At 43.5% G+C, this 143164-nt stretch overlaps 5 protein-coding genes, 1 non-coding gene and 1 pseudogene across 12 annotated transcripts; 4 read left to right on the top strand and 3 right to left on the bottom strand.

Moving 5' to 3' along the window:
• Positions 1-2013: 2013 nt before the first annotated feature.
• On the top strand, positions 2014-2406 carry LOC127209526 (60S ribosomal protein L34-like). Its single transcript, XM_051169178.1, has one exon. The coding sequence runs from the start codon at positions 2025-2027 to the stop codon at positions 2376-2378; it is 354 nt and encodes a 117-aa protein (XP_051025135.1). The 5' UTR covers positions 2014-2024; the 3' UTR covers positions 2379-2406.
• A 14974-nt stretch (positions 2407-17380) lies between these two features.
• On the top strand, positions 17381-17965 carry LOC127209246 (zinc finger protein 474-like; annotated as a pseudogene).
• Positions 17966-18821: 856 nt separating this feature from the next.
• Positions 18822-44390, bottom strand: Dync1li2 (dynein cytoplasmic 1 light intermediate chain 2). 2 transcript variants are annotated; one of them, XM_051169175.1, is made up of 13 exons: positions 44101-44387; positions 43880-43953; positions 41728-41844; positions 37238-37468; positions 30057-30226; positions 28471-28564; positions 27027-27162; positions 24996-25107; positions 24484-24543; positions 23034-23075; positions 22557-22674; positions 21770-21886; positions 18822-19609 (listed from the first exon to the last, which is right to left on the bottom strand). In XM_051169175.1, the coding sequence occupies exons 1-13, from the start codon at positions 44205-44207 to the stop codon at positions 19509-19511; spliced, it is 1479 nt and encodes a 492-aa protein (XP_051025132.1). In that variant the 5' UTR covers positions 44208-44387; the 3' UTR covers positions 18822-19508. The 2 variants fall into 2 exon arrangements, with proteins under 2 accessions (XP_051025132.1, XP_051025133.1); XM_051169176.1 differs by lacking the exon at positions 23034-23075 and having other exon boundaries at positions 44101-44390.
• A 3730-nt stretch (positions 44391-48120) lies between these two features.
• Terb1 (telomere repeat binding bouquet formation protein 1) lies at positions 48121-92198 on the bottom strand. Of its 2 annotated transcripts, XM_051169173.1 has the most exons (19): positions 91996-92198; positions 85155-85265; positions 84640-84768; positions 83561-83692; positions 81749-81809; positions 81502-81617; positions 81294-81416; positions 75187-75339; positions 73799-73801; positions 72640-72771; positions 71509-71634; positions 69292-69449; positions 62349-62695; positions 60772-60836; positions 60399-60491; positions 53746-53892; positions 53034-53099; positions 48990-49112; positions 48121-48390 (listed from the first exon to the last, which is right to left on the bottom strand). In XM_051169173.1, exons 1-19 carry the CDS (start codon positions 92024-92026, stop codon positions 48203-48205), a joined length of 2304 nt encoding a protein of 767 aa, XP_051025130.1. In that variant the 5' UTR covers positions 92027-92198; the 3' UTR covers positions 48121-48202. The 2 variants fall into 2 exon arrangements, with proteins under 2 accessions (XP_051025130.1, XP_051025131.1); XM_051169174.1 differs by lacking the exons at positions 48990-49112; positions 73799-73801.
• LOC127209701 (U6 spliceosomal RNA) lies at positions 92108-92212 on the top strand. The gene has a single exon (XR_007833213.1). It is a non-coding gene; the product is annotated as a U6 spliceosomal RNA (small nuclear RNA).
• A 3274-nt stretch (positions 92213-95486) lies between these two features.
• On the bottom strand, positions 95487-120889 carry Nae1 (NEDD8 activating enzyme E1 subunit 1). 2 transcript variants are annotated; one of them, XM_051168627.1, is made up of 20 exons: positions 120757-120889; positions 115889-115992; positions 115528-115588; positions 113704-113734; positions 112773-112844; positions 112478-112557; positions 111700-111809; positions 110033-110142; positions 107661-107723; positions 107191-107254; positions 106820-106911; positions 104238-104297; positions 104019-104152; positions 102485-102560; positions 102170-102209; positions 101103-101189; positions 100242-100334; positions 97563-97677; positions 97425-97474; positions 95487-95731 (listed from the first exon to the last, which is right to left on the bottom strand). In XM_051168627.1, the coding sequence occupies exons 1-20, from the start codon at positions 120807-120809 to the stop codon at positions 95622-95624; spliced, it is 1605 nt and encodes a 534-aa protein (XP_051024584.1). In that variant the 5' UTR covers positions 120810-120889; the 3' UTR covers positions 95487-95621. The 2 variants fall into 2 exon arrangements, with proteins under 2 accessions (XP_051024584.1, XP_051024586.1); XM_051168629.1 differs by lacking the exon at positions 120757-120889 and adding an exon at positions 114477-114611 and having other exon boundaries at positions 95488-95731; positions 115889-115976.
• Positions 120890-129957: 9068 nt separating this feature from the next.
• Positions 129958-139480, top strand: Ca7 (carbonic anhydrase 7). Of its 4 annotated transcripts, none has more exons than XM_051169015.1 (7): positions 129958-130086; positions 132563-132760; positions 136719-136837; positions 137209-137304; positions 137422-137484; positions 138026-138181; positions 138705-139480. In XM_051169015.1, the coding sequence occupies exons 1-7, from the start codon at positions 130047-130049 to the stop codon at positions 138825-138827; spliced, it is 795 nt and encodes a 264-aa protein (XP_051024972.1). In that variant the 5' UTR covers positions 129958-130046; the 3' UTR covers positions 138828-139480. The 4 variants fall into 4 exon arrangements, with proteins under 4 accessions (XP_051024972.1, XP_051024974.1, XP_051024976.1 ...); XM_051169019.1 differs by lacking the exon at positions 129958-130086 and adding an exon at positions 130143-130397; XM_051169018.1 differs by lacking the exon at positions 129958-130086 and adding an exon at positions 130439-130570.
• The last annotated feature ends 3684 nt before the right edge of the window (positions 139481-143164 follow it).

Genomic DNA, 143164 nt, shown 5'->3' on the forward strand with positions numbered 1-143164 from the left:
TCTGGTCTACAAAGCAAGTCCAGGACACCCAGGGCTACACTTAGAGAGACCCTGTCTCAAACACCCCCCCCCATAAAACAAAACAACCAAACAAAAACTATAATGTAACTGGGTTTTTAAAGACGCCAACATTCTCACTACAGAGTCCTACCTCGTAAAAGTAGAGAATCAACCCCTGAAAGTTGCCCTCTGACCTCCATACATATGCCATGGCATGTGCACACACACACACACACACACACACACATATTGTGTAGCAACTCCACTTTTGGATATATAATTGAAAATAGTCAGCAGGAGATGCCGCAGGAAAACTTACAGTGTTCATGGCAGCACTAACTATAGGAGCCAGAAGGCAGACAGAACCCAAATGTCCATTAGCAGATCAACAAACAGGGCACAGCTACATGATGAAGAATTAGCCTTAAAAAAAAAAAAAAATAAAGCCAGGTGTGACAGTGTAGATCTTTAATTCCAGCACTTGGGAGGAAGAGGCAGGAGGATCTCTTAAGTTTGAAGCCAGCCTCATTCACATAGTGAGTTCTGGGACAGTGAGGAATATGTAGAGAGACTTTGTTTCCAAAAACAAAACAAAAACAGGAAGAAAGAAATAGTGCACTGGCATGCTAAAACTTGGATGAACCTTGAAAACATGCTAAGTGAAAGTAGGTAGGCCCCAAAGACCATATACTGCATTATCTTATTTACATGAAATATTCAGAATATCTAAATCCATAGGAAGAAAAAGCAGATGAATATTTGCAAGAGACTAAGCGATAGGCAACAGGGAAGAATTATTTATTAAGTATGGAGCTTCCAGTTGAGTAATGAGAAACTTCTAGAACTAGATAGTAGTGATAGTCACATACATTGTCAATGTGCTTAATGTCATCGAATGACACACTTCAAAGGGGTAAGAAGATAAATGTATTTTTATATGCTATATTTATATGTATCAATACATACACACCCTTGAATATTAAATAATATGACATAAAGACATAGTCCAAGAGAAAAACTTACATGAACTTAGAACAGAGGAAGTGAAGGCAGAAGGAAGAAAAAAAAAATCATAAAATGGTCATTCAGTTACATTTTCAAGAGCTGAAGGGCATGAGTGTTTTTGAAGGACCCTTCTTCCCCCAATGCCCAGAACAATGAATGGACCATGGCCAGGCCCTTGGGCGAAGAAACATAAAGATAAATCAGTTATGATTTAAAGAATGGTAGCCTCTGGGAACAGAAAATGTCCTTGGGTGACAGGCCTTGTAATAATAGAGCTATTTCATACTCTTAACCCTGTATATATACGACTTAGAATTAAAAGCAACTGATTAAAAGGATCTCGGGGCAGTGGTGGAGTGTTTTCTGGGTATGCCCAAGCCTCCAAGTTTCCATTCCTATCACTGCAAAAGACTAAAATAAAACCATGCGGATTGGTGGTAAACGAAGCAGAGTTTTTGCCAACAGGGACAGGGAGAGCAGGCACTGTGACTAGTAAGTACAGGAGAGTCTATGTTGACTGCTGTGTCCCCAAAGCTACATGCATCACCAACAGGATTTCACCTTCTGGTCCTGCCTTCAGCGGAGATCTGAAATGTAAAGCACCAGGATGCTGAGAGCTGGTAGAAAAGCATCTGGGCAAAGACAACAGTGTACACAAAGGCCCAGAGATGAGCCAAGACAAAGCACTCTGAAGACAGCTTGGAGGGTGAGCGGGTGTGGTGGAGCACACCTGTAATTCCGACTCTAAGGCAGAACCAATTCAAGACCTTGTCTCAAAAAGGCAGAGCAGGAGCTGGAGAGATGGCTCAGCAGATAAGAGCACTGTCTGCTCCTCCAGAGGTCCTGAGTTCAATTCTCAAGCAACCACATGGTGGCTCACAACCATCTATAATGGAATCTGATGCCCTCTTCTTGGCCTGTGAGTGTATATGCAGGCTGAGCACTATATATATATTAATACATAGACTTTAAAAACATTTTTTTAACTTTTCTGGGGACAGTGCTTAGAGGCACTCAAAATGGTCCAGCGTTTGACATACCGTCATAGGTTCTCCTACAATACAGCCTCTAACAAAACTAGGCTGTCTCGAACCCCTGGCAACAGGATTGTTTACCTGAACACCAAGAAGGTTGAGAAAGCACCTAAATCTGCATGCGGTGTGTGCCCAGGCAGACTGCGCGGGGTTCGTGCTGGGAGGTCTAAAGTCCCGATAAGACTGTCCAAGACAAAGAAGCACGTCAGCAGGGCCTACAATGGCTCCATGTGTGCCATGTGTGTCCGAGACAGGATCAAGCGGGCTTTCCTTATTGAGGAGCAGAAAATCATTGTGAAAGTGTTGAAGGCACAAGCACAGAGTCAGAAAGCAAAATAAATACGTAGCTTTTTTAAGTAATAAAAGTAAAGGCTTTAGTCTATGGTTCAAAAATATATATACATTTTTTTTTTTAAAGACAGAGTGTGAGTGATGATGCACACCTTTAGTCCCAGCACTTTGGAGTGCAAAGACAGAGGTCTGTGAGTTCAGGGCCAGAATGGTCTACAAGGCAAGTTTCTTTTTTTTTTTTTTTTTTTTCCTTTAAAGATTTTATTTATTTATTTTATGCATATGAGTGCTCCATTTGCATGTACACCTGCAGGCCAGAAGAGGGCACTAGATCACATATAGATGCTTATGAGCCACCATGTGGTTGCTGGGAATCGAACTCAGGACCTCTGGAAGAGCAGCCACTGTTGTTAACCTCTGAGCCGTCTCTCCAGCCATACAAAGCAAGTTCTAATCCAGCCAGGGATGATACATAGTGAGATCTTGTCTCCAAAACAAGCAAAGAAAAATCAGAGAGGGCTGGCAAGTGGGGGGTGCTTGCTGCCAAACGCGATGACCTGTTACTCAAATGGTGAAAGGCGAGCCAGGCCTTGCAAGTGTCCTTTGATGGACACAAACAAACAAATAAGGGCTGGAAAGACAACTCGGCACTTAAGAGAGCACTGTCCGCTCTTGCAGAGAAACCCAGGTTTGATTCTCAGCACCTACATGCTGGCTCACAACCATCTGCAATTCCAGTTCCAAGGGATCCAATGCCCTCTTCTAGCCTCCACAAGCACCAGGCATGTGCACAATAGACATGCACACATGCAGGCAAAACACTCATGCAGATAAAATAAATCTTTTAAAAATAAATAAAAAAATAAATGCAACTGATGGGCATGGTGGCGCACTCCTTTAATCCCAGCACTCAGGAGGCAGAGGCAGGCAGATCTCTGTGAGTTCGAGGCCAGCTTCATCTACAAAGAGAGCTCCAGAACAGCCAGGGCTGTTAATACACAGAGAAACCCTGTCTCAAAAAACAAAACAAAGCAAACCACCCCCCTAACTAAAAAGAAAAAGAAAAAAGAAAAAAGAAGGAAAAGGAAAAAAAAGGTAATTGTGGAGAGACAGGAGTGGGGAGCAAGTGCAAAACTGAAGGGGAGGACAGTGGGATGAGGCCAGGAGCCAAACATCAACACGGACCTTTGGAGGCATGTCAGAGGGTGGGCTCCAAGCGGAAGAGTGTTTGGCACTGGAGCAGCCCAGTGGCCTGCCTCCTGGGAGTCTCTCTGGCTTCCATGCAGGAGATGGATGGAGCAGAAGCAAGGCTGGAGGCTTCTCTCCAGAACTTATTAACTGCTCTCTGTTCCTGGACACCCGCCTAAGTTTATTTTTAGTTCCAGAGACAGACTCAGTTTTTCTTCTCTTCTGATTTTTAACAGAAATTCACAGACTTCCGATGGGGTGTTGTCGGGAACCCACACGGATCCTTAAATAGTAGACAAAGTCTGGTATTACGATCCTGTCTTCAGTGGTGGATTGTAATGTATCAGGAGCCCCTAGCAGTGGCTGTGCCTCGGTGTGTTGGCTACTAACTGATGGAGGAAGCGAGCCGTGCTTGGATGGGTCCCTGTTGCAGGGACCGAACCGCAGATCCAGGGCTGATTCAGTGTAGGCAGATTCGGACGAAGCTCATGAAGGAGCCAGATGCTACTTTATTCCAAGCTGCCAGAGGGAAATGGTGCCAGAAAGCAGGCTCCCATCTTCTTCTATCAGTAGATCCAGAAAGAACCATTCAGAAAGCCCAAGATGGAACAGAGAGAGAGAGAAAGAGAGAGAGAGAGAAAGAGAGAGAGAGAGAGAGAGAGAGAGAGAGAGAGAGAGAGAACGAGAAGGAGAGGGAGAAGGAGAAGGAAAGTGAGGAGGAGGGAGAGGGAGGGAGGGAGGGGGAGAGGGAGGGGGGACAGAGGGAGAGAAAAGATAGAGAATCACCCTCATACATGTCTGGGAGCCTCACAATTGACAGTAAGTCCCCCCGTAGCTCCTTAATGAACAAACTAGCTTCAGTTCTCCTGCATCACGTCTGGCATCTTCTCAAGTCCCTTAGCTTCTTGTTTAGGTCTGGACTCCGAGTCCTTTCAAAGGCAGCTACCGTGTAGGAGATGGATCCAGCAAAAGCAAGATTAGAAGCTTCTCTCCAGTCCTTATTAACTGGGAATTTGGAATTCTGCACTCTACCCCTACACACACACACACACACACACACACTTCCTTCCTGAGCATCAGAGTTCATAGCCTCCTCTGCTTCAAAGCACCAAACCTACAAGTTTGGATTCCAAATTCCGTGAAATGAAATACTTGCCCAGATCCTGACCCCATGTATCCTGTCGCTGGGGAAGTGCCTGACCATGGTGAGGTGGGAGGCTCCCTCTTCATTTCTTACCCAGGCCATGCCCTGCCACATCCTTGTGAGTGTTGGACGTAGTAGGCGTTTCCATGGTTTCACCGAGCTGGCTAGTGTCATCTACTATGCTGAACATAAATACTCCATAACTAACAGGAGCCCTGAGAGACTTCAGTTTCTGAAGAAAAATACAGTCTAGTGGCAGGTAGGTTTCAAGCATAAAGCATAGGATAAGAAGGTTAGGAAGGGTCTAAAGAGACAGCTCAGCAGTCAAGAGCACTGGCTGCCCTTGCAGAGGACTCGGGCTCAGTTCCCAGCACCCACATGGCAGCTCACAACTGTCTGTAACTCTAGTTTCAGGAGATCCAACGCCCTCTTCTGACTTCCAAGGGTGCTGGGTACAGATATGGGGCACAGACAGACATGGTGGCAGGAAAAATATAAAGTAAAAAAAGGAATTAAAAAAAAAAAAGATTATCATGAAAGCATTGAGGCATGCCTAAGTTACACAGTGAGTTCAAAGCCAGTCTGCATAACTGAGATTTTATCTGAAAATGAAAACTAGAGGGAGCTGAAGACGTATCTCAAGAAAAACGCTTGCAGAGCATGCACAAAACTGCAGAGTAAGAGGGAAAAAAATCCCAAGACACAGTTACCAGCATCAAGCAAGGACCAGGCGGTTGAAAAAAAATTTATATTTGATGTTTCAAGACTAATTACTTTATTTGAGATGATTTGGCTTTCCAAAGGCCTTTCAAAGGAGGAAGATATAGCATCCTTGTATCTGAAAGATTAAAGTCTCTGTGGCAGTGTCACATTCCTCCAGCAACATTCCCACATAACTGGGGGAGGAGCTAGAGTCTGGAGAATTCCAAGCAGGAGTGGTTAGTTTAAGGGTTAGCGTTAACTGCTGTTTCTGTTAAAAAAACAAAACAAAACAAAACAAAACAAAAACAAAAAACCCAACTTGTCCCTTTGGCTAGAAAAATGCTTTCTGAGTCTTCTCTAAAAATAGTGCTGGGATTTTCCAGTTTGACATTCCTTCTGTGACCAAGGACAACTCAAACCAATCCATCTGGCGTCCCTCACCATGCCCCAGTAGCATCCTACCTTTGGGAGACCCCACCTTTTTTGTTCCTAGGCACCTCCATACCCTGGTGGTATTTGGTGCTGGCAGGGTGAGTCTCATGGCTGTCTTCCCTCCCTCCTTCTCCTCCTTCTGGGCGAAGGCCAGAAGCATAGCTACAAGGAAAAGTGCTTGTCCCCAAGACTGGTGGTGTCCTGCTGGGCCAAATGGTGACTAATCTAGCTATGGGAACCTTAGGAAGCCATTGAGGTAACCAGCAGGCGACACCCACAACCCAGCATCTACTGATGGCTCACCCCATGTGCCAGGCACCGGGCTATGTGCTGAACCGGTAGCTCTCGCATGAGAACCCGGTTTGGGGAATACCTGTGCAGTCGTGGTGTTCTTGCTCAGCATCCAACCCTGTTGCTAACGGCAATGCTCCCTGTGTTCTGGATCAGTGAGGCCCAGCCAGGAAGAGTGAAACAAAAAGACCCTTCTACCCCAATGGCTGGCTTGGGCTGAGGACAGAACTTGGCATTGAGCTGATGAAAACCCTACCCCATGCTTCCCTCTAGAATATAGGGGTTCTCAAACCATCCTGTACATCGGACTCACTCTAAGGGCGGATTCTCAGCACACACACACACACACACACACACACACACACACACACACACACAGTGTATGATGCTGGGGACTAAGGTGGCAAAAGGAATCAGCTGCCTCAGAAATCTTTGGAACTCCAAGGCTACTACAACCGTCCCTTTAGAGGGGGAATAACTTGGAATTTCTGTCCTTTCTTTCTTCTCCCGTCTCTCTCCCTCCGTTTTCCTCCTTGTGTTGAGAACTGAATCCAGGGCCTGGTGTACGGTGAGGCAGCTGCCTTGCTTGGTATATCCGGCCTCTGCTGCTCCCCTAGGCCCTTTCAGTGCGGGATGCTGAGGTAGGTCCACTCAACTGTCTAACTGCCTTTCTGCCTGAGTGTTGACAACTGACTTCACCTGGGCTGTTCTTGCTCCCATCCCACGCTACAAGGTTCACTGCAGTTTGCGTTCTTTTGATTATCCATCCCATCGTTCCTCCGTCCTCTGGCACTGAGAGAAATGCCCAATCATGATTCATGAATTTTACTGGTCCAGTGTCCCTATATACCACGCTCTCCCATGCGCACTACCGCCCTCAATCTTTATATAGGTGTCCGTAGATATCCTGTCCCACGGCCGAGCCACTCCTCTCTGGTTCACACACCCACACCTGGTGGCAGTACACCCGCGTGCATACCCTGACAAAAGCAACTTAAGGAAGAGAGAGTTTATTTCGACTTGTAATTGAAGGGTAGATAGTCCATCTTACGTCATCTACCACGATGAGCAATCACTAGCAGCAGGAGTTTGAGAAGAAGCCAACCATGTTGCACCCACAGCCAAGAAGCAGAGAAAGATGATTGACTGATCGGCTTTCTTCCTTTCTTAAAAGTCTCTTTTCTTATTGTATCATGTGTATGGGTGTTTTGGCTTCATGTACGTAAACATATCACATGCATGTCTTGTGCCCACGGAAGCCAGAAGATGGTGTTGGATCCCCTGGAACTAGAGTTACAGATGGTTGTGAGCTGCTGTGTGGGTGCTGGGACCCAAACCAGTTTCTCCGGAAGAGCAGGCTGTACTCTTTTTTAAAAAGATGTATGTATGCAGTGTTTTGCCTGCATGTACACCTGCCCACCAGAAGAGGGCACCAGATCTCACTATAGATAGTTGTGAGCCACCATGTCATTGCTGGGAATTGAACTCAGGACCTTTGGAAGGACAGACAATGCTATTAACCTCCGAGCCATCTCTCTAGGACCAGCCAGTACTTTCAACTGCTGATCTGTCTCTGCACCCACACTCTCAGCCCTTTGTTTTAGAGACTGGGTCTCTCACTTTGCCATCCTGCCTGTCCTGGAATTCATATTGCAAAACAGGTTGACCTCAAATTCAGAGATTTCCTTGCCTCTGCCTCCTGAGTGCTATAATTAAAGGCATGTGTCAGCATACCTGGCCACTTTTTTTTTTTTTTAAATGCAATCCAGAACTCCAGCACAGGGGAACAATACAGCACACATTTAGGAGGGGTCATCCCATCTCAATTAACCTAATTAAGATAATCCCTTTCTGGCATGCCCAGAGGCTTGTCTCCTAGGTGATACTAGATCTCATCAAACTGACAGCATTAATCATCACATCCTGAGTTACCTCAACCTTAATGGCTTTGCTAGTCTCATCCTCTTTCAGCTCTGATACCCTGCAGGAGGCTGCCTTTGTCCCATGACAGTGACTAACACCCCATCCCACATACAGGAAGTGGCTTTTCACCTGCTGAAGTTCCAAACACCTGTTCCAGGACTCTATACCTCATTGCACAGGGAGACATGTCCCATGCACTGCCCACCGAAAGGCCTTAGGACCAAATTGTTGTGGGGCGAGGGGTGGGGGGTGGGGGCGAGAAGAAACTTTAAATGTTCTGGCTTTTGAGTGTGGAGTTAAGAGGAATCATGGAGTTTACCTGTAGCCCCAGGGACACTGGTCCTGTCCAGACTGGGTGGACTCCGCGTTCAGGTCTTCATTATTAGCATCAAAGCAGAAGCCCGTGTCCATGGGTCCTTGAAGGGTGACCATAGCTACCCAGAGAGGCAGGGAGGAGGCTACACATATATCCAGATGCCCACGCATGCAGATGGCAGAGAGCTGCCTTACCCATGAAAGTAGGCAGTTACCCAGGTGATGGAATTTATGATTCGCTGAGAGTCTGTCTGCCCTAAAATAGTGATCATCCTGGGGCTGAACTAGTGATTTATTTCTTCTGGTTTTTTGTTTTGGTTTGGTTTATTTTCTTGGTTTTTTGAGACAGGGTTTCTCTGTGTTAGCCTTGGCTATCCTGGACTCACTTTGTAGACCAGGCTGGCCTTGAACTCACATCGATCCGCCTGCCTCTGCCTCCCAAGTGCTGGAATTAAAGGCGTGCGCCACCATGCCTGGCTATTCAGTTTTAAGACATGATATCTGACATTGTCCAGCCTAGGGAGAAGACCACACCAGAGAGATGTTGGGGTTCACATCCCTAGCTCAGCTCCTCTCTGTGATCTCGGCAGTAATCTCCTCCCTGACCCTTTGTCGCCCCCTCATCTTGAAGCTCTGTCCTTGCCACACAATTCAGGGGTGGTTGTTTCAGGACATTGTGCATTGCTACGCACAGCTCTCACAGTACTTGGGGGCTCCCAGAAAGGCAGATAAGATTCTCTCTTCTTTGGAGGATGACACTGTGATGCGGGGAGGCTGGGGGACTTCTCCATGTTCACTCAACTGTCAACTTCTGTCAAGTCTGGGTCCCCCAGCTGGACCAGTCCAGGTGTCTGGGCTGCAGCTGTGACCTACTGTTTCCCTCCTCACAGCAGTCCCAAACTAGCTGCATCTCATTAAGCTCTGAGTGCAGTGGAACCAGCTGGCAGGGCAGCTGAATGGAGACTGTGTTGGCTGATGTTTCCCACAGGCCGGGCGGGGTGGGGTGGGGTGGGGTGGGGTGGGGTGGGTGGGATGTTTACTTCACTTTCCTCTGTGCCTAGGACAGAGCTCCTGGTGGGTACCACATTAACGCCCCCGTTCCTGGGGCAGAAACTCAAGGCTGTCTTATTCATCACAAATGAGAAGGGGGAGGAAAGAAGACAGGGAGACATGGAAAGTGCACCAACGCAGTCCAAATTCCAAACATCTGAGGACCACAGGCCCAGCGGGAGCCTTGGCACTGTGCATGTGAATGTTCTGGGAGCATACGTAGCCTATCCTATGGAACCTGGAGGTTACAGGGGAAACACTACACTCAGGCTGCTCTGAACCGTTATGCTACCCGGTCGCCAACCAAATCTAAACAAAGTCCTGTTTGATGCGGGTTAAACATGGAGTCCTCCAAACCCACTTGAGGCCTTCCAGAATACACTTGGGGAGGAGAAGGCTTGAGTCTAGCAAACAGGAAAAGCAATTGTCCAGTTAGGATTGTAGGTTTTTATTCCTGGGCTGTCCTAAGAGTTGCTGCAGAACAAACCATGCCACAGTATTTGTTAATCCCCTTTAGGCTGGTTGGGAGAGAGGTGTTCTCTCAGGACACAAAACCCCTTTAATACACCTTCACAAGATGCACGCATTTTCTGTGGTCAGGATTTGAACTATTGCTGTTTATGTGTAGCTATTTCTCACTTCCTATAAACACCCAAGAAGTAAAATTTCAGGCTAGTGTTTGACAGATAAGTTTCAATAGGTCAGGAATGGGTTCACAGTACAATTGTGCCAAGTATTTAAAATATCAAGGACATAGTAATGTGACACAAGCTGCTGACAGATGCACGGAGGCACCCCCACTTTTTAACATAAATTACTGCCTTAAAAAGGAACGGAATTTTAAGTTGTTGAGTTCCTCCTAAAACATAAGTCTAAATGTGTTTGCCTTTCTAAAACTCTGGTCTTTTAGGAATTTGAATTCTGTTCTAAATGAGAAATAGGTTCTATTAGCAGTCACAGGAAAAAAAAAAAAAACCAGCTAGGTAAGTTCTCACCAGGGCCTTACGTCTCTAGCGATTAACATATTTTTGCTTTGTTTCCTTTTGAGTCAAGGCTTTTCTGTATGTAGCCTTACCTGTCCAGAAGTTCACTCTGTAGACCAGCCTGGCCTCATACTCATAAAGGTCCGCCTGCCTCTGCCTCCTGAGTGCTGGGATTAAAGGCACGTGCCTCCACTATCTGGCTGAGTAACATTTTTTTTTTTTCTGGTTTTTCAAGACAGGTTTTCTCTGTGTAGCCTTGGCTGTCCTGGACTTGTTTTATAGACCAGGCTGGCCTCAAACTCACAGAGATCCCCCTGCCTCTGCCTCATAAGTGCTGGAATTAAAGGCATACGCCACCACTGTCTGGCTGAGTAACATTTTTAAGATTTATTTTATGTGTTGTATGTTTTACCTGCATGCATATATGTGCACTGTGTGTACTGGGTGTCTCTGGTAGTCAGAAGATGGTATCTGATCCCATGGAATTGGAGTTACAGATGGTTGTATCATGTGGGTGCTGGGAACTGAAACCAGGTTCTTTGCAAGAACAAGTGCTTGGAACCAGTCATCTCTCCAGTCGTCCCCCCCCCCTTTTTTTTTAATTTTGAGACAGGGCTTCACTAAATTGCCCATGTTGGCCTTGAACTCCCTCTGTATCTCAGGCAAGCCTTGAAACTTAAGACTCTCCTGCTGCAGTGAGACATGGCCACAAAGGAACTAAGTTGTGTTGTTGTTTTCAGATAAGGTCTCATATAGCCATGGGTGGTCTCAAACTTGCTGTGTGGCGGAGGAAGCCCCTGAACTCCTGATCCTCCTGCCTCTAGCTCCCAAGTGCTAGGATTATAGGTGTCTACCTCATGCCAGGCCAAAACATTTTAGTTTTTGACGTTTTTAGAATTTTCCATTTTGTATGTGCAGGTGTGCACTCATGTGCAGGTGTGCACTCATGTGCAATGGGAGGTCAGCAGAGGACTCTCAGGGCTGGAGTTACAGACACTGGTGGTGACTCCAAATACTGGGCCTCATGATCATGCAATTGTGCATGATCATGCACACTGAATCCTTTTTCCTGCTCATTAGGTTCTTTTACTTTTGCAATTATATTATTTCCCCTCCCCTTTCCTCCCTCCAAGCTCTTCCACATAGGGCCCTTCCCTTACTTTCAAATTCCTGGCCCCTTTTTTCATTATTGTAAGCATACATGTATATACATACATATTCCTAAATACCACCTGCCCAGTCTGTATATCACTTGTACATTTTCTTTCTCTTCTTTTCTTTCCTTCTTTCCTGTTTTGTTTTTCTAGACAGGGTCTCTCTCTGTGTAGCCTTGACTGTCCTGGACTCACTTTGTAGACCAGGCTGGCCTTGAACTCACAGCGATCCGCCTGCCTCAGCCTTCCAAGTGCTGGGATTAAAGGCATACACCACCACAGCCCAGTTTATTATGAAGTGTTTTGACTGCATGTATGCCTGCAGGCCAGAAGAGGGCACCAGATCTTACTATAGATGGCTGTGAGCCACTATGTGGTTGCTGGGAATTGAACTCAGGACCTTTGGAAGAGCTGACAGTGCTCTTAACCTCTGAGTCATCTCTCCAGACCCTGTGCTTAAATCTCTAAAAAGCAATGCACTAGTCCATGGCTATGGTACATCCCTGCCGGTCTTTATAGCACTTGTGATACAGAGACTGATCCGTAGTTAATAGTCAAGGTTAAGTCAAGGTCAGGTTATAATAACTACCCCCCCCCAGGATACAGAGACTGATCCATAGTTAATAGTCAAGGTTAAGTCAAGGTCAGGTTATGAGAACTACCCCCGCCAGGAACAGAAAAAAATTTTTATCTATATAATTTATCATTTATTAATTATGAAAACAGTTTTCATATTACTGCAGTGATTTGCTTTGTTTTTTTTACCTAAATTGGGAAACTTCATACTTCGCAGGTCATTCCCTGCCTTCATAACACCTATGTGAAAAGATGCACAAGAGTATGTATCAACGGCTGGGCATGGTGACACTCCTGTAATCCCAGAACTCGAGAGGCAGAGGCAGGTGGATTGCTAGGAGTTCAAGGCCAGCTTGGTCTACAAAGTGAGTCCAGGACAGAGAAGGATACCCAGGGAAACCCTGTCTTGAAAAAAGAGTATGTACCAAAAGGTGAGCTAGAGGGCGGAGGAAGCAAATACGTATGGCAGTTAAAACCAGATAAAACTTTAGCCGGGTGGTGGTGGCACACACCTTTAATACCAGCACTCGAGAGGCAGAGGCAGGTGGATTGCTGTGAGTTCGAGACCAGCCTGGTCTACAAAGCGAGTCCAGGACAGCCAAGATAACATAGAGAAACCCTGTCTCGAAAAACAACAACAAAATGCAAGCAAACAAACAACAAAAAAACAGATAAAACCAAGGCAACGCATCATGACTCATGCCAGTAATTGCAAAGCTTAGGAAGCAGAGGCAGGAGTCTCGAGGTCAGCCTAAATTACAGGATGAGATCATATCTTCAAGTGTGAATCTTTACAAAAGAGTAGGTGTATTCAATGCATTTCTTTTAAACTTTTCTTAGGTTTGTAATTTTTCAAATAAAAACTTGAGGAGCAAAGTTTAGGTTAAGACTTCAACATTCACAACTATAATCTATGAGTGGGGCTTGCTGGGTCACAGAACCAGGGAGCTGGAGGCAGGAGGACAAAGAGTTTAGGCTAGCAGGCTTCATGACACTGTGTGAAAACCAAGGGGGGCAGGGGCATTTCTCCCTTAAAACCCCTCACTCTCGCTTCTCTTCTTGCTTTTCCTTAATAAATCTGTTCAATCGGCTCAAAAACAATACAAAATTCCACAATTCATGTATTTCAATAGAGAACCCAACTTCCTTTTTAAATGTTTATTCATTCATTTTGGGTTCTTGGAGACAGTTTCACTGTGTGGCCTTGGCTGTCTATGGAACAGGCTGGCCCCAAACTCACAGATCCACCTGTCTCTGCCTCCGGAGTGCTAAGTAAAGGAGTGTGCCACCAATGTTTATTTTTAATTATAGGATTGTGTGTGGGTATGTAAGTGAGAGTGCAGGTATCCATGGAGGCTGGAGGTGTCAGATTCCCCTAGAGCTGAAGTTACAGGCTGTTGTGAGTCCTCAATATGGATGTTGGGAGTCAAATTCCAATCAGCTCCAAGTCAGTGTAAATCCAATTCCTTAGATTCTACTGTACGCTGCTTATTTAAGCAAGGGTGGCGGTGCACACCTATGATCCCAGCACTCAGGGAGGTTAAGATAAACATTTTGAGTGTCAGACTATACAGGGCTACTTATCCCCCACCCCCCAACACCAACCCCTCAACAAAACACCTCACCCACCCACCCAATCAATGGTAACTAGAGGCTGGAAATAGCTCAGCACTGCTTTTGCAGGGAACTAGGGTTTGGTTTACACCCACATGGTGGCTTATAACTGGCTATTAACTCCAATTCTAGGGGATCCAATACTGTTTCTAGCCTCTGTGGGGACCAGGGCACAGGCGGTACACAAATATACATCAACACACACACACACACAACAAAAACAAAACAACTAAAAAACAAATGTTTTTTGTTAAGTCCCTGGGCCAGGCAAGGTGGAGCACACTTTTAATCCCAGCACTCAGGATGCAGGGGCTGACATCTCTGAACTCCCGAACAGGCAGGGCTCTTCTGAAACCATCTCAAAGAAGAGTACCAGGGACTGAAGATAGGGCTCAGTAGTTAAGAGCATTTGCTGCTCTTCCTGAAGACCCGATTTTGATTTTCAGATGGCTTACAAATGCCTGTAACCCATGGGAGTCACACCTCCGCCCTCTGTGGACATGTGTACCCATGTGCACATTACTCCCCCAATAATTAAAATAATAAAAATAAATCTTTTATTACTTTAGAAAGATTTATTTATTATTTATACAGTATTCTGCCTGCATGTGAACCTACAGGTGAGAAGACAACAGATCTCATTATAGGTGGTTATAAGCCACTATGTGGTTGCTGGAAATTGAACTCAGGACCTTTGGAAGTGGTGCTCTTTTTTTTTTTTTCTTTCCCCGAGACAGGGTTTCTCTGTGTAGCCTTGCCCATCCTGGACTCACTTTGTAGACCAGGCTGGCCTCGAACTCACAGCAATCCGCCTGCCTCTGCCTCCCAAGGGCTGGGATTAAAGGCGTGCACCACCACACCCGGCTTGGAAGTGGTGCTCTTAACCTTTGAGCCATCTCTCCAGCTCGCCTGGGTAAATCTTAAAAAAAGAAAGGAAAAAAAAAAAAAAAAAAAAAAAAAAAACCCTGAACAAATAAATCAGTGAAAGGCCTGTAACATTGCTGTGAAGTTTCTCTGTAAAACCTCAAGAGTCTTTTGTCTTTTGTTTTGGAGACAGGGTTTCTCTGTGTAGCCTTGGCTGTCCTGGACTTGATTTATAGATCAGGCTGGCCTTGAACTCACAGAGATCCACCTGCCTCTGCCTCCCTGAGTGCTGGGATTACAGGCATGCACCACCAATGCCTGGCTCCCCTCAACACCCTTAAGTCAAGCATGAGAGGTCACTCAGTGCACTTCAGAATAGGAAAGGAACACGCAGCAACACACAAAGCCTCCACATGCCACAACCGTGAAAGCATAGCTTTAAAATGTCTTTTGTCAGAGTTTCTGATTGTTGGCTAGTCATGCTATCAACCCAATGCTTAGGAAGCAGAGGCAGGAGGATTGCCATAAGTGAGGTCAGCCTGGTAGGCATAAAGGTCCAGGCTGGCCAGAGCTAGATGGCAGGCTCCGTATTAAAAAACCACAATAGAACGCCAGGAAAGGTGGTGCACACCAGCACTCAGGGAGGCAGAGGCAGGAGTGAGTTCGAGGCCAGCCTGGTCTACAAAGCGAGTCCTGGGCAGCCAAGGCTACACAGAGCAACTCTGTCTTGAAAAAACAGAGGAAAAAAAGAAAAACCAAAAAGGGGAAAATTTTTTTTTTATTTTTAAAAAGATTTACTTTTTACTTGTGTGTCTGTGGGGTACCTGCCAGATCCCTGGAGCTGGAGTGACACACGCTGTGAGCTGCCTGGTGTGAGTTCTGGGAGCTGAGCTCAGTTCTCTGGAGCCTGGCAGAGTAGAGGGCACTCTTAACCACAGAGCCATTTCTTCAGCCCCTAACTTCTAATTATTTCAAGTAAGAGAGGTACATATTAAAAATGTTTGCGTTTCCTTTTCCTTTTTAAGATTTATTATTTATACAGTATTCTGCCTACAAGCCAGAAGAGGGCACCAGATCTCATTATAGATGGTTGTGAGCCACCATGTGGTTGCTGGGAACTGAACTCATGACCTTTGGAAAAGCAGTCACTGCTCTTAATCTTTGAGCCATCTCTCCTGTTCAAAAGAATTGTTTTTTAGTTTTTTTGCTTGGTTGTTTGGTTGTTTTTTTGTTTGTTTCTGTTTTTTGATTTTTTGAGACAGGGTTTCTCTATGTAGCCTTGGCTGTCCTAGACTTGCTTTGTAGACAAGGCTGACCTCGAACTCACAGTGATCCAATCCACCTGCCTCTGCCTCCCGAGTGCTGGGATTAAAGGCATGCACCACCACGCCCGGGTTTTCTTATTTGAAAAAAAAAAAGAAGTTTCTCTTACTGTCTATGTTCTTATGGTGGTCACAGAATACTTTCAAGGACTTGCTTGTCTCCTTCCACCATGTAGGTCCTGGGCTTTGAACTCGGCTGTCAAGCTTCATGGCAGCTTAGTGGCACTGGGCCAGCCCAAAGCTCACACTTTAGCTGCTACACCTGCCACATAACTGCCACATACCTCCACATGATGAAGTAATGGATACCTCATGGGAAAATGTATCAAAAACAAAGTCACCAAAACCTGTTAGCAGTCTGGGTCATGTTTATTGAAGGCAGTAATTAGACATCTTTCCCCCAGCGCTAGAAAGCAAGGTTCCACATGACTGCATACTGCACCCCGACAGAGTCACACCCTGGACTGAGGCTAGTGGGACATCATCTGTAGTCCTAATCGTAAGTTAAAAACACCAATAAACTTAGTAGAGAGACAACAGTGAACTTTCACTTACAGCATCCACATTGTTAAGGTCATGATGTACAGAGCAGTCACTTTCAACTTCAGCAAGAAAACAGTCTCTACAGTTTAAATACTGGTTTTAGAATGCCAAGAAGAAGAAGGAAAAAAAAAAAAAAAGGTGCAGCCGGGCATGGTAGCACACTCTAAACCCAGCACTTGGGAGGCAGAGGCAGGTGGATCTCTGCAGGCCAGTCTGGTCTAGAGGTGAGTTCCAGAACAGCCAGGGCTACACAGAGAAACCCTCCCTGTATTTAAAATAAAATAAAAAAGTGCGAATAAAATAAAATAATCTAGCAGCATGTTGTTGGAGTTTTAGGAAAGACCAATCCTCAGCCCTCACTAGGCTGTAACTTTTAGGTTGGGCTTATTTAAAATTATCCATTTAGAGACAAACAGAGGTAATCACTACAATGTGTATAAATAGTCATAAAATTGTCTTTTATAGTCTACCATACAAGTGTATTCTGTAAGTAAAATTAATTTTACTTTAAAAAGTAAAGGCTGTTCATTATTTGGCCTTTGGTTCCAATGCTTGAGAATCCTAAAATAACAAAAATTACCTCATCTCCTCAAACCGCAGATGAACCCTGAAGCTCCCCAAAGCTGGTAGACTTTGGCAACTTTGAGCACATGGTAACGCGCATCCGTTTCTTCTGAAGCTAGGAGCATCCGTGCCAGAGGATTAACAGTGGTCTGCAGGAAACCGTCACGGGACCAGGCCCCAGCATTTCAGTGGTTGGTTTTAGCATATTTGACATCAACACAAAAAGTGCTTGCTTAACCTTTCAAATGATGCATTTTAAATTTTGCATCAAGATTTAAAAATCACACTATTAGGCATGTGTCTTTCCAAGAATTTCCTGTTTCTGAGGTTACTCGTTCTGCCCTGGCTGCTAGAGATTGGGTGCCCCTCCCTCTAGCGTGGCCACATGGCGTCCACAGGTCAGCTCATCACAGCCTTCACTCCAGTCAGTATACTGTCATCGCCACAATGCATGTTTTAAAAAAACAAAACAAAACAAAAACCCAAATAACACCAAAAAAATTAAAATAGAAAAAAATAATATATTTCAACAGTAAAAACCGGCACAAGAGGGGCCACTTGGCCCTTTAAACTTTTCAGGGCTGCTCGCAGCGACAACGAGGGGGGCAGCAGGGAGTGGCAGCAGCGGGGCGCTCGAGGAGCGAACAACGATAAGGCGTCCACCGACAGTTGTCACACCTGTGGCCGGGAGTGTGGAACCAAATCTATTAGCATCCATGAGCCACAATGTCTGAAAAAAATGGCATAACAAGAACAATTTGTTGCCTAAAGAACTAAGGAGACTAGAACCAAAAACCCAGAACTTAGAACCATTTCTGCCAAAGGGTTCTATGATCTTGATGCCTTAAATGAAGCTGCTTGGACAAGTGCCCAGAGCCAATTGGTTCCCTGTGACATTTGCGGGTGGACCTTCTTGCCAGACAGACTGATTGTTCACCAGCGATCTTGTAAACCTAAAGCCGCCAAGTAAACATCTTTTTGTCGTTAGAGAGGCAAGTAAGCACCCAGTTTTCTCCTTAACAGTGTTCAGACCTTTACAAGGCAACTCCAGATAGTTGAGGAGCCTCGTCATATGACTAGATGTTAGCTCACGCCCAAGACTACATTAGTGGTTAGTCAAATCTGGTATGCATGTAAAGTAATGACATTAGGGACCTTATTCCGAGACACAACATAACAAACATTCATATAAAAAAAGTAAACTCCACGGAAGTGAACTGTGGTTTTCCCCTTGGTTTGGACAACAAATATTTTATACATTAAAGTCATGGTAGTGTTTGCATTTACATGTGCGGGGTTACATAGAAAACTCAAAGTGCTATTTCAGATCCACAGAAGTCATTCTCAGAGTGGTGGCGTGACATGACAATGTGCATGAAAATGCCCCTAATGGAAGACACATCAAACTCTCACTTCGTAAGAAAGAAGTGCTACATTTATGAGAACATAAGGCTACCACTTCCATTTTTGATGTAAAGCAATGATCCAACAGCTACAAAAAGAAGCTTTCTGTTTCAGTGAGGGTTACCACAGACTCTAAGGCAGGAAGTGGCACAAGCCAGGTAACCAGAATACAGTGACATTACTTCCCCCAAACCTTCTATAGCACTTTGCCAATATGGTAAAATGAGAGATCAATCACCCATTTTCTATTAGTTGGCCAGCCTGTGGTAGTTAAAAAAAAAAAAAAAAAGCTGGAACTATTTAAAATATATAATTTTCTGTTGACTTAACCCACAGCGGCTGCCTGCCCAGGTTACATATGCAGAGCCTAGCATCGCTCCAAGGACAAAAGCATATGGCCTGGACAAGCCTGTGGGCTCTGCCGCTACCTTCTCCACTGCTCGAGTCAGCTCCACCTCACTCGGGAACTCCACACAAAACACACTTCCCGTAAGTTAAGGATGCCTTCAGATCAAGCCCGAGTCCCATGCTGGTTAGCGCGTACTTTGGGAATGCTTCTAACGTTAGGTCTTGAGCGATGCTATTTGGCTTCTACCGTGCACGTACTTCCTAATGGCGCTCAGCTCACTGCTCCATGCCCCTCACTGTCCAGCCTCCCCACCAGCACTTCTCTCATCCCTCCTCAACTCTTCTCTTTCCTGGACTTTCTGCTACCTAATCCACTTCCCAAGAACAGGTGCATTTGCCATCACACAACTGGTCACACTAACCACCGTCTGATCAATGACTTCCTAGTCTCCTTGCTTCACCCTGATAGCAAGTGGGCCTCCTTTCTCCATTCTACAAGAAGCCCAGCTGCACTCGCTTCCCACAGGAGAGCCGCAGCCCAAGAGTCCAAGGGACATCCCTCACAAGGGGCCTGACATGTAACCTTCCTAAATGTGCGTTTCACACTCGGACAAGCCAATGAAGTATATATATATTTTTTAAAGTTCATCTCCCCTACCCCCAAAAACTGATGGCATGTGCCATATCAGAAAAATCCTGGTCTTATCAGATGAATATACATAGTTATTTGGTCATTTGACATATGCACTTTTGGAGGAGGGTCAGGCTTCATTTTCTGTTGAAGAGTTTGTAACCATGGAGTCTGGCTTTCGAGTCATTCTATCCAGTTCTTCCTGAACGTTTGACAGCACAGGCTTTTGTCCTTAAAAAAGAAAATGGAACACAGAGAGAAAGGGAAACAGTAGTGTGAGAAAAAAAATTTTTTTTTCCAAGGCAGGGTTTCTCTGTATAGCCCTGGCTGTCCTGGAACTCACTCTGTAGACCGAGCTGGCATCAAAACTCAGAGATCCACCTCCTCTGCCTTCTGAGGATTAGAGGCATGCACCACCACCACCTGGCTCAAGAAAAGATATTTTTAAAAGAAGCATTTAAAGTCATACTGACAGCCCAGGGGTAGAGTTGCACCCTTTTAATCCCAGCACTCAGGAGCAGAGGTACGTGGATCTCCGAGTTTGAGGCCAGCTTGATCTACAAAGCTAGTTCAGGACAACCTGGGCTAACACAGAAAATTCCTAGTGACAACATTCTCAAAAATGAACAAAGCCTTTTCACCAAGGATAACGGAACAGACCCCAACCCAGTTAATGCCAGCATCACAGGTCTGTCGTCCACCACCTCTGCAGCTGCCTTCAGGCAGGGGTGTGGATGCCTTTGTGCCAAACTCAAGGGGCCTTTCTGAACACCTTCACACCCCCATCCCTAACCACTGTGCATTTTCTCCACCATCTCCCTGGAGTCACTATCTGAGTTTCAGGCATGAAGTAAACTATGTTCTTTTCCAGACAGGCATTCGGGCTTTATTTCCAACTACACATCTCAGACTGACTAAGTGGTGCCTGATGTAGCTGTGGCAAAGTATTTGCATTAACATTCAGGGCTTGATTCCCAAAAAACTAAAATACCTAAGCCATAAAGTGATTTACTTTAGTGTAAACTGACTCACATGGAAATACCATGTTTTACAAGAGATGGAGGCCAGGCAGTCCACCCTGCACAATGCTAATGCTCCTATTCCTGCTGTCAAACACTATCTGGGGCCAAGATAATGACCCCTAGCTCTGATAAGGGACAAACACTAGGTCAAGGCCCAGATCAGATTCTTGGATCTCTAGGAACGTGTAAGTTGCTGGAGGTCCAGACTGTCCTAAGGACAAAAATATTTTCTAACATCTTCCTCTATTTTGGAAAAATCGATTAGAGAAACACTGAATTAACATATGCCTAATATGCCCTTTACATGTGAGGTGCTGTGCTGCATGTAAGAGAATCAATAGTTCAAGGCCAGACAGTGAGTTGAAGCCGGCATAGCTTATCCCTAAACGCACAAAGGCAAGCCCAAAACACAGTCCACTGCTTGTCAACTCCTAGGCTTGACCCTGGCCCCACAAAAGCGAAACAAATGTACTCTAGTTCAAGAAGTATGCGAATCCCAAGGACTTGACCAGACTAGCTCGTCCTTCTAGCCTAACTGGAGCCCACCATAGAGGGGTCCCACAGGGAGACACTGCAGGTTCAGGGGCTCCAGCTCCCTCTAATATTAGGAACAGTGAAGCAAATAAAACCCTTTTTCTCCCAGACTTGTGTATTTTAGGTTATGTGTGTGAGTATCACGCCTGCCTGTATGTCCATGCATCAATTGCATGCCCGACGCCCACGGAGGTAAGAAGAAGGTGGCAGATCCCCCAGAATTGGAGTTACGGATAGTTGAGAACCTGGATCCTCTGTAAGAACAGCAAGTCATCTTTTTTGCGGGGGAGGGGGCAGGTTTCTCTGTGTAGCCTTGGCAGTCCTGGACTCATTTTGTAGGCCAGGCTGGCCTCGAACTCAGTGATTCTCCTGCCTCTGCCTCCCAAGTGCTGGGATTAAAGGTGTGCACCACTGTGCCTGGCACGGCAAGTGATCTTAGCCACTGAGCCATCATCTCTCCAGCCCCAAGCAAATAAAAAGTCTTAATTATCACAAAATTAAGTAACTGTCAATAGCACACCCCATGATAACCTCCAGTTGTAAGAGCTTTCAGATAAAGACAACAGGCACTTAGCCCTTATGCTGATTTACTCAATAGCCTGAATGTACTGTAAATCACACTTTAAATGTAAATGTGCCAAGGAAGCCAGCACAAGGCTCAGTGCTGTCCCAGCTGGTCAGAACATTGAAGATGTACAGGCAGGTGAAGGCAACCACTGAAGATGTACAGGCAGGTGAAGGCAACCACTGCCGTCTACACCGCTTCCCCAGTCCCCCACCTCCGTTTGTCAGCACTGTTCATTAAGGGATCGAAAGCTCTGAGACCCCTCTGTACCTGACTTCTTGGCTGTGCTCTGCACTCCACCAGCACTAGGACTTCCAGGAGAGCCTGTTTTTTTACTCAACAGACTATTGAAGAAGCTGGCCAATACCCCTTCACTTGCTGCATTATCTAGTGGACACAAACACAAAGAAAAGCAACACAACATCATTCGAACAGAAAAAAATGGGGTTCTTAGCTTGAAACTAAGCATCTGTGGCCATCAGCTTCCTGGCTCACTGACCACGTCTGCTGTGGTCACTGTGAGCTGAGGCTAACTGGGCGGTGATAAGATTACCAATGAAAACATGCTTACATTTCACACTTTTGAGGGCCACAGAAAAATCTTTGGTTTTGTCCTTTCTGTGTCCATGGTGCAGTGCCTTTCAGTTTTACAAGCCTGTAAGACTCACAGCCTATTATGAAAAGCTTATATCCAAAGCAGAAGATGCTCACTGCACATTCAAGGGTTTACAGAATTTTGTTCTGATAGCTTACTATAGTATCTTTGGGTATCATTAAGCATTGGGATAACACAAAATAGCCAATACATAAACAGTATTAGTACAAACCTAAGAAATAAAAGACAAATTTGAGATACACATTGTACAGGGACTTCCTAAGCTGTATCTTTCCTCAAGGCACCTGCAGGTTCTGAGGTCTTACACAATGCCAGGTGCACAGGCTTAACCCCTGCTGGAAAACCAACAGCCTAGCTTTCCCAAACCTCCACCTGAAAGCCACGACTACCACAGTAGTATGCCCTGTGGACTAAATTCTTCCTCCAAAGAAGCATACATACTTTTGATGTTTGGATCTGGCTTCTTTACTGATGTTCCTGGGGAGGCGCTTGGCACACTAGCTGGTCCACCCCGACCCTGTGTCCTTGGAGAGCCTGAGGGTCCTCTGGCAGGGGATTCCTAAGTCCAAAACCAGCCCACGTCACACATAGGCATAAAACAATAACACAAAACACACAATTCAAAATCAGCAAGTTTTTGCATCTCTGAAGTATGGTCGTGGTTTGCTCCCAGCTCAGTCCCTTTCTATGCCTCAGTCTCCTGAGCAAAGAATTAAAAGCATACTGATTCTCAGTTGTAGTCTTTTATCAAACATTTCTGAGATTTTATTGTATTTCTGGCTGTGGGCTTTTAGGGAGACCAATTCACTTTAAAATATAAAAGCACCCACACACATAGACTGTTACAAATAATGTTGTAAAGTGAGAAGGCATCCATGACACTGGGCCCTGGCCTTCTCCTTGGTGTAAGGTACTCACGGAGGTTCTTGTGGGCGTGGCAGGCTGCTTGGCAAGGAGTGACTGCAAAGAGAGGGACAAACTGGCCATTAACGGAGGCCTGAAACACAAACTGAGGTCTGAAGAAAGGCTTGAATCCAACGACTCTACTATGGGGCGCCAATAAAGAGTCATGTTTTACACTATAAATGCAAAGTAACCTAAATCCAGTATTTGGCATATAGAGACACCCCAGTAACCAGTTTTGAAGCTAAGGAAATAAGCAGGCCGTAGAAAAGGGAAAGAGTTGGGAAAACATTGCCCAAAACAAACGGGACCTGGCTAAACTCGTAGGAGATGGCACATACCTAATAACAATTTGGGTCAGAAAGAAATGTTAGGACCGGGTTTGGGTTCACAACTGTCACCTTAGGAGGAATCAGGGTGGACTTGGAAGAAGTCGAGGGTAAATGTCACAAAAACACACTGTCCGGATGCATAAAATTCTTTTTAAAAGTAATGAAATATTGTATTAGAACAGTCAGTCTGGGGCTGGGGATATAAGTCAGTTGGTAGGGTATTTGTCTAGCGTGCAGAATGCTGAATTAGATTCCCAGCACTGCATAAAATTAAAAAAAAAAAAAAAAAAAATCACAGGCATGGTGACACATGCCTGTGATCCCAGCGATGAGAGCTAAAGGCAGGGGATCAGAAATTCAACGCCATCCTTGGCTGCAAAGTCAAGGCCAACATGGGATATATGAGACCTTGTCTTTTAAAAAAGCAAACCAAGCTGGGTGATGCTAGCCACGCCTTTAATCCCAGCACTTGGGAGACAGTAGCAGGCAGATCACTGTGAGTTCGAAGCCAGCCTAGTCTACAAAATGAGTCCTGGACAGCCAAGGTCACACAGAGAAAGCCTGTCTCAAAAAACAAAACAAAACAAAACAAAACAAAACAAAAATCAAACAAAAGAAAGGTGCAAATCAAAACCAAAATTCAGCTAAGAGCCTGGGGAAATTGCTCTCCTCACCTACAAAATGCTCACTACCTGCATGCATGCATGTATGTATGTATGTTTCTCAAGATAGGGTTTCTCTCTGTAACCACCCTGGCTGTCTCAGACCAGCTCAGCAATCCACCTGCCTCTGCCTCCCAAGTGCTGGGATTAAAGACTTGCACTAGCACAGCCCATTACCTGCTTTTATACACTGTGGAAAAAATGGAAGCCAAGCCAGGTCATTTGGTAAATTGTCAATTCAAGAAGTAAGCCTGAGCATCTTCCTGGGGCACATTAAAGCATACCAAGCCTCTCCCTGCAGCATCATGTGCAATGCAAGCAGGACTCATGAGGCAGGTGCTCCAATCCCACCCCATAGGAAAAGCTAGGATGAGAAGACCTCGCCTTAGCCTCCAAGCCTCTGCAAGCTGTTCAATACACAGCCTCGATCCTCCTCCAGAATGGCATTCCATGCAAGGGAAGACCACTTACCTGCTGTTTCATCAGGAACACCTGTTCATCCTCTGCTGCCAACTCTTTGTCATGGACCAGCTGGGAAAACAACACATGTTTGTGGCCACAAGCAACAGAAACTCTCAAATGCCTGTCAAAATTCATACCACAAGAATCTTGGTCTGGGCCTCCACATGGGTTTGGGGCGTCCTTCTTGAGACTGGTTGTATTGTTCTAACCTGGTCTAGACCCTCTCCCAGAACTAGCCATGGTCCAGCCACTCCATATTCATGTGTTTAAGTCTTGGAGGTCCTAACCAGTACCTCCCAGACTGTGGTCTTCAAGCAGGAGACCCCAGAGGGAGGGGATCTAGCAAAAATAATTCAGAAGCGCTGGGAGCACTGTTGGAACATAACAGGAAATGTGACCTCAATGACACGGCCATCCCATCACTCACACTTTGTACTGTGAGCCATTTCTGTAACACGAGATCTCATTTTCATGACTTAAGACCACCTAAATAAGGCCTTCAGGGGACTGACTAAAGGTACCTTTCTCACAGGAGGCTTTACAATAAAATCTTCATATGCATCTTCTGGCTTCACGGTTGTAAAATTTTCATGTAAAATAGCTATTTTCTTTTCATTGTCCCAGCCTGCAGGTCTAAAGGCAAGGAGGAACAGATTAGCTTGCTTTGCCTGGAACTGCCCTCCCATGTAAATCTGAAACACACTTCAGGCTGCAAGATAGTCCTGGATGAGGTCCTTTCCTACAGCTCTAAGTCTGGAGATGGTGTCAGTGTCTTATAGCTTTGGGTATGTAAGCCAAAATGTATAGCAGACATATCCCATCAGATCAGTGTGATACATCCTGTTCCAGAGACTCAGGGATGCTAGACCTAGGAAGCCAACGTGAGCCACTGCCCCCAGTGGGAGGGCTCGGGAACTCCCAACTCTACCTGTAAGGATAAGGGCAGAGTGGGAGTCTGGTTAGATCAACAATGCACAAAGCAGAGAGGTCCAGATAGGACTTTTCCTTATAACAATTATCTTATGGACAGTTCATTAATTTTGCTGGCATGGAAGATGTACCTTGAACCCGAGGGGAAAGCTATGGTCTATAACTATCCTACTCTCACCGCCCCCCCCCCCCCCCGCCCAAATCCCTGGCAAAAGACACAAGGAGGCCTTAAATTCCTATGTGGGTGTTGCACAGTTCAACATTACAGGGCAGGAAGAATCGAGGTTTGATCAAGGGTCCCACTTCACACTCTTAAAGGTAGCAGCCACACTGTCCAGCTACATGACACACTCCTGAGCTCAAGAAGCTCTACATTAAAAAAGTAAAAAGACAACTGACTGTTCTCACAACCCTCTCATTCGCCCAAGAGGTGCCCATGCAGGGTGCTTCTCTCAAACAGCTTTGCTGGCTTTACTAATTCTTACACAGGCAACTACCAACAGACAACAGTAAAAAGGAACTGGACAAAGCCGAGATACTATCAGCCTCAAGAAGTTTCTCCATGCCACACTAGCCCTAAGAGCAGCCGGAACCCCCGCTTCTCAGGACTACGTGGTTACAAAAGCACACTGCTTGTGGAGTTTCTGCTTTAGTGCCTGTCTGACCATTCTGGGTGATCTTCAGAGCTATAGTATGAACAGTCTGAGTGAGATTCTCCTCAAACGTGCAGGAGGCACCCTGCTGAGCTTCCAGGAAGCACCTGGCTCTCCTACTTTTGGCCTTTCACAGATGCTCTGGGCCGGGTCCTGCTGGTCTGCCCGAGAGAGCACTCATCTTCCAGCAGCACAGCCTTCTGGCCCCTACTCCCCTAGCCCACTGCTGCCCCCTCCTCTTCAGAACAAGTCTGTTTCTGTGCTGTAACAGGACAGTATCTCATTCATTTCAGCAGAAACCCTGGGTACCTAGGAGGTGCCATGTAAACATGTAAAGCTTGCTGAATGGACAAATGTAAATGTCAAGTCCAGAGTCTCTCAAAGCTTAACATCAATCTGCTAATGTAAGACCACACACCGTCATATGTGTATACAGCAATATGATTCTCAGCTGAGGGAAAAGACACCAACTCTGGAAAACAGGCTTGCTAAGTCTCTGGCAGGACTCTGGCAGGATGACCAATCCCGGATGCAAATGCCACAGAGTACTGAGCAGAGCTGAAGCGCACACGGACGGGGCTACTGAGAGGATGCTCGCAGTTACCCCGTCAAAGGCAGTCACCAGATGCTTTTACATAGCCACCAAAGACCCCCAGACTGAATCTCCACACTCCGATTCTCTCCACAGCCAGGGCTTTACCAGAGCAGACAGGAAGTGTACAAAATGGCTTCTTTATACCATGATGATGTTCTTTCCATGAAGGAATGCAAATTCTGACCGCACTACCCACTTCCCTTAAGCCAAATGAGTCAATGCAGAAGGAGCAGAGGGAGAGCGGCACCTATCCAGCGTCTGTCAGGTCCAGCCCCAGCGCTCTTCCAGACAGACGCGCTGCACTGAAATGCACATGAGTAGCAAATATAGTATAAAGAGAAGGGCTTAACTGCCACCCCCTCCACAGAACTCACATAAACACTGCGTCCTTTTCCACAACTAAGGCAGGGATGGTAAAGTGGAAGCCGTATGTTTTATGAACAATATACTTATACAGCAAGTCAAGGTTTTTCTCTTCCTTCACTGAGGTGTAAATCAAGGCAGCTCCATCTAATCAATCTGCTTAAGGAAAACCAATTTACTGAGAGGCAAAATCCAGTCACACATAAGCATACCCTTTCAAGTATTAGGTGATCTGTTGTTTATCCGCATACGAACAAAGCATGCAAGATTTAAACACGACAAAGGAATAGGAGCAGAGGACCTGCGATAAATAAATACCTCAAGCATGCTGAGGCTACAGTAGGGCGCGGCTGTTTCTCTTTTTTTGACACTTAGACTGCTGCCCATTCCTGAAGCTGCTTCCTGGGAAGCAAAATCAGTGGAACAGTATCCTCAACACAGAGGCAGGCAGGGGCAGGTGCCAACCAAGGCTCAAAGGAGGTGCCTGTCAGCCATACTCCAGGGTGTGGAACTAACATTCCAACTACTGTCAGATTTATACAGAACCCTCAAAATGCAACTGAGATGGCATCTTTTTCCTGGGTGGCATAAAACATGGGAAACACCTCTAACATCTAAACCAGTAACCATATTGTTAATTATACCTCTCTAAATAAAGAGCAAACTTTAATAAGATTTCCAGGTACAATCAATATACTGGGTAACAAAGTGGTCACATATCAGTTTCTTAATACAAAAGCCTATCAAAAGTACAGCCTTAAAAAAAAAAAAGAGAGGATGGAGAGATGGCTCAGAGGTTAAGAGCACTGGCTGTTCTTCCAAAGGTCCTGAGTTCAATTCCCAGCAACCACTTGGTGGCTCACAACCATCTATAATGAGATCTGGTGCCCTCTTTTGGACCGTTGAATCACATCCAGACAGACTACTATATAAATAATAAATAAATAAATCTAAAAAAAAAGAGAGAGAAAAAAAACCAACTAAGTTGGGCATGCTTCTAATGCAAGCACTCAGAAAGCTAAGGTATATAGAATCACAAGCTGCAGGCCAGTCTAGATGGTACAGTAAAACCAAACCAAACCAAAGACATGCCTAAATTAGTATGTATGAAACTCTAAAATTCCAACAGAACAAAAATATAAAATAGAAAGACTGTATTTTTGTCTTATCATGGCAAAAACCTGCCCTGTGAGGCAGGCAAGATGGCTTAGTGATTGAGTAAAGGTGCTTACTGCATGCCTGACAACCTAAATTTGGCCTGCAACCCACATGATGGAAGGAGATACTGATTTTCCAAGTTTTCCTCCAACTTCTACATGCATATACCCCACCCCCAAAGAAAGAAAAAAAAAAAAAAAAACTAAAGGACTACTCTGTGCTCAGGAGGGGCTTTGCAGGCACGCCCTTTTGAGGAAAGCCTGTGCTCAGAGGCCCGACACAGCACCCCAAGGATACACTGCAGGCAGAATCTCCTCAGGTGTGACTGGATGAAGTCCAAGTGCTCGTCCCTGTAATCGTGCTCTTTCTCCAGTATGCTCACTGCATCACACTGCAGGGGAGACAAAACCAAGGAGTGTTAGCGCTCTGCTGTCCTGCCTGCTAAAGATGGACAGGAATTTCTTCAGAAACAGGAATTTCTAAAGAAATACTCTGACAGGGGTCTAGGTATAATAAGGTCAAAGGAACAAGAGCCTCATAATTGTTTTCAACATCAAATGAGGTCACATTGGGAGAGGTCCCTTCACACTGCTGTGCGCTGCACTCCTCACACTGCTGTGCGCTGCACTCCTCACACTGCTGTGCGCTGCACTCCTCACACTGCTGTGCGCTGCACGCCTCACACTGCTGTGCGCTGCACGCCTCACACTGCTGTGCGCTGCACGCCTCACACTGCTGTGCGCTGCACGCCTCACACTGCTGTGCGCTGCACGCCTCACACTGCTGTGCGCTGCACGCCTCACACTGCTGTGCACTTCACTCCTCACACTGCTGTGCGCTGCACTCCTCACACTGCTGTGCACTGCACTTCCTCACACTGCTGTGCGCTGCACTCCTCACACTGCTGTGCGCTGCACTCCTCACACTGCTGTGCGCTGCACTCCTCACACTGCTGTGCGCTGCACTCCTCACACTGCTGTGCGCTGCACTCCTCACACTGCTGTGCATGGTACTCCTCACACTTCTGTGCACTGCACTCCTCACATTGCTGTACACTGCACTTCACAGGCCTCTATCTCAAGAACAGCATGAAACTGGCAGAACCTGTAGCTGGGCAACAAGGTGCTTTTTACTAGCACTTTTGAAATCCAAAATATCTTATTTTACTTATTTATTTATTTGGTTTTTCAAGACAGGGTTTTCTCTGTGTAGCCTTGGCTGTCCTGGACTTGCTTTGTAGACCAGGCTGGCCTTGAACTCATAGAGATCCGCCTGCCTCTGCCTCCTGAGCACTGGGATTAAAGGCCTGTGCCACCATGCCTGGCTTGAAATTCAAAATATTTTAAAAGCTACTTTCTTCCTTCTTATATAAGAGACATTTTCTCTAAAATTAAGCTTAATTTCTTTTTCTTTCTTTCTCTCTTTCTTTCTTTTTTAAGACAGATTTCTTTGTGAAACCTTGGCTCTTCTGGACTCCCTCTGTAGACCAGACTGGCCACAAACTCAGAGATCCACCCTCTGCCTCCCTGAGTGCTGGAATTAAAGGTGCGTACTACTGTGCCCGGCCTAAGCTTAATTTCTATTTCTACTTCATCATTCTGTTTTTACCATCAGTCTGCACCAGATAAACCGGAGCCTTAAGAGACCTGCTTTTACTTGAGTTACCCATGAAGTCAGCAGGGCTTTCCAAGCTAAGTGATGCCAATTTGCAGCAGCACACAATGACAGTATGTTTACCCTGACACACTCCATGTACCTTAGTGAATCCTGAATAAGCCCAGTTCTCCCTTGAGAAAAACTTTATCAGAGCTTACAAAACTTTCCCTCAGATGGTGACTGTTCACTGGCCAGACCCAGCCAAGCTTACGGTTCTCTGGACGCACCTTTGTGCACACCACCAACACTGGGATCCCTAGGCTGTGAGTCAGCACATTGTCACCCAGGGGGAGGGCAACACTGTCTTCGTCCGAGCCAGAGGTCAGAGGCCCTCTCCTCTGTGGGGAACCCTGACATCCTTCTTCAGGCTCGATATAATCTTGAAAATCTTTCATAACTACAGGGGAAAAGAGAAAGGTTATACAGACACAAATAAAAATACACCTTAGCTTTAGAAAATTAAGGGGGAAAAAAGGTAGTACCAAATATGAAACAAAAGCACCCATGCATGGCAGGGGCTGCAGCTTTAGTTCAGGGACCATGATGCAAAACACCAGCTCTCACAGCTACGATGTGTGGACCGCAGAGCAGCAGACCGCCTTGACATCTTCAGTTTCATGCAACTCCTAAACAGGCCTTTAAAGTTCTGTTTTTAAAAAATAGTGCTGTGGCTCAAGCTTCAGACTTTCCCATGAGCTAGGCAAGCAGTCTACCATGGAGCTCCAGGCCAAGCTTTTAAAGTTCTTAAGTTCATATTACCTATTATAAAAAACCACCAAAAATAAAACAAAACAAAGGCCACACACCCACCAGCAATTCCCCCACATATACTTTTCTTATACATCGTACATTTCTCACAGTACCAGACAGCAGCACCATTACTTCATTATAGGAGACCATGAAAAATTGCAGTAACACAACTTGTTGGGGTCTTCATAAGAAAAGCTTATTAAATGCCTACACACTGAATTCCAGAAGAGCATGCACTTCCACACAGTGGGGGGAAGCAAAGAGCGTGAGACTGCCCAGCACCAGCCACAATCCATCCTCGTCTCTATTCTTAGGGGACCTTGAGTTACACACGCAGTGTGCATGGCCTATCTGCGCCTAACACAACAGGAATGACACTCCTGCATCTTGGCATGTTATCTTGGTGACAGGGGCCTTACAGAGCTGGGGCAATGGCTAAGAGACCTGATCTGGCAAAAGACTCAGTTTTAGTTCTAGCACCCACGAGGAAACTCAGAACCATCTGTAACTCCAGTTTCAGAGAATCCAGTACGGTCTTCTGGCCCCACGAGCACTACGCATGGATGCAGTACACATACATACATGTGCAAGTAGGACACTTAAAAACAAACAGATTGCTACAGAAACAAAAGGGCTCTTAGGTAGAGCAGCCAATGGCTGTAGTTAAGCCAAGTGAATACACACAAGGCCTGCAGACCAGAACCTGTGCCTGAGCACTGCAAGGTTTGAAGATGGGCTTTGTCTTGTTTTGCTTTGTATTTGAAAAGAGGCTCACTAAGTATCTGTGGCTGGCCTGGAACTCATCGTGTAGACCAGACTGGCCTTGAACTTGCAGCAATTACCCTGACCCTCCGTCTGCCTCCCGAGTGTGTTAGGATTACAGCTGTGAGTCGCTATACCTAGATCTTCATGTGGTGGGTAAAGTCCCTCCAGTCTCAGGAGTCAATAGGCAGCTCTATTTTTCTAATAAACCCAGCAGGACTGAAAAGGGCCTAAGGCCTGTTGTTATTCTTTCATCAAAACCATCAGGATGGGGGACTGGAGATACGAGTTAGCTCTTTCAGGACCCAGGTTTGCGTCCCAGCACATACACAAAGACTAATAACTATCTGTAACTGCAGCTACAGAGGATCTGATAGCCTCTTCTAGTCTCCATGGGCACTGCACACATATGGCGCAGAACACCTACCCACAAACAAACGTTTATGGGAGATCAAGAAGAAGATGTGCACTCTCCTCTACACCCACAGAACAGGCTCCAACATCTTTAAAGCTGAGAGTTTTAGTTTACTGCTGTCCATGCTCGTGACATGGCCAAGGCGCTCACAGTCTTTCAAGCAATGAAAAGCTAAGCATCTGTTGTGGTTTGGATATGAAGGGTCCCCAAAAGATTCATGTGCTGAAGGCTCCCAGCTGGTGGGACTTTTGAGAGGTGACTAGAGTAAGAAGGCATCAATTTTATCAATGGATTAACTCGTGCATAAGTTCCCAGCTGAATGGGCTTTTGAGGGTACAGGCTTGTATAAAGAAGCAGGCCATTAAGGGTGTGCCATTGAAAGATATGCTGTGGCTTGTTCTCATTTTCCTCTCCCCCTTCTCCACCTCCTCCATGATGCGTGTGTACTCTTATGTAGTCTAGGCTGACCTCAAACTCACTATGTAGCTGAGGATGCCCTTACACTTCTGATCTTCCTGCCTTTACCTCCCTAGTGCTAAGATTGCAAGCACGAGCTACTACGCCCAGTTTATGCAGTGCTGAACCTAGGGCTTCATGCACACTGGACAAGCATCTATCAACTGAGCTACATCCTCAGCCATCTTTTCTCTTTGTTACCCACCTACCAGTAGGTGAGCAACTTTTTTCCCCCAAAGCGACAAAGCGAGCCACTAGTACATGCAATCTCTGAAATCACTGCTAGATAATCCTGGTGTGTGTGGGTGTGCGTACACACACACACGCGCTCGTGCATACACACAAGTGCTTGAGAGTGGATCAAAGGTCAATCCTGGGTATCTTAATTGCTCTTCATCTTCTTTTTCTGGGACAGGGTCTCTCACTGAGCCTGGGGCTCATCAATTAAGCTGAACGGCTGGCCTGGGAACCTTCCTGTCTCTCCGCCAGTGCTGGGATTATAGTGTGCTGCCGCATGTCGCCCTCACATGGACACTGAGGACTGATCTCTGGTCTTCATGTTTCATCGCCAGCACTTTACAGACTGCACCATCTCTTTATCCCTCCTTTGTTTCCTCCCACAAAGGCCGAGCCTAACACAACGCACTAAGTAGGGGCATGTAACTTCATTGTCAACAGAAAGAAATCTACCAGGGTAATCTCCACTCCAGCTTGGACATATCCAGAAAATTTGACGTTGTTGAAGGAGCTTAGAAGAATTAAAGATCCCTTTACTAGTCAAATCAATGAAAAACGCAGTGGTTAATTGTCTGGGTGAGATCTAATTGCCCAAGAACACAGAAGGCCTATGTGCAGGGCTTTCCCAACAGGGAGCGAGGCAGAGCCCGGAGCAAGATACAGGTGAGCTAAGCTACAGGGGGAAAGGAGGTGGTGGAGCAGCCAGACCACCTATTCCAGGAGCCTTCCAGCTCAGTGTTCTGCACTGCCACATATGAAAGTAGCCTACAAGTCCTGACGGAAACTAGTTACTTTAAATCAGTGGTTCTCAACCTTCCTAATGCTGCAACCCTTTAATACACTTCCTCTTGCTACGGTGACCCTCAGCCATAAAATTCTTTTCTTTTTTTTAAAGATGTATTTATGTATTATGCATACAGTGTTCTGCCTGCATGTACATTTGCAGGCCAGAAGAGGGTACCAGATCTCATTATAGATGGTTGTGAGTCATCATGTGGTTGCTGGGACTTGAACTCAAGACCTTCGGAAAAGCAGCCAGTACTCCTAACCTCTGAGCCATCTCTCCAGCCCCATAAAATTACTTTCATTGCTACTTTATATCTGTAATTTTGCTGTTGTGAATCATAATGTAAATATTTGATATGCAGGCCATAGGAGTCAGGACCCATAGGCTGATCTCTGTAAGTTCCAGGCCAGCCCAATCTACATAGTGAATTCCAGGAACTACACAGAGAGCCTACAATAAAAAATAAATAAAAATCACTTAGGAGACACACCTCTGGGTGTGCCTGGAAGGGTGTTTCCAGAACAGTTTATGGTTTATTTATGCCACCCCACAGTCTCTGCTCCTAGACTAAATTTTAAAAAGGGAGAAGAGCAGCTGGGCACTAGTATTCTGTCTGCTTACCGACTGCAGATGTACCGTGACAACAGCAGCCTATGTCCCAGCCATCATGGTACCTTGCCACAGTGGACTATATTCCCTCAAACAGCCAAACAAAACAGAGCAGGGCTAAAAACCCCTTCTTTATGCTCTTTGTCCAAGGGTAACCAGTACATCATACCTACAGACAAGCACCCCCTCCTGGCAGCGCTCGGGGTTGCCTTCGCTCTGCCAGCTCTGGGTCACAGTGGCTGATCACAAAGCAGTTCCACATCAGATAGGCTGGAATAGAAGGCACCGGACTGTGAGGCAGTGCCCACAGTTGAAAACAATACTAAAGGGAGCTGGAGAGGTGCTCAGGAGTTAAGAGCCAGTCCTGCTCCCACAGGGACGGAGTTCACTTGCAGCACTAACAACCTCCTGTAATGCCAACTCCTTGAGGACCTGATGCCTCTGACAGCACCTGCATTCACGGCCCCCGTGATTAAAAACAAAATAAACTTATTAAGACTGTAATAAAGAGTCTAGTTTATCTGGAATGCAGTAGTCCTCTGAACAAGAACATGAACAACTACTTCCCTAAAAGGACTGTATTTTTCAGACCATAAGACACACTTTCCCCACATAAAAGTTTGGTGGGGAGGAAATTAGGGTGCACCTTTGGCCTGACTGCTGTTTTACTGTTTTTCTTGTTTTACTGCTCCAAAAACTGACTTACGGTCAGGTGCGTCTTTTTTTTTTTTTTTTTTAATTTTAATCTATGTGCATTGTATGTCAAAGTGTCAGATCCTGGAGTTACAGACAGTTGTGAGCTGCCATGTGGATGCTGAGAATTGAACCCGGGTCCTTTGGAAGAGCAAGCAGTGCTCTTAACCACTGAGCCATCTTTCCAGCCCCTCAGGTGTGTCTTATAGCCCAGAAAATACGGTAAGCTGAAACCAACACGAACAAAGGCACTCCTTCAACATGAAGCATGGCTACCATTCCAAACAGTGAAAACAGAGACCCTCAGACGCAGACATGGTTCAGCAATCGCCAGGCACCCTCCAGTGCTCTCTCCTCTTTCCCTAACCCAGCAGAGCTCTGGTGCTCCGAACACACAGCCACACAGAAGACAGATACTTTCTGGACTGGCAAGGGGTGGGGTTAGCAGTAAAAGTGCTCCTGTGAAACAGAGTTCAACCTGTCATGCTGCACATGCACGTGCAAGTGCACACACACTCTTAAACAAAGACTGCATTCTCGGTGTCTTAGAAGAGAGCAGGCGTGTGCACCTCAGCGTTGTCTGCCTCTCTCCAGGCTGCTGCCTGGAACACAGACATTGCTCAAGTTCTAGTTGTCAAGGGGGGAAATGAACCACACCGTTGAAACAACAAAGCGGTAAAGCACAAAGGAAGCAGGGCTCTCGAGCTGCCTCCCCAGGGCTGCTCCCTAGCTGTAAACTGCCTGCTCTCAATTTCGTTTCCAGGAGAAATAAACCTCAGTCTGGTTTTCTGCCATATGTTGCTGAATGTACTCTTCAGTGACACCGACACCAGTGACTAAGACCATAAAATTAATTCAGTGTCTCTTCCACAAGCTCCAAGAATAGGGAAGACATCCTGTCTGCTGCAGCCTAGCACCTAGAACACACCCGGCACCTACCACTCGCCTTACCTGAGAAAGAGTGGTACCCGTGGCCCATGTGGCTTTTTCTATTTTAATAATTCTTTGTAAGGTTATCAAGCCAAGAAAATGAGTTCACACAACTGATGTCTGTGGCACTTAGCTCACCAGCCTGGGTGGGAAGCCGTGTACAGTGCCTAGAAACAGCCTCAGAACCACTCTGCTGAGCTGTCTTTGGCATCTCTGTTTGGCAAGAAAAAGAGGCATTATCCAAAGAGGTCAGTGGTTGAGGAGAGATGAGCTGACCTGCATGACAATCACGACGCCCACATTTGGATGAGCCAGGAAGCGCACATGCAACCAAGGAAGCAGGAACCTGTGTAGTTAATGACGGGCAGGGGCGCAATGAAGTGTGCAACAGGAAGACACACAGTAGGGAATTCCATCTGAAAAACCACTATCAAAATTTCAGAACCTTCCTGCCTGTGAGTGTGTAGATACTATGTGCCATGCTCCAGAGCCCTTGTCAATTCACCAAAGGGAGTGATGTCACCCCATGGCACTAGGCCAGGGCAGCGAAGCTTGCACTGGCCAAGACGCTGCGGCTGCCGGTTCCACTCCCTGCCCCTCCCATATCCCTGGCAAGGGGACAGAAGCTGATGTAACTGCACAGAAGAAAAGGAAGAAAAACAAGCTTCTGAACCACACTCAAAACCCACCAAACTTCCTGTAATTTGAAAGTTCTTTGTTCTCAGAAGGATTCCTATGTCTTTAACCCTAAAATAACTTTTATTGTATCTTAATGACCCCTCCTACAAAAAAAAAAAGTCTTCCTATTCCTGAATGTAATTTGCTAGATTCCAAAATAAACTAGCCAGAAAGCAAAGATTTCTCTTCTTTAGGGTTTTTATTAAGCCAGTCAACAAGAGCAGACATGGGATCTCCATGGGATTCCAGAAACATGGGCATGGGGTTTGGATGAAAAATGTCCCCAAAGACTGTCCCTAGTTGGTGGCACTACTGAGGTATGACTGGACAGAGAAGGCACTACGTCCTCAGTGTATTTCTACTCATGTACCCTCGGGTGAATGGTTATTAGAAGGGGGCCGACCTGAAGGGAGGAGGTGCTGCAGGCACGCCTTTGAAGGCCTTCCTTTCCCCTTTTCTAGCCAGCTTTGTCTCCCTTCTACAATGATGGATGGCCTCATCATAGGTCCAAAACCAGGCAAGTGACCATGGACCGAGACCTCTGAAACCATAAGCCACAACAAAGCAAACTCTTTTTCTAAAAATAAATAAATAAAGTAAAATTATGTATCTATATCTATATCTATCTATCTAGATACACGGTCTATGTGACTGTCCTGGAATCTGCTATACAAATCAGGCTGGTCACAGAGATCCGCCGGCCTCTGCCTACCATGTACTAGGATTAAAGGCGTGCACCACCACATCAGGCCTATATTTTATTTTAAATGTATTTATTTGTTTATGTTTGTGTGCGCATGCACTTGAGTGCTTGACTGTCTGTAAGCTGGTGACTAGATCTCCTAAAAATGGGAGTTACGGGCAGTTGTGAGCTGCCTAAGAAGGGTTCTGGGACCTGAGCCTGGGTCCTCTGCAAGAACAGCAAGCACTCTCACCTACTGATCCATCTCTCCAGCCTTCAAGTTATTCTTGATGACTGAATTTAATAACTGAAAGAAGTATTTAGAAACAAAAGTTCCATGCCGAGTAAACTCTCTTAGCTGAAAAAGAAGGTGGTCCCAATAATCCAGAGACTGGTGAATTTTACTCACATTTCCGTTCCAGATTCCTCATTTCCTCTGGTGGAATTTTCATCTTGTCGATGTGCTCACGTAAAACACTAGCCCATTTCTCTAGAGATTCCATTACAGTCCAAGGTCTAGACATGTCAGCAACAAAGATGACCAGAGTCTCCGGCAGAGACTCGGCTGAAACTGCAAACTTCAGCAGGCCTTTGTGGTAGAGGTCTCCATCTAAAATCCACACGTTGCAGCGGGTGTGATCTGGAAGAGAAATGAAGCGGCATCATCACCCAACAGTGACTATCTGCACAGCTGTGAGAGCAGTGGCACTAAGAAGGAAATGAATTCACACAGAAACCATAGTCCAGGAGAGCCAAATACCCAGTGGCCAGCAAACTGGCCTAGTACAGAACCAACTACCTCGGCTTTCCAAAGTTTAGATCACCACACACAGGACAGAGTCTATAACTAAGAATTCCACGAACTCTAAAGAATGGAGTCAAAGTAATTAGCTTTCAATAACAAGCAAAGGACACAAACGCTTATTGATGGACCGTCCCGCAGTCTAAATACGCTACTGTCCTAAAATACCAGGAGTCTGTGAGTCGGTGAACAAGCTGACTAAACACACCCTTTTGTGCGTGTCACACTAAGCAACTGTAGTCATTCTGTTGGGACAATAAGCTTTATATTCCAAGCATCTTTATCTTTTAGGTACACTTATGGAAGTGTTTACAAATGAAATAGTATTAATGTCTAATATTAGCTTGAAAATAGTCCAAGTGGACTCAAGGGAAAGCTTAAGAATCAGCTGAAATAAAATATTCCAAGAATTAGTAACTATGATAATTCAACTACAGAGATAATTCTCTAAATTAAGGGGATATTTTTAGAAAATTTCAAACATATTCCTTGAGAATTATTCTTTCTATAAAAGTACCTTATGAGAGGGAATTCCTAACATCAAAATATCATTAACTTATTTTCCAACATTTACTTTAAAAAAAATTTATTTATTTATTATGTACACAATTTTCTGCCTGCATGTGTGCCTGCAGGCCAGAAGAGGACCAAATCTCATTATAGATGGTTGTGAGCCACCATGTGGTTGCTGGGAATTGAACTTAGGACCTCTGGAAGAACAGCCAGTACTCTTAACCTCTGAGCCATGTCTCTAGCCCCGCAACATACACTTTTAAAATCTACCTTTCTTGGGGCCGGGCGTGGTAGTGCACTCCTTCAATCCCAGCAATTGGAAGACAGAGGCAAGAGGATCGCTCTGAGTTCGAGACCAGCCTGGTCTACAAAGCGAGTCCAGGACAGCCAAGGCTACACATCAAAACCCATCTCGGAAAACTCTAAATTATTTTTTGAGATTTATTATTTTTAATGCTATATATATAGCATTACACAGGCATGCAGGTGCTCTCAGGGACTAGATAGAGGCCTTGGAACTCCTGAAGCTGAAGTTATAAACACTGTGAGGCAACTGACCCAGAGCTAGGTTGGGACCTCTGGAAGAGCAGCCAGTGATCCATCTCTCCCACTCCTACTTAAAATGTTTTATAACATTTTGTTAGAGTTATGTGTGCTCCTTATGTGCAGGGGTACATTTCCCGCAGTGAAGTCGAAAGACACCTAAGGAAGTCAGGTCTCTCCTTCCATTACGTGGCTCTCAGGGATCAACCTCAGGCAAGTGACTATCTGTTGCGCTACCTCGCTGGCCCTGAAACTCCAGTATATTTCAGTGTTTTTTGTTTGGATCAGTGTGGGGCTAGAGAGATGGCTCAGAGGTTAAGAGCACTGTCCGCTTTTTCAGAGGTCATGAGTTCAATTCCCAGCAACCACATGGTGGCTCACAACCATCTATAATATGATCTGATACCCTCCTCTGGCCTGCAGGTGTACACGCAGGCAGAACTCTGTACACATAATAATAAATAAATCTTTAAAAAATATGTATGTATGTATGCATGTATATTTGGGTCAGTGAATCAACCCCAAAGACATTCTGTACTCAAAATCTGAGGTTTACGTGACACCCGTCAGCAAACTCAGTTTCTTTCTTCAGCTTTCTTGCCAGGTCAACTATACATAACTCCCTCACATGGGATCACACAGCCCGTGCAGCATTAGACAGATTATCTGAGAGGTGGTGTCCTTTGACATGTACTGTGCTACCACAACCCAGGTACAGCCAGAGACTATTTTCTTTCACAGGTGATTGCCTGGGAAATGTGTGCTTACAACCCAGTCATATCCCTCAATTAAAGACCAGGGCTGAAAGATGTGTAATTAACCTCAGGGAAGGGCAACCCAAAGTCCTACAAATGCAGAAAGGAAAACGCTTTCATAGTAACCTGAGAGGAATCTGAACTTGATGTTAGCAAAAACGTCAACTCAAAGTCAAGTAACTGCAGCTACTGGGACTCTGTCCTGAATGTGCCGCAGTCTGGGAAACACCAGAGGATAAAGAGAGTCAGAGAATCCACGCCACAGTTTGCCCTTTGACAAGGGTACGGAAGCTTTCACCAGGTCTCTAGCGCTCCTCTCGCACTCCCACACTCCGGCCACCTGCAAAACGTCCCATCATCCTCTTTCTCATGCGGAAATGGATGTGGGTAAGTCAGTAACCAGACGTCACATAACTGCTGAACACAGGAGTGGCATTCTGAACCAGTTCTGTCTGGCTCCCAAGCCCAAGGTCTTCCACAGAAACCATTGTGGCCTGCGAAGGAAGGAAGGAAAAGACGGAAATGCTCAAGGTCCCCTAGGCTTGCTCTAGCGGCTCAGTCACACAAGCGCAGAGTCTGATAGGTCTAGACAGACATTCAGTGCTCATTCTTCTGAAAGAAGACCGAGGCCTTGACGTCAGGCCTATGTCCTGCCTTCTTTTCCTGACCATTGAGGGCACAGTCAAGGAGGAGGGATAACGTGCCTGGAGAGCTAAGCTAGCAAACAGAGGGTCCAAGCTCTAGGACGAGCCCTTATCCACGTCCTCTACCCACCAGCTCTTAGAGACAGCAGAACTGCAGTGTTAAGACGCCTTCAGTTCATCTTCTTCAACTTAGCAATAAGCAAGTACGCGAACTTTATAAAATCACCCTAACATCATCACCACTAGGACTTAAATGGACAGAGCAAACAAAGAATGAAAATTAAGCCTTGCACTTCCTCCTTAGACTATAAACTTTCTTATGGGACAGACAGACCCAGGCACTGATAACTACTCCAGTCACTAAAGAAGTAGAACACAGAACCTGAACCATTATAGGGGAGTCATTACAGAGCACCCATTACCAGCAAGACTTGGTCTACTCACCTCATAACTTTAAGACCCTCAAAGTGGTATCTAATCCTCTTGTTTATTGTGTGCTTAAGTGTTGTTAACAACCATGCAGGCAGAAACCATGACTTTATCCATATTTTAGAGACAAGGAACTAACGGGATTAGAATTCTGACCCTCTAGTCCTTTCACAAAAAGAAATGCAGGCTACTAGCGCCTCTAAGACCACAGACTCCTAACACTGTGCTCCACACTGGTGCTGAGACACACCGATTTATGATTTCCCACGAACCAGGCAAAGCAACATTATGCCACATCAGTTTGCTAGACATTTTTTTCACAGAAAACTTCAAGTCTTTAAAAAGAAAAAAACAAGAACTGTTATGTAAGGGCAAAACTTTACTTTTAGTGCCTCAATATACAGGCTAACAACAGGTGCCCTTAACAGGCCCAGCTCTCACTTTTGCAATATTCCTCACTAGGAATAAAGCACGGAGCTTGGAGAGATGGCTGGATGGGTAAAGGGTACTTCCTGCACTCAGATACAGACTTGAGTTCCTATCTCCCGCACTACTAAAACAAGCCACACAACCCTGTAAACCCCAGCTGGAGCTTGACGGCATCTAGCCCAGCTCCAGGTTGAGTTAGAGACCCTGTCTCAAATGAGTAAGGTGAGGTGCAAGAGCACCGGAAACCTTGTATTTTCCTCTGGTCTCAGCGAACATTCCTGGGCACAAACCACACACACACACACACACACACACACACACACACACAGATAAAAATTTAGAAGAAAGTAAAAATAGGTCCTGCTGGGTACCCCAGCTTACATTATGATCATTAGAATTTATATGGATAAAGGCATACACGAGGAACAAAAATTAAACAATACACTTTATCCTTAGACTACAGAAGAAAAACCTAGACACTGATAATTATTCTGCAGTCGTTGAAAAAGCTGGAAAAAGAAAAAACCTGAAAAATTATAAAGGAGTCATTACAGAGTAACATCTCTGAGAGTTCAAGGCCAGCTTGGTCTACATAGTGAGTTCCAGGACAGCCAGGGCCACATAATGACCCTGTCTCAAACAAACAAACAAACAGAGAATAAAGTCCTGCAAATGACATGCCTGTCACCTACTCTCGTTGGTTCTCACAGAAAGCTGAGGGTGCCTGGATGCGCAGGAGTTAGAGTCCCACGTTACCTTTCCGAAGGAATACCATGTCACTCACCATCGCGGTCCTCATCGTGAACGCTGAGGTACAGGTACTCTAAGCCTCTTCCTTTTTTGCCGTGCTCTGCTCCTTGTAGTTTGGTCATAAGAGTTGTTTTACCAGACCCATCTTCACCTACAAATGACATTTACAAGAAGACAAAAGTATACTATGCATCATTCTAGGCAAAGACAGTCAGTGGGACATCACACAGTAGGAGCAACTGGGAATCTCAGCAAGCCTGTGCTGCCAGGGTCTCATCTGCTCTCACCAGCGAAGTAGATCTGCGCTGAGTGACTGGGGAGGGGCCAAGGCAGCCCACCCAAGATCCCAAAGGCCCCTCTACTGCAATTCTCTTCACTTCACAAGGGAAGGGATGAAGCAAAGCCACCAGCTCTCCCTACAGTTTCTAAGACAGACACCCAAAAAAGTGAAATGTGGGGCTGGCTTCTCACAAAATGAATTTCTGCCACAGTAAAAGCAAGAACTCTTCAAAAACACAACTAACTCCCAAAAGTCTAGGATCGCTGAAATAAAAACCTGATTCTGCCTCATAACCACAAGGCTTCTAAGTATTATTTACATACCTTTGATTTTAAGACAACTTCACAAGCACTCTAAAGGCTTGGAAACTGGGGGAAAATAATTATTGATCTAAGCAAAACTCCTAAATACAGTCTCAGCACCAAGTGCTTCCTCATCTCCCTCAGACTATCCATCTCCAACACCCTCCCCCACAGGACACCACCGTAAGTGTGAAACGGAACTACCATTTCCAGACATCACTGAGCATCCTTGGACTCAGTACCATGGACCTGGAGACATAAGAAACAGAGAGCAGTGCACAAAGACCCTCCTCCTCCACAACGCCTCAGCTTTTTGTTGTTGTTTTTGTTTTTCAAGACAGGGTTTCTCTGTGTAGCCTTGACTGTGCTGGACTCGCTTTGTAGACCAGGCTGGCCTCAAACTCACAGCGATCCGCCTGCCTCTGCCTCCCAAGTGCTGGGATTAAAGGCCTGTGTCACCACACCCAGCAGCCTCAGCTTTTTTATGCTGGCCACAATCCGTCTGGACCATGGTGAGTGCTGGTCAGCCTGATGTCAGCACCTGCTCATCCTGGCACTCTGAAGCCTGAGCTCCGTCCCTGAAGCACACACCTGGCTATAACCTACTGCAGTGGCCATCCCTAGCATGAGAGAAACATAGGGAAACCACTGTGCAGTCGTTTCCATAAGGCTTGGGGAAGGGTGGAAGATAAAAACACAAAACAAAACACCTGTGAAAATCAGGAGTCTTCAGGAAAGAAGATTTAATCCTTCAGCCTTTCACGGTCTGACCTCAGCTTATTTTACTCTCTACTAAAAACAAAAACAAAGTGCCCAAACTCTTCAGCCTCTTGTTATCCAGATATGCTCGCATCTAGACAATTGCCTCTCGAAACGCCCTACTCGGCATGTTCTCCTTCAACACACCAAGCAGTGTGATGCGCCCACAACAGTCTGCTCTTGACAGGAAAGAAGCAGTGCAAGTGCCACACATCTGCCTCTGCGAGGCTGGGGTTCTTTCTGAGTGTCTAAGACTGTCTATGCTGTCCTGCTGCTCAGCTCTCAGCTCCAACTCCACAAACAGCTTTGCAGGTAAGGCGCCTAATCCCTTTCATTTGTATGAGACGACTCTAAACTACAGAGGTGAAATGACTGACTTGGCAACTTAGCAGTGAGGGCAGGAGTAATCCAAGCAAGTTCCTGGGGCTGACTCCCGAGGTCTGCTGAACTGCTCATGAGGACTGAAGAAAGGCTTCGTCCATGTCCTCAGTTCCCTGCCCAGGTCACCACCCAGTTCCATCTTCTCCAGCCAGCCTGCACATCCTCTTTTTCCTTTCTCCACACCCTTAACTTGGTGAGCACAAGGCTAAGCGATGATCGGAGTCAAGGCTGAGGGCTCAGCCGAAAGATTGAAGGAATGTGCCACAAGCCCACGCCACACCACTGGACTCCAAACAGAGCTGCATTCTAGGGGGTCAGTAGATGTGTGGGCTTGGAGACTCTCAGCCTGCCCTCCCGGGAAAGCAAGTGACAAGCAGGTGCTAAGGGTGGGGAAGGCTGAAACCTGTGGGAGGGGCGCCGCCCAGTCCACCCCGGCGTCCCAAGGCAGGTACCCGACTGCTCACCGAACACCAGAATGTTCTTGCCGGACGGCAGCTTGGACCTGGCCCGGGTGGACACTTCGCTCAAGATTGAAGACCTGTGGCGACAATGACAAGAGTGGTCAGCGCGGGACCGCCCAGGACCGCTCGGCCCGCCACTGCCCGTCAATGTCTGCCCACGGTCCTGCCTGCTCCGGCCCGCTCCCTGCCCGGCCGCGCCATCCGCAGCTCCGTACGCCTCTCACCATAGACTCTGGCCTTCCTCTTCTTCACTGGTCAGGTCGCCGGCGGCCGCCACCGCCGGCCCGTTGGGGCCCAGCAGCAGCTTCTTCTCCACCCCCACCGGCGCCATCTTGCCAACTGCAGCCACAAAGAGGGCCCTCCTCCGGGCCCGCGGAGGACCCGCAAGGACCCCAGCCTGCCCGCGCCGCTCGCCCGCAACGCCACAGAAGCCTCGCTATCCAGCGCGTCCCGACGCGACAGCGATGTCCGCGTGCATCTGCGGGTCACCGGACAGCCGCAGGGAGGGACGGTGCTCGGTCAGGCAGCGAGCGGGACAGCCTTACGCGGGAGGTGGAGCCGGGGGCGCCGCCCGACGGAGGGCTCGCTGGCGACCCCTGCAGGGCCAGACGCTGCAAGCCCAAGCTTTGGAGAGAACTCGTGCTAAACAGCCCCATTTATGTATGTCTCACAAGCTATCTCATTGAGTCTCGCTTAAGGCTTGATAAGGGAGGCGAGGAAACTACAGCCCAGAAGTTTAAAAGAAACTGGGCTGGGATGTAGCCTGGCATGATCGAAGCTCCACAAAATCTGACTGGGCATACGTTTTCATGCCTGTCATCCCAGCAATGGGAAGCTGGCGGCAGGGGGATCAGAAGTTAAAGTTGTCTTACTGAGCATGAGCTCAGACCCTGCTTGGGAAAAAAAAGTTAGATGTGGTGGCACACGCCTTTAATCCCAGCACTTAGGAGGCAGAGACAGGAGGATCTTTGTAAATCTGAAGACACCCTGGTCTGCATAGCAAATTCCAGGACAGCCAGGGTTACATAGTGAGACCCTGTGTACTGGTGTGTCAACTTGACACAAGCTAGAGTCATCAAAGAGGAAGGAGCATCAGTGAAGGAAATACCTCCATGAGATCCATCTCTAAGGTATTTTCTCAGTTACTGATCAATTGGGGAGGGTTGGCCACTGTGGGTGGTGTCATCCCTGGGCTGGTAGTCCTGGGCTCTGTAAGAAAGCTGAGCAGGCGAGTAAGCAGCACCCCTCCATGGCCTCTGCATCCGCTCCTGCCTCCAGGTTCCAGGCCTGCTTGAATTCTTGTCCTGACTTCCTCTAATGATTGACTGTGATCTGGAAGTATAAGCCAAATAAATCCTTTCCTCCCCAATGTGCTTTTTGGTCATGGTGTTTCCTTACAGCAACAGAAACTCTAAGGCACCCTGTCTCAAACCACAGCCCCAAGGCCCAGCGCTAGAGGTAGCATCTCACAGCCCCAAGGCCCAGCACTAGAGGTAGCATCTCACAGCCCCAAGGCCCAGCACTAGAGGTAGCATCTCACAGCCCCAAGGCCCAGCACTAGAGGTAGCATCTCACAGCCCCAAGGCCCAGCACTAGAGGTAGCATCTCACAGCCCCAAGGCCCAGCACTAGAGGTAGCATCTCACAGCCCCAAGGCCCAGCACTAGAGGTAGCATCTCACAGCCCCAAGGCCCAGCACTAGAGGTAGCATCTCACAGCCCCAAGGCCCAGCACTAGGGGTAGCATCTTGTTCCTCCCCCTCATGCTCATTACTCTTTTGTTTGTTAAATTTACTTTTTAAATGTGTCTAGGCATTTTGCCTGCATGCATATGGCACACAAATTGTGTGTAAAATGCCTGTGGAGGGCAGAAGAGGGTGGAACTGGATTACAGATGGTTGTGAGCTGCCATGTGGGTGCTGGGAATTGAACCCAGGTCCTTTGGAAGAGTATTCAGTGCTCTTTACCACTGAGCCATATCTCCAGCCCATGTTTATTATTCTTAAAACTATTATATAGTGAACTTGACATAATTCTCAAGAATTATTGAAAGTTAACCACAAATGCTAGGAATGTTGTTTTTCCTCTCCTTTGTAGATTCTACTTATTTGTGAATGATTTTTACCACAGTTAACAATGCTCTTGGCTTTGCTTCACCAAGTTTCTTTTTTATGCTGTTTTTCAGGACGTGAACAGTTGAGACCAGAAGAAGAGGCTGTTAACTGCTTTTCTTCAATGGAGAGACTGGATGTGAAAGGGTCAAGCACTGTGAAAGAGGAGAAGTAATGGAGAGAAGAAAGCTGTGCTTGTGCATACGAGGAGCAGCTTCAGGGATGACCTCTACCTGAGGGCTCTGGCTAACTTTCCAAGGCACTGATAAATGTCATAAGGAAATGTGATACGGCATGAAAAGCCATTGCCTAAGTGGGTTTCAGATGAAAAGGACAGTGATTCTGGCTCAGCAAAAATTAGAAGCATAAATTACAGGATACAACAATAGGCATATAATTTGCCAACCTGAATTCAAGGCCAGTCTGGTCTGCATGAGACCATGTCTGAAAAACAAAGAGGCGGCTGGCCTCGGGTGGAGAGAAGGGGCAACCAGAGATGCTCAGGACTGCCATCGCCCATGCAGGTGTGCGTTTGCCTTGGAGAAGAATGCAGCAGCACACTCACATCAGCAGAAACAGAAGTGGTCCCAAAACACCTGGAGGACAAACAGCACAGACTAAACCTAACAAAATGAGAAATTAACAGGTGCTCTTACAGCAGGCTTTAACAACAGAACCACAACATGGGCTGGAGATACCACTCAGTTTGCAGAGCGCTGGTGCAGAGCTGTGCTCTGAGCATCCCACAAACTGAGCATGGCCACAGAAACCTGTAATCCCAATACTTGTGAAGCTAACAAAATGGGATATGAGTTCAAAACCAGCCTGTGCTACATAGTGAGATACTGTCTCAATAACAAAACAAGGGCTGGGGCTGTAAGTCAACAGAATACTTGACTAGCAAGCACAGTGCTTTAGGGTCATCAGCTAAACAAAACCAAAGGTCATCCTAAGCTATATACTGAGTACACGGCCAGCCTGGGCTACATAAGACCATATCACAAACAAACCCAATAGGATAGGAATTATTTCAAAATTACTCCAACTACAATGTAAAAAGTTTAACTATATTAGCTATGATTGGGAAGTTAGTCACATAAAATGTCAAAAGACATCAAAATTAAGTTAATAAATTTGGGTCTAGGAGAGAAATTGAGTCCCTTCTCAGGCCATACATTACAAATAGACAGTAATATGTCCAGCAGTGACTAAGCTCATCAGAGGATATGACCCTGTTCTGCTACAGCACGAAGTAGCTGAGGCCCATTAACATGAAGGGAAAAAAATTGCAAGGACAGGAGGCAGACATGAGAGACTGTAAAGCAACTAAAGCAGGGGCCAGCAAGATGGCTTGGTGAGGACAGCATTCACTGCCTATCCTGACACACTGAGTTCAATTCCTAGGACCCACATAGTAGAAGGGAAAAAAGTAACTTCTGCAAGTTGTTTTCTCTGACCTACACATGTATCCTGTGGCACTCCTGTGCCCACAAACATAATAAATCAATGTAATGGATAAATAAACAAATAATACAAGTAAACAGAGCAAAAAGAGAAGCATCTGATCATAGAATATGGGAGTGCTAATACAACTTCATAATTAACCTTTAGAAGAGGAATCATAGCCAGGTGGTGATGGTGTGTGTCTTTAATCCCAGCACCAGGGAAGCAGAGGCAGGCAGATCTCTGTGAGTTTGAGGTCAAGCTGGTCCAACAAAGTGAGTCCAGAACAGCCAGGGTTACACAGAGAAACCCTGTCTCAAAAACCAAACAAAAATAAAAAGAAAGAAAAGAAAGAAAAATAAAAGGAGGAATCATTTCAGTTAACAAAATGTCAAATGTTTATTTGTTTGCTGAGTGCCTTAGTTGAGCAGCTTGAGAAACCTTTTGTGTTCTAGAGTGCACTTTGATACTATGCAAAAATACTGAATTGCAAAAGTCTCATATAGTATTTGTGGCAATATAATGTTAAGTGATGTTGGGGCGGGGGTCGTGTGCCCAGGCTGGGGCCCTGTGAGACACAATGAAGAAAAAAAAAGACAAATCATTTAACCTAAACTATCACTGCTACACAGCGAAACTCTGTCTCAAAAGACAAACAAACAAAAAACAAAAACAAAACAAAAAACTATCTCTGTTTCATCATTCCCAGTCTCATTAGAGTTAAGGATTTTTTTTTTTTAGTTAAGGATTTTTATCTTCTAAGAAATCCTCCAGTCACATGGCTGCACAGCTGGGGCCTCTGATGAGCTTGTGGTATTTGTGAGCAAGGTCTACAGCCCTTCGTCCTTTCTGAAAGGGGAAAGACCACAAAATTGAATTCCAGTGATTTCCCATTTTTTTAACTCCATGGAAAAGGTAATTTACTTCTTCTTTGGTAAAGTTTTTACGAATTCTTCTTTGTTCTGAAATGAATGAATTGTAGAACATATTAATATTTGCCAAAACAAGAAATCTTAAGACTCAAATAAATGTGTAGGTTATTCTATGGATATAAACTACAGAATAAGACAGTTTGATGCCCGGGACACTTATCAAATGGAAATTCACTTCATTTTAAAAGACTACTAAGTTAGGTGCTATAGTGTGATTCTTTTTAACATTATAACTTAATCCATTGAAATAATACTCACACTTGTCAATCGAAAAGCAAGTTTATAAACATTAGATTTTAATGCAGCACTGCTGAGAGGATGGCTAGCAAACAGCTTCACTGTCTTACAGACAGTCTTTTCAAAGGCTCCATAACTTCACAGAGAAGAATACCAACGTCTGTTATTTTGAATACCAGTTTTCATTTTTTTTTAAGAATAAGAGGTTTTTAAAGTTCACTTAATAAACAAAACACATGTTATATCTATAAGTGTGCTCAGCTTATCAAAATGTAAAAGCAAAACAGGTCACATAATGGTAAGAGAAGTCTGTAGGCTTTCTTTTCTTTTCTTTCTTTTTCTTTTTTTGAGACAGGCTTTTCCTATGTAGCCCAGGCTTGCCTCAAACTCACTATGCAGTCCACACTGGCCAGGTGCTTGGGATCGTCTTTCCTTGGCCTCTGGAATGCTGGTGTTACAGGACTGTGCCTCCAAACCCAGAGGTTTTTGAGTATCTGGTTGTTGATGAACAGTGTCTATAACAGAAAGAATACACAGTTGGTAAACAGTTATTTCAATTCTCTTCTGGTGGCTACTACTAGGAAATAGTTTTATTATTACTGTGTGCTTATGTGTATGGACATGGGATGGGATGCATGTGAAGGTTGGAGAACAACTTTGTGGAGTCAGTCTTTTCTTCCACTTTGCTATGGGCTCTAAGGATCAAACTCAGGTCGTCAGGCTTGGTTGCGAGCATGTCTACTGCTGGTCTATCTCTCGAGCCCCAGGACACAGATGTCCTTCATCTCTGTAGTTCATTAATTACTTGTGAAGCCTTGGAGGCAGATGCCAGAGAGAAGTGCTTTTGCATTTCTACTTAAGGCTGCTACTTACTTTAGAAGGAATGGATGTGTAAAATTTCACCCTTATAAGCCAACACTGCTGGCTGGCTGTCCACCTCTCTAAGGTAAGCGTAAAACAAGAGAACACCGTCTCAGCAGAAGCTGAGCAGTTGGTGTTATTACTTAGTAGCTGACATATAAATGCAAGCTCCATGAGAGAGAGGCTCTGAGCAGCTTAGTTACCTGTATTCCCCAGGCTCAGCATAGTGTCTCAGAGATAGCAGGCAATCACCAATACTTACTAAGAGAAAAAGTTGTTATTGCTACAACTGTCTCAAAACTCATACATGAAGTTACTCTTTATTTTGGGGAATGCTGGAAAACTATGGTTACCTAAGTTCCTTTGAAGCATCACTTGATAAATGTATTCTCCTTATAGTCAGAACTAGGTAGGTTATAACTTTTAGGAGGCTGAGGGCTTTGAGTTGTTCACAGAAGCCCCCGCCCCATTCCCACTATGGCTGTCATTTCCCCCACTTACAAATTCTACAGCAGAGAATTGGGTAGCTTTGAAGAAGACTCTGCCCTTCAAAGCTTCACTCCATGGCCTTCTGGGTACAATTTTAAAACATTTATTGTCTATTATTATCAAATTATCATTAGGCTTTTAGAAAGTCTTGCTATATAGCTCACACTTGCCTCAAACTTGTGAGCCTTCTGCCTTAGCTTCCTTAGTGCTGGGATTAAAGGCATGAGTCACAGGCACCCAGCCTTGGTGCTATTCTTAATATCTATGTGTTGCAGAAGAACAGAAGAAAATGAGCAACAGGGATTGATTTAAAAGAGATTAAGAGTTAAATTCTAACAAAGCAGGCCAAATTATTAACTGTGTATTTTTAGTTAACTAAGTCTAAATTATAAAAAATAGTATTTGGTATTAAGCTGAATGTCATTTAACAGTATTTCGGATCCTTCTGTATAATTAATGCATAATCATAATTATGCTCATTTTCATGAGGCTCACTGATTATTTTTAAATGTAAATTAATTATAGACTAATTTTTAGTTGTTATATATTTGAAGACATGTTACTGGAAAAAAAATCTGTTAATAATTTGATGTCAAGTCCTTGCCAAGAACACATTTTTGTTTGGTTTTTGATTTTTCAAGACAAAGTTTCTCTGTGTAGCCCTGGCTGTCCTGAAACTCACTTTGTAGACTAGGTTGGCCTTGAACTCAGAGATCTGCCTGCCTCTGCCTCCCAAGTGCTGAGATAAAGGCATGCACATCATGCCTGGCTAAGAACAAAATTTCTAAGTGTAACATGTCTGTATGGGACAAAATTCCCATTTTGTAATAAATACCACAGAAAGTATCACTTGGAAAAATAGTCACTTCATGCCAGGAATAGTGTTCCATATCTGTTATCATAGCACTTGGAGACTGAGCTATGGGGGATCTTAGAGTGGCAGTGTACTTAATTTTAACTTACATAAATAACTTTTTATTGGTTTAATGTTTTATTTTTTGAAACAGAACCTTACTGTGTGTCCTGGCTGGCCTGGAACTTGCTATGTAGACCATGTTGGCCTTGAACGTCAGCAATCCTTCTTCATGAATTAACTGTAAAAGATTTGTATATGTATATGCATATATATGTATATGTGTGAGCCTACGTGATTTATGTGTGTCCATGAGTGCAGGTCCCCTTGGAGGCTAGTGGGCACTGCGTCCCCTGGAACCTGAGTGGCAGGTGGTTACGATCCACCTATGTCCTGGACAAGAGCAGTAAGCAACTCATCTGCTGTGCTGCTTCCCCAGAAGGCCTTTTAATGTAGAAAGGACACAGGCTGTATAATGTGAATTTTAAGTAGCTTTCAAGGTTTGGCAATAGAAATAACCAAGTAAAATGCTTGCTGGATATATGTAGCCCAGAAGTCTGTAATAAACAACAGAGTGGTTCCATTTATACTACTAGTTTCCAGATGACACTGACAAGTAATGGTCCCCACTGCCATGTTCTTAATCTGAAGGTATTAGCTTCCCAGGATTAGAAGAAAATAATAATGCCTTAAAATCTCTTTGATAGACTGGAATGGTGAAAAGCCAGAGACATATTAATCTTATGGTTAAATTAATATATAATCAATCAAGCAGTGTGTATGGAAACCAGAGGTCAATGCTGGGTTTCCTCCTCTTATCACTTGCCACCTTGATTTTTTTAGACAGGTTCTCTCACTAAACCTGCAACTCAGGCATTGGAAGGATTGGATGGCCTGCCAGGTTTGGGAATCTGCCTGTCTCTGCTCTCCAGCACTGGGATTATAGGTGTGCCACCAGGTCCAGCATGTATATGGGTGCTAGAGATTTAAACTCAGGTCCTTGTGCCTGTACAGCAAGCATTTCAACAACTGACTCATCTCCTCACTCCTTAAATTTTCTCTAAGCTGCCAGCTGGTGGTAGCACACACCTTCAATCCCAGCACTCAGGAGGCAGAGGCAGGTAGATACCCATGAGTTCCAGGCCAGCCTGGTCTACAGAGTTAGATCTAGAACAGCCAAAGGTACACAGAGAGAAACTTTGTCTTGAAAGACAAAAACAACAGGGCATGGTGACACACTCCCTTAATCCCAGCATTTAGGAGGCAGGGGCCAGCCTGGTCTACAAAGTGAGTCCAGGACAACCAAGGCTACACAGAGAAACACTGTCTCTAAAACAAACAAACAAACAAACAAACCACCCCTCCCAAAACCAAACCGAAAAACAAAATAAAAATTTCTGTAAGCTAACTTAAGGACTTTTATTTGTAAGCAGGAAATTAAGATTTATCCTATTTGTCTCTTTAATTTTTATCATTTATAATACTATAGTTATGAACAGAAGCCTTCTGTAAAGTCTCTCTGAAGTACTCATATTCAGAATAATTTGCTTGACGACAGAATACAGCAAGCATTTCTAGATGTCTTGCATTTGAATTTCTGTGATTTACCAGCTGATTATTAACATAATTAAAGGAAATACTATCTATAAACACCTAACATATAGCAGATATTTATAAATTAATAAATGTCAGGGCTGGAGAGATAGCTCAACAGTTAAGAGCACCAAAGGGCTAGAGTTCAATCACCACACACACACACAGCACAGCTTACAGCCATCTACAACTCCAATTCCAGGGAATAGGATGCCCTCTATGGCCTCCAGGGGCCGTGCACACGTACTGCGCACAAATAAAAAGAAATGTCAGGCCGGGCGGTGGTGGCCTTTAATCTCAGCACTCGGGAGGCAGACGCAGGTGGTTCGCTGTGAGTTCGAGGCTAGTCTGGTCTACAAAGTGAGTCCAGCACAGTCAAGGATACACAGAGAAACTCTGTCTTGAAAAACCAATAAAATAAAGTAAAATAAAAAATAAAAAGAAATGTCAGTTTCCTAGAGCGCCTTCCCCAGGTAGCAGCAACAAGTAAACAAGCACCATGAAGGGGGAAGAAGGTGTCTATTCAGTAGGTATAAGCGCATATAAGCCAAGGGTTATCATTTTAAATAATTAACTCAGCGTTCTCTTCTTTTCAGGAGTATGTCAAATTTAAGTGCATTTAAATATTAAATATACTCACTTAGTCCTTCAGAAGCAGGAAGTTCTTTACTAAATGGTCTTCTTCTACGGGGCGTCAGCAAAATTTCTGAAAAACATAGAAAGCATTTAGTATTAGAATAGTAATCTAAGTAGTTACATATCAATTCTATTAGTGCATACTTATTACCCTCTTCAGTAGGAATCCTAAAGTGAACTGTAAGTAATTTTATTTATTATACTTCTTATTGTGTTTGACTGTTAGGCCTGCATGTATACCACATGTGTGCCTGGTGGCTGTAGAAGCCTGAAGAAGATGGACTGGACATAAGATTCTCTGAAATTGGAATTAGAGATGATTGTGAGCCACTGTGTGGGTGCTGGAACCAAACCGGGGTCGTCTATAAGACAATGTTTCTCAGGGTAGCCTTGATTGTCCAGGAACTAACTGTGTAAGCTGGGCTGGCCTTGAACTCAGGGATCTGCCTGCCTCTGCCGCCTGAGTACTGAGATAAAAGACACGTGCCACCACACCAAAAGGCTGAGAATACAGGGGTGTGCTACCATGCCCAGTTTAGGAAGAATTTTTAAGCCACTACAGACTAAATCTACTCTAGTACAACTTAAATTACTGGTTAGCCAGAGAAAGGCTTTTCTTTTCAACATTATTTTATGCTCTAGTCAACAAACATAATATTTTAGATGATAGTTCAGAATGTATAGCCATAATTAGTTAAAGTTGCTGAATTAATTACGTTTTTCACAGATAAATGCTCTCCTTAGTTCACTTTTATATTTGTCTTCAGCTTCCATAATGACTTTATGATGATCACATGGGTGTGCACAAGAGTGCAGACGCTTGCTATAATTTCGGCTGTTGAGTTTTCTTACTACTATGCAACCTGAAAAGAAAACAAATTAAGTTGATACACAGATGTTACAATATTATATACTAATAACTCTGAAATCAGATAACCTCTATGATGATAACTAAAGCAAAATTAGGAGTTTTTAAGTATTTCAGGAAACCCCAACTCATCGCAGAGAGTAAATAAAATAAATACAAAGAAGTAAGTGGGCAGAGGTATGAAGTTATGGCCACACAAAAGAAAAGCACCCAACCCACTGTGCTGACACATGCCTATAATCCTAAGTACTTAGGAGGTCAGGACAAGAGGGCAGGGGTTTGCAAATTCAAGGCTAGCTTGGGCAGTTTTGTGAAACCTGTCTCAAAAAAAGTGAAACAGCGACTCCAGGTCAGCGTATAGTGCTCATCTAGCATGTACAAAGCCCTGGGCTCAACTCTCAGTGCTGACAAAGAAAAGGAAAGGGCTAAGATTAGCTCAGCTGGTAGACTATTTGCCTAACATGCACAGAGCTCTGGGTTAAACCCCTAGCACAGCATAAAACTGAGCACACATCTGTATCCCAGCCTTTAGGAGGTAGAGGCAGAAGGGCAGTTCATGGTTATACTTGCTTGTGGTTTGACTGAAAGGTCCCCATAGTCTCAGGCACTTGAACACTTGGTCCCAGCTGGTGGTGCTGTTTGAGAAAGTTCAGGACCTGTGTCACTGGAGATGGGCTCTGACAGTTTAAAGACTGGTGCCATTTCCAGTGTGTTCTGTCTGCTTCCTTCTTGTGCTTCACAGTGTGAGCTCTTAGCTCACATGGAGGTGATGGTGATGGACTCCTATTTTTCTGGAACCTTACTTCTGTAAGTTGCCTTGGTCCTAGTGTTTTTAGTTATTTATTTTTTTTCGAGACAGGGTTTCTCTGTGTAGCCATGGCTGTCCTGGACTCACCTTGTAGAGCAGGCTGGCCTTGAACTCACAGCAATACGCCTGCCTCTGCCTCCCAAGTGCTGGGATTAAAGGTGTGTGCCACCATGACCCGCTCCTTTCTTTCTTTCTTAAGAGCTACCTTGGTATAGTGTTTCTTTACAGCAATAGAACAGCAGCCGAAACAACACAACTTCTCAGTTTTGTAATAAAGGTATATACTGCTACATACTTTCACCCTCATTTCCTTTTCCACATGGATACTTTATGTGGTCCTTACTTTTTATCATAAAATTTTCTAAAGCCCAGCTTCATAAGAATGTAGTGTCAGAGCTGGGTGGCAATGGTGCACACCTTTAATGTCAACACTCAAGAGGCCGAGGCAGACAAAATGAGTTCAAGGCCAGCCTTGTCTACAGAGAGAGTAGCAGGACAGCCAGGGCTACACAGAGAAACTGTCTCAAAACAACAGCAAAAAAAAGAACACGTTTTCAGGCAAGACACAGTGTGTCACTGTGTCACTGCCAGTGGGACCTATAACCACAGCTTTTTGGGAAATGGAGGCTGAGCTGGGAGGGTCACTTAGGCCCATGAATTCCAGGCCAGCATACGTATTATATAAATATCCCATCTTTCAAAAACACCCCACAATTTTATCAAGTGGCATTAATATGACGAATGTGGTACAATCTAATGCTTTCAGTGTTGAAACTGTGATCTACCTTGAGTTACAAGTATGGTATACAGCAGATGTTGATTACTGTATTTCCCTTAAACTAAAAAAATATATATTGTATAGTAAGTACCCTTATAAACTCACTCCAGAGTTCCTGGGGACCTACATGGACAACCTGGGAACTATGGCTTTGGATTTCTGAGAGGAAAATGTTTCAAGACATAATTTTCATAAACACAGAGAAACTAAGGGACATAAGAAATTTTATGGAGTGGGAGATACTGTTGGGTGGCAAAGAGTACTTGCTATTCTTGCAGAGGACTTTGGTTCGATTCCTACTACCCATATGGGGGCCAACAACTGCCTGCAACCTCAGTTCCAGGGGATCCATGCCCTCTGAACTCCAAGAACTGCTGTACACATATGAGATACATGAACTCATATAAGAACACACACATATATTTGTGAAAATAAATATTTATATTTGTGAAAATAAATATTTTCTTACAAAGAATTTTCTTAAGCCACTGGTTTTAGCTAGGTGTGGTAATGCACATCTGTAATTCCAGCACTCTAGGCAGATGCAAGAGGATCACATGTTTGAGACCCAACAGAGCTGAGGCAGGCAAGCACTGGGGCAATTTTAGTAACCTGAGACTGTATGGATTTGGATCATGAGCAATCGTTTTTAGTATGTATGTATGTATGTATGTATGTATGTATGTATGTATGTATGTATGTATAGTGTTCTGCCTGCATGTATTGCTGCACGTCAGAAGAGGGCACCAGATCTCATTATAGATGATTGTGAGCTACCATGTGGTTGCTGGAAATTGAAGTCAGGACTTTTGGAGAAACAGTGTTCTTAATCCCTGAGCTATCTCTCCAGCCCAGTAATCTCCTCTTCTAATGCATTTGGCAGCTGTGGTGGCTCCTCTCCCTGGCATGGCCTCAGGTATTTGAATGATCGGTTCCCTGTTGATGGTGTGGCTTGGAGAGGTTGCAGTAGTGTAGCATTGCCGGAGAAGCACCTCACTAGGGGTAAGCTTTGAGACTGTGCAGCTATGCTCTATTTTCAGTTCACTCATTCTGTTTTATGTTTGTGGTTGAAGATCTCATCTCTCAGCTTCTTGCTCCTACTACCATGCCTGCTACTTGCTGCCATGCCTCCCTGCCACGATGGACTCTTCTTCCTCTAGAACCATAAGACAAACCCTTCCTTCTATAAATTGCATTGGACATGGTGTTTTATCACAGGAACAGAAAACTAATACAGCAGCCTAGTTCTTTTATCTATATATATATTATACACAGACAACCCTCACTGAACAATGCACTAAAGAATCTTGGATACTTAAACACTCATCAGACATACACCTCTCTCTCTCTGACCAATGGGGAATGTTTCTCCTTCCTTCACAATAAAACCTAGACAGGTGTTATTGTTATTTATTATTATTATTATTATTATTATTATTATTATTATTATTATTATTATTAAAAATATGTATAAGGGAGTTTTGCCTGCATATGTATCTGTATGCCAACTATATGTAGTGCCCATGGTCAGAAAAGGATGTCAGATCCTCTAGAATTGGATTTATAGATGGCTGCGAGCAGCCATGTTGGTACTAGAAATTGAAGAGTGAGTGAGTGTGTGTGTGTGTGTTGCACATGTTGGTGCATGACTCCCGAAGGCTTATATACTTAAATGTTTGTTCCCCAGTTGGTGGGCTGTTTAGGAAGGATTAGGAGGTTTGGCCTTGCTGGAGGAGCTGTGTCACTGGGGGTGGGCTGCCTTTAGCGGTTTCAAAAGCCCATGCCAGGCCCAGTCTTGTTCTCTTTTTTTCTCTGAAACTGTAACAAGGCCTCAATTAAATACTTTATTTTTCTTCATTTTTAAAATTTAAGTAATTTATTCAGATTATAAATACTTTCTTTATAAGTTACTTCAATCGTATTGTCTCACCACCACAACAGAACGGTAACCAAGACAGCCATCGAAGCCAGAAAAGAGTGCCAGATCCCTTGGAGCTAGAATTACAGGTGGTTGTGAGCAGTGAATGTTGGAAACTAAACTCGGGTCCTCTCCTAGAGCATTATGGTTCTTAACCACGTCCCTAAGTGTAAATAGACAGTTTCTATTGAAATATATTCCCCGTGCATCTGAATATGAGGAATCCAGGCCTGAACTCGTTTTGGGTGCATGTGCGGTAGAGACAAATGGTTCTCAAATAAACTTTTAGGAAGAATTCCCTATTTGCCATCCTATGCATATGCATAATTTAGTAGGCACATGATTAAAAGCAGACACATTATGGGGAGGGACATACACAGGAGGATGATTACATGACCTAACCTATCAATCAAAGCAGAGAAGTATTCATGCTTCACCTGTAAAAACTACCCTTCTCCTTTTCTTGAGCTCCAAATAATAATTACATCCATACGCCATGAGCTCTGAAGTACTCTAAGGAGCGTAGCCCACTGTCAGTCTCTACCCCCTCTAATCTATACTACTGATGGGCTTTTTAAAAAAGATTTCTTTATTTATTATGTATACAATATCCTGCCTGCAAGCCAGAAGAGGACACTAGATTTCATCAGAGATGGCTGTGAGCCACCATGTGGTTGCTGGGAATTGAACTCATTACCTTTGGAAGAGCAGTCAGTGCTCTTAACCTCTGAGCCATCTCTCCAGACCCCCTGATGGGCTCTTAATAAAGTTACCTTGTTACTTTTGTACAACTATGTGAGCCCTTACTTTCAGTGATTTGGATAAGAGGTCAAGAACCTGATAACCCTGGCCACTGATAACGAAGCTATAAAGTAAGACCCTATGTCAATTACCTAAAAAAAAAAAAAAGAATGAGTTAATAATGAGTAAGTCACCAGTTTTAGGTGGAAGTCTCCAGATAAACTAACATTTAAAGTTCAGTAGAATGACAAAAATAACTAAATTAGTTAATTAACTGGGTTTAGAGGGAAAGTGAGGCTTTATGTAACTTTAACATATGAAAATAGGTAGACTAGCAAGAAAAAGAAGAGGGGCAGATAAAGCTCACAGCAGTAGTAGAACTCTTGTCTAGTGTGTGTGAGGTCCTAGGCTCAATCCCCAGTAATTATTAGAGTGTGTGGGAGTAGACAAGAGGACTCCTGCCTGGCTTAGGGAATCAGGGGAACATTTGTACTGAGAGAGAAGGAGTCAAGGAATCACCAATAACAAGTAGAAGGATGCCCTGGCATGGTCATGCACGCTGATAACCCCAGCACTTGGAGAGGCAGAAGACTGCTGAAAACTCAGGTCAAGTCTGGTCTACACAGCAAATCCAAGGTCAGCTAGGGCTACACAATCAAACTTCATCTCAGAAGATCCCTCTCAGGGCTGGGGAGATGGCTAAGTTGTTGAGATCCTTTTCCAGAGGATCTGGGTTCAATTCCCAGCACCAACATGACAGCTCACAACAGTCTATAACTCCAGTTCTGGGGTGACTGATGCTTTGTTCTGGCTGGCCTCCTTGGGCACCAGGTACAGTGATGCACAGGCACACATGTAAGCAAAACACCCACCTCTCTCTCTCCCCCTCCTTCCCTCCTTTTCTCCCTCTTAAAAGGAGTAGATTTAAAATGAAAGCAAATTGTACCAAGTATTTGGATTTTTTTAAGTTAAGGAAAAATAAGCATGGTTCAGGTAGAGCAAATGGATGTAATAGGCCGAACTATCTGCCTAGGCATTCTGCAATGAACTATAAATACTGTGAAATTTATTCAGAAAGTACAACAATCAGCACCTATTTGACGTGAACTACCTCAATCAAGGAAGCTGTAGTTTCAGCACTGAAATATTAGGTTAATCCACGAGTGGTGGCTTATGGCTGAATTGAAGGCTAGCCTAGACTATAGAGTGCTGGCTCACAGCTGCATCTCAGGCTAGCCTAGCCTACAGAGTGGGTTCCAAGTCAGCCTGGATTACAGTGTCTCAAAAGCAGATAAAAAGAAACAAGATTAAACCACATTTTTCATAAATGTTGTCTGTGGCTGTTTGAATAAAAATGGCCCCATAGGCTCATACATTTGAAGGCTTAGTCACAGGGAGTGGCACTACCAGAGGAGGGTTAGGTGTGGCCTTGCTGGAGGAAGTGTGTCATGGGCAGGGTGGGCTTTGAGGTTTCAAAAGCCCAGAGACTTTCTCTCTTGGCCTATAGATTTAAAAGGAAAGCAGGACTGGTCTTTCTCTTGGCTTTTTGAGACAGGGTTTTTGTCATTCTGTAAACCAAGCTGGCCTCAAACTGCCTCCCCAGTGCTGGCATTAAAGGTGTGTGCACCGCCCAGCTCTGCCTCAGGCTCTTAAGTAACTGGAAAAGGGGTGTGCTGATTTAAAGGCAGGGGCTGCAGAAGAGAGTCCACAATCATATGACACAGAGGAAAGAGGACATGGGATTCCATTATGACTACACATAGGCGTCAGAACAGACGAGTATCGGCATCCAAAGGGAGATGGTAGGTCTGGAAGGAAGAGAAAGATTGGGGTCGGCCAATGAGACCTTACAGAAAAAAAAAAATCAGTAGTGGGGCATGTAACAATAGGAACATTAATAGATTTATTTCAAATATAAAAATATATATAGATTACTTAATACCTGTTTAGAGTATAATACAGAGTAAATATTTCTCTATTCCTGAAAACATCTTTATCATGTTCATTTAAAGTTATAGATGGTGTCGTGACAAAAACAAAACAATAAAGAATCAATGTTTTAACTGCATTTACTCATGTGGGCATGGCGTAAAGCAAAATAAAGAATGCTGACTGGAATGCTTTCATTCAAAATTCAGTTGTCATTTATTCAAATGAGATGAACTTAAATCACTAAGGCAGAAGTGTTATAAATTCTAGTTAACTAATAGCAGATATGGATTCAATTATGAAGTTATTATAATTAAAAATATTTACCTGAGCACCTATTTTTCAACATTCTGAAACAGCTGTCAGTTGCTTGAAAACCAAGTTCTTTATCTATTATGTCTAAACACAATGTAAATGGATCTGAAAATGCAAAATGTAAGTTTTGTTTAATGAAAAGGTTTTGAAATTTATAAGATTTATTAAGTCTCAGATTTTCATGCATTTTCTCTCACTACTGCATACCCAGTCATGTTAGTGGATGAAGAGAAGGGTTCTGGATATGAGTAAATGGTAATAAAGGCATATGTGCCAGAGTCACAAGCACGGCTTATCCAGAGTAGATATGCCAATTCACATGTGAGTTTCAGCCATCTAATACCCATCTCTTGAACAATCAAATCAGCAGCATTGTAAATCATACCTGTTTCTGGCACTAGCTTCTTTCTATCTTTGACAGTGTGAGTCAGATGATTAACAACATGGTCACTAAAAGAAAATGATACTTCGTTATTAGACATCTATTTTGAGATCTTTAGGAGATGGGGCCTTATACAAGGTCTTTTTTTTCCCTTCCCAAGACAGAGTTTCTCTGTGTAGACCTGGCTGTTCTGGACTAGCATTATAGACCAGGTTGACCTTGAACTCACAGACATCCACCTGCCCCTGGGCCCCTGTGCTGGGATTAAAGGTGTGCGCCACTGCTGCCCAGCTCTTATACAAGGTCCTAAGATCACCAGCTATACAACCTTGAAGGGGACTGTGGGACCCTGGTTTGTCCTCCTCCCCACCTAGTTTCTTGGCTTATGAGGTAATTGGTTTGCTCCTACAGATGCTACTGTCAGGTTGTGCTGCCCTTGCTAGAGATCCTAGAGCAAAGAGTACTGAGCCCACTATTTCAGACTTTAACTTCCAGAACCATGAGTCAAAATAAACCTTTTCGGGCTGGAGAGATGGTTCAGTGGTTAAGAGCGCTGCCTGCTCTTCCAGAGGTACTGAATTCAATTCCCAGCAACCACATGGTGGCTCACAACCATCTATAAGTGACCTGATGCCCTCTTCTGCAGATAAACCACTCATAGGCAATAAATAAATAAATCTTTTTAAAAACTTATAAAAAAAATAAGCCTTTTCCTTTTAAAAGTTAATTGCCTTGGGTATTTTGTTATAATGACAGAAAACTGATTGCTACACAAATTTGGTCAAAGTCAGGGTCTGCAATAGTCATAGCCTTGTTTGTAGAAGTGAACAAGCCTCTAGAGAGTGAAAGAGGACGTGAGAGAAGTACTGTAAGGCCTGGCCTTAAACTCACTTGGTATTAGAGGGTGACTTTGAATTTTTTTTTTAATCCTTCTGCCTCTACTTCCTGAGTGCTGGAATTAAGGTGTGCGTTACCACACCCAATTTATGTGGTGCTGGGGCCTTGAGTTTGATACCTAGCATATGACAAAGTGTGTATGTGGGGGGGGGGGGGAACAGATAAATGAATAAGAGCCAGAGTTCTAAAAACAAGACAAAAACAGGAAAAAAACATTTAAAAGAAAAGATGGATTATGGATGCAGCTCAGCTGGTAAAGTGTCTGCCTACCATTCATGAAGCCCTGGTTCAATCCCCAGCACCACATAAACTGGGTGTGGAACACACTTTAACCCCTGCACTCAGTATTTTCCCCTTTCCCATGCATTCTTATAGCAGGCAACCCTGAGTAAAGACAGCCAGGCACCCAAGCACATCACACTAAAGGCATGGGAGGAGGAAGGGAACTTATGAGAAAGATATTGGCAAGAGATAAGAAAATTCTGAAGGGGAAATATGATAAAGTAAATTTTATATGTGTGAAATTGTAAAGGTTAAATACATTTGAAAAAAGGAACAAAAGCAATTCCTACTTTATGCTCCCTGAAGACCATGTTCTATCATTCCTGTACCCACAGAGCTTAACAACACGGCACACAATAAACACGCAGGGCAGAAGCAAGCACCATAATCATAAACTATACCTTGGTTGAGAAATAGGATCCTTTTGGTCAAAAGTTTCTTTTTCATTTAAGTTTTGAGTGCAGCTTAAAGTGGCTTTATGTAAAATCTTATTTTGTCCTCTTTCCCTAAAAAAAGGATTAACTGGATTTATGTTCTTTTTCAGAGTCTTCATTTTGTTTTCATTTGCACATGCTTTCGACATGACTCCACTGGACTCATAATTGTGGAGCTGTGTAGACTGGTTTGTATTCTTATCTTCTGCTTTGGTGCCTTCAATACTATCTGCACAGACATGTTGCATATTGGTCTGCATTTTTATTTTCACAGATAAGGGATTATTCTTATATTGTCCACTTTGTTGTTTTTCCTACAATGTAAAATATAGCAAGTAAATAATTTCAATAGTTATTCTTTATAATATGCTTTACAGTTCCTTTAAATAATATATAAAACTTTGATAATATAACACTTATAGTAAAAGAAATAATTTATATTAGGAGGAAAAATAGTTTCTTTAATAAATGATGTTGGTATACTTGAGAAACTACCTGAGGAAAAATAATGTAGCTATATGACAATTCCACAACAATAAAGTAAAAGTGAACCAAATATTCTTAAAATGTCAAATAAAATTATATAGGCTCAGGGAGATAGCTAGGTGGGTAAAGGTGCTTGCTGCTGAGCTTGACAATCTAAGTGTGATCCCAGGACCCACATGGTAGAAGGAGATTATCTTCTACACACACACACACACACACACACACACACCATCCATTAATAAAAGAAACTATTATCAAGGGGTAGAAGACCTTTCCAAAAAGTATACAATAATACATCACAAAAAAATAAAAACTAATGTGCTTGACCACATAAAGTATCTTTGAAAGTTCTCCTAGACTCCAAGGACAACGGAGGAGAATGGATTTAGTGGGGGAAAGGGCAAGAAGCAAAACCAATGACAATCAAGACATGCAAAATCATGTACTAGACCACAGGGCAACTCTTTTTTTTTTTTTGTTTTAAAGTTTTTCTAGACAAGGTTTCTCTGTGTAGCCTTGGCTGTCCTGGACTTGCTTTGTAGACCAGGCTGGTTTCGAACTCACAGCGATCTGCCTGCCTCTGCCTCCCGAGTGCTGGGATTACAGGCGTGTGCCACCACCCCTAGCTAAAGATCATTTTTTAAAAGAGTAAACCCACCCCACAATAACAGGCAGCAATGGAATAAGACATAAAAAAAAAAAACCACCCTGAAAACTAAAGACATATGAATAACCTATGCAGGTTTGATAAAGCTGAATCCAAAACTGACTACCTGAGATACAAACCCTTAAAAGGTACATCAATGTGAATTTTTAAGTGCTGGGGAAGGGAGGGAGTGGAAAGTAGGATGGAAGGGTAATCTGTGGTCAGCATATAAATGTATGGGAGGGGAATAAAAATAACATAACACAAAATAAAATCCTTATGCTGAGGATAAGGATTATACAAGCTTCCAAAAAGAGAAAGTAGGTCACACTAAGAGATTAGATTGGCTTTGGACACAAAGAATAACATCAAAAGCTGTAACACAGGGGAGCAATGAAGCAGGAGAGAAGAAATTAAGGGAGCATGAGAAAGGGGGCCTTTCTCTATAGAGAAGCCTTTAACTATAGAATCTAGTTTGTTTTTCCTGATGGCTATGAATGAAAAAACTCCAACACAGGCCAGTGAGATGGCTTAGTGGGTAAAGACAGTTTGCTAATCAGGCCTGATGAGCTGAGCTCAAACCTCAGAACCCACATAAAGGAAGAAGGGAAGAATCAGCTTTACAAAGTTGTCCGCTACCCACCACACATACACCAGGAGACTCTTAACACAGCTGGGTGTGGCTCATCACCTCTGCTGCCTGTAAACATATCATCCTGCCTCCACCTCAGAGCTGAGATAACAGGTGTATACCACCATGCCTGGTGGGAGATTCTTTACCATAAGAGAACTAAGTAAAAACTAGCTCACTATTTTTTACCTAAATTTTAAGCTTTACTTAACGTTTATATCTTGTAAATTTTGTCCTTTTAGTAGTATAATTTGTTAGTTATTTTTATAAAATTGTGTTCATTCCTCAGTTTCTATCTTAACCCAGCTATCACACAAATAATTGAGATTCATATTTGTTTAATAATAACTTTCACAACACAATAACTGAGCAGTTACTACTCTATTTTTAACCCTCTAAGCTAATCTGGTTTCCTTCCAGAATATATCCCAGAGATACTAGTACTTTATGGCTTGCTTATTCCAGCTCCTCCCCCTGATGTTATTTGGACCTCTCTGGCTGGTGAATCCCCTACTTCCTCCTCTAACTCTTCCTCCCCTGGCTGGCAGAAGTCCAGCTTTATTCTCTCTCAGTGACTGGCTTATATATAAGCTGCTTCAATGGAATGCTAGGGGACAATTGGGAGCAGTGTTTACACAACACTGAGACAGGAGATTCTCAGAACAAAGACTGAAATGAGATATGGGAGGTACAGAAATCAGCATTTAAATTACACAATAACCTTATGCCCACATAAATTAGAAAGCTATATGTATCTTGAGAATTTAGCATGTCTTCGTGTATACTATCGTTTTCTTTTTTTTTTTTTTTTTAGAGAATTATTTATTATGTATACAGTGTTCTGCTTGCATGTACACCTGAATACCAGAAGAGGGCCCCAGGTCACATTATAGATGATGTGAGCCACTATGTGGTTGCTGGGAATTGAACTCAGGACCTTTGGAGGAACAGCCAGTGCTCTTAACCTCTGAGCCATCTCTCCAGCCCTTTTCTTACTATCTCTCCTTGTTGTAAAACTTAATAAGATAGCTAATTCTGCTTCAGTTTCACTCTGAAATTGTTTTCTGTGGTTTAGTCAAGAACGCAACTTTACCTGAGTGGAGATTACTAAGAACACAGAGAGCTATTCTCTAAGATGGTGTACGTGCTATGGAAACCAAAGTGGTGTTTCTCAAAAACTGCACATAGAATTACACCATGGCCCAGAAATTCTACTTCATAAGAAGTACAAGCAAGATTTAAACAAATGTTTGAGTGCATGCTTGTCCGTCTCTGTGTCTGTGTCCGTCTTTGTGTCTGTGTCCGTGTGTGTGTGTCCGTGTGTGTGTGTGTGTGTGTGTGTGTGTGTGTGTCTGTGTCCGTGTGTGTGTCCGTGTGTGTGTCTGTGTCCGTGTGTGTGTCCGTGTGTGTCCGTGTGTCCGTGTGTGTGTCCGTCTTTGTGTCTGTGTCCGTGTGTCCGTGTGTGTGTGTGTGTGTGTGTGTGTGTGTGTGTGTGTGTCCGTGTGTGTGTGTGTGTGTGTGTGTTGAAAACTGAGGATGCAGCATAGTAGTAGAGCAGCACTGGCACGCAAAGCCCGGGGTTTGATCCTCAAAACTTCAAAAAAGAAAAATATGTAATATACATTTATATATTATGTACATAAAATAACTGTAGGGGCAGAAAGTCGGAGAGTGGCTACCAGGGCCAGCCAATTAAAGAGTTAGGAGTTACTTAATGATCACAGAGTTTCAGTTTAGAACGATGCATGTGCTTCGGCAATAGCAGTGTCTTAGGGTTATTAATTCTGTGATTAAACACCAAGACCAAAATAACCTGGGGAAGAAAAGGCTCACACTTCCACATCATCCAAGGAAGTCAGCACAGGCACTCAAGCAGGACTCTAGAGGCAGGAGCGGATGCAGAGGCCACGGAGGGGTGCTGCTTACTGGCTTGCTTCACATGGCTTGCTCAGTCTGCTTTCTTTCTTTCTCTTCTTTTTCTTTTTTTTTTAAGATTTATTTATTATGTATACAGATCTCATTATAGATAGTTGTGAACCAACATGTGGTTGCTGGGATTTGAACTCATGACCTTTGGAAGAGTAATCAGTGATCCTAACCTCTGAGCCATCTCTCCAGCCCTCAGTCTGCTTTCTTATATCACCTAGTACAACCAGCCCTGGGGTGGCCCCACCCACAATGGCCCACCCACATTAATCAATAATAAAATGACCCACAGGCTTGCCTACAGCTCAATTTTATGGAGGCATTTTCTCAACTGAGGCTCCCTCCTTTCTGATAATTTTAGCTTGTGTCAGGATGACATAAAACCAGCCAGGACAACTGATTCCTTCTACAAATGCATCACTGTTAAACCACAACCTTAAGATTACACATTAATAAAGACATCACAATATAGAATATTTTATAAACCAGCCCCACAGACTCTCTCTTTAAAAACATTCAGTTTCTATTAAAATTCAAATTCTCTGTAAAACTCTGTAAAATAGCCAGGCAGTGGTGGCACATGCTTTAAAAAAAATTTTTTTTTAATTATTATTAAGGGCTCCAGACATTGTGTAAGCTTTCCTTTAAGTTATGTTGGGAATCAAGAACAACACCGTATGGACCTGTCTGCAGGCAGTGCAGAAAGGCTGGAGCATGCCTTTAATTCCAGAACTCAGGAGGCAGAGGCAGATGGATCTCTATGAGTTTGAGACCAGATTGGTCTACAGCGTGAGTTCCAGGACAGTCAGGACTACACACAGAAACTATATCTCGGAAAAAACAAAAACAAACAAACAAATAAAAAAAGTGGGCTCCTGTAAAATCAAAAATAAAGTCTCTCAACCATAGGCTCCATTATTCTATTCAAAAGGGAAGATCCAGGGCACAGTCACAATCTGAACAAAGTAAACCAAGCTTCAACAGGATGAATCACTGGGATTCACTCACAATTTTCTGGGCTCCTTTAAAGGGATCGGGTCACTCTTCTGGCTCCACTCTCTGCAGCACACACAGCTTGTGTTTCAGGCTCTGGCAGGCTCCATGCTATTCTTGGTTGTCATACCATGGTACCAGAATCACTAAAATCCCACGGTCTCTGTTGCAACTGAGCTGCACTTCCGCCAGTAGCCTCTTCTTGATGCCAAACCCCCACTTCTGAGACTTCAACTGCTACCGAGGCTGTGCCTTCTCCAATGGCCTCTCACAACACAAGCCTCAGGGGCTTTTCATGACCCCTCATGCCTTCAAAACCAGAACCACCTGGGTGACTCCTACACTGCCAACCTTGGCTGACCCGGAACACAGCTTCTCAGAATATTTCACCTCCAGAGGCTGGTCTCCTCTTAATCATTGTTATTTTCTCAGGCCCAGCTAACTAACATCAATTATCCCAGTAAAGCAAAGGTTTTGCTTCAGTGCTGCTTGCCTCTTGTTAATCACAGCTGACTCTTGAGTCCCAGCTGACCACAGCCACAGAATCATAATCCAAAATAGCAGAGATGCAACAGCCCTAATAGTCTTTGCCTTTCAAAGTTCCCTCTGGAGTTTCACTAGCCAGGCCACCATTCTGCATTGCTCTCAACGTTCTTATCTCCCAAATGACGACATACAACAGACATTTCCCCCAATCAGCACATTTAAAAATAAGCAGGGCTCAGTGCCACACGCCTGTAATCCCAGTGCTTGAAAGGCAGAGGCAGGAGGATCTTCCACTACACACTGAGTTTAAGGTTATATGACATTTGTCTTACATAAATAGCAGCAAACCAACCAACCTGCTCTGTCAGGTGGCATATTCCCATAACCCCAGCACTCAGAAGGCAGAGGCAGAAAAATGGCCCCATGGACTTGGTCTGTGTGTTGCAGGCCAACCAGCATCACAGAGTGAGGCCATGATTCAAACAAACAGGGAAATCTAGAAACAAGGGTCAGGGAACATGGTTGTACAACATTATGAATCCTTAACATCATATAATCGTGCATTAAAAATGATTGAAATGGAGCCAGGCATGGTGTTCATGCCTGTAACTCCAGTACTTGGGAGGCAGATGCAGGAAGACTGCTACAAGGACGGGGCCAGCCTGATCTACTTATCAAGTTCTAGACCAGCAAGGGCTACAAAATAAAGACCTGATCTCAAAAAGTGTAAGAATGAAGTAAAACAATTGTTATACAATTTTATCACAATTTAAAAGAACAAATAATGTGGTTAACTAAAAACCACTGAATTAGGTAACAAGTGAATTCAATGAAAATTACATCTCGAGCTATCGATGGCTCAGTCAATAAAGTGCCTGCCTTTGAAAGCATGAGGGTTTGAATTCAGATCCCTAGAGGCCAGATAAAAATATAGGCATGGTAGTGCACACCTTCAATCCCAGTAATGGTCAGACAAGAGGCAGATTCCTGAACATTTTTAAGCCAGCCATCCTGGTGTATGTGGTGACATTCAACCAGTGTGAAACTGTTTCAAACAAAAGGTGGAAAGAACTTGAGGACAAACACCCAAAGGTGTCCTCCGACTACCACAGGCATACCTACATGTGTGCACCCCTTCCCCAACACTGCGTGTGGAGAGAAGTCCTGAAGTCCTGAGTGAATGTGTATTGTTGACACGGGCACAGCTATGTCAGAGATCTGCCTGCCTCTGCCTCCTGAGTGCTGGGATTAAAGGCACGTGCCACCATAACCTGGTTTACATTAAACATTTAATTAATTAATTAATTAAATATATAAGTGCTCTATCTGCATGTACACCTGCATGCCAGAAGAGGGCATCAGATCACATTTTAGAAGGTTGTGAGCCGCCATGTGGTTGCTGGGAATTGAACTCAGGACCTTTGGGAGAGCAGTCAGTGCTCTAAACTGCTGGAGAGCCAAGCATGGTGGCACACACCTTTCATTCTAGCACTCAGGAGGCAGAGGCAGGCGGATCTCTGAGATTGAGGCCAGCCTGCTCTACAAGGTGAATCCAAGACAGCCAGGGCTATTACACAGAGAAGCCCTGTCTTAAAAAACAAAACAAGACAAAAAGAAAAAGAAAAAAAACTGGAGAAAAACATTTCTACTGACAACCTCAATTGTTTAAAAATATTTGCAGAGTTCTATGTTCTGTGAAATGAAAAAAAAAACAAAAACAAAAAACAAAAAAAGAAACCAACCTTTTCCCCTTCTCTTTCAAATTGTTTTATCCTGCATACAATTCCCTTTGCTGCCTTCCAGTGCTTGTCAGGATTTTCCTTTTCATTCATGTCCTTTAGTTGTTCTGCTTCGTTTTCATGAAAAAAGTTCTCTCCTGGACTTAGAGATAACTTTTCAGCTTTGAAATACAGGTTGGGGGAGGGGAAAATGGACAATGAGTTTATCATTACTAGAAATGTTATTGTCACACTTAAAAGGACAACTACAAATTCCACCTATCCCATCTCTATATACAAGAACTGGTACTGAAAATAAGTGGACAGAATGCATAGCAGACTTAGTCACAAATTAGACTCTACTATTCATAGTTATAAGAAAATAACACATGAAAATATTATTCCAGATACAAGATTACTGGTTTTAACATAGTTTGTTTGGGATACAAAATTAGAGTCAGAGTCAATCACACACTAAGCATATGCTCTGTTACACAGCTACATCTCTAGTCCTGCAGTAGAGTCTTTGGTTTCACCCACTTGACACAAGTTAGAGTCATCTGGGAAGAGGGAACCGCAAATGAGAAAACGTCTCTATATTGCCTGTAGACAAGTCTGAGTCTGTGGGATATTTTCTTGATTAATGATGGATGTAGGAAGGTCCAGATCACTGAAGGAGTTGCCATCCATGGGCAGGGGGTCCTGGGTTGTATACAAAAGCAAGCTGACCAAGCCATGTAAGCAGTATCTCTTCATAATCTCTAACTCAGTTCCTGTCTCCAGGTTCCTGCCTTGAGTTCCTGTACTTACTTCCCTTCATGATGTACTGTAAGGTGTAAGCTGAAATAAACCTTTTCCTCCTGAAGCAAACAAGTAGAAACAGATATGTTTACAACACTGTCTTTCTTTCTTTTTTCTTTTTTTTTTTTTTTTTCTTCGAGACAGGGTTTCTCTGAAGCCTTGGCTGTCCTGAACTCACTCACTTTGTAGATCAGGCTGGCGTTGAACTCATAGTGATCCTCCTGCCTCTGACCCCCTGAGTGCTAGGATTAAAGGTATGCACCACCACCTCCAGCTATAACACTGTCCTTTTAAGAATTTATTATGTCTATAGTTTTTTGTTCACAGAGGAATCTTATAGCTACTACCAGATCTCTGGAGTGCAGCTAGACTGCTCATCAATTATGTGAATACACCAGGCTCCCTCCTAAGCAAGGACCTATGGCTTAGCCTCAGCTATTTGCCATGATTAACTCTAAGATTCATACCTCTATTGAAGAAGTACTTTCTTCCTATGATTTGGGCCTTCTCCCAAAATCTTAACTGCTTTAAATCTGGCTTAGATCACTTTGCTATAGGTTCCTATGTATCCCCAACCCACTCCCTCACAATCTTTATGTCGATTTATAATAATACCTAATCTCTCAATCTTTTATTTATTTATTTATTATGTATACAGTGCTCTGCATGCATGTACACCTGCATGCCAGAAGAGGGCTTCAGATCTCACTATAGATGGTTGTGAGCTACCATGTGGTTGCTAGGAATTGAACTTAGGACCTCTGGAGGAGCAGTCAGTGCTCTTTAACTACTGAACCATCTCCTCAGCCCCAAGTTACTTTCTTTACTTACACTAAACTTATGGACACACAGTTTCCTTATAACTGTGTCCTCAATCCCAATGCCTTGCATGATTCTTAGCATATAACAGAAATTCCACTGTTTAAATAAATGAGCAAATGTACTTTGTGACTTAGAAATAAATCACAAGGCATAAACAAAGTGAATTCTCTCAACTGATGCTGCCTGATGTTCTTTTCCACATAGGCTTGAGTATGTTGAAAATACCCTAACAGTCATTTCCAAGTTATATTTGTTATTTTCAACCCCCCACCCACCCCGCAATAACTTGGAGGCTAAAATAGCTTGGCTCATTAGAGCACGTATAAATTTCTGTTTAGTAACTTAAGTTATTTTCTTTCCTCTGGGATGGGGGTCTCACTATGTAACTCAGGTTGGCCTTGAACTCACAGAGATCTGCCTCTGGGCCTCAAATCAAAGAGGTGTGTCACTATATACCCCACAGCTGATATTTTGGGTTTGTTTGTTTGAGATAAAGTCCTACTCTGTAGCCTTGGCTGGCCTGGAACTCCCTATGTAGACCACACTGGCCTTGAACTCATAACGATCTGCCTGTCTCTGCCTCCTGTTGATATTTTCCTAAATTAATGGTTCACTTACTAATCTTTTTGCAGTTTTGAAGTACATAAGTGGCAGCTTTGTTTAGGTCTTCATTCTTAAATTCAGTTAAGGATTGTATCATCAGTGGAATCCCATTGCTTTTTAAAAGTTCATACTGATTTTCCTCTGTAAAAAATATCAAAAATTAAAATGGCGATTATTTTTTATAAAGTATAAGGTATGAGGTCATGATTCATCACTGTGATAATTATGAACATAGTTCAAACTTTAAAATAAAAAATTGAATTTGAAAAGTATTTTCAGGTGGTAACCTACGTCTCATAAATGACTTCTAAAATGTAGTCACAGTGTACCACACTTCATAAAAGTAAATTAATAGCTCTCATTTGGTTTTTTTAAAAGTGGGGTCTGGAGAGATGACTCAGTGGTTAAAAGCACTTGCTACTCTTTCAGAGGACCCAAGTTAGGTTTCCAACAGCCACATCAAGTGGTTCACAACCACCTGTCACTCTAGGGGATGTAATACCCTCCCTCTTTTGTCTTCTGTGGGTAACCAGAGATACACGTATACATAGACATAAATAAAAACACTCTTAAAGGTTAGGAGAAAGAATGGAGAAACTAATAGAGGAAGCAAAGAATGAGGGAAGAGAATAGAAGAAACACAAAGAGAAGGGAGAAGACTAGGAAAGTGAGAGAAAGGAGGGAGATAATTAGAAGAGAGCAAAGTGGAGACTTGGAAAGAAGGGTTAGTCAGAGGGAGACTGGGATGCAAATAGAGGGTGGAAATGAAACCTTTGAAAGTCTTCACTGATGGTTAGAAGAAGTGACTTGTCAAGGTTTATAGTGAGACAACAGGATTAGATTTGTATAGTGACATGGCAAGGCAACTGAAATGGAAAGCCACAAGAAGGAGCAGAAGTGGTGGCTGTTACAGGTGTACTGGTGAAATGTGACAATGGGCTGGGGCAATGGAAAGAAATATGGAGTGAGAAAGAGGAGTGGACTAACTTCAGTGACTGACTGACTAGACTATGAGAAAGAAAATAAGAAGCTTAAATGACTGAGAGAAAAGCGGGATTTCAAGCCTTTCACCAGTAAGAGGGGAAAGAAGCAAAAGCATGTTTCCATCCCACTGTTTCAATACACACTCAACTAAAGAATACTCACCACAATCCTCTGTGCAGTGACCAATGGCAAGTATGATGCTAAACATTTCTCCTGAATTAAGACTTTGATGAAGCAGTAATGCCAGAAGTGTAGAAACAATGTGGTATTTGGATAACACCACTGCAAAAGTAGCTGTTAGTTTAATACAGGAAAAAATAAGTACAAGTTTAAATTCTCTAAAGTATACATGTACTAAATGTTTTCAGAGATTATTCAGGGAGAATATCATATGCCTATATAATATCTAATATTTATGTCACATAGCATCCAATATACATGTACACATACGTCAATTTAAATAAATACACTATAAGAAGACAATGGCTTATTATAGTCCTCATTAAATACTCTTTTTGAGTATATACAAAACAAGTATATACTTGTTTTGAGACAAGGCTCACTGACCTGGTTCTCTATGTGATCAGGCTGGCCTCAACTCATAGAAATGGCCCCACCTCTGCCTCTCCAGTGGTGAGATTACAGGTGTGTGCCATCATGCCTAGCCCTTTATGCTGTTTGTTAAACTGTTTTCTTCTTAGTTGCTTTGCATGATGCTGTAAATATGAACTAATACTATATTCCTAAAAGCTGAACACACATGCTCTTACCTTATATATCTACTCATATCTACACTGGACAGCAAGGACATTACTAGGTAACCAAATTCTGCTTGACATTGATGCTACTGTTAATGATGCAATGAAGGATCTATAAACCTATGATGAGCTGTGATGAGATTCAAAAAATCTACTATGTTAAGCTATACTTTTCTTCATAAGATATATATTTATTTTATTTGAGATGGGTCTTACACAGCACAGGGTGGCATTAAACTTGTTATTAAGCAGAGGCTAACCCTGAACACTGATTCTCTTGCCTCTATTTCCTAAATGCTGGGTTTATAGGTATGCCCTCCCCTGCATGGCCTTCACTGGGCTTTTAACAGAGTTCATCCAGAGTCTAGTAATACTGATATGAACAAAAAGGTTGTGAATTTCCAAAGGGTTGGTATCATTTAATCTTTTTTACATATACTTGTGTTTGTGTGTGCACTTGTATATGTGCCATGATACACACGCAGAGATCACAGGACAAGTTTATCCAGGAGTCAGTTTTCTGTGCCCACCAGGTTATCAGGCTTGGCAGCAGGCACCTCTACCTGCTGATACATCTCATGGTTCAGGGGACTAGATCTCAACTATTTTTGTCTTATGGACACAGCACACAGCAGGTATTCAGTAACTCCTTATGAAGTAGGCATCTAGGGGCTACTAGAGAGATCTAGAGGCATCTAGAGAGATGCTCAGTGGTTAAGAGAATTTGCTGGGCTTACAGAAGTAGACTCAGGTTCAGTTCCTAGCACTGACATGGTGGCTCATAACCACCTGTATCTCCAGTTCACAATGTCCTCTTGTGGTGTCTATGGACAGTAGGCACACACATGGTACACATACAAACATTAAGGCAAAACACTCATATACATAAAATAAATCTTTAAAAATTCATCCACCTACTTTTTAGATTGCTTGTGAATGTAAAGACGTCCTTATTACAAGGATTTACAGACTGTTTTTCTAAGTGTTTATACCAATGAGAAACAGATGTGTCCTGTTCTGGTTCTGTTGCTCATTCATACCCTGAATATGTCTGACATCACACTTGTCACAAAAAGGCATGTTTTAATTTTTTAAGTTTTATGTATATGTATGTGTCCCTATATAAGTGTATGTTCCATGTGTGCAGGTGCCTGAGGAGGCCAGAAGAATGTGTTCGATCCATGGAGCTGGAGCTACAAGTCACTGTGAGCAGCCCAACTTGGGTGCTGGGAACCAAATTCAGGTCCTCTGAAAAAGTAGCAAAGGCGCTTAACTGCTGAACCACCTCTCTCTAGCTCAAATTTGTTCTCAAAATTTTATAAATTGAGTTTTCCATTTTTGATATCTCAATGTTTTTTATTTGTTATCTAAAACTTATTGAAGTTGCTTTTTTTTTTTAAAGACAAGGTCTCACTGTGTGATCATGGCTGTCCTGGAGCTCAGGAGATCTACTTGCCTCTGCCTGCCAAATGCTGGAACTAAAGGCGTCACCACTACATCTAGCTAAAACAGCTTTTTGAAATAATGATTTAAGAATAATAGGATCAGCTGGGCATGGTGGTTCACGCCTTTAATCCCAGCAGAGGCAGGCAGATCTCTGTGAGTTCAAAGCCAGGCACTCTACAAAGAGAGTCCAAGATAGCAAAGGCTACACAGAGAAACCCTGTCTCAAAAAACAAACAAAAAACAACAAAACAAAAAGAATAATAAGATCTTATTTTGATTTTCTCATTAGATCTAAAGTCAGAAGACTTGGATATGCATCCTTAGGGAAGTGTAACTTCCAGTGGTAAAGTAAGGAATTGGAATAGGTAATTTCTAAGATTCCTTTCCATTTGTAAGAAGCTAGAAATTTTGCCCACAGTAGTATTTAATGTAGCATTTCAACATTCACCATGTTCAGTTCAAACAAAATTCAATTATAGAAAATTGACTAAGCACTTTTACTCACAATTATTAGTAATACATGCATCCAGGGTCCTTGTCACTGCCACTGCAAGCTTAGCACTGGAAAAAGTATTATGTGACTCAGACTGTAGTTGCACAAGAACTTGAGACAAAACATCCAGTCCACCCGCAGACACAAAACAGTTCTGAACATGGGCTGAAGAATAAAGTAGCAAAACTATGAATATCTCAAAAGACAGGTGTATTGTTTCATTCAATTATCCTATATTAAATACGTTTCATTTCAAACACTGAAACTCCCCAAAATTACAGAATTAAAAGTTCAACATTCATCCACTTATGCGCGCACACACACACACACACACACACACACACACACACACACACACACCCTTACATATAAACATAGTAACACTCCCCTTGCACCATACAATTATATGTACAGTAGGATAGTGCTTCGTTTGTGTAGGAAATCTTTCATTTCATTTCTGAAACTGTGCTTCATAATTATTAAACAAATATTTCAGTAGAGCTATAAAGAATATATTTAGTGGGGTAGAGAGTGGAAAAGTAGTCTAGCCATATCATCTTAGTACTGTGGAGGCAGAGGCAGCCCGGGCTTACAACAGGACCCTAACTCAACATGTTAACAATGAAAGGACAGACTCATTCATTTATCTTGCTATTATAATCAGCAAGTGGCCTATTTTCTAAATTCCAACATAACTCATATCTCAGACTGCTTTACTCTACAAATGACAATGTGTCTCATTGTTTCAAAAAACATATGCTTTTTTTTTTTTTAAAGAAACAGGGTTTCTCTATATAGTCCTGGCTGTCCTGAACTTACTATGTAGATCAGGCTGGCCTGGAACTCATAGACATCCTCCTGCCTCTGCCTCCAAAGAGGTGGGATTAAAGGCGTATGCCACCATGGCTGCTAAATATGCCTTTATGTACATCTAATTCTTTTTTAAAAATATACAACACTCAAGCCGGGCATGGTGGCGCATGCCTTTAATCCCAGCACTCGGGAGGCAGAGGCAGGCGGATCGCTGTGAGTTCGAGGCCAGCCTGGTCTACAAAGCGAGTCCATGATGCCCAAGGCTACACAGAGAAACCCTGTCTCGAAAAACCAAAAAAAAAAAAAAAAAAAAAAAAAACAACACTCTGCCTGCACATATACCCCTGCAGTCCAGAAGAGGGCACCAGATCACATTATAAATGGTTGTGAGTCACCATGTGGCTGCTGGGAATTGAACTCAGGACCCCTGGAAGAGCAGACAGTGCTCTTAACCGCTGAGCCATTTCTCCAGCCCCACACCTAATTCTTTTGGTTCTTGGAACACAAAATTTAACATATCATTGAACAAAAATTCAGTGATAGATATATACATATATACAAAATGTATGTTTATATATTTTGTGTGTGTGTGTATAATATATATATATTCTTATTATTTACCCCAGCTGGCTTCACCCTCAAGATTTCCTTGCTGCTGCTTCCCAAGTGATATTATAGGCACGTGTCACCCCCTGAGGCTCTGAAGTCAGTATCTCTACAGTTCCTGTCCTAGAAACAGACTTATGACCAATGGATATGAGGCTACTAGGTAAAATCCTGCCATAAAACTGTTTCCTAGGTTAGTCTAGTTGATGATGTAAAAGCCAAGATGAAGCGGATGGTGGTGGCATGTACCTTTAATCCCAGTACTCGGGGGGCAGAGGCAGGTGGATCTCTCTGTGAGTTCAAGGTCAGCCTGGTCTACAAAGTGAGTCTATGACAGTCAGGGTTCTGTTACACAAAGAAATCCTGTCTCGGAAAAACCAAAAAACAACAATAAAAAATAAAAGCCAAGATGATGCCGGGCACAGGGGCGCAGTCCTTTAATCCCAGCACTCAGGCAGAAGCAGGCGGATCTCTGTGAGTTTGAAGGTAGCATGGTTCACAAAACAAGTCCAGGACAGCCAGGCTACACAGAGATACCTTGTCTCAAAGGAAAAGAAAAAGGTCAAGATGATTAAAAGCAAAAATTAATTTTATATGTAAATAAATAAGAGATATTTACCTATAATAATACGATACCCAGAATTTAACGCTGTTCACTTATTTGGTGCTGGGGATTGAAATGAAAAACGCACACACAGCATCAACACTCTTCCAACTAAGCTACATCTCCAGCCACCTCTCCTTCCCAAAAACATGTATTTTGTGTTTAATTATTTAACTAACTTTTTGGGGGGTCAGGGGGACAGTCTCATGTAGCCCAGGGTGGCACTGAACTCCTTATGTGGCCAAGATTGAACTTCAACTCCTCATTTCCCTGCCTTTATCAATGTTGGAATTAAAGGTTTGTGCCACTTCCTTAGAAAGGAGCTAAAAGTCTTATATTTTTTACTTATAAGGGAATATTTTAAATTTCCATCTGCTTATTTTTATGGGAAGGGTGACCACATGGCATGGAGTACAGATGGAAGTCAGAACAAATAAAAAAAAAAAAAAAAAAAAAAGAAATCTAAAAAAAAGAAAGAAATCTGAAAAGAAAGAAAATGGCCTCCAAAGGCCTATTGGGAGTGACACTACTGGGAGGTGTGGCCTTGTTAGAGAAAGTGTGTCACTGGAGGTGGGCTCTGAGGTTTCAGTGTCATTCTCTCTTCCTGCTGCCTGCCAATTCAAATGTAGAGCTCTCAATTCCCTCTCCAGCACCATGTTTGTCTGCATGCCACCACACTTCCCACCATGACAATAATGAACTAACTCTCTGAATTGTAGGACAGCTGTAGGACAGCTCCAATTAGATGTTTTCTTTTTTAAGAGTTGCTGTGGGGAGCTGGAGAGATGGCTCAGGACTTAAGAGCACTGTCTGCTCTTCCAAAGGTCCTGAGTTCAATTCCCAGCAACCACATGGTGGCTCACATGCCCTCTTCTCACATGCAGGTGCACTCATATACATAAATAATACATCTTTAAAAAAAAAAAAAAGAGTTGCTGTGGTCATGGTATCTCTTTGCAGCAAGAGAAACTTTAACTAAGACAAAGCCTTTTATCACATTAAGTATGTTCCCTTCCTTCTATTTATGGTTTACCAAGACTTGTTATAAAGATGTTACATTATACACAATACTTTCCTCTGACTATTAAGATTATCATATAGTTCTTGGTTCTTTAATATTAAACCAATCTTGCACTCCTATGACAGAGGCCACTTGGTCATAATATATGATCCTTTTCCATATGGTCAAATTTTAAAAAATGTTTTTGAATTAAGACTGGCAGGGAATTCACTACACAGATCATGACACAAACTGGTGGCATCATCCTGACTTGATTTTTTAAAGTTTTGTTCTAAATCTTTACATTTAAGGCTGACTATAACTCAGAGTTGATTAGAATGTTTGCCTATCATATACAAAGCAGTGGGTTCAACTCCTAGCAGCACATAAGCCAAGCATGATGTAATTTCAGCATTTGGGAGGAAAAGGCAGCAAGTTCAGGAATTCAAGGCTATCCTTGACTATAAAGAGAAGCTGAATCTAACCTGGATTATATGAGGCTCTGTCTTCTATAAACACATAATATTTTTATATCTATGTTCATAATAGATATTTAATTATAATTTTGTTGCAATGCCTTCTTTTGGCTTGGGTATAATGCTAGCCTTACAGAATGTTTTCAGAAGTGTTTCTTCCACTTATATTTCTAGGAATAATTTATGTAGAATTTTTTGGGGGTATTTTTATCCTTGCATCATTGGTAGAATCACCAGTAAAATTATCAGGCTCTGAAATTCTCCTGTGTTTATAAAGCTTTAATTTACAAATCTTATTTCTTTGATACAAAACTGTGGAGACAGGTGTGATGGCACATACCTGTAATCTCAGCATTTTGGAGGTGGAAGAGAAAGAGCCAGTTCAAAGCCAGCCTGAGCTACACAAAACCCTGAAGAAATGGCTCATTGGCTAAGACCACCCTCTCCTCTTGAAGGTGAGGACCTTTGTTCAGTTTCATGCACTCACACGGCAGCTCACAACTGCCTATAACTCCAATTGCAAAAGCATTTACACCCTCTTCTGCTCTCCAAAGGCACTGCACACATAAACGGTCTGGCTTTGAAGCCTCATACTCATAAAACAAAACAAAATTCTTCAAAAACGAAGCCCAGAGAGATGGCTCAGCAGTTAAGAGCACTGCCTGCTCTTCCAGAGGACCTAAGTTCAATTCTTAGAAACCACATGGTGGTTCACAGTCATCTATAATGTGATCTGATGTCCTCTTCTGTCATGCAGGCATACATGCAGATAGAGTACTCATACATAAAATAAATAAATCTTAAAAAAAAAAAAAAAAGATGGAATCTCAGAATCCTTTAAAAAGCTGGGGGCGTTGGCACATGCCTGTAATCCCAGAACTCAGGGAGGCAGAGGCAGGCGGATCTGTGAGTTTGAGCCCAGCCTGGTCTACAAAGTGAATTCCAGACAGCCAAGGCTACACAGAGAAAGTGTGTCTCAAATACAGAACAAAACAAAAAACAAAGCAAACAAAAAAACCTAGGGAACAACATCTAGCATGATGCTACTTCCCATGGCAATTTATGTCTTTTGAAGAGGGGTAGGCTGGGGAAATTGAAGATAGAGCATCACACTATAGCCCAGTCTGGCCAGAAGCTCACTACATATGTAACTCAGGCTAGCCCTGCACTTTCAGCAATCCTTATCTCTCAGCTTTCCACAACCTCCAGAAATCTGAGTCTTTAATAATCACATATTTTGTTATCAGTCATCTTTTCAAGATTTTTTGCTCATTAATTTTTAAAAATTGTATTTATGCTCTGACCAGGGAAACAGTGCGTTGCTCAGCCATCAGCAGCAAAGATTCCTCCTGTGGTAGATGAGAACAAATACAGAGATCTGCAGCCAGACATTATACAGAAAGTGAAAGACCTTGGATACTCAGCCATAAATGAGATGATTTTACCAAATTCCTCCCTCTCAGAGCTCAGGGAACTCCTAGGAAGAGGAAGTGGAAAAAGTAATAAGAGCCAGAGGGGACAGACAACAACGCTCTCTAAATTAACACAAACAAAGCTCACATGAACTCATGGAAACTGAGGCAACATGTACAGGGCCTGCACAGGTCTGTGCCAAGTCCTCTGCCCATGTGTTAAGGCTTACAGTTTAGCATTTTTATGGGATTCCTGAGTATGCAAACGAATAGGTCTCTGGTTGTTGTGCCTTCTCTTGGGCTCTTTTCCTTCTGTTTGTCTTGCCCAACTCCGATGTGATAGTTTTTAAAGTTTTCTCATAATTTTTGTTATGTTTTACATTTTTCAAAGAATAAATATTACTTAAACATAAAAATTATATTTATTATTAAGGATTTATGTGTGTGTATATGTTTTGTGTGTAAACGCATGCATGCACAAGCACTGTAGAGGTCAGAGTACAACTTTGTAGAATCAGTTCTCTCCTTACACCTTTATGTAGGTTCTGAGAATCAAACTCAGATCATCAGACTTGCATTATATTGAATGGCAAGTGCCTTTCAGACTGAGCTGTCTTATTGGTCCCATGACTTTCATTTTTAATTCAATTGCATTTTGGGCAGAGTGTACACCCTGAGGGGTTTTAGTTTTGTTATTTCAATGTTCTGTTTCATAAAAGTATTTAGGAAGGTTGGGGGAAACTATATTGCAGCATGCAGATGTAAGGGCACATACTTACATTTTCAGCAGTTGGATGGTGGGGAAGGAGGAGCGTAAGGTTGAGGTCATCTGTATAGAGATCTCTAAGCTGGTTTGGGCTCCAGGAGACCATTCTTCAACCCTACCTCCCAAGAAACAACCATGCTGCTGCCACCATCTTTCCAATATCCTCCCAATAACATCTACATCCAAGATTTCTTATCTTTATAAGTCTAGCCAAGCACTTAAGGCAGAGGCAGGTCAGTATCTGTTTGAGGCCAGCCTGGTCTACATAGTGAGTTCTAGGCCTGCCAGGGCTGAAGAGATCCTGTCACAAACAAAACACTCTAAATAGATCCAAAATGGTGCAAATTAGGAGAATCAAACTCATGAAATGAATTCAATAGTTTTTTGTTATGTTTTGAAATACCTTTCTTAATATGCAACTTAGAAAATAATGAATACTTACTATTATTTGCAAGAGTAAGTCCAATAAATGAACATATAGGGCGAATGATTTCCGGTTTCATGCAATTCATTAGCCATTCATTAGCATATGGAAAAAGTGAACAACAAAGTATTTGATTCTCATCTGAAAGGAGGAATGTCAACCATGTTTTAATCTGATTTGTCACCATTTTTTTTTATATTTGTATTTAAATAGTTGAAATAATTACCATTTTGAGGATTGTTGACACATACACACAGAGTACTGCACACCGAAGACCACAACAGATAATTCTGGAAAACATTATTATCTGACAAATTCAACTCATAATTGGAAAGAACTGTCCTATTGAGTTAAAAACAAAATATTATAAATAATAAGTAATAAAATATATAAATAAAATATAAATAAGTAATAAATTATTATAAATCACTAGTGTCCTAAACAATAAATAATAAAACATTTTATTTACTTACCTGAACAACTGTGACAGAACTTCAATACAACCTGTTTCTCTCACAAGAGTTTGTCCATTCCCTTAAAAAATAGCCACATATTACATAAATATGACCTTTATTTAAAAATAATGTTATAGAATTAAGACATTTAAATGCTATTTTAATTAGATTTTAAGGTACTTTAAAGTATTACAAAGTATACAGAACTACAGCAGGAAAAAAACCTATAATCAAGGGGCTGGAAAGATGGCTCAGCAGTTAAAAGCACTTTCTATTCTTCCAGAGGACCTGGGAGCAATGCCAGCACCCACATGGTAGCTTACAACCATCTATAACTCCAGTTCCCTCTTATGGCCTCTGTAGGTACCAGGCATACATATAGTGCACATACATATATGTAGGCAAAACATTCATACACATAAAATTTTAAATTCTTTTAAAAATTCTGTATCCAGTTTAATTGTGGAAAATATAGGATGCTTAGTAATTTACAGCATTCATTTTTCTCTAAAAAATCACAAAATGTTTATTTTAAGTTATAGTTCTGTTACAATATGAAAATGATCTCCAAAGCAGAAAAAATACAAATATTTTTCAAATTTTCCAAAGTAGCAAAAAACAAACAAAAAGAACAACCTACAAGTAATTCAAGTACCTAACAACTTGGAGAATTCAATGGAGCAAGTTTCTAAATATAAATGAAGAGGTCGGGGAGACGACTCAGCCAGTAAAGCAAAAGGACTTGAATCTGATCTCCAGCACTCATGTGAAAAGTAAAGAAAAAGTGAGGCACAGCAGCTTATGTCTGATCCCTGAGGCTTGCTGGGCAGTCAATCTGATCAAACTGGAAAGCTCTAGATTCAGAAGTGCCCGTCCCCAAAACAAAACAAAAACAAAACAAACAAATAAAAACACACATGTGAAAACTGATTGAGGAAGGTAGGTACCTCCAGCTTCAACACCAAGCACACACATGCATATATACATACATACACATGCATACATACATACATACACATGCACATATACATACATACACATGCATATATACACACATACACATGCATATATACACACATACACATGCATATATACATACATACACATGCATATATACATACATACACATGCATATATACACACATACACATGCATATATACATACATACACATGCATATATACATACATACACATGCATATATACATACATACACATGCATACATACATACATACATACATACATACATACACATGCATACGCATACATACATACACATGCATACATACATACATACACATGCATACATACATACATACACATGCATACATACATACATACACATGCATACATACATACATACACATGCAAAGACCTAATAAGTATACACGAACACTTTATATTATATTATCAACTTTTCAATAAACTTAAAATTATTCCAAAATAAAAACCATTGAGGACTAACAGTAAATCTTGTAACAAAATGACCAATTCAGTAAAAAGTTGACCAATCCACTGAATACTTCTTAAGTAGTACAAATCACTATTTGTTAAAATTAACAAATATCAAGTGATTAAATGTACACTATTCCTTCCTTAGAAATAGTATCGTTCACATGTTAATAATATAAAAAGTTACTAATATATTTGGAAAGCAGAAGCAGGTGGATCTAAGTGAGTTCAAGGCCTGCCTCCTCTACATAGTGAAGTGTCTCAAAAATGGGGGGAGGGGAAGCACACTAATATAAAAACAACTAGAATAAAAGTATTAATGACTATTTCAAAAACATATTAAAATGTTTTTTAGCATTCATAAGAGACTGTACTTACTATTATTTGAAACCAGAACCAATAGAACATAGACAGACATTCTTTTCAATTTTGTGTTTGAATCATCATTAGATAAGAGCAAGATTAAATCTTGAAATAATTCTGAAGTACACAAAGTTTGCTGACAGTAAACTGAAACATAAAATGCAATTTTCATTTTAATATTTAGTACAAATCATTTTAAAAATATATTGGACAAAACACAAAGTTGCCAAACTGAGGATGCTTCTTAGCTAGATATCACTTAACTGACATACATTAGAGACAATAAAATCTATGAAAAATTGATATGTGCTTAACAGACTAAATCAGCAATATTAAAAAACTATTTTAAAGTACATTTATTTATTTACTTGTGTGTGTCTGTGTCCACCCACATGTGCAGACATGCCAGAGTACTCTTATGGATGGGGGAGCAACTTAAGGGAGCTGGTTCTCCCTCTCCATCGCATGAGTTCCAGGCATCAAACTCAGGGCTGCAGGCTTGTTGGCATCTTTACCTTCTGAGACAGCCAGCCAGTGCCAAACCAGCAACATCTTAATCAAAATGACTTGGCCTAAGCTCCAGAGCAAACATTAAAATACTCTAGAATTGCCAATAAAGTCCTAACCAAATAAAAAAAAAAAAAAAAAGAAAGAAAGTCGGACCAAACAGAAGTGAAAAGTGAGGCCAAGTGAAATTAGTAAAAAAACAAAGCAAGAAAAAAAATCAGATATCTGCTTTGGAAAACAAAGAGACAAGCAATATTTATAATATTTCTTAAGACTTTAGAGGTGCAAAAGTCTTTTCAAAGCTCAATAAAAAACCTAGGAATGGTGCATTATGAAAACTTATGAAGCAAAACAAGAGAATTGTGCATTCAAGGCCAGACTGTGCTACATAGTAACCCTGACTCATAAACAATCCCCCCAAACCCCAGAAAACCAACAACAACAAAACCCAAAAACCTCCACAGGAAACAAAAATAAGTCTGAAAAATGAGAGTCAAGCCAGGTGTGGTGACATTCATCTTTAAATAAAGAGAAAAAAACTAAAGACTTATTTAAAATAATTTTAAGCACATAAAAATATATTTTACCATTTTCTTCTGCAATAGATCCTAATGTGTATAAGGCTGCTTCTTTTACCATGCTATGCTCACTTGACTTTGCAAGATTTTTTACAAACATCAAACCACCAATTTCCCGGAAATAAATACTTGCTTCACCTGTAAGATTTGCAAATAAAACAAGAAATTATATTTACTTTGTTTATTCTGTTATGAATAAAAGAATCAAGTGAATAATATAACACATAGACTGAGTAGATGAGAAACAACCATGCATATTGACATATTAATTAAAACTGGAATCTGAGTGGAGGGTTGGGCGTGGCACAGGCATGGAATCCAGTGCTAGTGAGGCTGTCAGGGGGATCAAGAGTTTGAGACCAGCCTGGGCTACTTGACAAAATAAGATGAAGGAAAGAGAGAGGGAGCGGCAAGAACAGACAGAGAGAAAATGGAGAGAAGGAGGGAGGGAAAGAGAAGGAGGAAGAGAAAGGAAAAGAAAAAAATTAGCATCATGCATAAAGCTAATTATCATTATGTCTTACCGTCTTGTTGACAAACTGAATGAATAGTGACCAGAACTTCTCTTTGCGACAAAGGGTCACCCATATGATACTTCAGACATTCCAATAATAACTTCAGGTCAGTCTTCATTTCTACGGGAGAAAGATTTATTATTTTAAACACAAAGTTTTCTTTCAAAGACCAATTGTTCAAATTCTAGTCCATAATTACACACCTTTGAAATGCTGCTTTTTTAAATAATAAGCAATATATCTTAAATAAACTGGATGAAAATACAATTTAGAATTTATAGGATGCTACTGAAGCAGTATGTATGAGGGAATTTATAGTAGTAAATACCTATGTTAAAAAAGAAAATGGCTTTCAAATCAATGACCTTAGCTTCCATCTTAAGAAACTAGAAAACGAGCAAACTTAGCCCAAAGCAAGCAAGGAAGAAAAAAAAAAAACAAAAAACAAAAAACAAAAAACAAAACTATGAAGACAAAACCTGAAGTCAGTGGAACATAAAAATGGAAGAGAGCAAGACCAGAGAGACGCTCAATGGTGAAGAGCACTGGCTGCCCACCAGAGGATCTGGGTTTATTTCCTAGCATCCATACAATAGTTCAGAACCGTCTGTACCTCTAGTCCATGGTTCTGACTGCACTCAGGCATCAGGCATGCACAAATATACATGCAAGCAAAACACCTATACACATAAAAATAAATCTAAACATTAAAAAACAGCCAGGCACAGTGACTGCACAGCTGTAATCCCAGCACTTGTGGAGGCAGAGGTAGGAGGACTGCTGTGAGTTCAAGACCAGCCTGGTCTACTAAGTGAGTCCAGGACAGCCAAGGCTACAAAGAGAAACCCTGTCTTGAAAAAACAAAAACAGAAAAATTAAAAAGAGAAAGTTCTTTAAAAAGATTGATAAAACTGATAATTCTCTAGCCAGACTAATTTGGATAAATGGGTACAAACACAAATTACCAATATCAGACGAGAGAAGAGCCAGGTATGATGACTCACACCTATAATACCTGCATTTAGAAGGCTGATCCAGATTAAAGGGCTACATAGTAAGTTGCAGGCCAGCCTAAGCTATATAGAGACATTATAAATAAATAACCACTACAGATTCTGAAGACAGCATTATGCACAATTTCATACAGAGTTAATGACTTAGATGAAAATTCTTTCAAGATGTAAATCATCTAAACTCATCCAAGAACAAATTATCTACATAATACTAAATTTATGAAATAAGCTAAAATCATAGTTAACAAAGCTTCCTATAATGAAAACTCCAGGTCAGGTGATTTCATTTGACAACTCCACCAAACATTTAAAGAATAAATAGTTCTAAAAGGTTATTTCTCCATTAAAAAACAAAGAAAACAATAATAAAAAAATAAACACCTCTCACTATACTCTACTCTGATCTTGAGCTTAAGGCCTTCCTACCTAGCCCTCTTCACTAAGCGGGCACACCACTATGCCTAGCCTCCCAACTTACTTTCAGGTTGGCATTACCCTTGTGTCAAAAACCAAAGCCATTAGAAAGAATAGAAAACTACAGACTAACACCCTTCATGTACATACATTTAAAAATCTAGTCAAGTATTTTAGTAAGTTGAATCCAACAATATATTAACAATACATCATGAACAAGTTGGTTTATCCAAGGAATACAGGGACAGGGCAGATTTCATATTTGAAAGAAAATCAGTCAATATAACATCAAACTAAAATCAAATCCTCTTTTACTATATAAATTAAATAATATATAGCTGTTGGATATATATTTGTTGTTGTTGTTTGATTTTTCTGAGACAGGGTTTTCCCATGTACTCTTGGATATTCTGGACTCACTTTGTGACCAGGATGGCCTCAAACTCAGAGATCAACCTGCCTCTACCTCCCTGAGTGCTGAGATTACAGGTGTGTATCACGCATCTAGCTACAACATTAAAAAAAATTATTTTTTGAGACAGAGTTTCTCTGTGTAGACCAGGCTGGCCTAGAACTCAGAGATTCCACCTGCTTTTGTCTCCTGAGTGCTAGATTAAAGGCATGTGCCACATTACCTGGCTTGTTTTTTAAGGTTTTTATTTCTTTTATTTTTGTTTTAGAAGTACTTTATTGCATTTATTTATTTGGAGGCACATGAGGAGGTGAGAGAATAATATGTAGAAATCACTTTTCTTCTACCATGTGGTCCTGGAGGTCAAATTCAGGTTGTCCGACTTGGCAGCAGTGTCTTTGCCAGCTGAGCCAGCTCACCGTCTTTGCCATCAGTCTTGGGTTAACATTTACAAGGGGGTAAACTTAAAAATAAAGACTATATCTTTATCACAGATATAGTGATAAAGACTATATCACAAGACTATACATCTTAGGTTTAATAGATAGATAAGGTAAAATATTTAGATTAAGTCTTCAAAAACCTCAGAGACTTACAGAATATGGCATTTAAAGAAGTTTTATTAGTTTGAGGGTTCTTTGAAAATGAGACAGGTCGACTCCTGGCAACACCCAGCCTGCCTCAAAGAAAGTAATGAGCATCAAGGAACCTACATATGGAGATGGCTTCAGATGTGGCAAACTTGCCCCCGGGCAAAAAATGTCCTTATTGTCTGCCACAGACAGAATTCTGCCTGAAATGGGCAAACTTAGATGCAGGTGGAGTTGACGGCCTAACTCTGCCTAGACAGGGTAAGCAAGTCCTCAATAGTCTCTGCTTCACAAACATGTCTGTCAGGTAAAGTGGCCCAGAAGGCTGAAGATGATGCTCCAACGTGTTAAAGAGTTTCGAGTGACTATTCAGGTAGCAAAGTGTCTCTGTCATTTTTTTCTTTTTTTCATTTTGGAAGCTGCTAACCTGCACTTCCTATTTACTCAGCTAATTAATTTTATTCCTTCTCAAGTCTCTGATGGGCTTGAAGACAGCAAAACATAATAACATAACAATTATTTGGTGGTTCTTGTGCATATATATATTGTATATTGGTGTAATGATATAAATGCATAGGTAAAGGGTTTTTTTAAAAATTAGACTAAAAGGGGGAATTGTGGAAGAATGCTGAATGAATGTATCAACTATCAATAAAGCACTGTTTAGCCAATCAGCTGGGCAGAAGGACAGGAAATGGAAGGCGGGACTTCCTGGAGGAGAGGAGAAAAGTTGGATGGTTGGAGAGAGGAAGGTTTTGAAAGGTTGGAGGAAGGTGGGAACTTGACGCGGACCGGGTCAGGGTTAGGGTTAGGGGTCATAGTGGCAAGTGCTTTAAATATATGTGTGTTATAAGGTTTAAAGTAGTTTGTTTAGTTTACGAGTAGATTAGAATCAGTTCAAACTCTGCCCGGCAAAGTGCTGGCAGCTTTAAAGTATGTTTCAGTCTCCCTGTGTCAGTTATTTGCTTTGTAGGCCAAACGGATACAAAATACTGTAACAGCACATGCTACAAAAATTTGAAATACACTGATCTTTAGTCTTCTGTTTATTAAGAATCAGGCAGCAATCTGTTTCAGTGAACATTTCTGTGATGTAATTTGTTGGGAACAATGCATGGCACAAAGGTGATTGTTGAGTTGACTTTGGGCAACAGCCAACATTTATTCATGATTATGGTATACGCTGACATTGTATGGATGTCAATGTCATATCAACAATATGACAAAGAAAATTGCAAACAAGGCGTGGTGCTTTTCAGTCCTGGCACAATGCAGGATGGACTCCTCCATTCCCTTTAGCACTTGCTTCTCAGACTCTAACACTTCTTATCACACTCTTTCCCTTCTTAGCCAAAGCACCCTCTTACATATACAATTATCACATTTCATATCCATTTACCTTTTGGGGGATGAATAAACTAGTTCCTTCAAATCCTGAAGATAAAAGCAAATAAAAACTAAAGTGCACACAATACCAAAAGCCAAGCAATAAAAGAAAATGTGACTGAATAGACTTAAATTTTTAAATTTTTGTTTGTTTGTTTGAGATAGGGCCTCACTAGGTAGCTCTGACTGTCCTGGATCTCACTATGTAGACCAGGCTGGACTCGAACTTGCAGAGATCTGCCTACCTCTGTTTTCCAAGTGTTGGGATTAAAGGTATGCACCACAATGCCTGGCTTAAAAAGTAAAACTTTTAAATTTCAAGATACTAAGCAGAAGCTGGGGGTGGTGCAAGCCTGAAATCCCAGCACTCTGGGAGGAAGAGGAAGGCAGAGCACTGTGAGTTCGAGGCCAGACGGGTGTACAAAGTGAGTCCAGGACAGCCAGGGTGACAGAGAAACCCTGGGGGAGGGGGCAGATACTATGTAAAATGCAAAAGCAGCTCAACCTAGAAGGAAATAGTTAAAATTTTTTATCGATCCTCTATGAATTTTACATCATGCACCCCAAGAAGGAAATATTTTCAAACCAGCTATTCAGTTTTGTGTTCATCCCCTTGGCAGCTTACAGCTGTCTGTAACTATAGGTTCAGGGGATCTGATGCAGCCTTCCAACCCCTTCGGGCACTACGTATGCAAGTGGTTCAAATACACATGCAAGCAAAATACCCACCGTATTCATAACAATTTTAAAAATTAGCGTATGGGGGTTGTGGGGGTCAGGGGACAACCTGTGGGAGTTGTCTCTCTCCTTCTCCTATACAGATCCTGGAGAGCAAACTCCTGTCCGGTTTAATGATCTTTATCCACTGAGCCACCCCACCAACCTCCACATGTCTTTAATCCGCTTTTTACTTAAGACATGGTCTCAATATGGCCCAGGTGGTCCCAAGCTTGCTGTGTAGTTGAGGATGACTTTGAACTCTTGTTCCTTCTGCTTCCACCTCGTCATTCCTAGTTTCCCTCAAACCTGTACTTGGGCATGGCTCTCCCTGTAGCAGCAGGGTCTCCAGCACACCTCCAGGCATGCTCACTGTCTTTGCATCCCTATATAGCACTCCAGTTTGTTCTTCTTAGCCCTCTTTAAAGCTTCTTGAAGCCTGGTATGGTTGCGCATGTCTTTAATCTCAGCACTTAAAAGGCAAGCAGACCTCTGAGTTCGAGGCCATCATGGTCTACAGAGCTGAGTTCCAGGACAGCCAGGGCTACACAGAGGAACTCAGTCTTGAAAACAAAACAAAAAACTGAGGACAAAAAAATTTAAAAAACTAAACAAACTTCCTGAACTCTGGTGAGGCCTCTTTACCCCTTTGTAATCAGTCAGTCAGTTAGGGAACAGATTCACTATGTGATAGGTAATGTGCGGTCTGAGAGTCAATATTACCAGTTAAAACTGCAATAAAAGAACCTGGTTTCGCCTGGGCAGGCTATTAACTAAAGTGGCAAATCAATGCAATGAAGCCATTGTACCTGGTGAACTTACTGTTATTAATAAGTTCTGGGGATTTAGAAATAGTTCAGTTAAGTACAGTGCTTGCCTAATGCAAACAAAGCTCCATTTTTTAACCTCCAGCAGCACCAGGAGTCATTGTAAATGCCTAGGATCCCAGCACTGGGAGCAGGAAGATCAGGGTTAAGGTCATTCTGTGCCACATAGTGAGCTTGAGGCCAGCCTAGACTACCTGAAAGCCTGACTCAAAATAAAAAACTAATTTTGACATTATAGACAGACACATATTCATCTATATTCTGACAGCACCCTCACAACAATAAGCCACCATGTCTGGGGACTATTGTTTTTCTATATTCTGCCAACAAGTCTACAATCATATGTTTTTTTTTTACACAATTATATTATTTTAAATAGAGTCTCACTATGTAGTCCTGGATAGCCTAGAAATATTGTAAACTAGTTTGCCTTGTACTCAGAGATCTTCCTGTCTCTACCTCTTGAGTGCTGGGATTAAAGGTGTGAGCCACCATGCCTGGCTCATGTGGCACTCTAAGTATCAGCACAACTTTGCCATGTGTGCTTCCTGATGTCAGGAACTGTATGATGGCCACAAAGCAGGTGTTCAGTATCTACGCTGTGGTATATTATTTTCTGTCAAGTTGATACATACCATCTTGTAAGGAAGCTCATTACAGGATGGTGGTGCCTATCTTTAATCCCAGCACTAGGAAGGCAAAGGCAGGAGGACTTCTGTGAGTTCAAAGCCAGCCTAGTCTACATAGTGAGTTCCAGGTCAGGCAAAATTATACAGAGCGACCCTATCTCCAAAAAACAAAATCAAAACAGAACAAAAAATACTCTGGACAAAGCTCCTTAAAAGTTAGGAAGTAAACAACTTAGAAGCTTTGGGAAGTCCCTGAAATTAACCTGATGTGCTGGGCCCCGCCCTCCCCATATATAAAGGGTAAGGACTGCTGAGAAACACTCTCAGACCAAAAGAATTGCTTGGAAGAGGCTTAGCCCAATTAAACTGCCTGGAAGGGACAGAGACCAACTGAGCTACCTGAAAGAGATACTTTCCAATCTATTAAGCTGTCTACACGTTGGATGGGTGTTCCCCTTTCCCAGCTTTCATGAGCTGTCACATGTGCTGCTGTTAGGCTTTTGACGATACAGCTGCCTTTGAGTCGTTTCTGCTTCTGTAAGTAACTCTTCACTCAGATGCCTTGTAAGTAACGCCAGTAAACTCTCTGGCTTACCAAGCTGGATTTGGTAGTATCCTTACTTTGTTCTATTGGCAAGTTGCCATCTGGGGTAAGATGTTTGCTCATGTCCCCTCAGAAATATTGTCATGTAGCATATGCAAATTGATGAATGATTTTTTTTCATTTTCTAGATGCTGATGTGTATATGTATGTGTGTGTGTGTATATATATAAACACACACACACACACAAATATACCCAGAATTATACACCCATAATATACATAAAACTAATGCAAGTGCATGATTCATGGATTTCTCACCTTGTATTTTCTTTGTATTCTCAGTCTCCATGTTTGTCTTTTTTCCTTATATTTCATCTATAAAATAGGGCATTTTTAGTTAGATCAGCTTCTAAGAAATATTCTGGGAAGTATGCTTGTTTCAGAAGCACATATACTAAAACTGGAATGGTACAGAGAAAACTAGCACAGCTCCTTCACAAGGATGAGACAAATTAATGAAGCAGTCCACGTTGGTGGCACATGCCTTTAATCCCAGCACTCAGGAGGCTGAGGCAGGTGGATCACTGTGAGTTCAAGGCCAGCTTAGTCTACAAAGTGAGTCTAGGACAGCCAAGGCTGCACAGAGAAACCCTGTCTTGAAAACCCAAAAAGAAAAAAGGAAAAAGAAAAATTTAAAGAACAAGCTGGACACAGTGGCGCCTGTAATCCCAGCACTCAGGAGGCAGAAGCAAGAGGATCTCTGTGAGTTTGAGGCCAGCCTGGTCTACATAGTGAGTCCAGGAAAGTTATGGCTACAAGAGAAACCCTGTCTCAAAAACAGAAATTAAAGAACGAAATACTGTGGGCCCGATGGCGCACGTTTGTAATCTTCAGCAGGAAAAGGAGCGGCAGAAGGACCTTGAGTTTGAAGCCCCAGGCCAGGCAGGAACTTCGGGAAAATTGAGAGCAGGAAGATGGGGAGAGGGAGAGAAGAGAAAAGAAAATACTACCTCTAAACAAACAAACAATCCTCACAAACACAGGAAGATTCCCTAGGACTCACACAGTAGGCAAAATAATTACATTATTTATACAGTTGTAATTTTTTTTTTCAAGGTAGGGTTTCTCTGTGTAATAGCCCTGGGTGTCCTGGACTCATTTGTAGACCAGGCTGGCCTCAAACTGGGGTTAAAAGTACATGCCTCTGCACCCGGCTCAGTTGTAATTTTCAAAAGGTTCAACAATTATAAAATTATACTTAAAATTAAAAATAGCTCATTTCGCCAGGCATAGTGGTACAAGGCATTACTCTCAGCACTCAGGAGGCAGAGGCAGCAGATCACTGTTGAGTTCGAGGCCAGTGTGGTTGACAAAGTGAGTCCAGGACAGCCAGGATTACACAGAGTAAGCTTATTTCCCAAGTCAAAAGTATGTATCAAATAAAGCAATTATGGAATGTTTTCGGTAATTTTGTGGATACAAATTATCACCAATAATGAGATTGAAAAAAAATTTTTTTACTGCGTTTTCATAGGGAAAAAGTCAGTCCTTATTCAATTTACTCTCCAAAACAACAAGGTCAAGTGAAAACTTTACCAGAAAAACTAGAAGAGAAAATAAATAAGAAAACTAGTTGATTATTGTTCTCCGCTCCTCTCTGGTCCTAGGGATGGAACTTAAGGTAGAACCCATCATTATGCGATATGCCTACCCCCTGGATTTTGCTACTCTAAAAATGTTCATATCAAAAGCTTTGTGGAAAAAAAAAAATCTATGTATCCCTCATGACAGAAAGAATATCTTCCTGGGTGGGTCTGGCAGAGCTGAAAATCCTAGCATTAACTGCCACCTTTAAAGCTGTCCGTTTTGGAATCCTATAATGTGGAAAGCAGCCTCTACTGGGAGCAAAAGGGCAAATATATAACTTGCACCATCCGCTTTCTGCTATAATACTTTATAAAGAGGCGGTGAAATAAGTCACTCAGGTCCCAAGAGATACTGAGGGTAACAGGAAACAGTTGCTCTGCAGGATGGATAAGAAGCGGGGGCGCAACCCTCCACCGATAAGCCCGGGTTCACAGAGAGTTAAGGCTCCCTCGCTCTGGCCCAAGGCCTGGCTCACCTAAAAAGTCCCAAGGCTGCTTGTCTCCTCCACAGCTCTCCTCCGGCCACCACGCACTGCCCCCGGGCCAGGCTTCTCGGGAGCAATCCCCCGGTGGCTTCCCAAGGCTCGCGGGGCAGTTGATGTTGGGCACGTGGTCCGGTCCTTGTTCGTTCTCACAAACGAAATCCCCCGCGAACCCGCCGCTTTCCCAACACCACAATCACCTGAAGCAGCGTGGCCCAATACGGCCCCCACTAATCAGGGTATGGCCACCCTTCCCCCCACCAGGTTGTCCTTGCCCTCAGCTCAATCCATGCCCTCAGATGAGCCAGTTTACCGGGGCCACGCCAGCACCAGAGCTCTGCGGCAGCAGCCCGCCTGCCCAGGAGGACAGCAGGCAAGGTTGAGCTGAGCTGCAGCAAGACTCGAAACCCGGGAAGCGGAGGCCGTGTGGCCTTTACCCTGGAGTCGAGAAGCTGGCTCTTCCGCGTGGCAGCCTAGACCACGACGAAGACGACGCCTGACTGGGTTTCCCACATCCGCTGGGCGGGACTTCCGGCCGGACACCTGCAGTCACACCCAACCTAAGCTCATGGCAGCAGAAGGGGGCCAGTGCTTGGTGCCGGGTTTTGGAGAGAGAAAGTTACAATTTGAGGGTAATATAACCTTAGTATTTAGGACTTGCTTCTGGGAAGGGGCCTTTGCTACCTCCTGGCCTTGCCCGATGCCAGGCTTTCTTCGGTTGCTTTGGGCATTTTATTGGCTGATACCGTCGTTATACAAATGCAGCGTCACTGGATGAATTCCAAAACCATAATTTTTGGTTCTGGCCAAGCCAACTTCTCCCTGTGTAGACCTAAGAACAAGAGCTCTGAGGCTTAAATGTGGTCAAGGTGTTGTAACGGTCATGTCCTGCTTCTAACAGAATCCATCCAATTGGGAGTGTTAGGAGATGCAAGTACTGTCAGGGCAGTCCCTGCTGTGGGAAGTCATTTAATAAACAGCCAAGCAAGAACGACACAGTGGTATCCAAGAAATAAAATCCCTACGAGCCTCCTACCAACCCCTCCCACCCACCTTGTCAAATACAGTTTTTCTCATAGGAGACTGCCTGCCTTTGGTAACTATTCTACACCAGGCAGTTTAAAGGCCTTAAGACACTGAGAGTCACATTAACATGGTCAGTCAGCCATACAGAAGTCAGAAGCTGGGTCCTGCTTCCATTTCTAGATTTCTAGTTTGCTACTATTGCTCATCTTGAGGAATTTTCTTTCCCACCTATCATACTGGCAAGTGCTATTATTCAAATGTGATTATTCATTAAAATGAAATTTATGGATGGGACAACCCCATACAATTTCAAAAGTAGGTATAGTGGTAAAACCTTTAGTTATATATAAAAATGAATGACACTACAAGGAAATGGTTTCGGGTTTTTTTGTTTTTGTTTTTGTTTTTTTTGATAGAACTACACACCCTGAAGTGCTTTTTAAAATTCCATTTTAACAAATAAGGAACTAAAAATGTCAACAGCTAAAATCTATATGTCTTACACTCATTAGGATAATTTATTTTACTCTTTCTGGTGAAACAGACGTATCTATGATATGTAACTGCAAAATAGCAAACCAGTATTATTAATTAAATTACATAGAGCTAGCTTTTATTCTTCAGGAAAATGACTGCTTTCTCCCCACCATCCCAAGCAACAAGACCATATTACAAATGAAGAAATACTTTTATTAAGGAAACAATTTAACTGCTCTCTTTTAACAGATTTTTACAAACTGAAGCACAATATGAAGACAATTACAGTTTCAATATTACATATGGTGCTTTTCTATAACTGAAAAGTTGCAGAAGTTTGTGACATGCCACTATAAATATAAGTATTATTAAAAATTACAAATTGTTTGGTAATTATTTTGATAACTTCTTGAGCAGCAGCTCCTGTAGGAAAAAGGAGAAAAGCAAATCTTTGAGAAGAAATTTTTTCTTTTCCTTTTTTCGAGACAGGGTTTCTCTGTATAGCCTTGACCAGAGGCTGGTGTTGCTTTGTAGTCTACATAGCTCTGACTGTCAGGAACTTACTATGTAGATCAGGCTGGCCTCAAACTCAGAGAATCATCTACCTCTGCTTCCCAAATGCTGGAATTAAAGAAGCACTACACCATGTTCAGCAAAATGCTATAATTTTTTGTTTGTTTTTTGGAGACAGGGTTTCTCTGTGTAGCCTTGGCTGTCCTGGACCCGCTTTGTAGACCAGACTCACAGCAATCCACCGGCCTCTGCCTCCCGAGTGCTGGGATTGAAGGCATGCACCACCACGCCTAGCTGCTATAATTTTTTATAACTATGTTATTAAAGGAAATAGAAGACTCATCTTAGGAATTACCCAATGAGAAACTGAGCAACAACTTTAATAAGGTATTTTTAGTTATGGTGGTTTAGAAAGTTGGTAAGATATAGTGAATGAACAAAGCAAAGTTCAAATAGTAGTTTGGTTGAAGAAACTTTTTGAAAGGAGACAGAGGCATAAAGATCCTCTTCAGAGAACACCCTTTTGTTGCATGCAAGGGTTTTGTGTGTACTCTTTTAGCTTTTTTGATTAACATACATCTTAAGAGTCCTTTTTAAAAAGGTATTATTCGATTAGTGTTTGTGCTCCTCTTTCCCTGCCATTAACACACTGAAAAGCTTAATGCAATGGTATTAGCAAGTGGAGCTTCTGGAAAGTGATTAGACCAGAGAGTAGAGCCCTCATGAATGGGTATATGCCCTTATAAAGGAGATCCTGCATGTTTCTTTTGAATTTCTTTTTATAATATGTGAGGACAAACTGAAACAGAACAAAACAACACTGCCATATATGAGTCAGGCAGTGAGATCTCAACAGACCCTACCTATTTTAGCATCCTCACTTTAGTCTTTGTTATGGTTATAACAAATAAATTTCTAATACTTGTAAGGTACCCATCTATGGTATAGTATCTAATGTAACTGATGGAAAGAAGAAACTGTGGGAGCAAACAGATAAAGGGAGCTTTTATGAAAGAAATGGTGGTTTTGAACTGGGCCCAGAAATACAAAGATCTGGGGTATGGCTCAGGGAAAAGGTGACACACAGGAGCCAGGCGGTGCTGGTACACGCCTTTAATCCCAGCACTTGGGAGGCAAAGGCAGGCAGATCTCCATGAGTTCCAGGCCAGCCAGAGCTGTTACAGAGAGAAACTCTGTCATGAAAACAAACAAACAAACAAACAAACAAACAAAAAAAGAAGGCACACAAGATCTTTAAGTCAAGTTAGTCTTTGTTTCTGAGTCTTGCTAGGGCAGGAAGACATGAGGGAGAAGGAAGGTCTGTGTGGGTACTTGTGCTCAGAAAGCTAAGTGAGGCTCATGATGGAAAGGGCTTCAGAAGGGCAAAAGACTCCACAGTCTAACATGGACGGCACCACAGGAAGGCCGAGGGCACGGAGAGCAGTATAACTGACACCTAACAGTATGCTTCACTAAGCTCCCTAATTAAAATGGCTAAGAAAACAAAAAGCTAATACAGATAGTAACTAGATTCTATAATAACAAATAAGTCATTTCATTTCTAGGGAAAAAAGAAAAAAGTCACTTCATCTTTGAAACTCACCTCCCAGGAATGCAGCAATGGTATGTGGCTCAGCAGCTCCGTATCGGCAACTACAAGGAAGGATGGAGGTGTGGATTTTTATTAGTCTTACCACAAACAGGGAAGAGTATTTCTCTAGATGTTCTGAAGAATACTCACAACTCATGGACGTAATCGTCTTTCACCGTCACAGATAACCCGTACTCCTGAAGGAAGCCAGCAAGACAGCACTTCAACTTCCCTATATCTTCTTCAACTTGATAGTTAGATACTCCTAAAAAATTAAATATATATAACATTTGATTAAAAATAAAGAGGTGGGCTGGGCGTAGTAGCATGCACCTTTAATCTCAGCACTCAGGAGGAAAAGGCAGGTGGATCTCTGTGCGTTTGAGAATACCCTGCATTACACAGTGAGTGCCAGGACAGCCAGGGCTGCAGAAAGACCCTGTCTCAGTGATTTTAAAGAAAAAAAAAAAGAAAAGTGGCTCTCTCAAATGGCTCTCTCTTTTACTTAATCTAGTTTCATGTGGTCTAATCTAAACAGTAAGGTATGAAACTAAAGAACAAAGTAGTAAAACATTAAACCAACATTTGAAAATATCAGAAATCTATAAGTAAAGAGGTCAACTAAAAATCCATCACAAATTGAAGTTCAGTAAGTCTTAGTCAGCTGTGGGATATGGCTCGGTTGGTAGAGTGTGGGCTTAAAGGGGCTGATCCTGACACCACCTAAACCAGGCCTGACAGCACATTATCGCAGCACTCTGATGGGTTCCTGTTGTTGTTTTTAAAGTCTTTGTTAACTATTGTTCTAGAAGATTAACACATAATACTCAATAGTTATTTGATCAAAGAACAAAAGAGAAATACTTTACTTATATCCTTTAAGTGTTTATTTTCTTAATTTTTGGAAACAGAGTTTTATATATCCACACTTGACTCAAACTTGCTATGTAGCCAGGGGTGACCCTGAACTTCTGACTCTCCTGCCTCTACCTCCTGCATAAGAAAACTGGCACGTGCTTTTTCAGTGATGGAGATCACTAAACTAGGTCTTTATGCACACCACAACTATAAACTAAGCTACTTCCCCAGCCCTGTATTTCCATTTCTAAGTGATTAAATGCCACTGAGGACATGAAGCCCTAACAATAAATAACACTTACTGAACACCAGTAGGAGCTGGACACTATACTAAGTTCCTCCTGCTTACGTACTGATTTAATTCTATAAGAACTCTGTGAAGTATCTACAACTATTTCTATTTACAGATAAAAAAAGCTGAGACACAGACAAATTACTTAGTTCATGAACAGCAAAACTAGAATATGAAACAAGCATTTTGTTGTTATTTCTCATGCAGGAAATCAAATCCAGGTCTATAGGAATGGTAGAGCAGGGATTCTACCACTAAGCCAGTCCTAAGGTATTTCTTTCTCTTTTTTGTTGCTTGGGACAAATTCTCATTCTGCAGCCCAGGCTGACCTCATTCTCACAGCAATCTTTCTACCTCAGCCACCTGAATATTAGCATTGTAGTGTGACCAACCATACCCAGGTGCCAAACATGGATGTTTAAGATTACACACGTTTTCAATTACTGCCTTTGCAAACAACAGAAGGTACTAAGTGAAGAAGTCCTGTTATGGGTTCAAAGTTCAGAAGTCACTGATATACTGCTTGTGGGTTTCCTTTTCCTTCAGGTTAAACTCAGTGTGAGTTACAGGAAGGAGTAAACCATGAGCTGGGAATGGTGGTACACATTTATAAGTAGTCCTCTGAAGGATGAAGCAAGATCAAGAGTTCAAGGCCAGCCTGTGATATATAGGCCATGCTTTAAAAATTAAAGAGCTGGTCGTAGTAGCTCATATCTGTAATCTAGCACTTTGGAGATGGAGGCAAGAGATTGCTATAAGACTGAAGCCAGTGTAGGCTCTACAGTGGATGCAAGGGCGAAGGCAACCTCAACTATAGAATGAAGTCCTGTCTCAAAAGACAAATACAAAAACAAGACACAAGAGATTGTTAGTGACTTAAAATAAAAGACTCATATGGAGCCGGGCGTGGTGGCACATGCTTTTAATCCCAGCACTCGGGAGGCAGAGGCAGGCGGATTGCTGTGAGCTCAAGGCCAGCCTGGTCTACAAAGCAAGTGCAGGATAGCCAAGGCTACACAGAGAAGCCCTGTCTCAAAAAAAAAAAAAAAAAAAAAAAAAAAAAAAAAAAAACACACACACACAAAAAAACAAAACAACAACTACAAAAACAAAAACAAAAACAAAAAAACAAAACAAAAAAAAAAAAACCCAAATAACAGTTCCTCTAAATACCCACAGAATACTAACATTCACGACAAGTGAGGTTTTGGGTTTTTTTTTTTTTGGTTTGGGTTTTTTGTTTGTTTGTTTGTTTTTAAAGACATGCTCTATCTACATAGCCCTGGCTGTCCTGGAACTTGCTCTATAGACCAGGATAGCCTCAAACTCAAATCCATCTGCTTCTACCTCCCGAGTGCTGGGATTAAACGCATGTGTCACCACACCTGGTATCAAATCCAGTATTTATTCAAGATTTTATTGAGCAAACCTGATGGTTCATTCCTGTAAACCCAGTACTTAGGAGACTGATGAAGTAAGACCACAAGTTCAAGGCAAGCCTGAGATAAATAAAATCCTGTCTTAAAACAACAACAAAAAACAGACAAAACAGCTTCCAGGACAGCTAGGGCTATTACAAAGAGCAAACCTGTCTCAAAACAAACAAAACAAAAAATCAACAAACAGTAAAAAAAGCCAAAAGATTTTCTTTGTAACTGTAAATCAACTACTGCTCTTACCTGGGTACCTGCCATGCTGCTTATGAAATCGATCAACAGCCCGCAACATCAGGTACAGGACTATCTCATTATCTGGATTGTCCATGCTAGAAACTGAAAGGAAAAAATCCAAAGAACTGGATAACTTACAGCACACAAACAACAAAAGGCTGAGTTCATTCTTAAGTTTCAGCATATAAGACAACATTAGCAAAAAATGTAAATATTTTATTAAAATAAAGTATAAAATTATAAATAAGAAGAAATACATTAAGATGTAACCAAAGAGATCTTATGGACATCTAGCTGGAGTCTCTACCAAAGTAGAAACATGATGATGTTCTTTTTTTTTCTTTTTTCCCCCAAGACAGGGTTTCTCTGTGTAGCCCTGGCCATCCTAGACTCACTGTGGAGACCATACTGGCCTCAAACTCAAGAGATCCCCTTCCTCGGCCTCCTGAGTGCTGAGATTAAAGGCATGCACGACCACCACCACCCTGAAATGTTAGTTCTTATATACAGCACACAATGCACTCAAGAATCTAAATACAATTTTATGTATATATTTTTGTATGATATATGTAAATTAAAGTTCAGGTAAATCTATAAAACAAAATATAAAATATTCACATTATTTTATTTTTATTGTTTGTTTTGTTTTTTGAGATTCTCTGTGTAACAGCTCTGGCTGTCCTGGTCTCACTCTGTAGACCAGGCTGGCCTCAAACTCACAGCGATCTGCTTGCCTCTGCCTCCCAAGTGCTGGACTAAAGGCATGCGCCACCACGCCCGGCCACATTATTTTTATAACACCATCTGTTCAACTCTATTATACACATTTTATTAATATCTTTTAACTTAGCATCTGGTTGTTATACTTACTAATCTCATCTTTGTTGATTGTATCCAAACCATATTCTTCAGCTAAAGATCGACATCTTACCACTCGAAGAAATGCAGAATTGCTGCCTAGAAACAGTAAAGAATTCAAGATGGTTGTGACAGGTGAATATATCAAATTATAGGTCACTTTAAGAACAAGAAATTGTATTACGCAGAGAAATCCTGTCTTGAACAAAAAAAAAACCAAAGAACAAGAAATTGGGGCTACAAGATGGAACAGCAGTTAAGCGAGCTTGCTGTTAATGGAGTTCAGCTCCCAGCACCCACATCAGGTGCCTCATGACTACCTGTAACTAGCGCAGGAAATCTGACATCACTGACCGCTGCAGGTGTGATATCTATACACAGACATGCACATGACAATTTAAAATAATAAATAATTTGAAGCATTTATTCATTAAAAACCGTGAGTGGCCACAGTACAGTGGGCCATGTTAGATATTGAGTATCAGTGCTATGACCCAATGCCTGCCTTGGCTATCCTCTGTTTTGTGTGTAAGAAAGGCTTAAAACGTAGTTGTGTGTCCATGTGTCTGTTCTGGGGACTTCCTTTGTGTGGCTGACAAGCCACCTCTCCAACCCTTCAACTAACGTTATGAGACTTTTCCTTGTGTGTGTGGTATACGCAGGGATGTGTTTGCCCATAGTATGCATGTGGTAGCCAGAGACTGGTTCTGAGTGTCTTCTTCTATCAATCTCCACTGCATTATTTTTTCTTTCTTTTTAAAAATTTATTTATTTGTTTCCCACCTATATTTTTGAGAGAAAGTCTCATATAAACTCAGGACTCATCATTTCAGATTAACTGAACTCAGGCCCTCAAGTCTGCATGGCAAGCACTTAACCACTGAGCTATCTCCCCAACCTGCAACTGACTCAAAGAGAACGCTTTTACTTACTGGGGAATTAGTACAAGGAAATAAAATAAAAAATTTACCTAAGGACACACATACCCTACTTCAAAAATTTCAACCTTTTAAAATTCCCAAGAACATTTTCTGTAGCATATATTTATCAAGCAAAATAAGAAAATTAAAAGGACTTACAAAGCAATTTTAACTCTTTCTCTGAAATGGACTCTGGTGCCTATAAAGAGATAAATGCAGATTTTTCTCTAGCACAGGCACAAAAAGACAGCAGTGGGCATGGCACAAAGTCAATGGCTGTGAGATGAGATGCTAACAAGAGCTGGGAGAACATTTCAAACACAAGCTGTCCTCTTGTAACAGGAGGTTCTCATTAGATCTAAGTGGGCACTTCTGCTGAACAAACAAGAAGCCGGGCCACACCTTCTATCTCCAACCCTTCCCTGGCTACATTCCATGCCTGGAGGGAGAAGATGCAATGTGTTCACAGCTCACCTGGCCGACAGACTGCAGCAACTTGGAAACGTGGTTACCCACAGCAGCAGCATCTTTCTTTGCTTTCTCACGGTAACTGGAAAAGAACAACAAAAACCCTACAATTAAAAACTGCTAAAATTAGCAAAGCTGAAGCCATCTTTAAGTAAAAAAGTATTTAAAAAACTGATTTAGAAACATATGAAATATAAAAATGTGGGACTGGAGAGATGGCTCAGAGGTTAGGAGCACTGGCTGCTCTTCCAGAGGTCCTGAGTTCAACTCCTAGCAAGCACATGGTGGCTCACAGCCATCTATAATATGGCCTAATACCTTCTTCTGGTATGCAGGTGTACATGCAGGCAGAGCATTGTATACATAATAAATAAATAGTATATTTAAAAAAAAAAGAAATATAAAAATGCTAGAGAAATGCCACCAGTAGCACCTCTTACTAACTAGGGGTCTTTTAAGAGCTGGCAGTAAGACTTTTGGAGTCCTCTAAAACCAAGGCTCCCATCATACTCAGCACCCAACTTAAATCTACCCAGGTAACATCCATGGAGTCTTCATTCTGAACCATTTTCTCTTGGTCGTTAATCTTCATAACTGAAGGTGTCAGTGACTGTAGATTAACGCCTATCTTTCTTCCAGGACCCTTGCCCTAATGCACATGGACTTGTAAGGTTGGTCTTCATGGATGCTACTCTTTTGTAACTGGGGTTTGGTTGGTGCTGAGGAATCCAACGTACTGGTGTGGTTTCCTCCAGGACCAAATGTTGTCATACAGAGACGACTTTGGCCAGTGTCTAACAATCTTGTCTTGTTGTTCTAGTCTAGGAGTTGAAATGTTGAAAATTTGGGAAAGGACAATTGAAAACAGAAACTAGTTTGACTTTAGGGACACGGCTCAAGAGTAGAATTCTTGCTTAGCATGTGTATGGGGACCCAGGTTCAATCCCCAATAGTATCACGTTCACCCCCAAAAGGGTATGGCACTACCTGAGAGAGACTGAGCTTTAATACTGGTCATTTTTTATTTATTTTTTGAGTTTCTCTGTGTAGCCTTGGCTGTCCTGCACTCACTTTGTAGACCAGGCTGGTCTCGAACTCAGAGATCTGCCTGCCTTGGCGTCCCAAGTGCTGGGATTAAAGGTGTGTGCCACGACGCCCAGCTAATACTGGTCATTTTTACAGAATCAAATATAACTAGACACTAAAAAATGTTTTCTATGATTTATATTGCTGGGCAGGTTTGAAGTATGTGATTTTCCTTGGACTTGACCTCAAGAAGGTAAGTTGTTCACGTAACATATTTTCTTGGATCCTCTGTTAGAAATCAGGGTCCTGGGTCCTTCAAGGAGGACAAGTTTAAGTAGCCTGTTACACATAGTTTAAAAACAGTCAGCTGGGCATGGTGGTACGTGCCTTTAATAACAGCTGAATTCAAGGCTAGCCTGGACTACAAAGCTAATTCCAGGACAGCCAGGGCTACACAGAAAAACCCTGTCTTGAAAAACAAACAAAACAACAGTAACAAAAAAAAGTCACTTACACATTCTGCAGTTTTATGTATTTGCTTGAATCTGCAATCATATCAGGAATTGTGCCTCGAACAGGTAAATTTCCTTGACCCTCTTTGGCCACGAATTCCTTTAAGGCACGAGCTAGAATCCAAAAAGGTGGAGTCTAAAAGAACAAGAAAAACTGCCAGTGAGCAGTGCTTACTTTGAGCTGCACTTGAGGGCACTCGACTTTTCCTTCTTGTGGTTACCTGTTTGGTGATATTTATGCAGCACTCATCACTAAATATGTCTTCAACACTGCTTGGGATCTAACAAAGGAACACAAAACACTTGCTTACATCAAGAACTCTATCCACCTTTATTTTCAATGCTATTTCTTCAAATAAGTTATTTACATTTTCAAAGTGCAGTAAAATATCAACTTCTGATGTATTTAGTTTTATTTACAATCCAACTCTTGATGGGGAAAGAGAAGGGAAGAAAACCTTCTCCTGTCATACATACATGGAGTGAAGGAGGAGCCCAGACAAGTCATTTTGTACAGTTACATGCGAAGACTAGGTTTAAAGCTGCTCATGGTTCCCAGCTTATGAAAATCCTGAAATACATGCACCCTAAGTCCAGGCTGTTCAAAGGGACAACCACTCTGACAAAAAATAAGTAATTGTGCGATATTGTTGCTTGCAAGATCACCACACAAATAGAAACCTTACAAATACAGGCTTTGATTCTACTACTGTGCAGACAAAATAGAGTTCTTAGGGGCAGCCTCTTGACTGGGGTCTCAGCTTCTAACCCTCTTCCTTCTATTCTATTCACAAGAGTCACCGAGGCTTTGAAACGGCCAGGTGCGGTGGTGCATGCCTGTAACCCCTGCTCCACTAGGAGCAGAGGCAGCCAAGTCTCTGTGAGCCCCTGGCCAGCCAGGGCTACATATAATGAGATTCTGTCTCATCAGCAAGTGATCTCTCTACTTCCCTGCTCAAAACCCTCAATGGCCCACAAGATTCTGTACTGAAATAGCTCTTTCTACTCTTTAAACTCACATCCTTCCTATTATGTTTGTTCTTCTTCAACCATATTTACTTAATGATCCTTTAACGAGTGTGGAACTTCATCTCATTTCATGCCCTCTGCGCCTGTCCTCTGCTTGAAAAGCTCTTCCACAGCTGGGCATGGTGTCGCATACTTTTAATCCCAGCATTCGGGAGGCAGTCGCAGGGGGATCTCTGTGAGTTTGAGGCCACCACCCTGGCCTACAGAGTGAGTCCAGGACAGGCAAGGGTAACACAGAGAAACCCTGTCTCAAAAGAAAAGAAAGGCTCTTCCTCCTGACCTCTGGCTGGCACTTCACTCAAGCCTTTCCTGGCTCCCTAACACTACTTCCTAACCCAGACCCATTCTGTCTCCTCTGTTCTAACTTTGTTCATGCATTAATATCTGACCGTTTACTGTCCTCCAATCACAGAATGGGTTTTCTGTCTTACTTTTGAGACAAGGTCTCTTGTGTCAGGCCGGACTAGAACTCACTATGCAGCCCTACGGTCCTGGTCCCCTTCCTTCCTCTTCCCAGCGCTATGAATACAGGCATGTGCCATCATGCCCGGCTTTAGAATCACTCAGCAGGTTTTAAAGCTGATTTTTACATTTTCTATTCAGTAAAAATGCAGAGATCTAACATGCTGTAAAATTTGATAGCTATCCATACACATTTTCCACAGTCTCTCCAATTGAGAAAAAAGATGCTCCTCACCTAGAAAGGCTTACAAGGCACGCACTCTGCCTTTGAAATGTCTGCAATGACTTAAGTGCTTTCCCAATGTAAAAGGCAGTATTCTGGCTATAAATTTTAGGAAAATTCTATAAATCTTCCATAGTTCCTCAAAAATAAAAAAATCAAAAACCAAACAATAGCAGTAGTAACAATAATAATCATAAAAATAAAAAGTCTGAATTATTCTCCAATTTTTTTTATTATGTATCCTAAGTTGGACTTAAATGGACTATGTGGCCCAGGCTGGCTTCAGGCCTCAGATTCATAATCTGCCTGCCGCAACCAACAAAGTGCCAAGATTATAGGTATAAACTACCATACATAACTTATAATTTCTAAAGTGTACAAGTCATCAAGAATACCTCTAATTATATCTACATTATGGCTATCAGGAGAAAATGCAGGGTAACAAAATTTAACTTTTGAGTAATACTTCTTTTGACCAGCAAAATAGCATTTGTAATTCTTACCTCCATATTCTCAACTATTCATAAATCATATTCTTAAAATAATTTATATATTTCTTTAAATAAAAAAACAAATATAATTTATTGCTATTATATGCTGAAGCACTGACATAATTTTAATGAGGATAATAGAAATCTTTTTTTTTTTTTTTTTGAAACAAAGTCTCATATAGCCCCAGCTGGTTTTGAGCTTGCTATGTAGCCAAGAATGACTACTGATACTGCCTCACCGTCCCAAGTGGTAGAATTACAGGGATTCACCACCATGCAGGGCTCAAAACCTTATTATTAAACTCAGGTTTTGGACTAGGCATGGCACACACTTGTAATCTCAACAGTTAAGAGGCAGAGGCAGGAGAAGTATATTCCAAGCTCAAGACTAGCCTACCTGGTCTATACAGCAAATTTGAAGGTAGCCTCCACTACACAGAAAGAACTTGTCTTAATTTTTTTATTTTAAATCAAGCTAAGTTATAGGTACTTATTTCTAACTTACTATATACATTTAGGCAATATTAAACTGTTATATCAACGCTTATATCTGAAAGCATCTCAGAAATCATACTGGTTTCAGCAATTCCTTTAATACCTTAGTTGTATTTAGTGCTGTATTCACATTTTTAATAGCTTCTTCAAAATTCTCTTCATCTTCTGGAGCCCCATTCTCATTCCTTAAAATCCCTATTAAAATAAGAAATAGTAAACAAACATGGCTCTTTTCACTTTGTCTTCCCAACACAGAAAAACCTTGTCAGGCTCTGAAAAGGATCACACTGCTGAGCCTTAGTAGGAAGTACAGCTATCATCTGCTCGTCTCAAACTCTTTAAGGAATGGCTCCTTTATCCCCAGAGGAAACTAAAATATTGGCACCATCTGACAAGAGAAGTCCAATAAGCACTGGCTTCAAAGAATTATTTTTCAAACTTTATAGAATAATTAATGATAATGCAGAAAATTACCTTGTCTTATCAAATCTCTGAAGTCTTCTTTTTCTTTATAGCTTTTAGGAATCCGTCCATTTGTCTAAATTGATTAAAAAATTTAAAAATCTAGTTATTAAAACTCAACAGATGGAAATGGAGTGTCCAAGTTGTTTCCCCCATTCTCTACAGTAAGAGTGTATTGAAAAAGTTACATGTATATGAATATATGCATAAATACATATATGCATATGAAATCAAAGGATTTGAAAAGGGTAACTGTAGGCCATTTCTTTACATTCATACCCCACAGCAGTTTCAGGAGAAATTTACTGAAATCCCAATTTGTTAATTAAAATATCAGTACTGAAAGAGTGACAGCTACATTTAAACTTAGACTTGCAATACACCCTCATAAAGGAAAATATTAACCTCCCAAAACCCTCAAAAGACATCCTTTATCATATCTAGGAAATAGTCACATACAATGTTTTTTTAAAAGGACATACCTCACTATACCATTGTGCTAAATATTTAGCTATGATTATAATCCATGGTGTATGGCTATGGTCCTAGAAATGAGACACAAATTGAAGATATCAGATGAGTCAACTATTAACTCTTCACTTACACCACTGTGTTTTCAACATTTACAACTATATTCTAATACACATGAAGAAGTACACACAGGAAAGAGAACTGGCCTGATAAAAATGGCTTTAGAAGATTTCTGAGTGGCTGTGGAGAAGCTCAGTGAGTAAAGTGCTTGCCAGGCATGGCTGCGACCTCACTGGATGGAGGTCAAGGCAGGAAGAACTGGATCTCACTGGCCAACCAACCTAAAGGGACAGATAGCTCCAGGCTCAGTGACAAGACACTGTCTCAAAAACCAAAGCCGAAAGCAGCTGAGAGACCTGAGGTTGACCTCTGGCATCCACAGGTACATGTATAGATTTCTGTAAACACACACACACACACACACACACACACACACACGGGGTGGGTGGGAGTGGGCTGGGGAGGATGGGTTGATTTTAGGAATTCGTCCATTTGTCTAAATTGATTAAAAATTTTAAAAATCAAGCCAGGCGGTGGTGCATGCCTTTAATCCCAGCGCTCGAGAGGCAGAGGCAGGTGGATCTCTGTGAGTTCGAGGCCAGCCTGGTCTACAAAGCAAGTCCAGGATAGTCAAGGCTACACAGATAAACCCTGTCTCGAAAACTAAAAAAAAAAAAAATTTTTAAATCTAGTTATTAAAACTCAACATATAGAAGTTGAGTATCCAAAGTTTTCCCCATTCTCTACAGTAAGATTTTATTTAAAAAATTATATATATATGTACATATACATATATGCATATGAAATCAGAGGCTTGCTTAACTTGAAAAGGGTTAACTGTAGGCCATTTCTTTACATTCATTCCCCATAGTAGTTTCAGGATGAAATATACTGAAATCCCAATTTGTTTATTTTAGAAGCAGCATTTCCTTTAACTCTGATATGCCAGGTATACTAGGATCCCCCGCCCCCCCTTTTTTTTTTCAGCAAGAAAATAGACACACTACCCAAAAGAGCAACTCAAATCTTTCAATCTCAGGTACCAATATTAGACTGAAAAATGAGAACTTTGTTTCCTGATAACCAAATGAATACTTGCATTTAATTAACTGTAGGTGGAAAAGGAATGCATGCTCACTATAGAATCTGTTACAAATATAATTACTTCTCTAATAAAATATAGTTGGCGTGTTAATTTTCAAACTCTAGATATTAAATTTTGAGGCAATTTCAAGAAACATCCACTTCAATTTTAAACTATTCATATATGTGTGTTTCGGTTTGAAAGGCAGGTTGGCCTCCAATTTTTAATTCTCCTGTCTCATCACTGTCTTGAGTGGCAGGATTATGGGTGTGGGCCACCATGTATGGCTCAAATTAAAACCATTTTTAAAGTACACGTGCTCTGTACTTTCTTAACTACATCTTCATATGTAGAAGCAGTCCATGGCGAGAACCTCTGCAATAAGTCAATGCACAGCAGAGTTCAGTTTATCTACTTTTTCTTCAGTTAAAAAAAGTGTTTTAGATGCTGGGCATGGTGGCATATGCCTTTTAATCCCAGCACTCAGAAGGCAGAGGCAGGCAGATCTGTGAGTACAAGCCCAGCCAGAACTAAAGTAGAGAAACCGTGTTTTACTAGGTGTGGTGGAACATGCCTTTTCTCAGTACCTGGGAGGCAGAGACAGGTGGATCGCTGTGAGTTAGATGCTAGTTTGATCCACTGGTAAGTTCTAATCCAGCCAGGGCTGCACAATGAAAGCCTGTCTCAAATTTTCTTTTTTAAAGTTTTGGGAAAATAAATGTACTGTAAAAAATATTACAGTGTGATCTGGGTGACAGGAATATGAGAGTTTACAATTTTTTTTCACATTGGTATATATACGTACATACACCTTAGGTTAAAAAACAAATGGGCTGGAGAGATGGCTCAGGTTAAGAGCACTGACTACTCTTCCAGAGGTCCTGAGTTCAATTCCCCTCAACCACATGGTGGCTCACAACCATCTATAAAGTGATCTGCTGCCCTCTTCTGGCCTGCAGGTGTCCATGAAGGCAGAGGACTATTCTTAATAATAAATAAACAAATCTTTGAAAAACAAACAGACAAACAAACACTGAGCCAGGTACAAGGGCACATGGTCTTACTCGATACTCTGGAGGGAGCAGAGACAAGGGGCCTGCCACACACTGAGGGTCAACCTGATCTACATAGCATGGTCCCCAAGCCAACCAGGGCCATTCCTTGACTGTCTCAAAAAAGCCAAAAGGGGGGAAAAAAGAGGTTTACCTCTAAACTTCAGGTCGCACACACACTACCAACCTTTTTTTCCATATGCTCCAAATCGTAAGACTGAAAATGTTCTCTCAGTTCAGGAAATGGCTTATCTAGTCGTAGATCCTCCAGTGCATTATCTGGATGAGATTCTATTACTGTCAAACAATCCCAAAAGATACATTGAATTCTTTACTAATCTATAACATTATAGGAACTTAAAGCGCGCGGTGGCGGGCGGGGGAAGGGGTTCTTACTCTATAGCCAAGGCTATCCTTTAACTCATGACAATTCTGTCTCATCATCCTGGTTGTCATTATAGGCAAGAGCCACCATACCATACTGGAAACTTTTAATTTTTTTTTTTTTTTTAAAGACAGGGTCTCACTTTAGCCTTGATTAGCCTGGAACTCTGATCTCAAAGTCACAGAAGCAGGTAGATCTCTGTGAGTTCGAGGCCAGCCTGGTCTACAAAATGGGTCCAAGACAGGCAAGGCATACAGAGAAACCTTGTCATTTAAAAAATATATAAATAAATAAATAAATTCTGGGGCTGGAGGTTAATAGCACTGACTGTTCTTCTAGAGGCCCTGAGCTCAAGTCCTAACAACCACACAGCAGCTCACAACCATCTATGTGATCTAATGCCCTCTTCTGATATGCAGGCATACATGCAGGCAGAGTACTGTACACATAATAAATAAATAAATCTTTTTTAAAAATAAAAAGAAAAGAAAGACTCTATAAACGCGCTGATATCAGCCCTGGGCTGATGTAGGCCTGCCTATGAATGACTCTGGACTCCTTTAACACTGTTTCCTTGGGAACATGGCTTATCATGTGTAATTTGACATGGAATGGGACAATCTAAGGCCAGTATGAGACTGGAACACAAGACAGGTGGGAAGTGGTGGTGTGATGCAGTGGTTCTCAACCTGGGGGCTGTATATCAGACATCCTGTATATCAGACTTTACATTATGATTAATAACCATAGCAAAATTACAGTTATTTTTATTTCATATGTGATTGATATATATATATATATATATATATATATATATATATATATATATATTTATGCTATGAAGTAGCAACAGAGCAATTTTATGGCTAGGGGTCACCACATTAGGGACTGTATAAAAGGGTCACAGCATGAGGAAGGTTGAGAACCACTGATGTATTGTTTCTGTCAAAGTGACCCATGCACTCCTGTGGAAGCCATAAATGTCCTACTTTGGGTTGGGGAGCAAAAAGAACCAGGCATTTACATAACTGTTGGGCCTCTTAACAAGATAAGAAGCTGTATGCTGTATCTACAGTCTGCATCCAATCATAATGCTATGTAAGGAAATAGCAGACAAAGAGGCTAGAGAGATGGCTTAGTAGTTAAGAGCAATGTTTGCTCTTCCAGAGAACCCACCACCAATATGGTGGCTCTCAATCATCTATAACTCAAGTTCTAGATGATATGGGGTCCTCTTCTGGTCTCTGCAGGCAGCCACATATACTTGGTACAGTCATACATGCCGGCAAAACATCTACACACATATAAATCTAAATAACATTGTAAAAACAGTCAAGTCTGATTGCCTCTTTGAACTTGTACTGCTATAAATTTATTTTGTAATTTAAAACTGATTTTTTCAATTACCAAGTTTCTAAAATTACTGCTCAAGCAACCATTACCAAGTCCCATATGCTTAACAATTTTACCTGGGTGTTCTTTAATAATAATCCTCATATAACCAACTAGTCCATATGTCCTACAGATCAAAAGAGGGATCTGGGAATTCCAGAGGACATCTGCTAAACGCAGTAATGTACTGAAAAGGAAGGAAAGTAAGAACATAAAAAAGTGAATATATGCAGCCCCGGAACTGCCTAACATAAACAGGCAAGAACACAGTGGAAAGCAAGCAATTTCACTAGGCTGCAGTCTCAAAAGTGTTGCATGTGAAGCCTCAGTATGTGGTCTTAAGAAGAATGTTAGTAAATACACTGAACACTTCTGGTAGTGAGACACATTTGTAAAACCCATGTATACACCCATAAATCTTCCTGTAATCTACAACAATTTACATAACTTGTTTTTGGTTTTCTTGATTTTGGTGTTTCAGAAACATCAGATCTCACTATGTAGTCAAGCTAGCCTGAAACTGACTGTCTAGGCCAGCCTGGCCTCAAACGCCTGATCCTCTCATCGCTGGCTCTCGAGTGCTGAGATTACAGGTGTGTACCACCATACCCCACTTCTATTAATTTTTCATCCCCTAGCAATATCTAATGTTCACTTAAGCTACTCTAAATATATCTAGACATTTCAGGTTTACTTCCCTATCCTTTCAAGACTAGAATACATACAAAAGCATGAAATTAAAAGTTCCTTTAAGAAATTTAGAAACCAGACAAAACATGTATACCAAAGGATGGACACAGGGAAAACTATGCAAATCAAGTAAGACTAAGAAAGGTATTACCATCTAAAACCTACCTTTCAAGAAGCTGAGTTGCAACCACAACAGTAAACCTACAGAAAAATGAAGGATCATTGTCTAGAAGGTTTTCTGGACTCTAAATAAGACAAGGAGGAAAAATCCAACAATTTCATATATTAAACTTGGCAGAAACATGTAAACTATTTAAAAATATACAAGTCAACAAATTAAATTCCAACTAAATGTAAGTGACATGAAAGTTCAAAATTCTGAATTCTTGGAGCTTTGAATTTTTTTGATTTTTTAAAAATCTACTGTGGCAAAGAAATAATAATGTAATATGTATTATACCTCTTCCACAAAACTTCCAGAGACATCGCTATTTAGTTCTTGTAAGAATTCCATGGCAGCTTGAGCTCGATTCTTTTCAAAAACAAAGCATTCACTTGGATTAGAAAGTGCTTAGCTACGGTGTGAAACACCCCCATATGTACTCCCACTTACAGATCAAGAAAAACTCACTGCAGAACTTCACAAATTCCATGCATAGATGTAATAATCCTGCTTTTGAGATCTCTTTTCTTTCTTTTTCTTTTTGGTTTTTGTTTGTTTTTTGGCTTTTTTGTTTGTTTTGAGACAGGGTTTCTCTGTAATAGCCCTGGCTATCCTAGGCTCTCTTTGTAGACCAGGCTGGCCTTGAACGCACAGTGACCCATCCAGGCATGCACCCCCGTGCCCGGTTCTACTTCTCAGCATTAAACTGAGGCTCAGGTAGAATGTTATCAGGGTTGAACTAGACTGTCATTGACGCAGCTCTTAAATGACCACATTATTTGTCCTAAGCTTTCCTGATCAGGCAAATGGCAGGTAGCAGGGAAGGTTGTACCGGACCAAGTGCAGACCCACCCTAACCACCCACACCTATAATTCCACAGATGACTGGCCAATCAGTAGTGTAAGTGCAACTTCCACTCAGAATATGACATGGATTCCTAAGGTTTTCATTTGAAGTATTAAAATAATAAGAATTTTCTGACTAGCTCCACTTACTAATTTCTTACCTGTAATACTCCATCTACTGAACATCAGTGTTACTCAAGACTTTAATAAAGGACAGTATAAAAATCACAAGCAGTACTCTAAATTCTTAAACTACTGAAAGATTTATCAGATTAGAAAATGAGCTAGGCCAACTTTTCCCTCAGAGAATAAGGTCTTTAAAGTTAAAACTTTTCTAGTGGCATTGTTAGATGCTTACACACAACCATCAGGGCTTGCTTACCTTGCCAATACTGCTTTTTTGAAGGAAAAAACTAAAGAGGATAGAAAAAAAAAGTGAAGATTTATATGGCTATAAAGCAAAAGTGGTTTACCACTTATAATAGTGTGTGTATCACATTTAAAAGATAAAAAGGGTGTGTGTGTGTGTGTGTGTGTGTGTGTGTGTGTGTGTGTGTGTGTGTGAATGCTTTTCTCTGTCCTTTACCATTGAGCTATGCCCCAGTCCACAAACACTATTTTCCTAATAGATTGTAACAGTTTTCCTGAAGGAGGAAAAGCAGAAGAGATAGTAAATCAGTGTTCCCTAGGGCACACACTTCACAAAATGCTCTGAGAGAAAAGAGTTCCAGGAATGAAAAAGAAGAAATACCATATGGTATATCTGCTTCTTGGAAAGTCATAATGTACCCGATAATAAAGTTTTACAGTAAAGACATTTTCACCTCCTTTGAACCACTCCCCAAGCTCATTTGACCGTGATATCCAGTGTTCCATTTAACAGCTATTAACATTTGCTATAACCGAGGTTCTGCAGACACCTGGGAAAGGCTGTAGTGAACCATTTGTTTTTGCAAGAAATTACAAAAGATTCATTCAGACTTCCTCCCAGACATATGCTGGTCACATCCCAAAGGCCTAAGCTGAAGCTGCTGAGAGTCAGGAAACAACTTTGTAGCAAAAGCACATGGTTCCATAAGAAAAAGCAGCAGTATTCTTAGCCCACCTCACACAGCCAGCCAGGTACGCACAGGGCTTCTGTGGCTCTAAACGTACCAAGAGGAGCCGGGCTGTGGACAGCAGAAGCATACCATGACCCAAAGAAAAGAATCAAAGGGAAAGTGAACTGAATCCCGATTTTCCTTGAATTAATGTTTACAGACAAATATAATGACTCTTGAACTCTAAACCCTAGAAAAGAAAAAGTAGGAAATCAAAATTGGAAATGTTGTGAAAAATCTAGATATGAATATATGTAAAGAACAGGACAAGCCAGGAGTGGTGGCGCACGCCTTTAATCTAAGCACTTGGGAGGCAGAGGCAGGCGATCTCTGAGTTCGAGGCCAGCCTGGTCTACAGTCAGGGCTGTTACACAGAGAAACCCTGTCTCAAAAAAAAAAGAGCCGGGCGGTGGTGGCGCACGCCTTTAATCCCAGCACTTGGGAGGCAGAGGCAGGCGGATCACGGTGAGTTCGAGGCCAGCCTGGTCTACAAAGTGAGTCTAGGACAGCCAAGGCTACACAGAGAGACCCTGTCTCGAAAAACAAAAAAAAAAAAAAAAAAAAAAAAGAGCAGGACACAGATAGCCTGTGAAGATGCATTTTATACAGTGTCTTACAATAATAAATGTACCAGACTAAGTTTGAAAGATACAAATGAAAGACATTTTTCTATTCCTTTTTTTTTTTTAAGACAAAGTCTTAGCTCTGGCTGTCCTAAAACTCACTACATAGACCAGGCTGCTCCTGATCTCTGCCTCCTCTGCCTCCCAAGTGCTGGGATTGAATCCATGTCCGGCTTCTAATCCTATACAATCATTACTCTGCACTAACACTAAGGAATTAAGGCAAGGAGTTAGAAAGTACCCAGAACTCACAGGTAAGAGAAAAATGACTACTGCTTTGTCCAACAGCAGCAAAGGCAGTGGCAGTGAGCCCCGTCTGTTAACAGCCTTCTTGTCAGACGCTGTCGCAGCTCTTCCCCTTCACCCACTCATTCCTCCTCCCATTATCTGAACATATGGTGATGAGGTAAAGCTAACACTCAGGCCTCACCCTGAGGGCTCTGCCTTCTCTAACACGCTCATATGTTAAAAGACAGAACATACTTGTTTCCGGCATCTTCTCCACTGACTTGATTTCCATCAATAATTGTAAACGATCCAATACCTGGGGAGACAAAAGATAGTCAAAATAGGTTTTGGTTTATTTGTGTTTTTGTTTGCTTTTACATTTATCACTTGAATAGGAGTGCACAAATGCCATATACACATGTGGAGGTCAGAGTCCAACCCATGGGAATTGGTTTTCTCCTTCACCATGTGGGCTCCATGGATTGAACTCAACTTGTCAGGCCTGACAGCAAGTAACTAACTACCCACTAAGCCATCTTGTCAGCCCAAGAGCATGCAACTTTTTACCAGAACTTTAAAGAAGTCACCTGGAATACAATCACTGATATTACAGTACCTGGCAGTACCAAGTTTTTAAGAATTTCAGTTCCTGTAGCTGTTGCATTTATTAGGCAAACGTGAGCAGATTCCAAAGCTTCTTGACCATGATCACCCCACAACCTATAAAACAAAACGCAAATTGAACATTAAAAGGTTCACAAAAATATTTCTTTATTTGATCAGTGATATTTACAGCATTCTTGCATAAAACAATACATACAATCATAGCAAGCATGTGGGACAGGGACTGACATTCTTGTGGGGTAATATGACAGCATAACTGGAAACTGTGGTAGATCATACTTTATGCGATATAGTCGGCACTAGTCAGCTTTGTCTTTCTCGTCTTTTCTGTTACTCCTTTCAAACTAGGTAATTTATAGAACAGAAAGCCTAGGGAGCTACTCATCAACATTAAAGAAACACCTTAGCCACATGCCATCCCAGCTATTTAGGAAGCTGAAGCAGAACAATCTCTGAAGCAAGTCCAGGGTCAGCCTAAACAACAAAGTGAAGCCCTATCTCCTTAAAATAAATAAGTAAATAAAAGAGCCATCTTGCACCTAAAACTTAGTCTGTTCTCAATTTCACTTATTCAAGTGGTATAGATCAGATACACTTAAGATCTGGACTTAAGACATTTTTCCCCTGTGACGTTTACAAAAATGAGCGAAAACTTTATCAAGGAAACTTACTTCTTACCAACTGAAAAAAAAGAAAAAGAAAAAAGCCACCTCATGTTGAATTCTGCAGAAGTGCTTTAAGATGTAACAGATATTATTGTTGCCCTTGGTTCCGTCGAGACATTGAAGGTGAGTCACTTCAGATACAAGACCCGGAGGACCTCGGGTGGGTGTGAGGTGGAAGCCTTCCGCAAGAAGACTCGTTTTCATGGTATACAAACTTTCACAGGAGAGAAGCCACTGACACTTGTACCAGGCGAGGGTGCAATACTGGCACTCTTATATTAGTGGTAACCTAGAGCTCTCCTGTTGGACTTGCGGCCTGCTCAGCAGGAGAGAAATCATACCTATTACTGGAGTCCTAGCCAACTACCCAGGGCTAGCGAGGTCATGGATGTCAGAGAAGAACCTGTTGTCACCACTTTACTAAACAAGCATAATTCTGGGGCTGGAAAGATGGCTTACAGGTTAAGAGAAACGAACTGCTCTTCTGAAGGTATTAAGTTCAATTCTAGCAACCACATGGTGGCCCTCAACCCCCTATAACGAGGTCTGGTGCCCTCTTCAGGCCTGCAGGAGTAATGCAGGAAGAACACTGTATTCATAACAAATCTTTAAGAAATTAAAAAAAAAAACAAAACCAAGCAGAATTCCTAACTCTAGCCTAAATATCTATCCTTATACCCACAGATAAATGGAGTTCTCACTATTCATCAAAGGAACATCTCAGATGGAAATCATTACAGAAAACCACAACTGGTCAAAAAGCAGAGAACAAGTAAACGATCATGAAGTGCCCAGCCCTGATGTGTCTACAACACAACTTCTGTATTTAAGGCTCAGAGAGCATCAAGGAAGAGAGGGGAGACAGAAAGACTCTGAGAGCCAGAGAGCCAATAACTCTCCTAGAAACGACAGGGAAGGAACATCCACAATACCACAACAGTGTGGCTGCCCACATAAGACCTGAAGAACTACAACACCGGCACACACATGAACATGGAAGGGTGAAATCTCATGAAGCCCCACCCACAGGCAAAGAACTACAGGCCAGCTTTGACTTCCAGAGATAAACTGAGGCGGGACATAGAGTGGGCAGAGGTTGGGCACTGGCGGCACCCGAAGGTAGCTTCTGATGACAGCAGGTGATTAAAAGATTAAAAGGGGCCTTTGAGAGAAGCATGGGAGAATAGCAAAGTAGAAGGATCCAGAGGGTCCTAGAAACCTACAAGTAGAACATTATGATAGGCAGATTTGGGCCCAGGGGTCCCGCTCAAACTAAGGCACCAGCCAAGGACAATACAGGCGGTAAACGTTAAGCCCCTACCCAGATCTAGCCAACGGTCAGAACATTCTCCACAGTTGAGTGGAGAGTGGGATATGACTTTCTCGCGTACTCTGGTGCCTCACATTTGACCATGTCCCCTGGAGGGGGAGACCTGGTGGCACTCAGAGGAAGGACAGCAGGTTGCCAAGAAGAGACTTGATACCCTATGAGCATATACAGGGGGAGGTAATCCTCCTCAGGAACAGTCATAGGGGAGGGGAATAATGGGAAAATGGGGTGGGGGGGGGGGAGAGGGAAGAATGGGAGGATACAAGGGATGGGATAAACATTGAGATGTAACAAGAATAAATTAATTTTAAAAATTTAAAAAAAATAAAAGGGGCCTTGAATCCCAGCACTTGGGAGACAGAGGCAGATGGATCTCTGTGAGTTCGAGGCCAGCCTGGTCTACAGAGCAAGTTCCAGGACAGCTAGAGCTGTTACACAGAGAAACCCTGTCTCAAAAAAACAAACAAACAGATGACTAGAAGGGAGAAAGGAGGAAGGGAAAGCCAGCGTCGATTGCACCTGGCATGATTGCCACCAGTAGTGGCTAACAGGTAGAGACCAGAGCTGACACGCACAAACACATTTGGTGGGTGAAGCAAGGTAGGCTCCAATAATCTTTATTTTTCTCTGGTTCTTTTTACATCCCTGAGGCAAAGTTCTTTACATAAGAAGAAAATTTACCTCATAGCAATAAAAGCAATTATCACAAAAACAGATAAATTCCTTACACAAAAGGAGTTACAGCAGGATTACTGATTGCATCGTTTTCTATTAAAACTTGCTCCTAACCAAACATTATCTATCTCTCATTTTACAAGCTCATTATAAATTCAAAGCAGTAGTTTTGGGGGAATTTTTGTTTTGTTTGTTTTTCAAGACAGGGTTTCTCTGTGTAGCCTTGGCTGTCCTGAACTCACTTTGTAGACCAGGCTGGCCTCGAACTCAGAGATCTATCTGCCTCTGCCGCCCTGAGTGCTAGGATTATAAGTGTGTACCACTGCTCCTGGATAGCAGTAGTTTTTCATGCCATAGGTTAACAAGGTTTAAGGAATTACAGCAGGACGATTGATCACGTTTTTTTCTGTTAAGATTCATATCTAACTAAACATTCTTCATCTGTCTTTCCTTCCCTGAGTTCACTTAAAGTTCAAAGCAATAGGTTTTTTTGTTTGGTTGGTTGGTTTGGTTTGTTTTTTATGTCATGGGTTAACAAAGTTTAAGCAGGCCAAGCCAATAGTAGCAAGTTTTTTCCTATACTAAGCTGGTGACAATCTATTTTACCAAGAAATATGAGCCTTAGTGTTCCTATCTGTATCAAAGAATGTCTGCCTTCAAGGATGCTTTTGGAACTAAGTGACTAACCCTGAGATAGAGTGAGAGCTGGGCAGCCGATACAAATTCAAATTTCCATCTTTAGGGACATAGTGTATCTTCTCTTGGGAGCACCTGAGAGGGGAGGGGGCGGCAAGCACTTGTATAACCTTCATTGGCTCAATGCATAGAACATACTCAATAAATAAGGAATGGAGTGGAGGAGGGAAAACAAACCAAGGATGGGGAAGTAGATGAAGAAAATGATGGTTGTTAAGGTAGTCACAAATGGCTGAGTACTAGAAATGTTAGCTAGCATGACTTAAGACATTATGTGTGTAAGCCGGGCGTGGTGGCGCACACCTTTAATCCCAGCACTCGAGAGGCAGAGGCAGGCGGATCGCTGTAAGTTCGAGGCCAGCCTGGTCTACAAAGTGAGTCCAGGATGGCCAAGGCTACACAGAAAAACCCTGTCTTGAAAAAAAACCAAAAAAAAAAAAAAAAAAAAAAGACATTATGTGTGAAAGACCTGTGAACAAAATGGCTTAGTAATTTCTACAATAATTACATGTTGAAATGGTTATATTTTGGAATGCTAGGTTGATATAAAAATTGATTCTGGGATAAGGGGCAGCTTGCCAAGCCTGATGTCCAGAGTTCCATCCAAATTGGGTGTGGTGGTCCACATCTGTCATCTAAGCTGTTAGGACAAAGAGGCAGGAGGACTGCTGCAGGTCTGAGCCTGTCTGGTCTACGTAGCAAGTTCCAGGCCACTCAAGAGTGAAAGGAAAAAAAAAAAGAAAAAAAGAAAAAGAGAGAGAGAGAGAAAGGAGGAAGGACAAAAACGCATTTCGGAGCCTAGCCTGGCAGTAAACATCTGCAATCTCAGCACTTGAGAGGTAGATGCTTGAGTTCAAGGCCAGCCTGGGCTGCGTTAGACTATGTTTCTCAAAATAAATGGGGTCGGGGTGGGGGTAGTAGTAGCAAAATTTATTTTCCTGTCTCTTTACTTTTCTTGTCCGCAGGGTCTTTCTATGTAGCTTAGGCTAGATTCCAATATCCAATCCACCTGCCTCTGCCTCCCAAGTGCTGGGTTTACCGATGTTCGACCGTCTCCGGTAAAATTTGTAACTACGAACGCGGACCGTTGACCCCAAAGTAGCATTACGCATTTCTACTGTACAGCGCCGGCACAGAACAATAACCAGACAGGGCACAGCACACTGCCGTGGGGTCGGGATGGGGTACTCCCGGTCCCTTCGTGCCGTGAACGAAAAGAGGACGGCCGCCCCCGCGCAGCCGGGTTCGCGGAGACACCGCGCACCTCCACGCGCGCCCAGCGTGGCGCGGCCCTGCGGGAAGGGGCGGCCCGGCCTTCGCCGAGCACTTACGGTCAGGGGCCGGAGCCCAGAGCGCCGGCTCCCCCACGCCCCGCACGGCCCTGCGCCTCGTCAGGCCCGAGGGAGGCCCGCCCTCGCCGCCTAAGCGCTTAGGCTCGGTCGGCCTCAGAGCTGGCAAGGCCAGCGGCTCGCTCACTCGGAAACCCTGGCTCACCTCAGCTGCCGGTCATACTTCTGCTCCTTGAGCAGCTTCCCTTGCTGCGCCATGGCCGCGCTCGCCCAGCGAACAGCAAAGCCGCCGTAGTAGGCCGCCACCCACTCGCCCGCGCGCAGGCGTACTAAGCGCCCTTCGGCGCCCGCCGCCTGTAGGGGGCGCCGCCGCCGCACTGCGCACGCGTCACCAAGAAGCCAAGGGAACCACAGGTCGGGTTCCAGGGTAGTTCGTTTCTCTTTACCTGCGGTAATTGCGAAGAGTTCCCTCTTTTAAATCGAGCTGGCTTTGGATTTTAATCACTTGCTGATTGGGAGAATGGCTCTTTTCCGTTCAAACCTCCAGTTTGGTCACCTGTGCGATGGTAATGCCTCGCCCTCCCATTTTTAAAAATGAGGTTTTGTTGGTTGGTTGGTTGGTTGGTTTGAGGCAGTCTCATTGTGTAGCCCTGGCTGGCCTGGAACTCGCTATGTAGAGCAGACTGGCCTCGAACTCACAGAGAAGACCTTCCTTCAGAGTGCTGGGATTAAACACGTGTGCCACCATGCTGGCCTTGAACTGAGATTTTAAATAGAGAGTAAAACTCACACAAGTTCTTGTATAAACAGCTTTCATTATGACTCCTCTTGTTCGCCCGTTCTTCCCTCTCTCCTGTCACAGAGCAAACCTACACGCTGAGGCCCTGTTTCGAACTACAAAGCCAGTGGCTTCCTATCAGTGGGGCAAACGCTGGTTAAACCTTAGTCCTCTTTTCCGGTGAGTTTGTAGTTCCTGAGGACCAGCCAAGAGGGACATAGCTTACTTAGCAAGGTGGCCCTCCTATCTAGAGAAGCTGCCCTCTTGGGTAGACAGAGGGGACCCTCCCCCCCCCCCCAGCTTTCTTCCCAGAATGTTCCCTGTGGTGAAGGGATGGAAAGGTGTCTTGACCGAGATGGAACAGTATCACCTCCCTCAGGTGACAAATGAGAAGTAGCTTGGGAGGTCTGAGAAGCAGCTGGGGCTGACTGTAAACATGGAGGAATTTAAAGCTGCAGTTGCCACCGTCGATCCACAGGACACTGGATAACTGTCCTGTGGTGGCCAAGGCTAAGGAAGGAGTTTATGAGCAAGTGGAGAGGGTAGAGGTGGGGGTAGCAAGAGGCTTGGTGACAAATAAGGACTTACTTCCTCTATCCCTATCTCTACCGGAGTCTCCAGGTTAATGATCGCCAGGTCCTCCTGCACATCCTGAGATTTTTATCCCCTCCCCCCCATTCCCCCATCCCCACACAGAATGAGTGCACATCCCCTCCCCCACAACCCCTCTAGCCATGGGAAGTGGGGGACAAAAGAGGTGGCTCAGTTTGACAGTAGCATTTGCAGTGTTGATAAATGCACTTCCCCTGGGTGCAGTGTCAGGACCGAGGTGAGGCACACCCCAGCCCAACCTCCCTCCCAGCCCCTATGGAACCCAACTGATGGGAGAGGAAGGCGCGAGGCTTTCCCAGCTCATTATGTGTGACTGTGCTCACCGTCGTCTCCTCCACAAAGATAGGTGAAACACGAGAGGTGATAAAATATAGCCAGGGAATGTGAGGAGGTCAAAAGTGACAGGTGAAAGTTCACTGCGTAGCCTCTCATGCACACTGGCACCGGGAAAAGAAAGCATCGATGCGATTGGAAGCCAACCGCTTGCAGGAGCTGACGATTTTGAGAAGGATTGAATTGTTGCTGTAAAAAGAAAAAAGATACCACAGAGCATGCATGTCTCACAAAAAAAATCTTAGATTTGTTTATTTATTTATTTATTTATTTGTGTGTGTGTGCATAAGAATGTCATGATGCACACATGGAGGGCAGAGGACAACTTGCAGAAGTCACCTTTCTTCTTCAACACAGGTTCCAAGGATAAACCCAAGACTTCCAGTTTGGCAGGAGTTTTTACCTGCTGAGCCATCTTACTGCCTCTCCTTTAAGGAAAAGTATTCTTACTTGTGTGTGTATGTGTGGGTATTCACATGTGAGCACATGAAATGTAGGCCAGAAATATGGGGTCCCCTGGAGTTGGCATTAAAGGTGCCTGTGAGCCATCCAATGTGGGCACTGAACTTGGGTCCTGTGCAGAGCAACGGGTGCTCTCGACTGCTGAGCCTTCTCTCTAGCCCTCAAGATTTGCTAGTTTTAGGCTGGGCGGTGGTGGCGCACGCCTTTAATCCCAGCACTCAAGAGAGGCATAGGCAGGTGGATCTCTGTGAATTCGAGGCCAGCTTAGTTTACAGAGTGAGTTACAGAACAGCCAAGGCTACACAGAGAAATCCTGTTTGGGGGGGGCGGTGGGGGAGTGAGAAAGAATCTAGCCTTGATCCTCTGAAAGAATCAGTCAATGCTCTTAGGCACTTATCCATCTCTCCAGGTCCCACCATATTTTCTACACTTTAAAATATGTTAGTTGGGAGCTGGATGTGATATTGCATACCTTTAATCCAAGCACTTGGGAGGCAGAGGTAAGCATATTTTTTTTTTTTTTGGTTTTTTCGAGACAGGGTTTCTCTGTGTAGCCTTGGCCATCCTGGGCTCACTTTGTAGACCAGGCTGGCCTCGAACTCCCAGCGATTCGCCTGCCTCTGCCTCCCGAGTGCTGGGATTAAAGGCATGCGCCACCACGCCCGGCTACGGTAAGCATATTTTTGTGAGTTCAAGACCAGCCTGGTCTACATAACAAGTGACCTGCCAGCAGGGGCTACATAGAGAGACTCTGTCTCAAACAAACAAACAAAACCATAAAGCATAGGAGTTAGAAAGATGGTTTAGCAAGTAAAACTTGACAGCTTAAGTTTGACAGCCAGGACATACATGGTGGAAAAAAGAACTAAAAGTTGTCTTTTGACCTACACACATGTGCTATGGCATCTGGACACACACACACACACACACACACACACACACACACACACAAACCACACACATATTTACAAATATACACACACAAAAAAAACCACCGAATAAATAAATAAACACAAACTATCTTACTTTAGTTGGCAAGATGGCTCAGCAGGAAAAAGTACTTTCCAAGCCTCATGACCTGAGTTGGATCCCCAGACCCAACAGTGGAAGAGAGAACTGACTCCCAAGAACTGTTCTTTGACCTCCACATGTGTGCCATGGCACATGCCCAAAAGCATGCTCACCCACATAATATACACACAATAAGAAATAATTAAAAATGACACTTGGCAATGTGTCTATCATTTAATTTCATAATTTTACTTCTAGCCATTCTAAGGAAGTCATCTCATACACACACACACACACACACACACACACACACACACACACACACACAAAGATGGATGAATAAGGATGTTCGGTGCAATGCTAGTCCAGTGTTGAAAACTGGATGGTATACCAGAGCAACATATGAATAGTAAGTGTGAAGTTCTCTGAGGTTAATCAAGCAGGGACATTCTTACTTACAGGAAGTAAGTCAAAAGGCTGGTGACAAGACTATATACATAATCTTGATTGTTTATACATAGTAGAAAAGCCTGGCCTGGGGGTTGCTAAAATATTAGCCGTGGTAATGCTTGGGGAGTGACAGGACAATGATTTTAATTTTCCTACAGGGACTGGAGAGATGGACTAGCAGTTAAAATCACTGGCTGCTCTTGCAGAGAACCCTGGTTCTATTCCCAGCACCCATATGGTAGCTCACAGCCATCTATAACTCCAGTTATGAGGGGATCTGACTCTTCTGGACTTTAAGGGTACTAGAATTACATGTGGTTTACAGATATAGTGTGTGTGTGTGTAGACATATATACTTATTTACTCATCTTTGTGTGTGATGACTTTCTTAGGATAAGTGGCTAGAAATAAAATTATAAAATTAAACGATAGACACATTGCCATAATATCATTTGTAATTATTATTGTATGTATGCTATGTGTGTGAGCATGCTTTTGGGCATGTGCCATGGCACATATGTGGAGGTCAAAGTATAACTTTCGGAAGTCAGTTCTCTCCTTCCTCATATATACAACTACATACACACACACACACACACACACACACACACACACACACACTCACGCACACACACAAAATTGGGCAGTGGTTGTACATGCCTTTAATCCTGAGGTGGAGGCAGGTAGATCTCTGAGTTCAAGGCCAGCCTAGTCTATAGAGTGAGTTCCAGAACTACAAAGAGAAGTCTCCTGTCTCAAAAGGCCAAAAATAAATAAATAAATGAATAAAATTTTGTACATATATTTCCCTGATTCTAACAAAGTTTCTGCAGTGGAGATGTAGTCTATAATTTGAAAAGAAGTGTTTGGGGTTTTAAATGTGCCCAACAAACTAAGCAAAGGGGGAAAGGATAGAAATCGTAGGAAAAGAGAATTGTGTCCTGGGTACCAGAAGTCATAATTAACATCTATCTCATCTGACCATCCTTTGGCCTCCTAGGCTCACTATTCCTTATAGATTACTACATAAAGAAAATGCAAATTCAGACTCAAAGAGGTCTATTTGGTCCAGGTCACACAGCCAGTGATCCTGGGAGTGTGAACAGCATCTATCTGGTCTATATGTGTCTACAATCCAGGCTCGTTACTTCGCACCATATCTGTACACATTGAAACTCGAAGTGGGACTATAGGTAGTGTTTGTGCAGGTACATGTTGTGCGCGTGCCCATGTGTGTGTGTGTGTGTGTGTGTGTGTGTGTCTGTGTGTCTGTGTGTGTGTGTGTTGCTAGGAATTAAATCTAAGAAATTCTTTTTAGTACTAAAAGTAAGAATTCAAGCCTGACCCACAAGCCCTACACACAGCAAGAAGTGTTAGTTGCAGCACCGAATGTCTGTCTGTTGTCTCAATGTATGTTGACAGAGATCCCTAAAAGATGGGCAAGGTCAGGGCAACAGCCACACATACTCCCACCCTTCTAGAGCAAAAACACTGTACTTTGGAGAAAGGAAGTGAAACCTGGCCAAGGTTGTGTGATAAGTGAGGCAGGGCTTTGCAAGCTGCCCACACCCTCTTCCTTCACCCCTTTCTCACGTTCCACCACCCGTTATCCCCCCTGCACCATAAATAGTGAAAGCCAGAAGCCGCTGATGCCTTTGAGACAAAGAGTAAACTCTCAAGCAGAGAAATCAATTGAACTTTAATGAGAGAATGTAACTGAAAACTGGAGGTGTCTGAATGGGGGGGGCCACAGGCTCCCCCAAGTTGACCTGAGTGGGCCTCCGGGGGCCGCTGGGGTGACTGGGGCTTCACTTGAAAGGGCACAGGTCACTGGATCTCTATACTTCCCAGCACTAGGGGGAAGTTATTGGAAATGGCTGCAGGGGTGGGGGTGGGGGCGGGGGAGCATTGGCTCTTCCACTTGGTTTTTTTTTTTTTTTTTTTTTTTTTTTTTTTTTTTTTTTTGGTTTTTTGAGACAGGGTTTCTTTGTGTAGCCTTGGCCATCCTGGACTCACTTTGCAGACCAGGCTGGCCTCGAACTCACAGCGATCCGCCTGCCTCTGCCTCCCGAGTGCTGGGATTAAAGGTGTGCGCCACCACGCCCGGCTCGGCTCCACTTGGTTTAATACACTGTGTGCGCGCTAACCCTTTTAAGTGGAAAGGACTAGTTTGTAAAGAGCTCGGTCACCTGCATTTTGATTCTTCCCTACCCTTCCCATCTCCGGTCTCCTCCCTGGAATCTGCACAACACTCTCCCTTGCTTTCCTTAACTCCTTGCATATGTCTATACAAATGAGAAACAAATGCCAAATCCACGTCCTCCCCTTGCTGTGATTCTAAAGGGCACGAATGAGAAACCCACCAGCCTGCGTCTTCGTCTTTGCTCTGTCACTCGCTGTGCTCTTTTGGCCCATCATTCAAGCTCTCTGAGTCTTGCTATCCTCATCTGTAGAGTGGGATATAAATCTTTCCAGGGAAACTGTGCAAGTGATGCTGGATGTACATCAATGTGCAGAACTCAAGTTTTATTCTTTATTTTTAACATTATTTTTATGTGTATGGGTGCTTTGCCTGCCTGTATGTCTGTGCACCACTTGCGTGTCTGGTGCCTGAGGAAACTTTAAGAGAGTGTCAGGTCGGGCTGGAGAGATGGCTCAGTGGTTAAGAGCACTGCCTGCTCTTCCAGAGGTCCTGAGTTCAGTTCCCAGCAACCACATGGTGGCTCACAACCATCTATAATGTGATCTGGTGCCCTCTTCTGCAGATAAAGTACTCATATACAATAAATAAATAATTTTAACAGAGTGTCAGGTCACTTGGAATTGGGGTTGTAGACTCTTGTGATCCACTGTGTGGGTGTAAGGTATTGAACCTGGGTTCTTTGAAAGAGCCACAAGTGGATGGGCTAAGGTGGGAAAAAGAAAAATGTGGGAAAGATTAAGCTTTGTCACAGGTGGAAGCAGTCTTGGCAGGCTTTACCCTTGGGGCACCCCATGAATACCTTGTGACAGACTGAGTGGAGCCATCCTGGGCCTGGAATTCAGGAAGCAGACCTGGGAACCCCAACTGGGCTATTGTTTTTCTAATTGACCTTCAACGGGAGAAGGAGACCGCCCTTCCCATGTGACTCAGGCAGGTGGGGAGGAGAGAACAACAAGTTCAGCCCCGGCTCAAGCGCGTGGACAGCAGTGAACAGGCCGGCCCAGCACGCGGGCCAGAGAGACACCTAAGGACCCATCGCGTGGAACAGATACCGGAAGGTTCACTCTTTTGTCCCTTTAACCTTTTTTCCTTCTTGTGTAAGCTAGTTGGGTTGTATAATAAAGTTTAATTGTTAAAAAACAGAGCCAACAGAAAAAAAAAAAAAAAGAGAGCCACAAGTGTTCTTAAGAGCTGACTTATTCCTCCAATCCCCCATCCCCAAATTTATTTTTTAAAGACTATTTTATTTCACTTCATTTTCATATTATATGTATGAGCATTTTGTCTCCAAGTGTGTGCGTATATACACACTTGCATGCTTGGTGCATGTAAGGTTCAGAAGAGGATGTCAGCTCCCCTGGAATGTGAGTTAGAGAGGGTTGTGAGCTACCATGTGGGAGCTGGGAACTAAACCTAGGTCCTCTGCAAACACAGCAAGTGTTCTTAACTGCTGAGCCACCCAGCCACCCAATTTTATTCTTTAAACACTACAAATGCATATAGAAAAGGCCTCAGTTCTGTGAATAGGAACAGTCAATGGAATCTGTACCATCCAAAGATCCTGAAGGGCGTTGCAGCTCTTATGGAGATGGGTATCTGGTTCACTCTAGGAGACAGGACTTTATGCCTCCTTTGAAGGCCACTGTCTTGTGGAGATCTAGAGCGTCAATAATGCTGGAATTGACAGGTGTGGTGGTGCATGTGTTTATAATCCCAGCACTCAGGAGGCAGAGGCAGGTGGATCTCTTGAGTTCAAGTCTAGCCTGGTCTACAGAGCCAGTTCCAGGACATCCAAGGCTACAAAGAGAAACTGTCTCAAACAAGCAAAAACAAACATTGTTGGAGTCTCTATGGTTGCTGATCTTGGGGACCAGGCCCCCATATCTGGAACATAAGTCTTCTACCCCTACCTTTTTTTTTTTTTGGTTTTTCGAGACAGGGTTTCTCTGTGTAGCCTTGGCCATCCTGGACTCACTTTGTAGACCAGGCTGGCCTCGAACTCACAGCGATCCGCCTGCCTCTGCCTCCCGAGTGCTGGGATTAAAGGCGTGTGCCACCACGCCCGGCTCTTCTACCCCTACCTTAAGGTCAGATCTGTATTGAAAGTCCCTTCCTACTCTTGGGTCAAAACAGGGTGACTTTACAGGACAAATGAAACACTGAGGTCAGCCACAGGGACTAGCTATCCATTCTTTGTCTTTATCTGGGGAACTGGAGGAAATAATTGAGACAGAGTGAGGCACCCAGGGGAGCCAGGTAGATGAGATGACAGGTCAACCAAGAGCAGAAACTAAAATAGTAGCCCCTGGCCAATGTCTGACCAGTAGAGAGATCCTATAAACAGTTCATCACCTCTTCCCAGTCATAGGGTCTTGGGTGCGACTATTTGTCTGTCCTTCCATCCACCCAACTGTTTATCTTCTTCAAACTGCCTGCTGAGGCCTCGCCAGAAACAAGCCCTATCCCTGGCCCAAGGCCACATGCTGAGATGAATCAGATTGGGCCTACTGGAGCCAGTGGGCGGAAGATAGAAGACATACCAGGAGGAGGCACAGCAAGGACCAGAGCTGGTGGATGGGGAAACCATGCCCCCCCTCCCCATGGCAGGTATTAACGTACCTCCATTACAAAGGGACGGGCCTAGGTGCCCAGCAGGTGCACTGATGGTTAGGGAGAGGCACAAAAGAACAGGCTTTAGAAAAATAAGCAGAAAGTCCCTGAAGGGGGTAGGGGGAGGCTACAGAGAATAAGAGGGAGGTTGGGAGGTAAGACTTCGTACTTAATTCCATCCAAATGTCTTCAGTGGGTCTGGCTTCCTCCCAGGCCTTTCTACTTCTCCTTCAGGGCTCTAATTGCACTTGGGCCAAGGGTTTGAAGATTGGCAACCCTATGCCTCCTAACCACACCTACTCCAAGGTGCCCTGACCCTCATATCCACAGGACCCCCTTGTCCTCATAGCTTCTTAAAAGAGACAAACTGGGAAAGAATGCCTGGTGTCCCCCTTTCCCTGCCGCCCCCCACCCCCGCACCATCCCATACTCTGTTATAAGACAGCTGTATAAGCACTGTGACTTGTAGAGGTGGCTATATCACAGGAGGACCCAAAGTTTGACCCAGCCACCCACCACAGCATCTGGAAAACAGGCTAAGCTTCAGTTCCTGGACACTCGATGTGCAGTGCAGCATTCGTTTCCACCCCAGGAGACTTGGGGACCCAACATCAGGGTCCTCAATGATGGTACTGACTGCTCAGGGTCAAGCCTGGGCTGGAAGATGCGCCGTGAAGTCCTGTAGACCTCAGCATGAACAGGTATCTCTTGTCCCAGAGTTCATACACGTGCTGGCAAAAAGAAGCAAGGAGGTGATGGGGACCTAGAGCAGATAAGAGATGAGAATAGGCTCATCTCTCCATGACCTCCTACCTCGACTTGGGACTTCACCGGCCAGCGGGAGGGTGGGGGCAGGGCAGGACCAGCCTCTCTTGCACTGTTGGGGGGTGGGGGCGGGTCCCCGGGGAACCGCTCCTCCCGCCCGCCGCCACTTTAAGAGGCTGCTCCAACCGCAGCAAGCCGGGCCGGAGCCGCAGACAGGAGCGAGCGGACGGATCGGATCCGGCAGGTGCGCGGCCGCGGAGACAGCAGCGGCATGACCGGTCACCACTGTTGGGGCTACGGCCAGGACGATGGTAGGCGCAGACCCCTGGTTCTCACCCAGCTGGACTCACTGCGACCCGCGCGTCTGATCAGGTTTTCGGAACCCGCAAGCCCCACGCTCCAGAACCCACCCGGACCTCTCTCTTGTGCAGTCCCCAGAACCTGACCCCCTGCCTTGCTTCCTCTGACCCGGGCGCAAAGTCCTCTCTGCGTCCTGGGCCCGCCCGCGAACTACAGGGTGGCTGAGCGTGTCCTGCCGCCGCCTCCGCGCAGCGCGGGACTGCAGAGCTGGCTCCTACCCGGCCCCGCACTCTTTCTCCCCCGGCGTACGCAGCGCTTGCAGGTGGCTTAGGGCGACGGGGGCGGGAGGAGTGGTGGCCGCGTCGCAGCGCCACGCGCGGGTGTCAGTACAAGGAGAGCTCACAGCGGGTATGCGGGGACCTCCCGGGAGCTGAGCTCCGTGTCCCCGCGAGAGAGTTTCCCCGGTGGCGTGTGTCCGAGCTGCGGTGCAGGCTGGTACGCGAGGAAAGAGGGAGGGCACTTGGGGACACACGCGAACGTCTGGGTGTCTACACCCGGCAGAGTGTTTCAGCGCCTCCCAAGTGAGTAGGGCCATGAGAACTGGGTCTGGCCAGGAGGACGGCTCCTCCATTCTGCCTCAGTTTCTAGGCAATCAGATAGGGAATGAAAGAAGCTGGTGAGCCAGACAGTTTGAGTGTGGGTCTGGGGCAGGTCAGCTCCCTTAGGGTGTTTCTTCCCAAGAAGAGATAGGCTGTAGGGACAAGGGATGGCTTCTCCGTTTCCAGGAGAAGGAGGATCCGGACTGTCAGGAGGGGAACTCGGGCAGGGCAAGTGGAGTGGGGAGCAGGTGCCAGAGAGGGTGCTAATCCTACAGTCCCGCTTTTCCCAGGGATAGTCTCTTTGTGAGAGAGAGTGAACGTCCTGGGCTATTTATTTATTGTCTGTGGTAGGAAGTTACAATTGACCAGAGGGAATCCCGTAATTGCTGCAGTTTCTGTCCTCTCTGGGTCCCCCAAATACAAAGGACCATGGTTTGGAAGGGCAGCCTCTGATTTGGACATACGAAACTGGACAGAGACGTTCAGGGTAAAAGGTGACAGAGACAGGCAGAGATAGAGGCAGCGAAAAGCCAGGTTGATAAAAGGCCATCTCTTCTCCCCCCCCCCCGCTCCCCCCCCTCCCCCGTCCCCCATGCACTGGATCCGCTTTTATGTGTCGCCCTGCCCCCGCCGCCCCCGCCCCCGTAGTCCCAGCGCCCCACTCCTAACCTTCCTGCTAGCCCTGTCCTCTAGCTCTGTGCCTGGAGCATCCTGAACACCTTGTTCTTTTCAGGCACCTACCCCTCACCCAGTCAGACCTGGGCGGTCCAGCTCAGGAAAACGAGAGGACAGAGGTACCCAAATGCAGCAGCGCTCACAGGGCTTCAAAAATAACCCAGTGAGGCTGGGCCACCATTCTGAGTCATCCATTGGGGACACAGCTCTGTCGGCACGGCACCTGCTGCTGTTTTCTCGGGAAAACTTAAGAAGCCAAAAAAAGGGGGGAGAAGCACCAGCAGGCAGTAGCTCTAAAAATAGACTGCATCTCAGGATGTTCCCCAGAGAGATGCTGAGCCTCCCCACTGCAGATGGAGCTTCTGGGAGGCAGGTGGTGGGTGCCTGTGGGTGTGCGTGCAGGTGTGTGTGTGTGTGTTTGTGTGTGTACATACATGCATTCTTGGGTATATGTGTACATGGGTATGTGTTCTGCTGTGATCCCTTCATTGGGGTTCCAATAGGAGGTGTTTAATATGTATGTGTCGGATGTAATCAGCAGGGCTGGGCGGGGGTTGCTGTGGGAGCTTGGATCTTCTTGGTCTGGTGAGCCCAGGTCACTGTATAGTCATGCATATATGTATGTACATAGGAAGATCTATAAGGACCTGTTAGCACACGTTTGGGGAAGACAGGTAGAAGCAGTTGATACACAGGCTGTGCATTTACATTGGTGCACATGTGCATGTGTGAATGTGCATAATGGACTCTGTTTCTCATCTATGACATGAGCATCATGCTGGTTTCTACCTCATACAGTTGTGGTTGTGAGGAGAAAACACATCCCCGAACCCTAACCAAAGCCAGGTTGGTGCAACTTAGTATTATTTCAAGTGCCAAGTTTGCACTGAGTTCCTTGGGGTACAGGAAGAGGCTAAAATCTTGACAGGGTCAGGTAAAGTAGAGCAGCTTCAGATGCCCAAGGGCCTCCCTGAGTGTTTGCTGGGGCTTGGGTACCACCTCTGAGCCTATGGCTGGGTTATGTTCCCTGCCCTACAGTGCTTCTCTGGGCTTTAATCCCTACTGGGGAATGGAATGGGAGGACTGGGGAGGCTGTTTCCCAGACAAGATGATGGAGAGTGAATCAAGAAATGACAGAGCTGGGGTTAGGAGTCAGGGGCTGTGTCCCCCACAGCTTGGCTGGCCTGAGTCCTTGACCCTTCTCTATCTATAGGCCCTTCAAACTGGCACAAGCTGTATCCCATTGCCCAGGGAGACCGCCAGTCACCCATCAATATCATATCCAGCCAGGCTGTGTATTCACCCAGCCTGCAGCCATTAGAGCTTTTCTATGAAGCCTGCATGTCCCTCAGCATCACCAACAATGGCCACTCTGTCCAGGTGGACTTTAATGACAGTGATGACAGAACTGGTAAGTGGCCTCTGGCAAAACCTGGAACCAATTCCCTTCGGGCTCTCACTGTGGGTGGGGCAGTCTTAGGAGGGACAGTTTGCTGTGGTAGGGAAGCGAATCTCTACCTCCCACCAGCTGTGGTAAGGCCTGGATCTCAGTCTCTCATTGCCTAAAAGGGAGCAATAAGATCTAGTCTCCAGGGTCATAAGAGGGGGCAGTGAAAGATAACTGAAACAATGTTTGTAGTCCTGCATAAAACAGATGCTCAGGAAATGCTAACACCCTTCTTCCTTCCCTTTCTCAAGGAGCTTCAATTCAGGTTTGTTTTCACTCTTAGCCTCTCACTGAACTGCCTGTGGCCTAGGGCCAAGGCCTCTTCCCTGCGATCAAGCCAGGCCCCCAACGGAAGAGGAGAGGGGACTGAGGTACCCAAGTACATGCTAGAATTCAGGCAGCCTCAGTTGGGTGGTGGTGATACATGCCTTTAAGCCCAGCCCTCAGGAGGCAGAGGCAGGCAGGTCTCCAAGTTGGAGGACAGCTTGGTCTACTACAGAGTGAGTTTCAGCCAGGGCTACACAGAGAAACCCTGTCTCAAACAAAACAAACAAAAAGAATTCTGGCAACCTCTTACTTAGTCTTCCCAAGAACCCATTACTGTGGCTGAGGCTCAGTGGTAGAACACTTACCCAGCATGCTCAAGGCCCTGGGTCAATCCATCTGGGGATGGGGATACAGCTCAGTTGGTACAGGACTTGCTTAGAATGCTCAAGGCCTTGGTTTTGAGGCCCAGCATTGCAGTGGTACACATCTGTAATCTCAGAACTCGTATTGGAGCTGGAGGCAGGAGGATAGACGTTCAAGGTTAGCCTTGGCTACATAGCGAGTTTGAGGCCAGCCTGGGTTACTGACCCTCACTCCCACCCTGTCAAATGAATGCTCAATAAACTCCTATTCTTTCCACAGAGAAGAGAAAGCCTCGCAGGGCCTCAGGAACAAAAGCACCCCTTCATAATGACCCTAGGAAAAGTCTTCACCCAGAGCCCCAGACACGGACAGGGGATCTAGATGACAGCATATGAAGAAGCAGTTTGTGAGGTGGATCATAACTGACGCAGCTTCATAGGTCTGTCCAACTTATCCATGCCCTTCAAGGTCCTCACCATCATGGACCAGAGAGAGGCCTGCAGGAAGCTGTGGCATTGCCTTAGGACCAGAGTCCAGGTTTCCAAGATAAACACACATACACTCTCTCTCGTTTTCGAGACAGGGTTTCTCTGTGTAGCCTTGGCTGTCCTGGACTCACTTTGTAGACTAGGCTGGCCTCGAACTCACAGTGATCCGCCAGCCTCTACCTCCCCAAGGGTGTGCACCACCACACCCAGCTTGATTCTTTTTTTAACTCTTCCTCACCCCACTACTCAGTAGAAGCACTCAAGAGAGCTCAGCTGTCAAAGAGAAAAATCAAGAGAAAAGAAAGCCCTGCCTTTCATAAGGAGATGATGTTAGTTTCTTAGCCCTGAGTTCCCTGGTAGAACAGTAAAGAAAGAGGAAAAAATTCAGCTATAGTTTTTCTCAAAGAAGTAAGCCTAGCAGAGCCTTGGGAAAGAGAGATAATATATTACCTAGTTTTGAATTCTAAGAAAGGTCTTTTTTACCCAGAGCCTTGGGAAAGCAACCCTAGATGGTCCTGGGTGACAGTTTACCGAGGAGCAGTTTGCATGCTTGTCCCTTTGAACAGCCTTCAAAGGTTCAACTCAAACCAAAGTCCAGATTTCCAAGGCAGATTCTAAGGCAGAGGCCCTAGGGAACAGTCTTCATTGAGTACTTGGATAACTGGTCTGAGGAGTCACACTAGACGCCCAGCTCAGGCTCCACTTCCCTGGCAGGCCTGAGGAGCCAGGGGTCCAGTGGTAAGAGGAAGACAGATGGGACTCTGCTACCACCTTTGTAGGTTCCTCCAGAGCTCACCCACAGAGCACAAGATACATAGAGAGCACGCAGGGAGAAGTGGGGCATCTGCAGCCATATAAAGCAGTTATTCTCAACCTGTGGGCATCAACCCCTTTGGAACTGCAGATCGAATGACCCTTTCACAGAGGTCGCCTAAGACCATCAGAAAACACAGATATTTATACCATGATTTATAATAGTAGCAAAATTTCAGCTATGAAGTAGCAGCAAAAATAATTTTATAGTTATGGGTCACCACAACATGAGGAATTATATTAAAGGGCCACATTAAGGTTGAGAACCACTGATAGAAAGGAGAAGGAGGCAGTCCTCTGGAGCCATCCTGTAGGGATTGAGGAGAGGTAAACTTAGACAGGTGGAAACCCTTGCAGATGGATCCAGAAGTCGCCTGACCACAGAATAGGCTAACGTTCTGTGCAAAGCCACCAAGCTCAGGTCCTGATCTCTTTTGTCAACCTGTACTATGGCCCTGGGTAGCCTGCTTCTGATACAAGGCCGAGATGGGCCTCTGGACTTTGCCCTGGTCACCTATCGTGAAGGGGCCTGGTGGAACTCTGAGCTTAGAGCTGTCACTTGATCCAGGAGCTCACATTCGGGCCTAGCTAGGGCCACTCCACCAACAGATCTCTTTCAGGTGGAAATTCTATCAGTCCCAAGAGGCCTTATGTGTAGCCCTAGATCATCAGCTATCAAGGTGAGAAAGTTACTAAATCAGCCTGGCTGGGGCCCTCTAAAGAGGCTGTTTGTACAGGAGATAGCCCTGGGAGGCCCCAAGACTCTCTGGGAAAATGGGAGTCTCAGGAATTGGCCTCCTGGTCTAAGACAATGTCATGTTCTGGTGGGGCCCCAGGTTGTAGGGAAGCAACGCAGCCTGATTGGTAGACAGGGGTTTGGGACACAGAAGGCAAGCTATGGGTTTGCCCTGTAGCTCAGCACCTTCTTCTGTGATCTTGCTCCAGTTTCTTCCTTTATGAAATAGGTACAGCCAGACTTGGTGACATACGCTTTTAATCCCAGCACTTGGAGGCAGAGACAGGCAGATCTCTGTGAGTGCAAGGCCAGCCTGGTCTACAAAGCAAGTCTAGGAAAGCCAAGGTTACAGAGAAACCTTGTCTCAGAAAACAAAACAAAAATAATGATAAAAATAATCAAGAAATAAGTAATAAAAACAAGATAAAATTGATCCAAAACTAAATTCTGTCTCTCCTGAGCTACTAAGATAACTGAAAAAATTGTTCCAATGCAGCCTTGGGTCATAGCCCCAGAAATGGGACACTTACTGTTAGTGGAAGCAAGGAGTGTGAGAGGCAGGAGCCAGCTTCTACAGAAAATATGGCATGGCTGGAGTTGGGAGGAGGGAGCAGTGCAAAGCCCTGCTCTATCAGAACAGGCTCCTCAACTACCTGAGCCTTGACCAGACTGTCATTTTCCATATGAAAAATATGGTCTTTTGCCAGGCTTGGTAGTTTAGGCCTGTAATCTTAACTACTCTGGAGGCTGATGCAGGAGAATAAGTTTAAAGTAAGCCTTTAATCCCAGCACTCGGGAGGCAGAGGCAGGTGGATCTCTGTGAGTTCAAAGCCATCCTGGTCTACAAAGTGAGGCCAGAACAGCCAATAACACAGAAACCCTGTCTGGGGGAAAAAAAAAAACACAAAAAAACAACCAACCAAACAACAACAAAAAACCAAGAGTCCAAAAGGGTCAAGCATATAGCTCAGTGGTAGGTAGCGTGCTTCCCTAGAATATTCGAGGCCCTAAGTTCCATCCCCAAGATGGCCAGATAGATATATAAATTATTGAGCCCTTGGTTGGGGATGTAGCTCATCCATAAAGTGATTGTCTTACATGCATAAAGTCTGGGGTGGTTTGATCCCCAACACCACGTGCACATGTGCATATACACACACACAGTCCCTCCCTGGACTGCCTGGGTCCTGGCATTGCCACTCACCAAGTTGGATGCCCTCCCATGTGGACTGCTACACCCCACTTCTACCCACAGTGGTGACTGGGGGCCCCCTGGAAGGGCCCTATCGTCTCAAGCAGCTCCACTTCCACTGGGGCAAGAAGCACGATGTGGGCTCAGAGCACACGGTGGATGGCAAGTCCTTCCCCAGTGAGGTGAGATCTTTTCCGCTACATCCGTCTGCTGCCTTGGGAAGGAGGGTGTATGGGACAGTGGTGGGGGTGGTGCTTAAGGATGCCTGGACCAAAGGCTCTGGAGAAGATGTCTGGGAGCACCCAGGGCATTTGGGACTGATGACCCCCTTCCCCATCTGCATGCTGTCCACACTCCTGAACTGTGTGCATCCTGGAGTTTAGGAAGGACCCAGAATGGAATGGGGTTCTCCAGGGCTCCCTAGGATCCTGAGATTAGGGGGCTTAGAGCCCTATCTCTTACATAGGGAGCAAAGGGAGACTGATTCCACACCCATGCTGCTTCCGGGAGGCACTCAGCCCCAGCCCGGTCTGGCTTGTTCTTGCCTCCCCAGCTACATCTGGTTCACTGGAATGCCAAGAAGTACAGCACTTTTGGGGAGGCGGCTGCAGCCCCTGATGGCCTGGCTGTGGTTGGTGTCTTCCTGGAGGTGGGTGGTGGATCCCCAGGGCTGGAAAGAGCATGGGAGGCTTATGTGCCCTTAGTCTTGGAATGAAAGAGATTGGGGGTAGGGGCAGAGGAGCTCATACTGTCTTCTTCCTGACAGACAGGAGATGAGCACCCGAGCATGAACCGCCTAACCGATGCACTCTACATGGTCCGATTTAAGGTGAGATGGGCGTGTGTGTGTGTGTGTGTGTGTGTGTGTGTGTGTGTGTGTGTGTGTGTTGCAGTTCTTCTCTGGAGTGCACGCCTGGGGAGAGAGGGTGGATTAGACTGGCTCAAGAAATGCTCCATTCACGTTTGCATTGTGGCGGCACCTCTGCTTAAGGCCCAGGGCAAGGGTTGGTTCCTCAGGCCATGCACCTGGCCTTCTTCATCAGGACCCCATGGGTGCCTAGCATCCAACCTGGTAGTATCCGGACATATGGATGGCGGTCTGGTACATCACCCCAGTGAGGGCATCCAAAGGCAAAGGTATGGACACGATGACCAGAGAGCCCCTGAAGCCACAGCTTTTACATGTATGCAAACAAGAGGGCCTGGCCCTGTCTGGGAGCTAGTACCTGGGGGTCACAGATATTTGCCCACAATTTGCATCATTGTGTCAAGAAGAGGCCCAAGTCCTACTGACAGCAACGGGCAAGGAAGCTGCTGAGCTGATCTTGGTGGGAGCCTTGTGCTAATCTCTGGGTCTTCTTCCTGTCCAGGACACCAAGGCTCAGTTCAGCTGCTTCAACCCCAAGTGCCTGCTGCCCACCAGCCGGCACTACTGGACCTATCCTGGCTCCCTGACCACGCCCCCGCTCAGTGAGAGCGTCACTTGGATTGTGCTCAGGGAGCCTATCAGAATCTCTGAGAGGCAGGTGAGTCCTCCTAGAGTTCCAGGAGTGAGAACATTCAGATTTCAGGCCTGGCAGGCTGACTCTCAACCAGGAAGATGTGGTCTGGGCCCTCCCATCTGCCTCCCGTCTTTGACTACTAAACCATAGGGTCTTTGCCCAATGTCAGCTTGGTTGCTAGTCCGTAGGACCCAACAGTAGCAGGAAGGAAAGTGGCCTGATCCTGGGATCGCTCTTAGTATGTTATAGTCAGAAAGTTGCACTTGCCCCAAATGCCTCAGCTAGACAAGCCTTCTAGTTTCATGTTCAGGGACCCATTAGGAAGCAAATAACTCAGGTTGACTCTCATAGAAAAGAAAGGGTTGGCGCACACCCATAATCCCAGCACTCTGGGAGGCAGAGGCAGATGGATCTTTGTGAGTTCAAGGCCAGGACGGCTAAGGCTACATAGAGAAACAAGTGAAAAAAGAAAAGAAAGGGCAGGGGTAGCACCTCCTGAGCAGCATGCAGCACCCATCCCTGCCCTAATCGTCCTTTTTTTCTTAAGATGGAGAAATTTCGGAGCCTGCATTTTACCTCAGAGGACGATGAGAGGATCCATATGGTGAACAACTTCCGGCCACCTCAGCCACTGAAGGGCCGAGTGGTCAAAGCATCCTTCCAGGCCTGAACATCCCACTTACCCAGCCAGCCACTGGGGCACCATCTTCCCAAGGGCTTCCATGTCAGCGGACACCAAACCATCTGAGGCTCGCTCCCGGGGGTTGCCCCAGGCCCTCCTTCAGCTGGCTTGCTCCTTGGCCACATTGAAGGGTTCTTGATGGAACCATTGAGTAGAGGGTACCCTCCTGCTGCCCTGAGGTGAGGGGCTGGAAGAACAGGAACTGAGCAGAGTCCAAGTTCCTGGGATGCCTCTGTTTCCCCTAGACCCAAAGGCCCCTTAGAACGTCCTCTTGTCTTCCATGCTGGCTGTGTCAGCAGCCCCAACTGGAGCTCACACTGTGATGGCCAAGATTCAGCTCCTGGTGGCAAGCAGCTGTCTCTGCCATAAAGACTCAAGCAATAATTAGAGGTGGGTAGAGTTGCCCACTCCGCATTACCTCTTCTGCAGGCCTCTGCCATACATGCACCTCACTGCCAGGCCATTAAAATAGCACCCAGATGCTGGAGGCGATGTGGCCTCCTCCAGCCATTTGCTGCCACGGGCAGGCCCTGGCTATAGCTTAGATACTATCTCCCTTTGTTCCTAACCAACCACCAAAGTCACCTACATAACAATCCATTCATGTACTAACAAATAAACTCATTTATTCATGGAACAAATTTCCACCTGAGTACCTATGTTCTGTCCTGTACTGTGCTAGGCTTTGGGTGGTGGGGGTAGGGTGGGGGTAGTGGTGGTAGTGAACCAAGGAAGGCACTGGGCAGAAGCTGTGGGAGCAGAAGGAAGGAGCTGCTCCCTCTTTGAGTGAAGAAATGTCACTCTAGTCAGTGTTCCAAGGCAGAAAGGAGTTTGAGGTGGAGGGAAGGGCAGGGCCAGATGTGCAAATGGGACAGATTCCTGTAGAGCAAGCAGAGAAAGTGGTGGCCTAGTGGCTGGGAGACAGAAAAGCAGAGGACTGGTGAGGAAGAAGAGGCCAGAGACTGTCCCCAGGGAGAGGGTAGGACAGAACCCTGAGAGGAGTTGATAGCCATATTTACCAGCCCTGGAAGGAAAATTTAAGATGGCACAAAAAGTCTAGTTCTAGGGGCTAGAGAGATGGCTCAGTGGTTAAGAGCGCCACCTGCTCTTCCAGAGGTCCTGAGTTCAATTCCCAGCAGCCACATGGTGGCTCACAACCATCTGTAATGTAATCTGATACCCTCTTCTGCAGATAAAGCACTCATGCAATAAATAAAATAAATAAATCTTTTTTAAAAAATCTAATTCTAAACTTCATATTTACAAAAACCTGACAGTGAGTGTTCCCTTAAGGTTCTTTTCCTCCCAGCTTCAGTTCTGGTCCGGGGAGCTCCTGTGGCTGCCCACATTTGGCTTTAGAGTCTCAGTGGGCATTGTAGCCCCAGTAAGGCACAGCAGACAGTGAAGGGACAAAGGCATACAGTGCTGAGGTTGGGGAATAGAGGGGGACACGGGGTAGTGACCAGTGCAAGCTTGGCCATAGTTGGGGAGGGACAGCTGAGGAGGTACATAGAGGCTGGCCGAGAGCAGGGCTGGCAGAGGCTGATGACAGGTAACCTCTTTGTCATATCCCTAGCTCTTCTCATTTTTATTATACTAGAGAGGCACTTCCAGGTCACAGGCTATCTCTGGACCTTGAGGCTCTAGCTTTGAGTTCTGGAAGGCTAGAAGGGAGGTTGCCAGGCTGGTGGTGTGGGCCTGTAGTCATGACAACTACAGAGGCTGAAGCAGAATAGTGACTTTAAGACCTGCCTGGACTGCAGACTCAGAGGCAGCCTGGCAACTCAGCGACACTCAGCCTCAAATGGAAATCAAGAGAAGACAGCTCCCCCCACCCCAGGTCCATCTCTCCTTGGGGAGAAGACAGGTCCCCCAGAGCACCATCCCTTCTTGGGAAGCTGTACACAATTGTTGGCTGGCCAGAGAGGGAAAGTAATTTTCCTTTGGGGATGTGGTTACTGATCAGTTGCTCGTATGCTGGTATGCCTCCACATCCAATCACACACAGTCAAAATTCACTGGACTTAGTGGGCTATTAATAATGACATAAAGTTTAGAGTGAGACGGATTGGTGGGTCCCGGGGAGAGCTGGAGTGAGTTGGACAGGAGTAGAAGGCAGATGAGATCAAGATACACTGTATCCACGTATGAAATTTCCAAAGAGTAAATGAGAATAAAATTTAAAAAGCAAAAAGAAGGCTGGAGGTGTGGCTTAGATATAGCACTTGCCTAACACGCATGGGGTCCTAGGCTCAATCCATAATGCTATTAAAAAAAGAGAGAGAGAGAGAGAGAGAGAAGGAGAGAAAGGAAAAAGAGGAAGAGGAGAGAGAAAGAAGAAAGGGAAGAAGAGAGGGAGGGAAAGAAAAAAAGAAAAAGAAGAATGACACTCTGTTACACCTCTGTTCCCAAGCTCAGGGCCTATCTGTCTCCAGAGTGGGGGGAGGGTGGGAGGACAGGACAGGGGAGGCCCCTCAGCCATGGCTACCCTGATTTCAGGATGGTTTCTTTCTCCAGGTTTCAGGAGCAAAGACAGGGTTGCGGGTGTGTCTACGGTTAGGGGGAGGTAACTTTGGCAAAAGGGTAACTGTAAGAGCAGCAAAGGGCCTGGGGTGGAGGTCCAGCCCTCTCCCTACTGCCTGAGAACTGCTGCTGTCCCCATTTTACGGGGGAGGTGACAAGCAGCAGAGCAGGTGTTGAAATGGGTCTGTCAGACCCCTCTCCTGCACCTGGATCTAAGGAGAGAGGGGGTACAATGTTCCAGGGACATCCTCCTGGAGGTGGCAGAATAGCCACATTCTGATGGGTGTGCCAAAGACCTTGTCCAGCCAGCTGCTCTGGGGATTGTGGCATCTCAGGCTTGGCACCGCAAAGGACTTGGAAAATTGGAGCTGGTTTTATAATTATACAAGGCTGCCAAGAATCCTCACTCCAAAAGTCCTTCTTCTTAATTCATTTTTTAAAATTTAAAACTATTTTAAAACCCAGCGTGGCCTCCTTATAATCACAGCCTAAAATCTGACCCTTCTCCATTCAACTGGGATGGCCCAGCCAGATCCCAAATGCCTCCACAAATCTGGCCTCCAGGGACCTGGGACCGGGTCCTGAGTCGTTATGCAGATCAAGATCCTCAGTACACTTCAGGGATACAAGACAAGACAGCTTCTGCTTGCTCACAACACCCAGAGAAATCTTCTCTGGATAGTCAGGGTGGACCTCAGAGGCACAGGCCCGTGTAGGGCCCACGCATAATTGAATCTGTGTCTAGGCTAGGGCTATAGGCTTTCCTCCCAAATACCTCATAGAGGCATCAATTCCGAGGCCTCGGAGGTTTTTGTTGTTGTTGGTTTTTTTTTTCTGTGAAAGATGGGGAGGTGAGGTGGACATGAAGCTAACAGTCCCTGGGACTCCAGTTGCAAATAACTTGCTCCCAATGTCATGTTTGCTACTGCAGCTGCTGCTGCTTTTGCTACTGCAGACCTGGAAATATCCCCCTCTGGGCTGAGCAGGCTGTGGACACTCACCTTCTAGAGCGCTCCTGTCAGGGGAGGTAACAAGGACTCTGACAAGAGTTGCTGTCTGGAAGGAGGACACAGCTGGTGCCTGAGGTGAGACCCTTGGCTGTAGCTGAGACAGAGAGGAAGGGCAGACAACAACATCAGCCAAACTTGGACACCCTGGGGAGGGGGGTAGATTCCTAACACCCACAGGTCTCAGCACCAACGCTAAGGCAGAATGTACCACTGAGTGTCACAAGCCGGGGAGGAGAAGAGCAGGGTGACTGTGAGCACGAAACAGTCTGGCATTTGTCCTCCAGCAGGGCTTGGGAGAAGGCATTCATCCCTTTGGGGCACAAACTCTAGGGCAGATGCTGCAGGACCTGTCACTCAAGGTCTCCGGAGCTTGTTTCTGCCTCTGTAGAATGGAAATGGTGTAACATGAGCCACATCTGTAGCTTCAGATTTTCCTATGGCTATGTAAAAAATGTAAACGGAAATAGTCTTTCACTTTGTTTTAGTGCAGGAGATAAACCTAGTAAGTGGAGCATGCCAAGCATATGTTAAGTAAGTCATTTTAATAACACACTTTAGAGTCGGAGGTGTAGTTCCAACTCTAGCTGTAGGGCAGTTGCCCAGTTACCTAAGGCCCTGGGTTCAATTCTCACCACTGCAACAAGAATAAAAACTTTTCCTCCCTTAAACTATATTCCAAACAGCCATTTTTTTTTTTATGTGCCATCAACATAATTTATTATTGAGATATTTTACCTTGTGTTCTGTACTCTCCTTCGGACTCTGGTGTGTTTTACAGTTCTGGCCTTTCTC

This window comes from Acomys russatus, chromosome 26 (genome assembly GCF_903995435.1).
Source record: "Acomys russatus chromosome 26, mAcoRus1.1, whole genome shotgun sequence".
Classification (NCBI taxonomy): Eukaryota; Metazoa; Chordata; class Mammalia; order Rodentia; family Muridae; genus Acomys; species Acomys russatus.

Coding starts and splice junctions, on each gene's coding strand:
- LOC127209526 (XM_051169178.1), top strand. CDS start 2,025: ATGGTCCAGCGTTTGACATACCGTCATAGGTTCTCCTACAATACAGCC.
- Dync1li2 (XM_051169175.1), bottom strand. CDS start 44,207: ATGGCGCCGGTGGGGGTGGAGAAGAAGCTGCTGCTGGGCCCCAACGGG. Junction 41,845..43,879: donor CAAGAACATTCTGGTGTTCG/GTGAGCAGTCGG, acceptor TGTCATTTGTAG/GTGAAGATGGGTCTGGTAAA. Junction 28,565..30,056: donor TGTTGGTGGTGTGCACAAAG/GTGCGTCCAGAG, acceptor TCTCCCCTGCAG/TGTGATGCAGTGAGCATACT.
- Terb1 (XM_051169173.1), bottom strand. CDS start 92,026: ATGGAGACTGAGAATACAAAGAAAATACAAG. Junction 85,266..91,995: donor GAATACAAAGAAAATACAAG/GTGAGAAATCCA, acceptor TTTCTCCCGTAG/AAATGAAGACTGACCTGAAG. Junction 48,391..48,989: donor TGGCCAGTGTGGACTGCATA/GTGAGTTTGAGG, acceptor CATTCATTTCAG/AACAAAGAAGAATTCGTAAA.
- Nae1 (XM_051168627.1), bottom strand. CDS start 120,809: ATGGCGCAGCAAGGGAAGCTGCTCAAGGAGCAGAAGTATGACCGGCAG. Junction 115,993..120,756: donor AAGTATGACCGGCAGCTGAG/GTGAGCCAGGGT, acceptor TTTGTTTTATAG/GTTGTGGGGTGATCATGGTC. Junction 112,845..113,703: donor AAAAAAGCAGTATTGGCAAG/GTAAGCAAGCCC, acceptor GTTTTTGAAAAG/AATCGAGCTCAAGCTGCCAT.
- Ca7 (XM_051169015.1), top strand. CDS start 130,047: ATGACCGGTCACCACTGTTGGGGCTACGGCCAGGACGATG. Junction 132,761..136,718: donor TGACAGTGATGACAGAACTG/GTAAGTGGCCTC, acceptor TTCTACCCACAG/TGGTGACTGGGGGCCCCCTG. Junction 136,838..137,208: donor GCAAGTCCTTCCCCAGTGAG/GTGAGATCTTTT, acceptor TTGCCTCCCCAG/CTACATCTGGTTCACTGGAA.